This window comes from Rutidosis leptorrhynchoides, chromosome 5 (assembly GCF_046630445.1).
Source record: "Rutidosis leptorrhynchoides isolate AG116_Rl617_1_P2 chromosome 5, CSIRO_AGI_Rlap_v1, whole genome shotgun sequence".
Taxonomy (NCBI): Eukaryota; Viridiplantae; Streptophyta; class Magnoliopsida; order Asterales; family Asteraceae; genus Rutidosis; species Rutidosis leptorrhynchoides.
In genome coordinates, this window is record NC_092337.1 from 385414142 (window position 1) to 385558320 (window position 144179).

Here is a 144179-nt window from a genome sequence, read left to right on the forward strand (position 1 = left end):
ATGCGATCACATGGCCAGCCTGGCCATGCCCAATTGCTTTGTTTGCTAGCTTGTCGACGTTATATTTAATTATATAATATAATATATATAATTTTATATAATTATATATATATTATATTATATTCTTGTGCATAGTAGACTCATAATTTTTGGTCCGTTGCGTCGGGCGTTGATAGTTGGCTCAGGTCCCGGTTCCGAATTTTCGAACGTCCTTTCGTATAATTTAATATCTTGTACTTTGCATTTTGTAACTTGTACTCTTGTCATTTTTAGACGTTTCTTATCAATAAATTGAACCACTTGGATGGTATCTTGTACATTTGAGCTTTTTGGACGTTTGCGTCTTCAAATCTTCATTTTTGCCTTTTGTCTTCGCACTTATTTAATATAAATGAATATTACTTGAAATAGAACAATTGCAACTGAAAACTTTACATATTGGATGGATATTGATACTAAATATATGTTCATTTGGAGCACTATCAAATATCCCCACACTTGAACGTTGCTTGTCCTCAAGCAATACAGAACTTGAAATAATATAATACATCACACGAATCACTTCTTTATTCTTCACACTTTATACATTAGTGATTTTGATACGGCGGTATAAACAATGATAGTAACGATGTGGTTTACAGTCCTACATGACTATAAAAATTTAGATCCTTTAGGAAATTGGATCTTTATGAAAACATTTGATCTTTTGAAAATTCATTCTAGCTTTTATCCTAGATAAGTTTTCCGGAATAACCCTTCACCGGTGTTTGCAAATTGTTTTTGTGGGTTTTGTGGGTTTCACATTTGAAAATTTTAGCTTAAAACTTGCGGTTTTGTGTCACCCACTTGCTAACCTTGTATTAGGAAAGCAACACATCCAGTTTACTTGTCCCGTATATTACCTTTCAGTAAACTACCGTCCGATTGTAAAGGAAAGTGTTGAACAAGCAACTGTTAAGGCAATATCTAATGACATGCAGATGTTCATGGTCTAAAACGTGTCGGATACAATTACTATCCTTTGTAGGAGCAATAGTAAAGATCATCCTATAATTTTTCGGTCTGGCACAAGGTCCTGTCTTCGACCATGCTATGCAACCACCGTTCTTACGGTTGACACCCGAATTGGTTCAGGTGACCTAATGAATTCCAGGTGAATTCTTAGGATTTTACGTTCAATGGTAATGAACGCATTGAAAATGGGTTTTCAGAAAACAAATCGGTTTGTAATTTGATCAAAATATTTTCTCTTTCAAGCTCGAGTTTAGATATCATCGAATTCCATGAGTTTGTAATTCTCAATCTTTAAGGTAAATCTCAAGGATTGAGTAATATCAGTCTTAAAAGCTGATTTTTAATCTTTAAGGAGATTATCCTTTCTGGGGATCTGATTCATTAGTCTTATCAAGCTAATTTGCACGGCACCCTCCTTATTTTACGAGACAGATCCTCTCATGGTTAGGATAAGTCTGACCACTTGGCGACCCTGTTTGATGTTGAGGTCCGTGGGTTTTCTCCTGATTTTAGAGATGACTTTTCTAGATTTTTCGTCAACCTACAGCTGGTCTGGATGACAACTTCCTGACCTAAATCAAGAAGCACGTGTCTTTTTTGGAAGACTTTACTTCCTTTTAATGATGGAATTGATTCATCGTGTAGATCCATCTTTCATTACAGTAAATCGGGTAAACCAGTTAATTTAGTCCAAAATAAAAGCACCTGCAATAAACTTTACAGAAACATGTGATATATAGTTTTTTTAATTGAATAACTTGATACATTCTCCCCACACTTAGTTTCTTTCTTTGCCTTTTTATTCTCCTTTATTCCATTTTAAATGAATTCAAGTGTTTTAGGGTGTTTCTCAATTTATGTCCTTTCCGAGGTAACGATAATTTCGGTATTAACACCTAGTTTTTATCGTTCATAAATATGTATAAACATGATTTTGAATTCATTTATTTGAAAATTTTTAAAATTTTCACAATATTTAGAAAATAAGCCAAGTATAAACCCGAGAGAATTTATAACCCTCCCCACACTTGAGATCATGCAATGCCCTCATTTGCATGAAATCAGACTCTAATTATAAATTCATGAGGGTGATTAGTGTAGAAAATGATTAAAAATACCCAGTTTGTATTTTCAAAGCTCGTCGAATGATAGATGGTGCACCTCATCGTTCATCCCTTGTTGTTTTATCACACATGTTTTTTTCTTCAAAAACGGCTGCTTTTCTGAGCTGTTTGTTAATATTTGAAAATGCGTCTTTTACCCTTACTTATTATGCATGTTTATTAACGAGTTATGCACTAACCCGAACCCCGAATTTAACGTTAAGTGGGGTTAGACTTCCCCATACTTAGCTGACGAAATGTGAAGTCGGTAGAATAAGTTCCACGAATTAAAATAGTGAGCCAGTTATTTACATTTCGGGTGGTATAAAATATATCAATGGGTTTAGAGTTTAGACCCACCCGATCGTTACTACTTAATTCTTTTTTAAGTGTAGCTTTTAGTAAATAGATATGTCTCTTTTCTGGTTCTTGGTCAAATGGATCGATATACACAGACATACATATTTATATAGGGTGGACAATTCCTAACATTTCCTTTTGTTCATTCTCGGGATCAAAGTTTTCACCTCTACTACCCAATTGGGTGAAATTCAAGTTGTTAATATCTATTACAGCTTGTAGTTCATCTTTGGTAGATGACTCGTCTATTGAGAATATTGGGTTGGAAGGTTGTGGAATGGTGAATTTCGGGATCGAAGCAAATTCTTCTTCATTATGGTACTTATCGGTCCTACCATTTTGGTCTCGGGGGTAAAATTTTCAACGTTATCGTTTTCCTAAGAGTACCAATTTGTCACCCTTACTTCTTCTTCTTCATCCATTGATGGATCGTTGATTTCGTCGGTAGAGGTTAATGTGTCGATATGTTGTGAAATTGGTAAGACTGAATAAAAAGTATCATCGGGATAGTTGGTGATTTCGGAGCTCTCGAATTCATCAAAATTCGATGATATGAGATTTTCTTGCACACGACTCCTCAGATCAACAGGTGTGTAATCTGATAGAGTTTCAGCTTGCCGATTTACAAACTCTCTCATTTGTTCATTTTGAGCATCAAGTTCTTCGAGTTTGATTTTATTATAATCTAAAGAATTTTCAGACACATAATTTTCCTCGTCTTCTGGTTGTTGAGTTTGGATATATTCTTGGGAATAATCCCAATTTGAATTGTATTCTTCATAATCATTCCATTCAGGTTCCATGGGTGCATAATTTTCCATAGGAACGTAATAATAACATTCCCATGTTGAGTGATAATCTCCACAGATTTCACAACCAGTTATTGTTTCGTCATTCGTGATCCAAGATTGACCGAACGAATTGTCTTCAACACCCGTTTGAGAGTATTGATTAAATTGATTTCGGATGTCATAAAGAGTTTCCAAAATATTCTCGAGATTTTCCATAATGCGCTTATTACCAAATTTTAGCTACAATATGGTGCATTTACTAATTATCCTATTAGTTATAAAACTAAAAATTATATAAGTTATCAAATTAATAGACTTTTCTAATTTTGCCCATGTTTCGAATAGCCAATAGATGCAGCAGGGAGCCAGAACCCTTTAAATCGGAAGCTCACAACTCAGCCACTAACAAATTCAACTATTACTACAAACCAGAAAATTTTGGATGTCTATCAATTTAACCGCTTAAAATAATTTTTTTTTTCGTTTGAAATTTTAGAGAAGAAATAGAAAATCTATGTCCTAAAAACTAGCGTGTCGAGAAATAAGAAAGAAAAAGATTACGCGTCGAAAAACGTCGAAAAATAAAAATAAGAAAGTAGCGCGTCGTATCTTAAAAGGTACTAAAATTTATAAACAGTGTGGCAAAATTCTAAAGCACCTAAATCTTAGTCTAAAGAAAAGGCACTTAAGGGATTTTATGGCAAAGTCATAAAAATCTAGAAATTGAAATAACTATGGTAAAAACTATATCTTAAAACTAATTACGAGCGAAAAATACAAATTACAAATTAAAAGATTAAAATATACAATTTATAAAAAGATATAAAAATTGATAAAATTACTTATTTTATAAAAATATTATTTTATATTATTATTTTATAAAAGTATTAAGTTTATAATTTAATAAAACTAATTAAAACTTAAAAATACAAATTTAATTAAAACTTAACTAAATATTAATTAATTAAAACCTAATTATGGTTTAATAATAATAATAATAATTAATACTCCGTAATAAATGCTGGTTTAGGGTTTCAGGCGTCTCAGATCACCCCATGCGATCGCATGGGGTTTATGCTACCGGTTCATGCGATCGCATAGGCCTTATGTCCAGTTTTTTTTTTTTATTGTTTTTCAAAAAATATATATAAATATATTTATACAAAAATAAATTAAAAATATAGCGTTTCACCGAGTCCCCGGCAGCGGCGCCAAAAATACTTGATGTTCTACGAGGTGTATATAAAATAGCTTTATTTTTACAACGAAATACTATTAAATATGATACAATTTTTACACAAGATATTTATTTATTTATAGAATGGATATACTTAAACCTTGCTACAACACTTGTAGGCAGTGTACCTAATCGTACAATAGTGTAGTTTTTAGTAAGTCCGGTTCGTTCCACAGGGAAATCTTTAAACAAAGCTTAACCCTATATTAGTTTAAATTATAAAAATACAAATATATATATATATATATATATATATATATATATATATATATATATATATATATATATATATATATATATATATATAAGTAATATTATTATTATAAAAGGGGGTTTTTACCGTTTAATGACCAGTTTTTCGATTTTTAAAACTTTAGTCGCAGTTAAAACCTAATGTAAAAATATATAAAAATTAATACAACTTAATTTAAAACGTAGATTAAATAATGATAATGAAATTGCGATAAATGAAATTTCGATAAAATAAAATTTCGATAATTAAAAAGTACGATAATTAAAAGTGCAATTAAATACGATGACAATAAATAAAAGTGCGATAATTAGAAGTGCAATTAAATATGAAAATAAAGGAATTATGCTTATTTAAACTTCCGTAATCATGATGTTTGACGTGTTGATTTTAGTTTATTCCCATGGTTTAATTGTCCTTTGTTCTGGATTATTTAATATGTCCGTCTGGTTTTTGTCCATAACAGTCCATCAGTCATAAATATAAAGTGCGAGTGTCCTCGTCAAATTAGCCTTATACCCGAAGTCAAATATTCCAACTAATTGGGGACTTAAACTGTAACAAGGTTTTAATACTTTGTTTAATAATTACACCAGGATATCAACTGCTTGTAACCCAAGGTTTTAATACTTTGTTAACAATTACACCAAGTGTCCTTGTATATAATTTCACCCCTGTTTTAATAATTCTAGTGACTATTAATCCATTCCCGTGTCCGGTTAAATGAACGATTATTCGTATATATAAATATCCCGCCCATCGTGTCCGATCGAGTGTATATGGTTATTTATAGGGACGTCCAATTGTAAATCTTTATATTAAAATTAACAAACTATCATTTAGTTAAACAAATATAAAGCCCATTAATAGCCCATAGTCTAATTTTCACAAGTGTCGTTCTTTTGTCCAAACCCCAATTATGGTACAAAGCCCAATTACCCCATCTTTAATATTTAGCCCAACATCATGATTACTTCGATTTAAATAAGCATAATAATAACTTAGTTACAAGACATTAATTTAAAAAGGAGAACATAACTTACATTGAGTATTTATCGCGTAGCTTTACACAGACAGAACTTCGACTTTAAAACCCGTAAAATAACCTTTACATAACCCAAACTAATCTAATATAAAACAAAACTAATATTATATATATATATATATATATATATATATATATATATATATATATATATATATATATATATATATATATATATATATATATATATATATATATATATATATATATATATATATATATATATATATTACACAGGGAGTATTATTATTATTATTGTGTAAAGAGTCGATCAGAAAGGCTGGCTATTTAAAGATGTGGTCTGATCCTGAGGCTCATGCGATCGCATGGGTTCTCAGTGTTAATCTCATGCGATCGCATGGCCAGCCTGGCCATGCCCAATTGCTTTGTTTGCTAGCTTGTCGACGTTATATTTAATTATATATTATAATATATATAATTTTATATAATTATATATATATTATATTATATTCTTGTGCATAGTAGACTCATAATTTTTGGTCCGTTGTGTCGGGCATTGATAGTTGGCTCAGGTCCCGGTTCTGAATTTTCGAACGTCCTTTCGTATAATTTAATATCTTGTACTTTGCGTTTTGTAACTTGTACTCTTGTCATTTTTAGACGTTTCTTATCAATAAATTGAACCACTTGGATGGTATCTTGTACATTTGAGCTTTTTGGACGTTTGCGTCTTCAAATCTTCATTTTCGCCTTTTGTCTTCGCACTTATTTAATATAAATGAATATTACTTGAAATAGAACAATTGCAACTGAAAACTTTACATATTGGAAGGATATTGATACTAAATATATGTTCATTTGGAGCACTCTCAAATTTCAAGGATTCTCAACCTCCCACCTTTGAAGGTGAACGAGACCCTCTTAAGAGTGCCCGCTGGATCTTCGATATGGAGGGGGCTTTTCGTACTTGTGAATGCCCTCTCGATAAGAAGACAAGGTACTGGTGTAGTATGTTGCGGGGCGATGCTAAATTGTGGTGGGACGTGAAGATCCAACCTTATGGTGAAGAACAATGTATGGATTTCACTTGGGAAGAGTTCAAGGCGGAGTTTTTCGACGAGTACCGAACTTCGGCCGATCTTACTAGACTTAAGGATGAGTTGCGTGCCTTGAGGCAAGGGTCGATAGATTTGAACACTCTCAAATCCATTTTCTTGTCAAAGACCCAATTTTGCCCGGAGTATTTCGGGAATGATAATATGTTGAAGGAAGACTTCTATCGAACCATGAACGATAGTTATCAAGAAAAGATTAGTGTAAGCGTGTTAAAAAGTTTTGATGAGTTGTTCAATATGGGCAAAGGTTTTGAGGCGCTTGTGTTGAGAAAAAGTTGCTTTACGTTTGGCAAAAGGAAGTTTGAAGCTACTAGTCATTTGAACAAGAAAAGTAAGGGTGTGAGTGAGAGTGTTGGTAGTGTGAAGAAGGGTACGTCCGAGGGTTTTGGACCCAAATATTATAATTGTGGGCAACAAGGACACATGGCTCGCGATTGCACCAAGCCATCTTCTACAACCAAACTCATTCGTTATAATTGTGGTAAGGAAGGGGGCACCGAAGGTCGGAGTGTCCCGATTTGAACACCGATCATGTTAAGAAGTTAGAGAAGGCAGCAGGTACGGCTAGGGTGAAATGTCCCGTTCTTATTGATTAAAAACGTTCCATATTAATTGATTTCGTTGCGAGGTTTTGACCTCTATATGAGACGTTTTTCAAAGACTGCATTCATTTTTAAAACAAACCATAACCTTTATTTCATAAATAAAGGTTTAAAAAGCTTTACGTAGATTATCAAATAATGATAATCTAAAATATCCTGTTTACACACGACCATTACATAATGGTTTACAATACAAATATGTTACATCGAAATCAGTTTCTTGAATGCAGTTTTTACACAATATCATACAAACATGGACTCCAAATCTTGTCCTTATTTTAGTATGCAACAGCGGAAGCTCTTAATATTCACCTGAGAATAAACATGCTTTAAACGTCAACAAAAATGTTGGTGAGTTATAGGTTTAACCTATATATATCAAATCGTGACAATAGACCACAAGATTTCATATTTCAATACACATCCCATACATAGAGATAAAAATCATTCATATGGTGAACACCTGGTAACCGACAATAACAAGATGCATATATAAGAATATCCCCATCATTCCGGGACACCCTTCGGATATGATATAAATTTCGAAGTACTAAAGCATCCGGTACTTTGGATGGGGTTTGTTAGGCCCAATAGATCTATCTTTAGGATTCGCGTCAATTAGGGTGTCTGTTCCCTAATTCTTAGATTACCAGACTTAATAAAAAGGGGCATATTCGATTTCGATAATTCAACCATAGAATGTAGTTTCACGTACTTGTGTCTATTTTGTAAATCATTTATAAAACCTGCATGTATTCTCATCCCAAAAATATTAGATTTTAAAAGTGGGACTATAACTCACTTTCACAGATTTTTACTTCGTCGGGAAGTAAGACTTGGCCACTGTTGATTCACGAACCTATAACAATATATACATATATATTAAAGTATGTTCAAAATATATTTACAACACTTTTAATATATTTTGATGTTTTAAGTTTATTAAGTCAGCTGTCCTCGTTAGTAACCTATAACTAGTTGTCCACAGTTAGATGTACAGAAATAAATCGATAAATATTATCTTGAATCAATCCACGACCCAGTGTATACGTATCTCAGTATTGATCACAACTCAAACTATATATATTTTGGAATCAACCTCAACCCTGTATAGCTAACTCCAACATTCACATATAGAGTGTCTATGGTTGTTCCGAAATATATATAGATGTGTCGACATGATAGGTCGAAACATTGTATACGTGTCTATGGTATCTCAAGATTACATAATATACAATACAAGTTGATTAAGTTATGGTTGGAATAGATTTGTTACCAATTTTCACGTAGCTAAAATGAGAAAAATTATCCAATCTTGTTTTACCCATAACTTCTTCATTTTAAATCCGTTTTGAGTGAATCAAATTGCTATGGTTTCATATTGAACTCTATTTTATGAATCTAAACAGAAAAAGTATAGGTTTATAGTCGGAAAAATAAGTTACAAGTCGTTTTTGTAAAGGTAGTCATTTCAGTCGAAAGAACGACGTCTAGATGACCATTTTAGAAAACATACTTCCACTTTGAGTTTAACCATAATTTTTGGATATAGTTTCATGTTCATAATAAAAATCATTTTCTCAGAATAACAACTTTTAAATCAAAGTTTATCACAGTTTTTAATTAACTAACCCAAAACAGCCCGCGGTGTTACTACGACGGCGTAAATCCGGTTTTACGGTGTTTTTCGTGTTTCCAGGTTTTAAATCATTAAGTTAGCATATCATATAGATATAGAACATGTGTTTAGTTGATTTTAAAAGTCAAGTTAGAAGGATTAACTTTTGTTTGCGAACAAGTTTAGAATTAACTAAACTATGTTCTAGTGATTACAAGTTTAAACCTTCGAATAAGATAGCTTTATATGTATGAATCGAATGATGTTATGAATATCACTACTACCTTAATTTCCTTGGATAAACCTACTGGAAAAGAGAAAAATGGATCTAGCTTCAATGGATCCTTGGATGGCTCGAAGTTCTTGAAGCAGAATCTTGACACGAAAACAAGTTCAAGTAAGATCATCACTTGAAATAAGATTGTTATAGTTATAGAAATTGAACCAAAGTTTGAATATGATTATTACCTTGTATTAGAATGATAACCTACTGTAAGAAACAAAGATTTCTTGAGGTTGGATGATCACCTTACAAGATTGGAAGTGAGCTAGCAAACTTGAAAGTATTCTTGATTTTATGAAACTAGAACTTTTGGAATTTATGAAGAACACTTAGAACTTGAAGATAGAACTTGAGAGAGATCAATTAGATGAAGAAAATTGAAGAATGAAAGTGTTTGTAGGTGTTTTTGGTCGTTGGTGTATGGATTAGATATAAAGGATATGTAATTTTGTTTTCATGTAAATAAGTCATGAATGATTACTCATATTTTTGTAATTTTATGAGATATTTCATGCTAGTTGCCAAATGATGGTTCCTACATGTGTTAGGTGACTCACATGGGCTGCTAAGAGCTGATCATTGGAGTGTATATACCAATAGTACATACATCTAAAAGCTGTGTATTGTACGAGTACGAATACGGGTGCATACGAGTAGAATTGTTGATGAAACTGAACGAGGATGTAATTGTAAGCATTTTTGTTAAGTAGAAGTATTTTGATAAGTGTATTGAAGTCTTTAAAAAGTGTATAAATACATATTAAAACACTACATGTATATACATTTTAACTGAGTCGTTAAGTCATCGTTAGTCGTTACATGTAAGTGTTGTTTTGAAACCTTTAGGTTAACGATCTTGTTAAATGTTGTTAACCCAATGTTTATAATATCAAATGAGATTTTAAATTATTATATTATCATGATATTATCATGTATGAATATCTCTTAATATGATATATATACATTAAATGTCTTTACAACGATAATCGTTACATATATGTCTCGTTTAAAAATCATTAAGTTAGTAGTCTTGTTTTTACATATGTAGTTCATTGTTAATATACTTTATGATATGTTTTCTTATCATAGTATCATGTTAACTATATATATATATCCATATATATGTCATCATATAGTTTTTACAAGTTTTAACGTTTGTGAATCACCGATCAACTTGGGTGGTCAATTGTCTATATGAAACATATTTCAATTAATCAAGTCTTAACAAATTTGATTGCTTAACATGTTGGAAACATTTAATCATGTAAATATCAATCTTAATTAATATATATAAACATGGAAAAGTTCGGGTCACTACAGTACCTACCCGTTAAATAAATTTCGTCCCGAAATTTTAAGCTGTTGAAGGTGTTGACGAATCTTCTGGAAATAGATGCGGGTATTTCTTCTTCATCTGATCTTCACGCTCCCAGGTGAACTCGAGTCCTCTACGAGCATTCCATCGAACCTTAACAATTGGTATCTTGTTTTGCTTAAGTCTTTTAACCTCACGATCCATTATTTCGACGGGTTCTTCGATGAATTGAAGTTTTTCGTTGATTTGGATTTCATCTAACGGAATAGTGAGATCTTCTTTAGCAAAACATTTCTTTAAATTCGAGACGTGGAAAGTGTTATGTACAGCCGCGAGTTGTTGAGGTAACTCTAGTCGGTAAGCTACTGGTCCGACACGATCAATAATCTTGAATGGTCCAATATACCTTGGATTTAATTTCCCTCGTTTACCAAATCGAACAACGCCTTTCCAAGGTGCAACTTTAAGCATGACCATCTCTCCAATTTCAAATTCTATATCTTTTCTTTTAATGTCAGCGTAGCTCTTTTGTCGACTTTGGGCGGTTTTCAACCGTTGTTGAATTTGAATGATCTTCTCAGTAGTTTCTTGTATAATCTCCGGACTCGTAATCTGTCTATCCCCCACTTCACTCCAACAAATCGGAGACCTACACTTTCTACCATAAAGTGCTTCAAACGGCGCCATCTCAATGCTTGAATGGTAGCTGTTGTTGTAGGAAAATTCTGCTAACGGTAGATGTCGATCCCAACTGTTTCCGAAATCAATAACACATGCTCGTAGCATGTCTTCAAGCGTTTGTATCGTCCTTTCGCTCTGTCCATCAGTTTGTGGATGATAGGCAGTACTCATGTCTAGACGAGTTCCTAATGCTTGCTGTAATGTCTGCCAGAATCTTGAAATAAATCTGCCATCCCTATCAGAGATAATAGAGATTGGTATTCCATGTCTGGAGATGACTTCCTTCAAATACAGTCGTGCTAACTTCTCCATCTTGTCATCTTCTCTTATTGGTAGGAAGTGTGCTGATTTGGTGAGACGATCAACTATTACCCAAATAGTATCAAAACCACTTGCAGTCCTTGGCAATTTAGTGATGAAATCCATGGTAATGTTTTCCCATTTCCATTCCGGGATTTCGGGTTGTTGAAGTAGACCTGATGGTTTCTGATGCTCAGCTTTGACCTTAGAACACGTCAAACATTCTCCTACGTATTTAGCAACATCGGCTTTCATACCCGGCCACCAAAAATGTTTCTTGAGATCCTTGTACATCTTCCCCGTTCCAGGATGTATTGAGTATCTGGTTTTATGAGCTTCTCTAAGTACCATTTCTCTCATATCTCCAAATTTTGGTACCCAAATCCTTTCAGCCCTATACCGGGTTCCGTCTTCCCGAATATTAAGATGCTTCTCCGATCCTTTGGGTATTTCATCCTTTAAATTTCCCTCTTTTAAAACTCCTTGTTGCGCCTCCTTTATTTGAGTAGTAATGTTATTATGAATCATTATATTCATAGATTTTACTCGAATGGGTTCTCTGTCCTTCCTGCTCAAGGCATCGGCTACCACATTTGCCTTCCCCGGGTGGTAACGAATCTCAAAGTCGTAATCATTCAATAATTCAATCCACCTACGCTGCCTCATATTCAGTTGTTTCTGATTAAATATGTGTTGAAGACTTTTGTGGTCGGTATATATAATACTTTTGACCCCATATAAGTAGTGCCTCCAAGTCTTTAATGCAAAAACAACCGCGCCTAATTCCAAATCATGCGTCGTATAATTTTGTTCGTGAATCTTCAATTGTCTAGACGCATAAGCAATCACCTTCGTTCGTTGCATTAATACACAACCGAGACCTTGCTTTGATGCATCACAATAAATCACAAAATCATCATTCCCTTCAGGCAATGACAATATAGGTGCCGTAGTTAGCTTTTTCTTCAATAACTGAAACGCTTTCTCTTGTTCATCATTCCATTCAAATTTCTTCCCTTTATGCGTTAATGCAGTCAAGGGTTTTGCTATTCTGGAAAAGTCTTGGATGAACCTTCTGTAGTAACCAGCTAGTCCTAAAAACTGGCGTATGTGTTTCGGAGTTTTTGGGGTTTCCCACTTTTCAACAGTTTCTATCTTTGCCGGATCCACCTTAATACCTTCTTTGTTCACTATGTGACCGAGGAATTGAACTTCTTCCAACCAAAATGCACACTTTGAAAACTTAGCGTACAATTCTTCCTTCCTCAATACTTCTAACACCTTTCTCAAATGTTCACCGTGTTCTTGGTCATTCTTTGAGTAAATAAGTATGTCATCAATGAAAACAATGACAAACTTGTCAAGGTATGGTCCACACACTCTGTTCATAAGGTCCATGAACACATCTGGTGCATTAGTTAAACCAAACGGCATGACCATAAACTCGTAATGACCGTAACGTGTTCTGAAAGCAGTCTTTGGAATATCATCTTCTTTCACCCGCATTTGATGATACCCGGAACGTAAGTCAATCTTTGAATAAACAGACGAGCCTTGTAGTTGATCAAATAAGTCGCCGATTCTCGGTAGTGGGTAGCGGTTCTTGATGGTAAGTTTGTTCAACTCTCGGTAGTCGATACACAACCTGAATGTACCATCTTTCTTCTTGACAAACAAAACAGGAGCTCCCCACGGTGATGTGCTTGGTCGAATGAAACCACGCTCTAAAAGTTCTTGTAATTGGCTTTGCAGTTCTTTCATCTCGCTGGGTGCGAGTCTGTAAGGAGCACGAGCTATTGGTGCAGCTCCTGGTACAAGATCTATTTGAAATTCAACGGATCGATGTGGGGGTAATCCCGGTAATTCTTTCGGAAATACATCGGGAAATTCTTTTGCAATGGGAACATCATTGATGCTCTTTTCTTCAGTTTGTACTTTCTCGACGTGTGCTAGAACAGCATAGCAACCTTTTCTTATTAGTTTTTGTGCCTTCAAATTACTAATAAGATGTAGCTTCGTGTTGCCCTTTTCTCCGTACACCATTAAGGGTTTTCCTTTTTCTCGTATAATGCGAATTGCATTTTTGTAACAAACGATCTCCGCTTTCACTTCTTTCAACCAGTCCATACCGATTATCACATCAAAACTCCCTAACTCTACTGGTATCAAATCAATCTTAAATGTTTCGCTAACCAGTTTAATTTCTCGATTCCGACATATATTATCTGCTGAAATTAATTTACCATTTGCTAATTCGAGTAAAAATTTACTATCCAAAGGCGTCAATGGACAACTTAATTTAGCACAAAAATCTCTACTCATATAGCTTCTATCCGCACCCGAATCAAATAAAACGTAAGCAGATTTATTGTCAATAAGAAACGTACCCGTAACAAGCTCCGGGTCTTCCTGTGCCTCTACCGCATTAATATTGAAAACTCTTCCACGGCCTTGTCCATTCGTGTTCTCCTGGTTCGGGCAATTTCTAATAATGTGGCCTGGTTTTCCACATTTATAACAAACTACGTTGGCATAACTTGCTTTGACACTACTTGCTCCGCCATTACTCGTTCCGACACCATTTGTTCCTTTCGTTCTATTAACCCCTGGTCCGTAGACCTCACACTTCGCCGCGCTATGACCATTTCTTTTACACTTGTTGCAAAATTTGGTGCAGAACCCCGAGTGATTCTTTTCACACCTTTGGCATAGCTGCTTCTGATTGTTGTTGTTGTTGCGGTTATTATTGTTGTTGGGATGATTGTTGTAGTTGCTGTTGTTGTTGTTGTTGTTGTTGGGCCGTTTGTTGTAGTTGCGATTGATGTTGCGATTGTTGGGATAATTGTTGCGATTATTGTTGTAATTGCTGTTGTTGTTGTATTGGTGATTCTTATCACCGTTTTCCTCCCACTTTCTTTTGACTTGCTTCACATTGGCCTCTTCAGCAGTCTGTTCTTTAATTCTTTCTTCAATCTGGTTCACTAGTTTGTGAGCCATTCTACATGCCTGTTGTATGGAGGCGGGCTCGTGTGAACTTATATCTTCTTGGATTCTTTCCGGTAATCCTTTCACAAATGCGTCGATCTTCTCTTCCTCATCTTCGAATGCTCCCGGACACAATAGGCACAATTCTGTGAATCGTCTTTTGTACGTGGTAATATCAAATCCTTGGGTTCGTAACCCTCTAAGTTCTGTCTTGAGCTTATTGACCTCGGTTCTGGGACGGTACTTCTCGTTCATCAAGTGCTTGAATGCTGACCACGGTAGTGCGTACGCATCGTCTTGTCCCACTTGCTCTAGATAGGTATTCCACCATGTTAACGCAGAACCTGTGAAGGTATGCGTAGCGTACTTTACTTTGTCCTCTTCAGTACACTTACTTATGGCAAACACCGATTCGACCTTCTCGGTCCACCGTTTCAATCCGATCGGTCCTTCGGTTCCATCAAATTCCAAAGGTTTGCAGGCAGTGAATTCTTTGTAGGTGCATCCTACACGATTTCCTGTACTGCTAGATCCAAGGTTATTGTTGGTATGTAGCGCAGCCTGTACTGCGGCTATGTTTGAAGCTAGAAAAGTACGAAATTCCTCTTCATTCATATTCACGGTGTGTCGAGTAGTCGGTGCCATTTCCTTCAAAATAGTTAAATGGAACAAGTTAATCATACAGAATATTAAGAGTAGTTAATAGTATTTTGTAGCATAATATGAACTCATTTATAAAAGCTTTTTCTTCATATTAGCGTTTTATAAGTTTAAATTCGGGTAGTACCTACCCGTTAAGTTCATACTTAGTAGCTAATATACAATTCAACTACTACAATTCTATATGAAAAACTGATTATAATAATATTTCGCGTTCAAACTTTTATACAATATTTTACAAACTTACAATACCGCTTATTTTACATAAAGCATGAAATATAGCACACAATAACTTTGATACAAGATAGTTGTGAAGACAATTCTAGCTAGTACACAAGTCGTTCAGCAAAGGCAATAAAGACACGTAATTCATACGTCCAGAAACAAGTCATGCATTCTGGTTTTACTAGGACTACTTCCCATCCTTGGTCTTGTGCAACATAACCGTTATGGCCGTTGATAAGACAGCGTGTTGTAACGTCATCAAAGGGACGAGGGTTACGTAATGTCCAACAGTCCCGTAATAATCTAAAAACCTCATTTCTTACCCCAATTACTGACTCCGTCACTTGTGGAAACGTTTTGTTTAATAGTTGTAGCCCGATGTTCTTGTTCTCACTTTGGTGAGAAGCGAACATTACTAATCCGTAAGCATAACATGCTTCTTTATGTTGCATGTTAGCCGCTTTTTCTAAATCACGAAGTCCAATATTCGGATATATTGAGTCAAAATAATTTCTTAACCCGTTGCGTAAAATAGCATTTGGGTTCCCCGCAATATATGCGTCAAAGTAAACACATCGTAACTTATGGGTTTCCCAATGTGATATCCCCCATCTTTCAAACGAAAGTCTCTTATAAACCAAGACATTCTTGGAACGTTCTTCGAATGTCTTACAAACTGATCTCGCCTTAAATAGTTGTGCCGAAGAATTCTGGCCGACTCTAGACAAGATTTCATCAATCATGTCTCCGGGTAGGTCTCTTAAAATATTGGGTTGTCTATCCATTTTGTGTTTTTAAACTGTAAAATAGACAAGAGTTAGATTCATAAAAAAATACTTATTAATACAAGAAATTTTTACATATATCATAAAGCATAAGAACACTATATTACATATATTACACCACACGAATACAACTATCTTATTCCGACTCACTCGTTTCTTCTTCTTCGGTTTTGGTTCGTTTTGCCAAGTTTCTAGGGATATATGATGTTCCCCTAATACGAGCCGTCGTTGTCCACATTGGTTTAGAAAAACCTGGTGGTTTAGAGGTTCCCGGGTCATTGTTACAACTTAAGGACTTCGGGGGTTGACGATACATATAAAGTTCATCGGGGTTGGAATTAGATTTCTCTATTTTTATGCCCTTTCCCTTATTATTTTCTTTTGCCTTTTTAAATTCAGTTGGGGTAATTTCTATAACATCATCGGAATTCTCGTCGGAATCCGATTCATCGGAGAATTGGTAATCCTCCCAATATTTTGCTTCCTTGGCGGAAACACCATTGACCATAATTAACTTTGGTCGGTTGGTTGAGGATTTTCTTTTACTTAACCGTTTTATTATTTCCCCCACCGGTTCTATTTCTTCATCCGGTTCCGATTCTTCTTCCGGTTCCGATTCTTCTTCCGGTTCCGACTCTTCTTCCGGTTCCTCTTCGGGAACTTGTGAATCAGTCCACAAATCATTCCAATTTACATTTGACTCTTCATTATTATTAGGTGAGTCAATGGGACTTGTTCTAGAGGTAGACATCTATCACATAATATCAAACACGTTAAGAGATTAATATATCACATAATATTCATATGTTAAAAATATATAGTTTCCAACAAAAATGTTAAGCAATCATTTTTAAAGAAAACACGGTCGAAGTCCAGACTCACTAATGCATCCTAACAAACTCGATAAGACACAATAATGCAAATTTTCTGGTTCTCTAAGACCAACGCTCGGATACCAACTGAAATGTCCCGTTCTTATTGATTAAAAACGTTCCATATTAATTGATTTCGTTGCGAGGTTTTGACCTCTATATGAGACGTTTTTCAAAGACTGCATTCATTTTTAAAACAAACCATAACCTTTATTTCATAAATAAAGGTTTAAAAAGCTTTACGTAGATTATCAAATAATGATAATCTAAAATATCCTGTTTACACACGACCATTACATAATGGTTTACAATACAAATATGTTACATCGAAATCAGTTTCTTGAATGCAGTTTTTACACAATATCATACAAACATGGACTCCAAATCTTGTCCTTATTTTAGTATGCAACAGCGGAAGCTCTTAATATTCACCTGAGAATAAACATGCTTTAAACGTCAACAAAAATGTTGGTGAGTTATAGGTTTAACCTATATATATCAAATCGTGACAATAGACCACAAGATTTCATATTTCAATACACATCCCATACATAGAGATAAAAATCATTCATATGGTGAACACCTGGTAACCGACAATAACAAGATGCATATATAAGAATATCCCCATCATTCCGGGACACCCTTCGGATATGATATAAATTTCGAAGTACTAAAGCATCCGGTACTTTGGATGGGGTTTGTTAGGCCCAATAGATCTATCTTTAGGATTCGCGTCAATTAGGGTGTCTGTTCCCTAATTCTTAGATTACCAGACTTAATAAAAAGGGGCATATTCGATTTCGATAATTCAACCATAGAATGTAGTTTCACGTACTTGTGTCTATTTTGTAAATCATTTATAAAACCTGCATGTATTCTCATCCCAAAAATATTAGATTTTAAAAGTGGGACTATAACTCACTTTCACAGATTTTTACTTCGTCGGGAAGTAAGACTTGGCCACTGTTGATTCACGAACCTATAACAATATATACATATATATTAAAGTATGTTCAAAATATATTTACAACACTTTTAATATATTTTGATGTTTTAAGTTTATTAAGTCAGCTGTCCTCGTTAGTAACCTATAACTAGTTGTCCACAGTTAGATGTACAGAAATAAATCGATAAATATTATCTTGAATCAATCCACGACCCAGTGTATACGTATCTCAGTATTGATCACAACTCAAACTATATATATTTTGGAATCAACCTCAACCCTATATAGCTAACTCCAACATTCACATATAGAGTGTCTATGGTTGTTCCGAAATATATATAGATGTGTCGACATGATAGGTCGAAACATTGTATACGTGTCTATGGTATCTCAAGATTACATAATATACAATACAAGTTGATTAAGTTATGGTTGGAATAGATTTGTTACCAATTTTTACGTAGCTAAAATGAGAAAAATTATCCAATCTTGTTTTACCCATAACTTCTTCATTTTAAATCCGTATTGAGTGAATCAAATTGCTATGGTTTCATATTGAACTCTATTTTATGAATCTAAACAGAAAAAGTATAGGTTTATAGTCGGAAAAATAAGTTACAAGTCGTTTTTGTAAAGGTAGTCATTTCAGTCGAAAGAACGACGTCTAGATGACCATTTTAGAAAACATACTTCCACTTTGAGTTTAACCATAATTTTTGGATATAGTTTCATGTTCATAATAAAAATCATTTTCTCAGAATAACAACTTTTAAATCAAAGTTTATCACAGTTTTTAATTAACTAACCCAAAACAGCCCGCGGTGTTACTACGACGGCGTAAATCCGGTTTTACGATGTTTTTCGTGTTTCCAGGTTTTAAATCATTAAGTTAGCATATCATATAGATATAGAACATGTGTTTAGTTGATTTTAAAAGTCAAGTTAGAAGGATTAACTTTTGTTTGCGAACAAGTTTAGAATTAACTAAACTATGTTCTAGTGATTACAAGTTTAAACCTTCGAATAAGATAGCTTTATATGTATGAATCGAATGATGTTATGAACATCATTACTACCTTAATTTCCTTGGATAAACCTACTGGAAAAGAGAAAAATGGATCTAGCTTCAATGGATCCTTGGATGGCTCGAAGTTCTTGAAGCAGAATCTTGACACGAAAACAAGTTCAAGTAAGATCATCACTTGAAATAAGATTGTTATAGTTATAGAAATTGAACCAAAGTTTGAATATGATTATTACCTTGTATTAGAATGATAACCTACTGTAAGAAACAAAGATTTCTTGAGGTTGGATGATCACCTTACAAGATTGGAAGTGAGCTAGCAAACTTGAAAGTATTCTTGATTTTATGAAACTAGAACTTTTGGAATTTATGAAGAACACTTAGAACTTGAAGATAGAACTTGAGAGAGATCAATTAGATGAAGAAAATTGAAGAATGAAAGTGTTTGTAGGTGTTTTTGGTCGTTGGTGTATGGATTAGATATAAAGGATATGTAATTTTGTTTTCATGTAAATAAGTCATGAATGATTACTCATATTTTTGTAATTTTATGAGATATTTCATGCTAGTTGCCAAATGATGGTTCCCACATGTGTTAGGTGACTCACATGGGCTGCTAAGAGCTGATCATTGGAGTGTATATACCAATAGTACATACATCTAAAAGCTGTGTATTGTACGAGTACGAATACGGGTGCATACGAGTAGAATTGTTGATGAAACTGAACGAGGATGTAATTGTAAGCATTTTTGTTAAGTAGAAGTATTTTGATAAGTGTATTGAAGTCTTTCAAAAGTGTATAAATACATATTAAAACACTACATGTATATACATTTTAACTGAGTCGTTAAGTCATCGTTAGTCGTTACATGTAAGTGTTGTTTTGAAACCTTTAGGTTAACGATCTTGTTAAATGTTGTTAACCCAATGTTTATAATATCAAATGAGATTTTAAATTATTATATTATCATGATATTATCATGTATGAATATCTCTTAATATGATATATATACATTAAATGTCTTTACAACGATAATCGTTACATATATGTCTCGTTTAAAAATCATTAAGTTAGTAGTCTTGTTTTTACATATGTAGTTCATTGTTAATATACTTTATGATATGTTTTCTTATCATAGTATCATGTTAACTATATATATATATCCATATATATGTCATCATATAGTTTTTACAAGTTTTAACGTTTGTGAATCACCGATCAACTTGGGTGGTCAATTGTCTATATGAAACATATTTCAATTAATCAAGTCTTAACAAATTTGATTGCTTAACATGTTGGAAACATTTAATCATGTAAATATCAATCTCAATTAATATATATAAACATGGAAAAGTTCGGGTCACTACATAGGGGATGAAACTATTTGATGACAAATGATGAGGCCAAGCAATCCAACGAAGTTGTCTCAGGTACTTTCATGGTTAACTCTAATCCGGCAAGGATCCTATTTGATAGCGGTGCTAATTTGTCGTTTGTTTCTCCAAGATTCATGCCTAAACTAAATAAGCCGCTAGCTAAGTTGAGTCATCCGGTAGAAGTTGAAATAGCGGATGGTAAGACGGTGCTAGGGGTTGATGTGTGTAATGATTGTGATATTGCGTTTGGTTTCGAAACGTTTAAAATTGATCTTATCCCGATGACCTTGGGTGAATTTGATATTGTCGTTGGTATGGATTGGCTCGATTGTTGTAGAGCCGATATTGCATGCCATGAGAAATCTATTCGTGTGAAGACCCCAAGTGGGGGAGGGTTAATTATTCATGGCAAGAGACGGAGAAGACTTGTGCCATTATGCACTTATGCACGGGCACGTCGTTTTCTTGTTAGTGGTGGCATGGATTTTCTTGCTCATGTAGTTGATACTCGTGAAGAACCACCACCCATTTGTGAAATTCCGGTGGTTAGTGAATTTGAAGACGTTTTTCTGAATGAATTGTCGGGTGTTCCAGTAGAAAGACAAGTTGAATTTCGCATTGAGTTGGTTCCGGGGGCTACTCCCATTGCTAAAACTCCTTATCGTTTAGCGCCAACGGAAATGCAAAAGTTGTTAAATCAAACCCAAGAATTACTTGAAAAGGGTTTTATTCGACCGAGTGCTTCTCCATGGGGTGCTCTGGTTTTATTCGTGAATAAGAAGGATGGTAGTATGCGGATGTGCATCGATTATCGGGAGTTGAATAAAGTGACGATAAAGAATCGTTATCCATTGCCTCGAATTGACGATTTGTTTGACCAACTCCAAGGTGCAACGTATTTATCTAAGATTGACCTACGGTCTGGCTATCACCAAATGCGGGTCCGTGAGGAAGATATTGAGAAAACGGCTTTTCGAACGCGTTACGGGCATTATGAGTTTGTAGTTATGCCTTTCGGTCTTACGAATGCACCGGCGACATTCATGGATCTTATGAACCGAGTGTGCCAACCTATGTTGGACAAGTCGGTGATTGTGTTCATTGACGACATACTTGTCTATTCGAGAGTATGAAGGAACATGAACATCATTTGCGTGGTGTGTTGAAGACGTTGCAGAAGGAGAAGTTGTATGCAAAATTCTCCAAATGTGAATTTTGGCTAAGGGAAGTTCAATTCCTTGGTCATATTGTGAACAAGGATGGTATTCAAGTAGATCCGGGGAAGATTGATACGGTGAAGAGTTGGGGACGACCGACTACGCCTACGGAAATCCGAAGTTTTCTCGAATTGGCCGGTTATTACCGTCGGTTTATCCAAGACTTTTCTAAAATTGCTTCTCCTTTGACGAAGTTGACGAGAAAGAACGCTTGATTTAATTGAGATAACGAACTCGGGTCGTTACAGTACTCGTACAATACCCAGCTTCTAGATGTATTTACTATTAGTATATACACTTCAATGATCAGCTCTTAGCAGACTTAATGAGTCACCTAAACATATGGGAACCATCATTTGGTAACTAGCATGAATGATTACACAAAATTACAAACTAATGGAGCCTATATACCAACCCCATATTCACGTTTTCATGCACTTCCAATAACACTTTCATTTTCCAACTTTCATGCATCAAAATACTCTCTATCAAGTTCTCTCTTATTGCTCTAAGTGTTCTTCATTATTTTCTTCATAATCTAGCTCAATCTAGTTAACCTAGATCAACATACAAAATAACTACTCAAGAACACTTTCAAGTTTGCAAATCTACTTCCAAGCTTTCTAATCCATTCCAAGTAATCATCTAAGATCAAGAAACCTTTATTACTTACAGTAGGTTATCATTCTAATTCAAGGTAATATTCATATTCAAACTTTGATTCAATTTCTATAACTATAACAATCTTAATTCTAGTAAAAATCTTACTTGAACTTGTTTTCGTATCATGATTCTGCTTCAAGAACTTTTAAGCCATCCAAGATCCTTTGAAGCTAGATCACTTCTTGTCACTTTTAGTAGGTTTACCTACTAAATTTTAGGTAGTAATGATGTTCATAACATCATTCGATTCATATATATATATAACTATCTTATTCGAAGATTTAAACTTGTAATCACTAGAACATAGTTTAGTTAATTCTAAACTTGTTCGCAAACAAAGTTAATCCTTCTAACTTAAATTTTAAAATCAACTAAACACATGTTTTATATCTATATGATATGCTAACTTAATGATTTAAAACCTAAAAACACGAAGAACACCGTAAAACCGGACATACGCCGTTGTAGTAAAACCTGGGGCTGTTTTGGGTTGGATAATTAAAAACTATGATAAACTTTGATTTAAAAGTTGTTCTTCTGGAAAAATGATATTTCATATGAACATGAAACTATATCCAAAAATCATGGTTAAACTCAAAGTGGAAGTATATGTTTTTCAAAATGGTCATCTAGATGTCGTTCTTTCGACTGAAATGACTACCTCTTACAAAAACGACTTGTAAACTATAACTCAGGCTATAAACCATCACTTTTTTTTGTTTAGTTTCATAAATTCAAGTTCGATACGAAACCATAGCAACTGGATTCACTCAAAACGTATTTAAAACGAAGAAATGATGGGTAAAACAAAATTTGTAAAAATTACTAGTTTTAGCTACGTAAATTTTATAACAAATCTATACTAACCATAACTTAACTAACTTATATTGTATTATACATGTATTCTAACATATATTATGTAATCTTGATAGACCATAGACACGTATACAATGTTTTGACATATCATATCGACGTCATCTATATATATTATTTGGAATAACCATAGACACTCTATATGCGGTAATGCTCGAGTTAGTTATACAGGGTTGAGGTTGATTCCAAAATAATATATATACTTTGAGTTGTGATCGAGTCTGAGACTTGTATACACTGGGTCGTGGATTGATTCAAGAAATTATATTGATTTATTTATGTACTACTAACTGTGGACTGCTAATTTAACAACTTAAATCATCAACACGTAATAAAAATGTTATGAATATATTTCGATCATACTTTGATATATATGTATATATTTGTTATAGGTTCGTGAATCGACCAGTGGCCAAGTGTTATTTTTCGACGAAGTGAAAATCTGTGAAAGTGAGTTATAGTCCCACTTTTAAAATCTATTATTTTTGGGATGGGAATACATGCATTTTTATAAATGTTTTACAAAATAGACACAAGTAATCGAAATTACATTCTACCTTGAATTATCGAACCGAATATGCCCCTTTTTAGCTTCGTAGCCTAAGAATTGGTGTTTATTATAATTGCCACCAATTGACGCGAATCCTAAAGATAGATCTATTTGGCCCAACAAGCCTCATCCGAGTTACGGATGCTTTAATACTTCAATTTATCATATCCGATGAGAGTCCTGGAATGATGGGGATATTCTATATGCATCCTGTTAAGGTCGGTTACCAGGTGTTCATCATATGAATGATTTTTATGCAGATTGCTATATGCATGCATGGTATGAGAAATGGAAATATGAAATCTTGTGGTCTATTATTACGATTTGATAAATATATAGGTTAAACCTATAACTCACCAACATTTTTTGTTGACGTTTAAAGCATGTTTATTCTCAGGTGATTATTAAGAGCTTCCGCTGTTGCATGCTAACTAAAGACAGGAATGGGAGTCTGCATGCTTGTATAATATTGTTTAAAAACTGCATTCGAAGAACTTAAATTGTTGTGTAATATTATTGTAAACCATTATGTAATGGTCGTGAGTAAACGCTATATTTTAGATTATCATTATTTGATAATCTTCGTAATGTTTTTAAACCTTTATCGATAAAATAAAGGTTATGGTTGTTTTAAAAATCGAATGCAGTCTTTGAAAAACGTCTCATATAGAGGTTAAAACCTCGCAACGAAATCAATTAATATGAAACGTTTATAATCGATATGAACGGGACATTTCAATTTAATCGTATTATGGGTGTTGATTCACTACTTCTTTCAAAAAGTGAAGAAATATTTATTATTTAGAATGGAAATGGCTACCCGATTCATTGGATATCCATCCGTTTCACTCGCTTCGTGATGGATGTGTGTGTACCTGAATGGATATGGATACGGATATGGATGAACCTAAATGGATATGGATATGGATATAAATGAAAAGTTTCATCAATGAATTTATCTATTAACACCCGAAATACATATATATATATATATATATATATATATATATATATATATATATATATATATATATATATATATATATATATATATATATGCTTACATGATTACTATAACAAATGCATTTACCATTACATTTACATTTGCTTTCAACATTATAATGAAATAATTGTAACTATGATATATTAAAATAACACGTATATCTAATAAAATAAACATACAAATTACATATTTGATTTTTTTAAATCTATGTTTCATAATAAATTCAACAAATTGTGTAATATTTTTGACAATGATTACACATTTTTGTGGATATATTTTAATTATGTCGTTTTATATTTATTATTGCTACTCCACGTTTTCGGTTTCATGGCATATTACGAAATATTATAATATTTTTTTAATATCAAATGGATATCCATTAACACGCTTAATCCAATAGATATGGATATAGATGGATGAAGTGAAATTAAATGAATAAAGATATGGATATGAATGAACAAAAGCTAAATGAATATGGATATAACATCAAAGATCCATATTCGATCAATTGGCATCCCTACATATTAGGGATTATACAAGGTGAGGCTACCCAAATATTATGTTTTGTGTTTAGGTCATCCATATTTGATTCATTTGCATCCTTGAATTTGCTTGAAAACAATGGGACAAATCTCAGTCCTTGAATTTGCTTGAAAACATGTGATTGTGCAAGCCTATCACATGTGATCGTTTAATTTTGACCGTTAATCACATGTGATTCAAGAGCTAAGATTTATTCTTTGATTTTCAAGCAAATTTAAGGATGCAAATAAATATTCTTCAATAATTTATATAGTCCATCAAAGTATCTTTTTTGTTTGTGGGCCACTCATCATTGAAAAGAGTTTTATAAGCCACCTAAATTGGTATATTGTTCAGTTGAAATAGATAAAATAACACATTTACATGTGTACGTCTTTATTTAACATTATTTATATTAATTATTTTTTTTTTAAATACACGAGTATTTGCGTATTTTTATATTTTTTTCAATGAGTTGTTTTGGCGTAGTTAGTATATATAGAATGATATATAAATTTTGGGTAGCCTACAAAACTAATTTTAAAAATGGGTGGCTACAAACACAAATCGACAAACTTAAATGTCCTACAAAATTACTTTTAATTATGAGTAGCCTGAAAACACAAAACTCTAAACATGAGATGTCTCCCAAAATAAAATCCCTACATACTAAAATTGAAATTAGGTCTAAATCTAAATCTATATTTTAGATTTATCTAGCCAAACTCGTGTAATAAAGATTACAGAAATAGTTTTTTATTCTTTTTTTTTTTTTGTTTTTTTTTTTTTTGTAGTTGCAAATTTTAAGAGTCAAATTTTGTAAATATAATATTTGAACCCAGGAAAATTATTTAAAACATGGTCATTATGCTAATTATTTAGGTAAAAGTAACGTGTGTACGTAATAAACTAAAAATAATGGGAGGTGACAATCGTTGAAGGATATCTTTTGGGCCGGGAACCAGTAGTCGTTATTGGACTGAATTGATTGTTGGCCACAAGCATGCCTCATATTTCAACACCAAATTTTTTTTATTTTTTTTTTTTCGAAATAATCAAAAAGTTATATAACGAAAGGACTTTCTACAAAGCAGAAAACACAGAGAAAACAACAAGACCGGCTAGTCTCTCAATTAGAAAATAAAACAAACCTACACAAACTAAATCATACCGACCAAAGCAAACCGCTATCTAAAAGCGAGCCAAGTGAAAAACCAAACAAAACCAACCACTAAAACGAACCTAAACCAAACAAACACCCTCAATAACGAAACAAAATACCATCAACCAAACTAAGAACCGAAAAAAAAAATTCATCCCTGCCATGAAGTATCCACCCATGGCACCTTTCCCATATCATTTGGGGGGTAAATGGGAGTGGGGTTTTACTTGACAGTGCCCTTGGATCGGTTTCAAGGTTTCCTCCCGGGCAGCGATGGGGGCGGGGTTATTATCGCTGCATCGGCATAGTCGAAACGGGAGATGATCGCAACGGGTGGTTTAGTCCCCCTCGAGTGATCCCAATCGCTGTAAAAAAACAAAAACAAAAAAAGAACCGAAAAAAAAAGGTGAATGTGAGATCGAAAGCAGCTCCAACTCACCACCATCAATTGAAACAGAAACTTGATACTACGAAACAGAATTGCAATAATAACGTTATATGTTTCCTAACGAATTAGGCGTAGAATTTATAATAATAAGGATTGCAGTTGTACCTGAGTGGTAGTGGCATGCCTCTAACACACTTGAGATCAGGAGTTCGACTCCACTCCAGGGCAACAATTAATGCAATTCTATCACTGCCATGTAAGGATCCACCTATGGCACCTTTCCCACATTGTGTTGGGGGGTAAAGGGGAGGAGGTTTTACTTGGCCGTGCCCTTGGATCGGTTCAAGGTTTCCTCCCGGGCAGCGATAGGGGGCGGGTTAATATCACTGCATCGGCATAGTCGAAACGGGAGATGATCGCAACGGGTGGTTAAGTCCCCCTCAGGTGATCTCAAATTCGCTGTTATAAAAAAAAAAAAAAAAAAAAAAATCTATAATAATAATGCTCCAATCTAACCGGGCAAAAACCAAGTCATTTGGAGTGAGGTTGCAATTTAATCCAAATGCACGATGAACCAAATTACGACTTTTAACAAAACCAAACCGACGCCCCGAGTACAAACCTACAAACCCGACCCACACCTCAAAATTCATAAAAGAAAAGACATCAAAGTTCACTTCATATCATATATCATAAACAACGTGAAACGAGTCACTTATAACATTACACGAGCCGTATATAGTTGTTAATAATTATTTTCGAATGACATTTATTCAGATGTACAAGACCTTAAACGTGTTAAAGATAGTCCTACATGCTATTGTTAGAAAAATCCTAAATTATATTGCAAAGATGATTATTTTAAGTTGTGAAAAACAAATGCAACAAACCTCAGCACATTAAAACACATACATATATATATAAACACATGCATACATATATATATATATATATATATATATATATATATATATATATATATATATATATATATATATATATATATATATTAAAATATGAAAGCTAATGTAAAATACATACTTTCACCACTAAATAAACACACTTAAAGATTCATGAATGAAAATTTAACAAGATTAAACGACTAAAAGATTAGTTGTCCTGCTAATTCCACTTAAGCAGTCGATAAAACATAACGATCATAAATCTCATGTGATTTCATTTCATCACAACTTGCAGTTTCCGTATGCAACTTCGATCCACCAAAACAGAAGTACTGATTTACCGATTTCCTGTTACTACTACTCACAACCTCAACTTGTTCGTTATCATCAAACAAGTTGTTAGAATTCGACGTACCTGCAACGTCGATTCCCATTTGCGAAGTATATGAAGACGCCGATGATCTCGAAAATGAATTAGACCGTGATCTTCTGTTTACATGTTGCATAACTCCGTTAACTAATCCCGAAGCAAGTTTCTTTTTCGCAGTTGGACTAGGAAGATTACTTCTAGCTGCAAGTGTTCTTTTGTTGTTTTGAGGTTGTAAAGGTTTCGAGTACTGCAACCTCAGTGGGACCGGGCACTCTGCATTCGTGTTCGTTGTTGGCACCGGATTCGCGCTTGGGCTCGGGCTCGATCCTGTTTTTCTCATTTTGGGCCATCGAAGGAACCGTTTTATCATACTTTTATGTTTCTTCTTGTTTGGAGTCTTGGAATTTGTGTTTGTAGTTTGGGTCGGGCTATGGATCGTGTTATGGGTCGGGTTTGGACCTTCAGCGTTAATTGTCGAGATTCGTATCTCGTTTGTTGTGATGGGAATATTCTCCATACCCGAGTGCAAGAATATTTCTGAATCCGCCACGTTAAAAGTGGTCCCCGGGCTACCACCCGCACTGCGTTTTCTTAAATGAGAAGCGAGAATTTTTCGAGTGGAGTAATCTTGACTACTTAGAATCGCACCGGCTGAAACGAGTTGTCGTCTGAGTACTTCTGAAGATGGTGAAACAGGTCGTTGTTTTATAAGATCGAGCGGAGTCATACCGTGAACGTCACGTTTATTTATGTTAATGTAACGAACTGACATTAGTAATTTAACGAGATCACTATCGATGTTTCCATGGACGGCTAAATGAAGAGGTGTTCGTCCTTCGATATCTGTATCGTTTATGATGTTTTCGATGTTGAAGGTTTTCGAAGAGACTAATTGTTTCATTAGGACGATTTGGTAATCGAGTCGTCTAAATGTTGGAGTTTGGAAACCGTTTATGGCAGTGTGTAAAAACGTCTCGCCTGCGTTGTTTTTGGAGTTTATTGAAGAAGGTGATTCTTTGATCAAAACGTCAATTACGGATATATGGCCCATGTAAGCGGCTATATGCAGAGGTGTATTGCCTTGTTTGTCTAAGGAATTTATAATTTTGTACTTGGAGATGAGATATTTGACAACCTGCAATCAGCATGACACATATAAATAGATAACCAACAGGTGCCAAATGGGCGGGTTGGGTAACAGATCAAAACGGGTAACTATAAACATTATTTATCACTTCTATTTCAAATTTGTTACTAATCTAGTCAAGAGGCAGTGTGTAGTAAAAAATACACTTACGATGATTCGACCCATTTAACTAACATGTTCTATTTGACCTGTTATGCTGCTTGTGATTATACCGGTTTCTTTTTACCCACTTGACAGTTATATAAAGGCAAAACTGAATTGACCCCTATATAAGTAAACTGGTTGAAAGTTTCACCTTTACTCCTCTAAAACAATCCATCCATAAATTCTGATTCAAGTTGAGTTAAAGAGCTGCACCCAACCCACAAAAGATCTAAATGGGCAATTTAAAAGTTACAGTGAACGTATCAATACCCGAAAATTGAGACCCATAGCTTGAAAATGGGTCGATTGAGTTAGGTATTTAACCACTTGGGTCCATAAAAAAAATAAAAGAATGGATCCAATTTAGACCCATAAGAAGCCTAACAAATATATAAAAGGTCCAACGGGTCCTTAATTTGTCTTAACGGGTCTTTACGAGATTTTAAAAATATTATTATCCAGAGGTTTTACGAGTTTAAGGAACTTTGAGAAACGGGTCTCGACCACCCCCACCGACCTGTTTAGAACGACCCGTTTCACCCATCTAATAAACCTGACCCGTTCGACCCATGACCCTTTTCGACCAAACCCGCCCGGGTCTCGACCCAACCCGACCCATTTGCCATAACTAAATGTATACAAAGAAATTGATCGTTACCTCGACTTGTCCTCGTCCAGCTGCCGTGTGCAAAATCGTGGAGCCATGAATATCTTTATAACCCAAAACGTCATCATTCAAACAATCACCAAGAAGCTCCTTCAATATACCCAAATTACCACCTCGAGCCAACGCATGAACCGCTCGATTCTTCATTTCGTCCTTATAAGCAGACGGAATTCCACCACTATTTTCTTGAAACTCGCCACCCATAAACCTCGGACACATCGCAAAATCATAAATAAGCCAAAAAACATCGACATTTTTACTCCTTGCAGCTGCATACAATACATCAGTCACACCATATTCCCCTTCACCAAAAACCAAAAGCGGATCTTTATGCAACAATTCTTGAACAAACGAAAAATCACCAGCCGATGCAGCAGTGTACAAAAGCCACCCACCGTAACCGGACCCGATAAGCGAGTTTTTACCCCGTTTACTGTCACCTTCATGTAAAAGCTTTTGAGCAACTAAAGATCTATTCTTGGCAACATCGTCAAATTGTTCTTGATCGTCCCAAACAACTTCAAGCCGACGTATACGCCTAAGGGATGAAAGTTTGATTAAATGGTTGCTATCGAGGCGTAAAAGCTCACGGACTAAATCGTAGTGTCCGTTGGCTGCAGCCCAATCGATCGGGGACGCGTACCACCATTGATCACCGGTACTTTCCCACCGAAGAGGAAAATAAGTTGGAGGCATTGTTTAGAACTTGTAGTAACTAAAGCTTAACTGAAAAAGGCAACAATATATTAGTTAAATAGTAAAGAATTGTATTGAAATAGAGCATATATGAACCAATCATTTTGTTTTATGAGTGGGATTCAACTGCTTACACACAAGATATAAAATAATGAACACATTTAAGTTTAAGTATTGTTTATGAAAATAAAGGCTAAACATGTTATCTAAATATACAAGAGCAGTGATTCGTACACCACCAAAATTTATCCATACACCACTAAAACTAAAGTTGTACAGTATAACATTGTAATGCATGTTTAGTAGTGTACATATAAGATAATATTAGTGATGTACGGCTCATCACCCGATACTAAAAGGCTTGATTATATTGAACATGTATGATCAACTCCTATTTGATTATTTACCAATTGAGCAGATATATTCATGTGAAGTAGATAAACAGATTTAAACAAACCTTTTGAGATTGCTTAATTATCTGTTACAAAATTAGCAATAAAAACATATAAATAGCTGTCCCAAACACCCCCTTACATAAATAGTAAGAATTTGTCAAATACTTATCATATTCAAAAACATTTTTTACAAATTCAAGAAATTGACAACGCGTTTAACAATAGTTCTATAATAAAACTTACATCCAAACAGCCATTAAAGTGAAATTAGTACAGACCCTACAGATTAATAAATTACAATAAATTACATAAATAAAACAAGGACATAAGGTAAAAGAAAAGAACAAACAGCATGTGAGGCTAACCACCAAATATACCATAACAGGGAAATAAGCATGTCCAGTTAAAGAAACAATAATAATAATGACAATTAGTGAAAAGTTAACCCCAAATCATAATCATAATTACAAATCAAAGATATGAACAGAAGACTCACATGACAAAGAGTATGCAAAACAGAAACATAAAGAATCAAATAAACAAAAAGATTAATTTACAATCATGAATCTTGTAAAAGTAAAACAATGATCAAAGTTGGAAATGTTACTTTTTAATGGAAGTAAAATTAAAAGGTAAAAAAAAGGCATTAAACTTTGATAATAAGATGGAAACAGTTGTGTCTGCATGTATATATGGAAAGATTGAATGATATGAAACTTACCTTGATGGTGAAACTGATTTTAAGTTGCAGAAGAAGTGCTAAGGATTTTCAGTTTGGGAAGTTTAATTTTATTAGAATTAAAAACAGAGGGGTCTTTATATATTAAAAAAAAAAAAAAAAAAAGTTAGGAATGTTTCGATGAATTTGATAGAATATATTTTTGGGATGATGATGAAAAACGTGAGTTTCAATGGTTTGGAATTGGATCAAGAGACTTGGTATTTGTTCTCGCGCCCTGTCGTTATCTATCAACCGAGTGGATTTGATACTACTTTTTAAAATGCATCTTATAGAGTAAAAAAAAAAAAAAAAAATTAATTAAATTAGGGGATGATCCCTACGCAACAAAGATGAGGTCGGACCGGATTTGAGTCGGGTTAGGTAATTCAGAGCTGAATTCAATCATAAAAACCTGTCCTAAATCTGGATTCGGATTTGCTGGGTCCCCATTTAGTTACTAACTAGTAGCAGTTAACGGATTTTTCTACGGGTATTCTGGTTCTCATTTACTTACGAACTATCGGGTAAACGGATTTTCTCACGGGTATTCGAGTCTTTCTTGATTAAAGGACGGGTAATCTAGTATACGGGTCGAGTAATCGGGTTTACGGATGGGGTAATCGGGTTTACGAGCCGGGTATATGAACTCGGGTCTTTTTTCGGATATATGGGCCGCGTAATCGGGTTTGTGTCCATCCCTGGACTCGCGAAAAAATTAAAAATCATTCTCATACTCGGCTCTAGACCCATTTAGCTAGCCCGAACCAAATCCAAATATATCAGTTTTCGAATTTCCCTATCGGGTACTGGGTTTTTTTGCCGGTCAACCTATTTTTTTTGCAATACACAACCTAATCATTTATTTCGACCAATCTACCCTTATTTGTCTTGATTTATTTCACTCCTTTTTATTTACCTAGGATTAGAATCCTTCCAATCTCGCAATCTACTTTTTCTCCCAAATATTCAACTTTCAATGTATCATGTATGGTTTGTTTTTATCTTTTTTTATATTTACTTTTATAGTTTTCACTTATCGTTTTCTCATATGTCATTAAATTTACATTAATATATATGTCATTAAATTTTACATTAATATATAGTATAATTCTATCATGTTACGTGTTAGAATGCATGTGTTTTATTGATTGTGAGTTCCCAATTAATGCAATTTAAGTATGTGACGTATCTATAGTTTCTATTAAAATCCTACAATGATGATGTCATTATTAGACTAATTTCTTTGTTAAGAAAAAATCAAAAAGAAAAAGAAAAAAATCTAAGCCCTTAAAGTGATGTCATTAATATAATTAATGACAAATTAATTTAAATCTACTTATTTATTTACTTCATGTTTTTGAAGAAAAAATTCACTCTCATTAATTATTAATTATTATTATATTATTCAAATATGAGTATTTTTACGAGATTAATTACGTTATATATGTATGCGAAATACACGTCTCAATAAAAGTAACTATGTAGGCTTTTATAACAACGAGAAGTTTCATAGTCGGAATCCGTCGGGACATTAAACTAAATGACTTTAGCCTTTAAATTCACTTAACACCTAAAATATATAATTAAATTGTTTCATTTAAACAAATCTGTAGTTTCACGGTTCATTTCACTAGTATATAACAAAACGTTAAGAAATAAGCAATGAATTTAATTAAGCATGTACGGAGTAGCAATTTTAGGAGTGGCATGGTAATTGGTTACTTTATAGTTTTCACTTATCGTTTTATCATATATCAAGACAATTTACAATATGTTACGTTTCAGAATGCATGTGTTTTATTGATATGCGAGTTCCCATTCAATGCAATTTAAGTTTGTGAGGCACAAAATGTTGAGAAATAAGCAATGCATTTAATTGAGTTCATGTATGGAGTGAGCTTGTTGAAAATTAGCAAGGAGTCGGTTTTATTTTGCAAAGGAACATTTTTATTTTTATGAATATATTCTAGATTATAATCGTAACGTCTTATGACCTTATGATCTCGATTAACGAGTATTGATTTATCATCTTATATTTCTTCGTACCAATCATTACACACATTAGAATAACGACATAAAAAAGGAAAAAAAACACGATTCGTAGTGAGAATTTATGGGTGACAATAATTTTAATCTTAGCATATTATTATGAGGTTTAAAAAGATGAAATGGTAATATTATTTAGGATTTATAAAATCATAAGATTTACTTAAGTTCCTCCTCTAAAATGTAGTTGTAGAATATTCAAAATGTAGAAGTATATTATAATGTTAATTTTCTTGTAGAGAGTTGCCGAATACCTAAATCTCTTAAACTACACCTCTGATACCATTTAGGCTTTTAACAACTTACACACATTTTGCTCAAATTAATAATATTGGACAGTCTATATATACATAGGAGCTATGGAATAGATTACCAATTAAGTTTAATTTTTCTACACGTGTATGAGAATAGAAGATATGGAAATTTGTCAAAATCGCCCTATTGTTTGAAAGTGTTTAATAATATGTCCTTAAATTACGGTGATTGATTGTAAATAATGCCCATTGATCACGCGCCATGCATGAATCTCGGTGATAATACTATTGTACAAAATCACAAATTTTTACACATTTACAAGCGACAACATATTTTTTTATCTACAAGAGATGTATACATGCCTCAATCATATACGTACGCATATGATCTTGGTTACTTGAGACGTCACCGTCTTTGGTGGATACAAGTGAAATACAGATGGACCACGCCTACAAATTAAAACAGACCTAAAGACCATGTGATAACCTCCTTTATTCTAAGTACCACTCTTTTTCTACTAACTTAACATCAACATGCACATAAAATATCTTCAATTCCAATTCCAACAAGTTTTAAATAGTATGTCAAATTAAATATCATTAGATTTTCGTAAAAAAAAAATTACATTATTATTGTTTATGAGAGAATAAACTTATTTTTTTCTATAAATTTCCACTTATTGCATTATTTGACAGATAAAATTTTAAGAGCTTGCTAGAGTAATAAGCTACTTGAAGTATTTAAAAATAATTTTGGAACTTATGGAATTAGAAATTGCATTATAAATCTTATATCATGTAACATCCTCAGACTGGGCCTAGCAGGAAATGCCCATTTTACCCTGTGCGTGTTAATATTATATGTTATTTTAATAATTACGTGTTTATAATTATTTAATTAAATAGTTGAGACCAGTTCGTGACAAGGGTCACAGAACAGGTTTGTTTATTTAAATCAGACCTCGTTAGGGCTTCTTAATGAGGTACGTTGTATTTCAGATAACTGATAAATACCCGTGTGAGACAAGGAAGAGGTTTCCTCACTATGAAGAAACCCCTGCGTGCTTATAAACCTTGTTTATTCAATTAGTTTCCATTTTTGGAAACCCTAAAAACAAACACGCCCTAGTTCCATAACCCTTGATCCTTTGATTCTTGTTTTTGTGTTCAATTGAGTTGTGAAATAAGTTGTTAGTGATTTCAGTGAGTCAAACAAGGTAATTACATGTCGATTTCATAGCTTAATTTGTGTAAAAATGGAATTTTTGTTAGATTCTGTATCAAATGGGTTTTTGGCCATGTAAGACCCAAGTTCGAATGGTACATAATTGTGAAAATAATAAAAGCCGCCGGTATCAGTTTCAGCAGGGGGCCGCGGCGCGGCCAGCGTCAGATGGTGATTCTTTTGCTTTATTTAATTATAAAAAGATGGGCATTTTGGTATTTTTACTTGAGGCTAAATTTATGGCCATTAGGAGGCTGGTTTGGCTCATAATTTTACATTCACCAACCATATCTTCTCCACTTCAATTCTAGAGAGAGAGAAAGAGTCTTAGTGTGAGAAAGCTTAAATCAAGGAATAAGGAGCTTGTTTCGGGTCTAGGCTCGTGTATTAAAGTTGTTCATCTAGTCAATAGCTACATTTTGATTGTGGTGGTAAGTCTTAACCTTGATTTCCTTATTTTAATTTATTTAAGGGTTAGGGTTTTGGGTTAGCGATGAACGTAAAACCCATTGTTGGTAATTTTGGGGGTTTTTAGGTAAGATTGAGTCATGAGGACTCAATAATGACTAACCTAGGGTTTCAAAATGATAATTGGTGTTTATGAGTCTTAAATGGTTAGTTAATCACTAGCACACTTTGATATTTAGTAAGTGGGTGTTATTTGGGTATGTTGATGACCTAAATGGGTGTGTTAACCTTGAAATGGGTCAAATGAGTCTTTGATGACCTAAGTTGTTTAATGAGTGTGAAAATGCGATAACCTTGTGTTAAAAAGTGTATTAAGACCATATTTGGCTAGTGTTAGGGTTTTGGCGAAGTTGACCTAATATTATGTTTAAGAGTGCAAATGGGTCAAAATTGCACTATGGGTCAAAATGACACTAGGATGGTGAGTGAGTTGGTTGACCCACTTGATTGTGTGATTGATTATGTGTATAATGTAATAGGTACGTTACATTGAAAGTTGCAAGCTCGATTATCATTCACAAAAGGCTTTAAGGTGAGTGGAATAATTATATATGTATGTATATGATTTATTTGCTTGTGGGAGATGGGTTTAAGTTCGATGTTGACGATACCATGTCGTAGAGTATATTGTTTGTTTTTGATGAGGGTTAAAGTTTGATGTTGACGATACCTCATGTATGGATTTAAAATTCGATGTTGACGAAGCCATACCACTACTGTAGTGACATTTGATGAGGGTTTAAGTTCGATGTTGATTATACCTCATATGTGGGTTTAAGTTCGATGTTGACGATACCACATTAATTCTTTCGATGAGGGTTTAAGTTCGATGTTGACGATACCTCATATGTGGGTTTAAGTTCGATGTTGACGATACCACATTTATTGGGACGGACGGGAATTAAGTTCGGTGTTGACGATACCATTCGTTGGGCTAGCCTTGAAATCTTGAATATTAATGGATGTTGAGAACATCAATGTTTACATGTTGTAGTGTAGCATATTGTATTACTCGTGTTATATGCTATGTAAGTAACTAAAGGGGAGATGAATAGTTACTTAGTGGTTTCTTAAAACTTTTTCGAAATCTTTAACAATAAAAACATAAGTTTTAAGTGTGGAAGCATTTGTGTTTGTTAATGCAAGTATGTAAAGAATGTAAGTGCATAAACACATGGATTTATAGTGGTTCGGGTGGATGTTAACTAATCCACCTTAATCCACTCCCCAATTCTACGAATTGAGTGTTTTCTTCACTATGATACCCCAAACCTGGTGGAGTGTCCGGATACAACACTAGCTCCTCGATAAGCCGCTACTTGTGAACCCTTACATCCCTTTGAAGAATTCACAAACATCAAATGCTCTTACCACAAGATCCTAATGCTCTAGCCTAGTGAAATCACAACTACCTTCTAGATCCCTTTAAGAAGATCGCTCACAAGTAAACTTATAGCTAAGCTTACAATCACTCATAGTTCTTCAATAGGTCACACCAACTTAATTCCCAATGGAATTGATCAACTTCCTAGATCCCTTTAAGGAAGTTGAATCATTAAGCAAGATGGTGTTTCCTATCATAAGAACTATCTAACTTCCTTGAGCCCCTAAGGAAGTGTCTTACAAAGTAAACTTAAAGATACAAATAATAAGTACAAAGTTTACATTTCAATTCTACTTAGTATAAGTAGAATCTCTCTTTCTCTCTTATAATCTCTCCATTGATATGTGCTTGAGGCTTGGGAGATCAGTTGATATGACTTTGAAAGAATGTTGGAAAGAGGTGGTCTTCTAGTTTGGCAAAGTGGTGTATTTATATTCCAAGAAAATATTGACAGACAAAACTGCGGTCGGACCATGGTCGACCTTGCAGGCAGCCGTACAACTTCTGTCAGCATTTCAACATATCCGTTGGAGCTCCTTTTTCTTTGAATATTTGGCTTCTTTACCTAATATAGAGCCTTCAAAATATGCTTAATACACCTAGAGGTTAACTTCATTACCCTTTTGATCTTGGACATATGCATGGAGGTTGACATGTGCTAGCTAAAGAGGAAAGTCCAATGCCCTTGACCATTGTCATTAATTTCCTAAAAAGGTAAATGCTGAAATCTTGTCCCTTGACAACCCACAAAGCTCCAAACACAATAACCCATGAATCTTACACTTTGTCAATACTTGGATGGAAGTATCATACTTCATTGGTTGCTTGCAACAAGTTAATTTTGACTAGTTTGATTATAATGAAGAATCCTTTAACTAGTTGCTTTAATCATCCTTTGACAAACCACAAGCCTCCAAAACTTCACTAACCCATTTTAATAGATTGTCATCTTCTTAATGGAAGTGTCTTGCTCTTTAGAACATACTTGCATCTTGATTGAACTAGTTTGATTAGAACATACTTGCATCTTGATTGAACTAGTTTGATTCTAGTTGGAGCTTAAATGAACCTTGTTACAACCTTGACTAGCTTGAATTTAATTAAAACTTACATACATACAAATGGTACTTAAAAATAATGGGAGAGCACCTCTTTAATTGGGACTTTGATGACCATTATTAGTATGTATTTAAATGACATTTTGTAACACTTGAAAACTAAAACACTTTTGTGTTTAATCTTATTTGAGCTTAAAATGTCATTAAGATGTCGTTATGTGTGATTAGTAAAAATTAACATCTTTTGGTTCAAAACTCTTTTGAAATCAAAGAAGGCAACTATTATAAGTATGTTTAAAAAGGTTTTGTAAATTATAGATGCCTCAAAGTGGTCTATTTTAAAGTATATAAATTTGGTTACACAGAAAATTGCGGTCGATCCACGGTCGGCGTGAGGTTGACCGTAGATCAACAGTTTTGTAAAATGGTGCAGGCGTTGGAACAGGACATCTACGGTTAGATCCGCGGTCGACCATGGTGCAGCCGCATAGCAGTTTTACCAAGTTAATTATTTATATATTGGTCTTTTGCTAGAGATAGTGTAGGCTTATGAACTGATATCGTCTTACATATGATTAAGCACTTATCTCTTTTATGTCATCATCAAAACAAAGTGATTAACTTTTAAATATTATAATTGAATTCTTAACCAACATTCTCCCACTTTTTGATGATGACAAACATATGAGTAAGTGTTTAGTTATGTAAGCCGACATAAGTGTTAACATCACTTACCATACACTTTCTCCCCCTTTTGTCGAAGCAAAAAGGTTAGCTCCCCCTGGAACTAAGCGCGCCTTAGAGTTATGCTCCCCCTTGAATCATACATAGTAGAAGATCTTATGGCTCCCCCTTGAAACATACACAGTTATAAGATCAAGTAAGGAGTGATATGAACTCAACGAGCTAAATAAACCTTCAATCAAGGGTTAGTGCACACACATAATAGTATATAGCAAGCATAAGAATCATTGTGCATCATGCATAACTAAGATAGTGGAGCGAGCACTTTGACCAATATATGTGATCGTTAGAGAGCATGTAAGATCAAAGATGCGTATGAACCACCACATATCAGAGTTAATGAATAGTATAGCATGAATGTGTGATATAACATGTAATGAGCAGAAGCCTTAGTATATCATGCAACATTATCATTAAGTACCAACATTACTCCACTAGTTCTACCAATTTCAGGCATGTATAAAAGCAAGTAGGTTTAAGCAAGCATGTAGAACCATATAGCATAGCATGGTATACATTTTGCACATAGCACAATGTGAAAACATAAGTGAGAGTAGCATGCAAAAGCTAATATACATTAGATCAATTGTCAAGCAAACAATCATGCATAACAATCATATTTATAAGCTTAGATGCTAGAGCATGAAAGTAAGTTCAAACAAGCATGTTAAAACACAAGCATAACATAGCATGGCAAATAAGTAAGAGCATCACACGTAATCATATCATGCAACACTATAGATACTATCATAGTAGTTTCAACAATCATGTAAAGAGACAAGCATGGCATACATATGGCACGTATCATTAGCATAGCATGTTAAGCATATTGCACATAATATAAGCATAGCATGTTGAATACATATTGTAAGAATACAAGTAAGAGTGGCATGTTGAAGCTAATATACGTAATCATGCATAACGATCTAATTTACATATAAGTTTAAAACATGCATGAGGCACCTCTATTCAACATAATGAGCATACTGGTCGAAGCATGTCAAGTGATAGTGCTTAATAACACAGATATGATAAGTCTAAACGTTATCATTGAAAAATCATACACTAAGTTTCAGGTTATTCAACTAAGAGCATATCTCTTTATATACTTAGTGATGAACATATGTATAACCTAAACATATAGAGCATGTTAATATTTCACTTATCATGTAATGATCAAAGCTAAATTGGTGTTCAAATAATCACTTATTAGGTTGACTAGTCTAATTTTAGCACGAGAATGCACACATAAATGAGTTTCGAAAGAGGTGGTACCTTAATCGAGGAAAGTTTGTTTCATCCATAAGTCATGAGCACATGATCTTCCAATCGCTACATACTCGACTTTACTAGTAGAGAGAGCTACGGGTGTTTGTTCCATTGAGGGCCAAGAGGTTATGCATAAACCAACTAATGCACATACACCACTCTTCTAAACAGTAGCGATCCACCATCATCCGAATCTCCAAGGCACATGATATTCATGATGCATAGAACCCTTTATATTTCTCTAAAGATCCTTTTAACGGCTCAAAAGTGTGACATATCTGGACTTTCCTTTACATGGGTGATGAGCATAACAATGCGTTGAAGTCTCGCATGTATTGTTAAAAATATATGCATGCATAGGATTCAAGAATAATATTCATCATAGTAAACACATGTCACATTAAAACATGCAGTCATGCATAGTAAGCTCAATTAAAATTCATACTACAAGTGAGTAGCAATCATGCATAACAAGTAAGTAATCATGATAGTCAAATATACGCATGTTCCATAGTATGAATATTGATGAAAAAATACATAAACTAAATAACTAGATCAAGTAGGTATTTGACTTGTAAACTACGATCAACATGATTTATGTTAAGTCACTACTTATTTAGTCATTTATTCAAATATAGCTCAAGATTACACCTAAATGATATAACGTAACAAGCAATCACATAACTCATGGTAAGCTAGCTAATATCAAAGTATTATTTAGCACTCAACAAATATGATTTATGAGAATTATCATCATGTAGAGATATGTTAACTTGACTACGTATAATGTTGATTAGCTAAAATTTTTGATGTATCATAGTTAACAATTTGGAGTGTTATATTGGATCGTGAGTATAAAAACATCCATGCATAATTTTTCAACATGTTAATAATTTATAAGCATGTAAGCACATAAGCATGATGAAAAATATATGGCATGTTAGATGTAGTAAATATTAAGCACAATGCCCTCACAAATAAGATTTAATTAGCAAGTTAATGAGCCGAAAGTGTGTAGTATAACAACTAACAAGGTGATTTTAACCAACATTGGTTCAAAATAGATAACTCAAGTTGTCAAGCATGAAGATCATATGTGCATGCGAGTATGACAAGTAGATTTGCACATATACGAACACATAAGCATACAAATATGGCATGTAGATGTTGCACACGTACTTATACAAGCAATGAACACATATATGGCACATATAAGAGATAAAGATTATGCAGTTTACACCTAGTGTATAATGAGCGGAAGCCTAGAGTGTAAAGCATACCATAAAGCATTCAAGTTTCTGTATCAAGTATATTTCAAACTTATCATCCATGAGTTCAAAGAACTTGTCACAAGGAAAATGGTTAATTAGATCAATAACCAAGTCATTAACATTTTATTCTCATGCTTTTTAGCAAATAATGTATTGCTAACTTTTACCATTTCACACACATGATCAAGCAAGTATGCCCTAAGTCTATCAAGATTTTCAAGATACAAAGATATAACCTTTTCATGTATGTTTGATTAATCCTTAAAGCTACTCGGACGTCTATTTAGAACTAGTTAGGTTTTGATTTTTAAAGAGTATCCTAGAGACGTACCTACCTTTGGAGTCACACCTACATCTTTGAGTGAAAATCTAGCATTAATTTCCATAGGTGTGTCTAATACCTTAGCACTTATCATACCAAAACTTTAAGTGTATTCATTAGGTTGATTTATAAGAGTGCTATCTTAGAGTTACTTTGATTCATGAGTTGAGTAAGGCTTTTAGAACACTCATCATTCTTTCATTAATCTTATTACGTGTAAGTTTAAGACTCAAGACAAATAGTTTAAATAAACATTTGTGTGGGGTAAGATTATCTAAATCTTTGACGTATAAAAGGTTGGAGAAACTTTTCTTTTAACTCATTTGTTCTAGGAGTTCATTTGACACAAACCTAATCCTAGTTTAGAATTTAAGAGCACGAATCATTCTTAAAGTTTTCTAACCTTATCCATCCTAATATGTCTAAGTGTGTTTTAAATACTTCAACAAGAGCTAACAATTTTTATCAATGACTAATACTCTAGTAATTTATACACGAATAATATCTTTTAAGTGTTAACCTAGTATGAGTTCTATCATCACGAATATATCTCCTTAAGCATAGATGATGGAAATCATATATAACCCCTTTAGTAAGACTACAAAGTTGAACTTTGGAAATCTATACTATACCTAGAAAACGGAGAACTTAGAGTACACACTTAAAATCTAATTTGACTCCTATTGAGGTCTCCTAAGGTTTGTTTAACATGATTCTCTTTGCTTATCATTGTTTACCAAATATTTACTTTGTTGAAGCAAACTAATGAGAATGATATTTTTAACACTTTAGCTCACTTAGTGATCATCATATATTACTTTTAGGTAGATCTCTAATAATTAGTTTCATGGTTGTGTGACCTACTCTTATATGGCATCAAATAAAAAAAAAATGTATTGATGCAACGCACATATTAACATGTTCTTATCTTTTCACTAATTTCACTTGAAAGCATATAACACATTCTACCTAATTGTATGCATAACATGTTTCTACTTTCAAATAAGTTGTGACCTAACTAGCATGTTAAGATATATGCACATAGCAAGCTAGAACTCAAGCAACACATTTACTTGCAAGAAATGTTACCTCTACCGATAATGGTACTTCAAATATGTCCATCACGTCATCATGTTCTTTGTGCTCGAGGTGACATATTTATCATGGATATGTGTTTTGAGTACTTGTGATTACATCATCTTCCACCACACTTGTTAACAAACCTACAACTTGTTAGAAACACAAAACGTGGTACCCAATGTTTGTTGGGTCCGGGGTTGTTAGCATTAAATACTCTTGCACTAATCCATTTTAGTACCTTTCTCAAACACTAGAGTTTATCCTTTTAGACATGTTTATATTATAAGATTTGATAAACCAAGTTCATGTCTTGAGTGAGAATAATTTATCGTGTACACTTATAGTTGTTTGAGAATCACTATCACTTATATAAACAAGTGTCATTTGATGACAATAAATAGGTTTACATTTAGCAAATGTTTAGATCTTTCTGATATGGCCAAAATGGACGGTTTTATTTGTGCGGTGTCGTTAGGTCGCAACACGTCAGAATTAGCTACCAAAAGAGAGTAATGATTTTATCATTTATATTTAGCTGGGGTTCCTAGCTATAAATCACCTACTTGTCTTCCTTTTAACGAGTAAGTGGTAAATATAACTCAGGTTCGTATTTTTATATGTTTGCTCAGTAACGTGGGACAAAAGTGCCTATACAGTTAACCCTAGTGACAAGAGGTGATAGGTTAAGATTAACCAAATAAAACAGTAATTTAACTTATAAAGATAAAGATAGGTAGGTATGGAGAATAGAATTATGAAGGGGAATTATCACAAGAGTTTGATTTTCTAGGATAAACACTAAACCTCAATCAACTAGGCTATGAACCTAACTGATTTGTCACTAAGAGTTTAGGCCTTGAAGATTCTGGCTAAGATGGATGTCCCTACTCCCAACGTTAACCTAAAAGGTTTAAACGACCTTATGGATAGAATCCTAGGTACATGAACAAAGTGGTATACCCAATAAAGAAAAGTCTCAGCTTTTCTTAATCCTAGTTGGTCTAACTAAAGAAATATTCTACCACTTAGTCACTATGCTATGCCTTGACATTAACAGATGTGCAATCTTAGATATTCTAAGGTACTGCTAATTGGGTTAGAGGTCTCTCCTTTGCGATCACTTATTCAACCCCGGATCATCTTACAACATCTCAAGAACATTGCTTTTGACGCGAATCATGCTTTTGAGCAAGCTAGTGTTCACTGAACTCTCTGTTGCTAACTCTAATCAGAACCTAAATGGGCAGCTCTTCTATAACGAATAGATGGTTATTCGTACGTAGGTACTATATCCCTATTGTGACGTTAAGCACACATAACTACTTACCTTGTATCCTAGGGTTGATCAGGTCCTAATACTAGGTTATAGCCACGTGAATAAGCGGAAAGGGTGATCCGTAAATTAAACTTCTAAATTGTCAGGGTTTCAACATAACAGTATGATAAGTCTCAGATAAAGTATTCAACATATAATAAACATTTGTAATAGATAGATAATCATGCAAGATGAAAGCAACTTAAGATAATAAGATAACTTCATTAAATTAAGGAAAGCATTCACCGTTTATAGATGAGATATGGACCATTACAAGTGCTGACATCCTCTACACTGCTCCTATTACAATCTTCGGTGTTCGCCCCCGGGTACTTAATTTCCCGCTCGGAGGTGAGAAGGCGTTGAAAGCTCTAGTGAGAGAAAGTGTATTGTAGTGAGAGAGTGAAGAGAGGTGTGTGAAAATTGGATGACAAAAAGCCTTTAAATAGACATAAAATTTTCCTGCAAACGTTTGGCAGGCCGTTTGGCAGGCCGTTTTTGGAGGCCGTTTGCTAAGGCAAGCCGTTTATCGAGCTCGTTTGCTCTGACCGTTTGGCAGGCCATTTGCCATACTGGCAGGCCATTTGGCAAGCCGTATGGCAGGCCGTTTGCTGGCCTGGTCAGCCTGATATCACTGGATCGTAACTTGATTTCTTGTCTTTCACTGTTTTTGCTCTAGAATCTTCATTTTAGCTCCGTTTCTCTTAATTCTTTTTGCATCGTCTTTGTAATTACTTTATCTACAAATTTAACCAAAAAAGCGATTATTTTGCGACAAAGTTTTGAACTTTATGCTTTTGGGTCTCAATATCGAGGGTAAAAACATGACTTTTTAGCCGATATCAAATATCCCACAATTAGACTTTGCTTGTCCTCAAGCAAACTTCCGAACTTTAAACAGCGATGACTTTTATCCGTAGTGATCAAGTTGTCTTTGTTCCGCAAGACGGAAGAGCGAAAACTTAGTTTTTATTCTTTTTTGCTATTCTTAAACCTTTTTCCGCAAGCATGAGAGGAGGTTACATAACTGAGGCTATCTCACTCGGGTCACTCATTCCACTAAAGTGTTTAGGGTGTCCTATAGTTCTAAGAAATGAAGTCACTCTTAGCCAGTCATGCTTACACTCTTCGTCATAGGCTTGATCAAGACTCAAATCTCCATCACGTATTTGAGAGAATTTTCAGTTATCGACTAAGCTTGGATTGTGAAGAGATGAGGATTTGGAGGTTTCTAGGGTGCGAAGGGTTTTGATAGATAGGAGTTTCTTTTGAAAGATCAATTTTAGCGATCCTTTCAGCTTTTTGTCAGGAATTTTATGGTAAGCATCCTTCTTTTTGACTGCCAGGAGTTTCTTTTCTCGAATCTTTTTTGGTTCTTCTCCCTTTCTCAGAACCTTTATTCATCAACAATTTTTTTTACACAAGCATCTTTTGCTTTTCTCTTCAAGGTCTCCTTTTGGCGGTCTTCTTTGATAATTGGCTCGGATGCTCGCATTTTTTTCTAATGCGGTTTTGTAGAGGGTTTTCCCAAAAAGAATGATTTTGTCGGGATTTATTTCTTTTATTTATGAAGCGGATAGAATAGATAAGTAGAGGTGAATGGACTTTGTGGAATGAAGATGGAAACGAAGATGTGTAGTGGGGGTTGTTTTTGTCTTCACAAATAGCTGAGGTTCTAACTTAATCATCCTCGTCAAAAAGTGTGATTCCGAAATGTAGATCAAGAGCAAGTTCTGATTCCGAGATGTTAACATCGGTGCTCTCAATGGAAGTATAGTGAAGCACTAAAAATGAGTGCTTATAAAGCCTTATTTGGGGGTGCCTCACAACAATTTTAGCAGGTCGAATTGCGCATTTTGTTATGTAATGCTCTTTTGAAAAATTTGTTTGATTTTCTCAAAAAGTTTTCAACCATGTTTTACCCTTTTTGTCTATTTTGTAGCAAAAACTTTTTGATCTTTATAGAATTTTATAATCCTTAGTGTTTTATAATTCGAAAAGTTTTAAATTTTTGTGAAAAATTTTGTTTTTCAACACTTGAGGATTCTACAAGAATCGTTATGTGCAACATTTGCTATCCCACACTTTAAAATAACATTGTCCTCAATGTTAAGGATACGATGTATCCCACACTTTAGGTTTTGAAAGAGGCGTTATGCTATTAAAAGTTTATGTTGGTGGGGTTGTCAATCCTACACTTAGTTTTTAAAGTGGTATAGTAGTTTGCGTATATTCTATTTGAAAAAGTGGTGAAGACGTAGTACTCCCCTATGGCTTCAATACGTGTAGTCGGATGGCCCGCTATTTATGGATTCTTCAATTCTTGTGTCGGCGTCATCCTCATTCAAAGCGTCCTTGCTCCAAGTTGTGCTTCCATCTCGTACGGTCTCGATCGTCGTTTGTTTTGTGACGTTTTATTCATGCAATTGTTATTCTAAACACCATACATACTAAAAACATAAAATAGTTATGCCCGAAATCGGACGTACAAGCATAAAGTAAGATAGAGTATCATAAGTAATAATCCGAATATTCCAAAAAATACAGTCTTGGCTGAGGTGGTGGGTACGGAGGGGAATAGATTACGCTGGTGCGCGGCCTCGTCGGGTTTCTTAATGCGGACTGACCCTCGTCGGTCATCTCCTCGTCTATGGCGAATTGTTGTGCCAATTCTGTCGTGTTCACATCTGAGGATATCCTAAACTGTATCTCGTCCGAACGTGCAATCAACCCTGTAAGCGATGAGGTGCTTGTGTAAATCATATGCCCTGTATGCCAACCCATGCGTTCCTGTAAATCCCTACCCCACTGTGGGTTAACATCCATACCATCTATACCCTGTGCAATCCCCTCGGTCATATACCGGTGCGCCGCCTGATCCCATACCGACTCCTGAGCTTCGGTGGATGTATCTCTGTTAGTGTTCAAATGGGAGGTGTCGAACAGGTTGTCGACAAAACCCGCAGCCCCTGTGCTCTGTGGAGGTAGAGGTAGAGGTGGAGACGTGATGACCGTATACTGCGTGTAGTGATGCCGAGGTGGAGATGGAGGTCCCGAAAACTGGTGGCTCGGACCTTCGCCTCTACGGTCCCTGTGGGATACTAATACCGGGTACTCATGAGGATATGGCGGGATGTTGAGTTATCTGCCTGCATGATGTGTAAAATGATCTAAATTCTGAAAGATCGCATTCTGGGCAAACCAACTCTCGTGTCCTGGTAGATCCCCCATGTGGTAGTGGTATGGCGGAAACCATGGCCTATCACCTTCCCTAACTGATGAGTGTCGACGGGTGTCAGTGGGACGTCCCTCTGTGGTGGGATCATCCTCATCCCTTGGTTCCTGAGAACCTCGCCGCCTCCTACCATCTCTCGTCCTAGAATCAGGTCTGAAACCTTGCACTCTCACCCCCGGCACTGTCCGGTCTTCAGAATTAGGTATATCTGGATTAGCTTGAATGATCAACTGTTCACCCTCAATACGAATGTATTCCCAAGTGTTCAGTATCTTATACCCTATTTCTTCTGACTCAGCCCCGATCTTATATTTAAACCGCTCTACATTCCCTAAAACACGCATTCGACGAAGGAGTTTAGTAACAACTCCCCCCAAAACTAGCACAACTGTCCTTGCTAAATTCTTTTCATTAGTAAAAGCCTGGGCCAGGAGATGTGCTACCTGCATATTCTGGTTGTGTATCATGGCATGCATTAGGCGCATATCGTTAATGGTAACAGCGCCGCCATGTTGGGCTTTTGGGTGAAGGGTTTTAGTAATGAGGTGGTGAAGGATTCGGTGTACGGGATTGGTGAATTTTGATGCCTTTTTACTTGATCTCCACGGCTCATTATCGGTGGTGTACTCGCGCCAGAAAGCTTGGTAATCTATGTTATTCAAGGTGGTGTATCCTCTCTTGAATATGGAACTGGTGAGCTGTGATGGTTTGTACAACTCCAAATACCTTCCAAACCGTGCAAGAGATAGGTGATATGTGTGATTCTGGTGGCGAAAATGGATGCACTCTTGATCACCATAATCCTCTTGATCAACATCTGAATCAAAACTCCAAGTAGCCATAAATTCCGCGTACGGCTCATTATATGTTTTCTCATTCATCTCAAACAAGTGTTTCCAGGCTCTGTGTGTTCTTCTGTATGCTCTAAAGTTCAAGATTGCCGTAAGCTCGTCGGCCCATCCACACTATTCCATGATCGTCCAGTTAATATACTTGTTACCCCCTTTTGGCCGATTAATCCAGGTTCTCATAAATGGCTCATTATTTACTGGATCATCTTGCCCGAGAAGATAATGGGGCAACTCATATTCTGCTGGTAAGCGATTAGCCATCTGCAAGAGTCAAGTAACATAGGTTATGTTCCAAAAGATTAAGACTTAGAATTTAAAAATGCATATATTTTTCAAAAAAAAAAAAAAATAAGAAATGAGGGCTTTAAAAATGGCATTTTCCAAATTCCTGTTATAGTCAAATATAGCCAAAATTACCACAAATAATATCTAAATGAACTATAAACTTATTCTTAAGCAAAATTCAAAGTGTACCCGTGATTACAATAAATAATGCTAAAAATAATAATTATAGCAAGTTAGTCGTAATAAGCAATTTTGATCCAAATGTGATGATTTTTAAGCATACAATGGTTCTAATGACCATTTTTGATTACCTTAAATATTTTTAATCACCAAACTTGAGCTATAACATCCTTAAGTCAAAGATTAAAGCCGTTTTACCGAAAAATATTCATTTTGTTCAAAACGTACAAAATAAGAGAATTCAAAGATTAAGCTACATTTTCATGAACTAATCAATGATATTATCATTTGAACTAGTTTTAAGGCAATCCTAAGTTTTAAAAACGTTTTAACTATAGGAAAAACCTTAATCCTAATTACGTGTAGTTTGACCAAAATGTCAAATTTAAGCAAACAAGCATACATTGTTCCAAAATCAGTTTCTAAGCACTCTTAATGAATCACTAAACCTAACTAAGCTAGCAAAACATCAATTTTCCAAAAATTTCACCAATTTCTACCCTAAAACTTCAACTAACGAATCGAGAGCTAAAAACTATCCAAAATGCTTCAATCGAACCTAAAAACTAACACATAGCGATCACATTATCTAACTAAGCATAAAGGAATCCAAAATTTGGTCTAAAACAAAGTTTTTCTCAAAAGTCAAAAATTTGACTTTTGAAGAGAATTCGAATTTTAACCAAGAAGGAGTACCTTTTACACCAAATTGATGATGGAAACGCATTTAGGAGGCACGAGAGAATAAGATTTGAGCTTTGAATCATTTAAAATGATGAAGATTTATGATGGTGTGGTGTTGGGGTGCCGTCGGCCACGAAGAACACAGAAGGGAGAAGAGAAAAAGAGAAAAAGAAGAAAGAAAGGAGAGGAGGAGAAGAAAAGAGGAGAAAAATTGGGCCCGTGTGGCTCACGGGCTTATTTCCCCGACCCGACTTGCAAATTTTTAACTTTTTTAAAATGTTAATGAGGTTAATAAAAGATAAATAAAATATCACTTCGGATTTTAATCCGATTATTTTTACATAATTAACTAAAATAAGAAAAGACAAATGGACGGAGTAAAATATTCTATTTTATTAAAAACACAAATTACACAGGTTCCACAATTAAATTCCAGAAATGAAGTGGGAAGAAAGACAAGTTTAAAGCTTCTTTGACCATCCAGAGTAAATCAGCGGAGTGTACTGAAAATATTTTGAAATCACTTAACATCTTGCACTCGCGCTTCTCTAAACCTCCGATATCGTCCATAAGTTTAACCAAAGCCCTTTTAACTTTTTTAGTGTTTGAAATTCCATCCCTTGGTCCAGTATCTCGATAATTAAGTTTAAAAAGAAGTTTTGACACTGTGTCTTGAAATAAAAGATCTTCCGTGCAGTCAGGATCACCGATAGTAAATTTAAAATTTGTAGATATTTCCCGAATGATCTTCCTTTGCGGAGTTGTAAATGGAAATTTTGACATAGTGAGGATTTGTACGAGTTCTGAATATATTTCCTTTCTTTTTGAGAAGAAATTCTGATGTATTCTTTCCTCGGTAGAATCCGGAAAAGCTTCAATTAATCTTTTGATGAGAAATGAGGCTGGATCAAAGTAAAAGAAATCTTGGTTTCCATATTTTGAAATAGGGTTAGGTTTCTTGCTTTCAATCCAAAATTCTAATTCAGAGATCATTGCCGCGACATAACGGTTTATATGAACTGGAGAAATTTCCTTATTGGTGAAGTGAGGGAGAAAACTGATGAATGACTCTAAATCGAACTTGAAATCAATTTCTGCATCCTGATACTTGACGAAAAGGTCATCCCCACATTCTTTTAACAGTTTGTGAAGAGAACGAATCTGAGAACGCAGCTGTAACGACCCAGATTTTTCCGACTACTTGATTATACTATTTACATGATTTAATTATTCCGACTTGATAAGAAATGAATTTTAATAAGTCTTGAACCTCCAGAAAGAGTTTTACACAAGCTTTTGGTCACCCTTTTATTCCGACGATTCACGAACGTCATAACTTGATTTAATTGTTTAATTGTTTAATTATTGTGTATATATATGGATTTATATATATTTAACTTGAAAATATGATAATTAAATATCTCATTAATTATATTAACAAAGTATTATATATATATTTTCATACTACTAATTTAAAGAGTTTTTGAACAATATATATGTTACTATTTAAACGACGTAATTAACTTATGTTAAAATGTATTTACATATAATGTATTACGAGTATAAATACATCCTTACAAGTATTAAATATACTTTATAATATACCAATACATATAAAGGATAGCTATACTCTTATTTTCGTTCAATTTCCTCAAGAATTCTACTCGCATTCATACGGCATTTTTACCCGTATTATACACAGCTTCTAGAAGTATTTACTATTGGTATATATCAATAGAAATCTGCAATTATTTGTGTAATATGTCACCCGTGACCTAATAAATTTAATATGTCATCCATGACATATTACATTTTAACTTATCTCAGATATTTTCACTAAAAACCAAATTTTCAAGCCTATAAATAGGCACCATTTCTAACTCATTTTTACACATTCATTTTCCAAAATTTTACTTCCAATTCTCACACACACTTGCAAGAACTCTCTCAAGTTTTGTTCTACTACTTCTTTCCAGCAACTTTACATTCTAAACTTGAGGTAAAAACTCTACTTCAACTCTTGTTCAATTCATATGTCTATAGCTATCTATATAAGAGTTTATAAACTAGAACATAGTTTAGTTAATTCTAAACTTGTTCGCAAACAAAGTTAATCCTTCTAACTTAACTTTTAAAAATAACTTAACACATGTTTTATATCTATATGATATACTAACTTAATGAGTTAAAACTTAGAAACACGAAGAACCCCGTAAAACCGGACATACGCCGTCGTAGTAAAATCGGGGGCTGTTTTGGGTTGGATAATTAAAATCTATCATAATCTTTGATTTAAAATTTGTTCTTCTGGGAAAATTATATTTCATATGAACATGATACTATATCTAAAAATCATGGTTATACTCAAAATTGAAGTATGTTTTTCAAAATGGTCATCAAGATGTCGTTCTTTAGACGGAAATGACTACCTCTTTCAAATATGGATTATAACTTATAACTCTGACTATAAACCAACCACTTTTTCAGTTTAGTTTCACAAATTACAGTTTTTTATAAAACCATAGCAATTTGATTCGCTCAAAACGGATCTATAACGAAGAAATTATGGGCAAAACAATATTGGTTAGAAATGGATAATTTGATTACGAGATTAATTCTTTAAAATCTATACTAACCATATCCTAGCTAACTTTTCTTGTATTATACATGTATTCTAACATGTCATGGTTACACAATACGTCGGATAAATCAAAAGACACCACATACACAATACGTGTAACTACAATAGCGGTATTGTGGGTCATGATTGAGTCTTATACAACACGTGTATACTATGTACTACTAATTGTGGACTACTAACTGTGGACTACTAATTGTGGACTACTAACGTTGGACTGCTAACTTGACAACTTAAACTTAAACAATCACACGTGATTGAAAATATAAACTTAAACAATCACACGTGATTGAAAATATAAACTTAAACAATCACATGTGATTGAAGATATGATATGAATAATAGTTGTATTACATTTTGATATACATATATATTTGTTACAGGTTCGTGAATCCAAGGACGACGGCCATATTTTCAATAAGTTGAAAATTTATTATTAATATACTTTTACTACCATGAGTATATAGTCCCATTTTTAAACTATAAAAATATTTTGGGATGAGAATACATACAGTTTATGTTTTGCGCCATGGACACAAGTACTTAAAATATATTCTATGTTGAGTTGTACCACTTTGCATATCTTCCCTAATAGCTTGGTAACTAATATTTACATGTTGTAAGAACATGTAAGCGCGAATCCTATTGATAGATCTATCGGGTTTGACAACCTCAACTGGGCTAGTCGCTCTAGTATCATAAACGGTTGCATAGTACTTCGTTTTTACTACACTTGGTACAGTATAGGGAGATTTCATAATAAAGGGAATATGCCACATTAATGGTTAAGTATGGTTACCGAAGCGCTCAACAACTTATAGACTATCTTTATTGAAATATTTATAACTATGAAATCTTGTGGTCTATATTTATATCGATGCTAAACCTATATATCTCACCAACCTTTGTGTTGACTATTTATGTAACAACCCAACCCTCATTATACCAAAAACACGACACACAAAAAAAAAATTCCTGGACAGACCATCTGGACGGCGTCCAAGGATTTGGGAAGACGTCCCAATGAACTGCCAGGGACTGATCTGTCCCGTTTTACACATGTGCAAAAAAAATGACTCCCGACACTTTTCAGCAAAACCAATTATCACATCACATCAATATATGTAAAACTAAGAGATTCCCACAATAAAAACCAAGTTTATATCATCAGGCCCACAACGACCCGTTTTACAATTTCGTTCAAAAATATAAGTTTCGACCACAAAAGTTTAAATACCAAACAACACTTAGAGCATGGTGTTTGGGGATTAAACTACCCAAATCTTGGCCGAACTTTCCCCAAAAGCTAGAACCCCCGAGAGCCACTAGTCCAAGCGAATACCTTTGCCCTTATCCAAGCCGGATCCTAAAAAAGTAAACAACGAGAGGGTAAGCTTACGCTTAGTGAATGCAATGATTATATACATACATATATAACCTACTTACATGCAATCACATACACAATTACCTCATACATGCTAGCAATTTAAAAGACATACCAACGCAAGGCATAACGCTAAATTTCCAAGACCACAAGCTAGCACAACGATAACATATATAACTCGAATAATGTGAAAACACCACACAACAAACACATAGCCATGGTTAACCAATAGTACAAGGAATGGTACTTCGAATTTCTCATTGGTGTTCCCAACAACCGTTAGCATACAACGAATTATAACACTAACCCCGGAGTGGTATCGATCGCCCGAACTTTAAACCCACCCGTCACGTGTAATGTGGTATCGAATGCCCGAACTTTAAACCCACGCTACACGCCCACACACATACATGACATGGCATCGAACGGCCGAACTTAAATCCATATCATATATTGACCCGATGTGGTATCGACCGCCCGAACTTAAACCCACATCGAATCTCGTACAAGTAAATACATTATATACACACATATATAATCATTCCACTCACCTTGTCGTCTAGGCGAGATTTCCAATAACAACTTGAATCCTTCAAAGTGAGTCACCTAACACAATTAACTCTCAATTAATACACATAGTAAGTCGGACTTTCCACCAACTAGCCTAACTAGTGCATTTATGACCCAAATGGGTATTTATGACCCATTTGCCCTAAAATCGCCAATTTAAGGTCCAACTCCTCAACCAATCACTAAAGACTAATAATTAAGGTTCTAAGACTCTCATCATATATAACTAGGGTGTTTTCATACCCATTTTAACCCGCTAGGTCAAACTCTCCCATTTGACCCAATTCAAGTCAACCATGAACCCTAATAACACTATCAACTAACAACACAAGTGAGCTAGTGTTTTATTAAACCTTTAAGACTCCTTAACACCAATTATGACTTTAAAACCCTAGGTTAGTAAGTCTTGAGTCTTTCATGAACCATCTTTACCCAAAATCCCCAAAATCATCACATATGGGTTTTATGTTCAACCCTAACCCAAACCCTAACCATTTAACACTAATTAAGTAAGAAAATGGAGATTAGGACTTACCACCACTATCACCGTGTAGCTAGCGACTGGATGAACAACTTTACAACGCGAGCTAAGACCCGAAAATAACTTCTTCCTCCTTTGCTTGAGCTCTCTCACTCTAGGAATCACTCTATCTCTCTATAATGAAGTGAAGAAGATGAGGTTGGTGTAAGTGGAGTAATGACTCCCCCAAAACTGACCTAAAGGCCTTCAATTAGTTCCAAGAGTGAAAATACCAAAATGTCCTTTAAAATATCTAAAAACCCAAACTGGCCCGTCAGTGCTTCTGGACGGCGTCCCAAAATCCGGACGGTGTCCAGCCCTTAAAACTTGGACGGCGTCCCAGGCCTTTGGACGGCGTCCCACATGCTGAACAAAAACGGATGTTACAACTCTCCCCCACTTGAACCGGATTGCGTCCTCGCAATCCACGCCGCATGACATGCAGGAAGATAAACCAATACAAACCTTTTGGGTTCCCACGTAAACTCGGAACCTTTACTACGATGCCATTGGACTTTAAAAGTCCTCACCTCTTTGTTACGCAACATTTTCACCTTTTCATCAAGTATAGCAATCGGCTCTTTGACATACTCCAACTTGTTGTTTAACTCGATCTCATCTAGTGGCATCTATGAAGAATCATCCGCAAGACACTTACGGAGATGGGAAACATGAAATGTATTATGGATCCACACAAGCTCTTGGGGTAATTCCAACCGATAAGCAACTTCACCAACACGAGCCAAAATCTTAAATGGCCCAATAAACCGAGGAGCTAACTTTCCCCTTTTTTGAAACCGAATAATACCCTTCCATGGCGAAACCTTAAGCATCACCATATCGCCTTCTTCAAATTCGATCGGTCGCCTATGTTTATCGACGTAAGACTTTTGTCTATCTTGCGCCGCCTTTAAACGAGCCCAAATCATATCGATTTTGCTATTTGTCTCCAATACCAAGTCGGTGCTCCCGACTTCCCTTTGACCCACATCACCCCAACAAATCGGGGTTCAACACCTCCTACCGTATAACATCTCATATGGTGGCATTCCAATACTAGAGTGAAAACTATTATTGTACGAGAATTCCACCAATGGCAAATGTTCGTCCCAACTACCACCAAAATCAATAATACACGCACGTAACATATCCTCCAATGTTTGATTCGTACGTTCGGTTTGACCATCCGTTTGAGGATGGTACGCCGTACTCATATTCACCCTCGTACCCATATCCTCATGAAACTTCTTCCAAAAACGAGAAGTAAAACGAGTGTCCCGATCCGAAACAATAGACACGGGAACGCCGTGTCTCGATATTACCTCTTTAAATGAACATCTTCACGAGTGCCTCTGACGAAATTGCTTCTTTAATAGGAAGAAACAACGCACTCTTCGTCAATCTATCGACAATCACCCAAATAGTGTCAAATTGGGTTGTTGCCATTTTCGGCAACTTAGTAATAAAATCTATGGTAATATGCTCCCACTTCCACATCGGAATTTCTAGCGGTTGTAACTTACCATACGGCTTTTGGTGTTCGACTTTAACTTACAAACACGTGATGCATTGCTTAACATACTTAACAACGTCGCGTTTCATGCCCGGCCACCAATAATCTTTCTTCAAATCATGGTACATCTTTGTCGCACCCGTATGTATGGAATACTTAGACTTGTGCGCCTCATCAAGAAGCACATTTCGGAAATCACCCATCCTAGGCACCCACACTCTTTCTTGGAAAGACAATAAACCACACGAACCCATCGTAATGAATTCCGATTGCCCCACAATTCGTTCCGCATGCTTGTTGTGAACGTAAGCCTCTATTTGAATCACACCAAGTCTTTCAAGAAAATCGTTAGTAATAATCATACGTAACAATCCCAATCGTAACGCCGGGTGGTGACTCTTTCAGCTTAACGCATCCGCGACCACATTCGCCTTGCCCGGATGATAAAGTATCTCACAATCATAATCCTTCACCACATCCATCCATCTACGTTGACGATAATTCAAATCCCGTTGATCAAAAAGTTGTTTCAAACTCTTGTGATCCGAATAAATCGTACACTTGACACCATACAAGTAATGACGCCAAATTTTCAAAGCATGGACCACCGCCGCTAATTCGAGATCATGAGTCGGGTATCTCTTTTCATGTTCCTTTAATTGGCGAGAGGCGTAAGCGATGACTTTACCTCGTTGCATTAGAACACACCCGAGCCCATTCAAAGAAGCATCACAATAGACCGTCATATCATCTACACCTTCCGACAATACTAAGACCGGAGCTTTGCACAATTTCTCTTTTAACAATTGAAAAGCGATTTCTTGCTCGTTCTCCCAATTGAATCTCATATTCTTCCTTGTCAACTTAGTTAATGGCGAAGCAATCTTGGAAAAGTCTTGGATAAACCAACGATAGTAACCGGCCAATCCGAGAAAACTTCGGATTTCCGTAGGCGTAATCGGTCGTCCCCAATCCTTCACCGTCTCTATCTTCCCCGGATCCACTTGAATACCATCCTTGTTCACAATATGGCCAAGGAATTGAACCTCCCTTAGCCAAAATTCACATTTTGAGAATTTAGCATACAACTTCTCTTTTCTCAACGTCTTCAATACTTCGCGCAAGTCTTGTTCATGTTCCGTCATGCTCTTAGAATAGACAAGAATATCGTCAATGAACACAATTACCGACTTGTCCAACATAGGTTGGCACACTCGGTTCATAAGATCCATGAATGTCGCCGGTGCATTCGTAAAACCAAAAGGCATAACCACAAATTCAAAATGCCCATAACGAGTACGAAAGGCCGTTTTCTCGATATCTTCCTCATGGACCCGCATTTGGTGATAGCCGGACCGTAGGTCAATTTTAGAGAAGTACGTAGCGCCTTGAAGTTGGTCGAATAAATCGTCAATCCTAGGCAACAGATAACGATTTTTGATAGTCACTTTATTTAACTCCCGATAGTCGATACACATCTGCATACTTCCATCCTTCTTTTTCACGAATAAAACCGGAGCACCCCATGGCGAAGCACTCGGTCGAATAAAACCCTTCTCAAGTAACTCTTGAATTTGATTCAACAATTCTTGCATTTCCATCAGTGCTAAACGATAAGGAGTTTTAGCAATGGGAGTAGCTCCCGGAACCAACTCAATGCGAAATTCAACTTGTCTTTCCCCCGGAACACCCGGTAACTCATCCGGAAAAACATCATCAAACTCACTTACCACCGGAATTTCACGAATGGGTGGTGGCTCATCACGAGTATCAATAACATGGGCAAGAAAATCCATGCCACCACTAACAAGGAAACGACGTGCCCGTGCAAAAGTGCATACCGGTACAAGTCTTCTACGTTTATCCCCATGAATGATTAACTCTCCCCCACTTGGGGTCTTCACACGAATAGCTTTTTCATGGCACGCAATATCGGCTCTATTATGATCGAGTCAATCCATACCAACCTCGATATCAAAATCACCCAACGTCATCGGAATGAGATCAATATTAAAGTTCTCGGAACCAAACACAATGTTACAATTTTTACACACATTAACCACTAGCACCGTCTTGCCATCTGCTATTTTGACTTCTACCGGACGACTTAACTTAGCTAATTGTTTATTAAGTTTAGGCACAAATTTTGGAGACACAAACGATAAATTTGCTCCGCTATCAAATAGGATCCTTGCCGGATTAGAGTTAACCATGAAAGTATTTGAAACGACTTCATTGGATTGCTTGGCTTCGTCATTGGTCATCAAATAATTACGTCCCCTAGCCGACCCTGCTGCCTTCTCCATTCTCTTAACTTGATCATTTCGGAGTTCGGGGCACTCCGACTTTCGGTACCCTTCTTTTTGACAATTAAAACATGTGATCACATTAGTACGCGGTTTTGGGCATTCACGAGAGTAGTGACCTTTTTGTCCATAATTGAAACAAGTGACCATGTGACCACTAGAAGCACCCTTCTTCACGCTACCGACACTTTCGGTTGCTCCCTTACTCTTCTTATTCGAAAAACTAGAAGCTTCAAACTTTCTTTTACTTGGCGCATAACTAACCAGACTCGGAGCTTGCGCTTCAAACCCCTTCACCACTGTCAAAAGCTTAGCAAAGGTCTCAACATGACCAATACTAATTTTACCCTTCAAATCATCTCTAAGGGTCGCATGAAAGTCTTCCATTAACAATTGATCATTCCCCACATACTCGGGGCAAAAACGCGCCTTAGCGAGAAAGTTGGTTTTAAGAGTGTTTAGGTCCAAAGACCCTTGACGCATTGATGTCGTGCGAGGTGTACATGAAATACTATATATTTTTGATACGAAAAGCATTACAAATTACACAAGTTTTAATTATTTATTTACAGATGGGATATACCTAAACCTTGCTACAACACTATAGGCAGTGTACCTAATCGTAGAGTAGTATAGTTTTTAGTAAGTCTGGTTCGTTCCACAGGGAGCTGGCTTATTTCACACTATATTTTAATTAACTATATTTGTACAAAGTATATATAATTATATATAATAATATATAAAAGGGGGTTTACCGTTTAATGACCGGTTTGTCGGTTTTATATCTTAAGTCACAATTAAAACCTAATGCAAAAATATAAATGACGATAACTAAAGTGCGTAAAATAAAAGTACGATGAAAAATACAATAAAACAATTATGCTTATTTAAACTTCCGTAACCATGATGTTTGACGTTTTGATTTTAATTTATTACCCTGGGTTAATTGTCCTTTGTCCTGGATGTATTTGAAACCTATTTGGTTTTTGTCCATAATAGTTCATCGGTCATAATTATAAGCTGCTCGGCAAATTTAACCTTATACCTGAAGTCAAATATTCCAACTAACTGGGGATCCGAACTGTAACAAGGTCTTAATACTTTGTTTAATGAATACACCAGGTTATCGACTGTGTGTAATCCAAGGTTTTAATACTTTGTTAACAATTACACCAATTACCCTTGAATATAATCCACCCCTGTTTTAATGAGTCCATTGACTATTAATCCATCCTCGTGTCCGGTAAAATGAACAATAATTCGTACTTATAAATATCCCGCCCATCGTGTCCGATTAAGCGTATGTGGTTATATATAGATACGTCAAATCATAACCTTTATATTAAATTAACGAGGTATCGTTAATTAAATATAAAGCCCATTAATAGCCCATAGTCTAATTTCCACAAGTGTCGTTCTTTTGTCCAAACCCCAATTATGGTACAAAGCCCAATAACCCCATCTTTAATATTTAGCCCAATATCATGATTACTTCGGCTCAAATAAGCATAATAATAACTTAAGTACGAGACATTAATTTAAAAAGGAGAACATAGCTTACATTGATTATTTATCGCGTAGTGTTACACGGACAGAACTTCGACTTTAAAACCCGTAAAATAACCTTTACATTACCCAAACTAAACTAATATAAAACTAAACTATATTATATATATATATATATATATATATATATATATATATATATATATATATATATATATATATATTAAACAGAGAGTGAGATTGAATTTTTGTGTAGTAAACTCGGCAGAATTCGTGGCCTTTTATAGGCAGATTTGATTTCTGTTTTCTCCGTGATCGTGGAGGTTTTACACTAGGCAGCTCCGCGGTTGCGGAGGTTCTGATTCCAGCTCATTTCTTTAGACAAAACGTGGGCTGTTGAATTTTTTAATATATATATATATAATATATATATAATTTATATAATTATATATATATTATATTATATTCTTGTGGATAGTAGACTCATAATTTTTGGTCCGTTGCGTTGGGCGTTGATAGTTGGCTCAGGTCCCAGTTCCGGATTTTCGAACATCCTTTCGTATAATTTAATATCTTGTACTTTGCGTTTCGCAACTTGTACTTTTGTCATTTTTAGACGTTTCTCCTCAATAAATTGAACCACTTGGATTGTATCTTGTACATTTGAGCTTTTTGGACATTTGCGTCTTCAAATTGTCGTTTTCGCCTTTTGTCTTCGCACTTATTTATTTAATCGAATATTACTTGAAAATAGAACAATTGCAACTGAAAACTTTACATATTGGAAGGATATTTCTACTAAATATATGTTCATTTGGAGCACTATCAAATATCCCCACACTTGAACGTTGCTTGTCCTCAAGCAATACAGAACTTGAAATTAAATTACACGAATCACTTCTTTATTCTTCACACTTTATACATCAGTGATTTTGATACGGCGGTATAAACAATGATAGTAACATTGTGGTTTACAGTCCCACATGACTATAAAAATTTAGATCCTTTAAGGAAATTGGATCTTTATGAAAACATTTGATCTTTTGAAAATTCAATCTAGCTTTTACCCTAGATAAGTTTTCCGGAATAACCCTTCACCGGTGTTTGCAAAATATTTTTGTGGGTTTTGTGGGTTTCAGATTTGAAAATTTTAGCTCAAAACTTATGATTTTGTGTCACCCACTTGCTAACCTTGTATTAGGAAAGCAACACGTCCAGTATACTTGTCTCGTATATTACCTTTCGGTAAACTACTGTCCGGTTGTAAAGGAAAGCGTTGAACAAGCAACTGTTAAGGCAATGTCCCCTGACATGCTTTTAATTATGGTCTATAACGTATCGGATGCAATTACTATCCTTTGTAGGAGCAATAGTAAAGCTCACCCTTATAATTTTCCGGTCTGGCACAAGGTCCTGTCTTTGACCATGCTATGCAACTACCGTTCTTACGGTTGACACCCGATTTGGTTCAGGTGACCTAATGAATTCCAGGTGAATTCCTAGGATTTTACGTTCAATGGTAATGAACGCATTGAAAATGGGTTTTCAGAAAACAAATCGGTTTGTAATTTTGATCAAAATATTTTCTCGTTCAAGCTCGAGTTTAGATATCATTGAATTCCATGAGTTTGTAATTCTCAATCTTTAAAGTCAATCTCAAGGATTGAGTAATATCAGGCTTAAATGCTGATTTTTAATCTTTAAGGAGATTATCCTTTCTGGAGGTCTGATTCATTAGTCTTATCAAGCTAATTTGCATGGCGCCCTCCCCATTTTACGAGACAGATCCTCTCATGGTTAGGATAAGTCTGACCACTTGGCGACCCTGTTTGATACTGAGGTCCGTGGATTTCCTGCTGTTTTTAGAGATGACTTTTCTAGATTTTTCGTCAACCTACAGCTGGTCTGGACGACAACTTCTTGACCTAAATCAAGAAGCGCGTGTCTTTTTCTGAAGACTTTACTTCATTTTAATGATGGAATTGATTCATCATGTAGATCCATCTTTTCTTCTATTTATATTACAATTTACCGGGTAAAATAATTAATTTAGTCTAAAATAGAAGTACCTGCAATAACTTTACAGAAACATGTGATAGATAGTTTTTAATTGAATAACTTGGTACATTCTCCCCACACTTGGCTTTTTTCATGCGTCTTTTTATATCCTAATAAATAAATTCAAGCGTTTTAGTTGTTTCTCAATTTATGTCCTTTACGAGGTGTGACGACCCGGAAATTTTTGACTAAATTTAAACTTTATCTTTATATTATTCTGACACGATAAGCAATGTTTGATAAGTTAAATCTCAAGGATTTTAAACTATGTTTATACATTCATTTAAACCTCGACCAAATTCCAATGATTCACGAACCATTAAATGAACATATATGAATATGTATGTATATGTGTATATGTTATAAATTGAAAATGTCAACAAAGTATTTAAGCGTATAATGCTTTATATGAACGTATTTGTTTCAATATGATTATCGACGAAATTAAAAAATATATATATTAAATGATTGAATTATCAGAAACTTTGAATTATGATTACAAGTCTCTGTTGAGAGGTCCACTATGATTTGAGAAAATCTATTCCTCTTAACGATATTCGGAATAATTTGTAAAGCTATTTATAAATAAAAATAAAAAGTGTCATTTACGAAAGTTAGACAAAAGCTAGTGGAGAATTGGTTTCCATAATATTCTATTAATCTATTTTCAAACGTACAAAAATATTTTCAGTTTAAAAAGAACTTTATTATTAAAACGTATATAACTTTTATAAATATCTAAAATCACTTTTGACAACTCATTACTTAACCAGTATAATAAATATAACGATATTTATATTTTATTTCATTAAATATATATAACGATTTAAATTAATATTATATATATTTATACGCGTATTATACGTACATAGTTTTATACTTTTACTATACTTTAACTTTACCTTTACTTTACTTTTACTTTACTTTAACTTTAATAATTTACTTTAATAATTCATACTTTAATAATTCACTTTAATAATTCATACTTTAATAATTCACTTTAATAATTCATACTTTAATAATTCACTTTAATAATTCATACTTTAATAATTCACTTTAATAATTCATACTTTAATAATTCACTTTAATAATTTATACTTTAATAATTCACTTTAATAATTCAAAAATCTATTATAAATAGAATTCAATAGGTTTCATTATTTCATAGAAACTTGTAAATATATTTCTCTAAACTCTCTCAATCGAATTACATATATATATTTACTTAGTATTATTTCAAGATATTATTAGTATACATAAAATATTACGACGGAGTGATGTCCGAGTGATTTCAAAATAGTTTTTTTTGAATGAGTCGAAGCTAAGGAAATTATGGGTTATAGCTATGGAGGTGTTGGGTATGGTTCATGGGTATGCTCGTAAGGTCAATCTAGTGTTTATCATCTCCGTTGCATCTACGTACTTTTCTGCAATATTGAATCTCAATATTGATACGTGAGCACTCATAACTTAACTTTTATATATCAATAGTGTATCCCTGACTAGTGCTCGAGTATATAGGATTATGCATGCTTGTACATTCGATATTGTCCTTAGATAGGTTTGTTGAATCCTGAATTAGATACATATGCTACTGAGATAGGGTATATGATATGCATGTCATTGGAAAGCTAGCGAAAAATTAAGAACTTTCTATTTAGATATCGAATGGTTTTGATGAACGGATTAGAAGTTATAGTCAACTGAATTTTAGTATTATTGTTAAAATGATTATTATTACTATTGTCGTTATTATTTTACTAGAAATATCATTGTTATTATAAAATATCATTATTACTATTATGTTAGTATTATCATTTTATCATAATAACATTTTTAGTAAATATAAATATTGTTATTTTTTTATAGAATAATAGTAATTATTATTACAAAATAATACAACTTTTACTTATTATTATTATAATCAATATTATTTTATCAAATAAATAGGGGATGCAAAGATATTTTTCACCACGCGTAATATCATTACATTAATAATACTTACCACTATAGTTTTACAATATTAAGTGAACTTTATAAATTTTACTACTTAAGATATATAAAAGTATATTTTATCATATATAAACGTTAATATAAATTTTTATTAATAAATGACTTTTATTATTATAAAATCTAATAAATATATTTAAATATATAAAACGACTATAGTTAAGTTATATAATAAACACGTATAAATTTTAGAAGTCATTTTGGGTCAAGTTGACTTTTGTTGACTTTTGTATATTAGTCTCGAGCATTAGGATTGTTGTACACTATGACTTGACCAAAAATTGTTAGACAAATATTGACCAACATATAAATATATATAATTAATGTAGGTTCGTGAATCCGAGGACAACCTTGCACTTGTTAAATGACGTTATATGTATTTTTACTACGAAATACAGTATGGTGAGTTTCATTACTCCCTTTTTATATATATTTTTGGGCTGAGAATACATGCGCTGTTTTATAAATATTTTACGAAATAGGCACAAGTACTAAAACTAATTCTATGTGGGTTTAAACCAGAAATATACCCTTAGCTTGGTAACATTAAACTACTTGTCTATGTACGGTAGGCGCGAATCCTAAAGATAGATCTATTGGGCCTGACAAACCCCATCCTGACTATGGGATGCTTTAGTACTTCGAGGTTATTTTAAACACACCTGATCTGGTGTACTTCAGAGGGTAAAACATGAATGTTAAGGCTTGTTACCGGTTGCCTACAGCTTATAGAATACTTTTATACACTTGCGAGTGTACATATATTTATAAACGGAAATCTTGTGGTCTATTAATATATTTTGAAATGATTGTTATGATAAACCTATGAACTCACCAACCTTTTGGTTGACACTTTAAAGCATGTTTATTCTCAGGTATTAAAGAAATCTTCCGCTGTGCATTAGCTCATTTTAAGGATATTACTTGGAGTCATTCATGGCATATTTTGAAAGACGTTGCATTCGAGTCATTGAGTTCATCAAGATTATTATTATGTCAATTATAGTTGGATGTATTATGAAATGGTGTGCATGCCGTCAACTTTCGTTGTAAAGAAAGTTTGTCTTTTAAAAACGAATGCAATGTTTGTAAAATGTATCATATAGATGTCAAATACCTCGCGATGTAATCAACTATTGTGAATCGTTTGTAATGTATATGAACGGGTCCTTTCAGTTGGTATCAGAGCGATAGTCTTAGAGAACCAGGTCTTGCATTAATGTGTCTAACTGATAGTTGTTAAGATGCATTAGTGAGTCTGGACTTCGACCGTGTCTGCATGTCAAAAAGTTTGCTTATCAATTCTAGTCGAAAATCATCTACTTATCATCCTTAGGAAATTACCTGCTTATCATCTTAAGTCTAGATGCGTTTTCCTACATTTATTGCATAATAGTGTATAGACGGATTCTTATCTTAGCACATCTATTACTGTGAACTTTGACTGTCATCTTTTCAAAGATTCTCCGTAATTTACGGAATTTTGGTATTATATATACATATGCAAATTATGTAATTGAAGAATACCAAATCTAAATTCTACAATCTATTTCATACCAAAAATTCTTTCCCTGATCCTACGAGATGGATCCCTCAACCAGTTCGAATTCCTCAGATTCCGACAGCTATTCCGATATGGATATCTACCTAAGCTCCGAAAGTAGCATCACCAGAATGGATCAACCAATTTCTCATCATCTATTTTGGATGAATTGGGGATGGGTCCATAGTCAACTCAACCATTGAAGACAAGAAGAAGGTGATCCCTTCCATTCACCACATTGCCCTCTTGGCAATGAATCTGAAGCACTTACCGGCGAACCTGTTCGAGTCACCATTTTCTCACTCATTGCTAGAGTATCTCGTCATGATTATATACTATTCCATATTGCAAATCTTATTCATCCGCTCTTTCCAACCGCCAATCATCCCGGGGTACTAGCAGAAATTAACGAACTTCGCGCCCGAATAGTGGCTTTGGAACACATGGTGCACGGATTACAAACACCATCAGCAGCACCAGCAGCATAAACAATACCGCCAGTAACATCCACATCGCAAGCCTCAATACCACAAGCTTCAGCAGCATCACCAGTAGTTACCGGCAGTATCATCAGCATCAACAATATCGTCAGCACCACCATCACCGTCAGTACTGTCAGCATCATCAGCACTAGCAGCACCTATAACATCACAAGTTCCGTCAGTTCAAGAATCGCCGTGGACGTCATCATTGATCAACTACGAGTATTTTGTATCAACGAGTTATGAAGTATTAACTCATTCTTCTGAAGAAATTATATATATATTTTATATATATGAATGCTGAAACTATAAAAATCTTTCGTACTAAGCTATTGAATATGAATTGAAAAAGGGTAGATACTACTCAGTTAAATTCATATTACTAATATGCTATAATGTACATCCTTCGTTAACAACCTAACCATCGTAACTACAATCTTTGATTCAATTAAATGAATTCGGTTTCATAATAAACCAAGTGTATCATTCAATAACATGTTTGATTTTACACTTTCATCTTCAATGTACTCGAAACTTACTGGAAAACAACATTCGTATCTTGTGAAGTTAGCAAGAGTTCTATGAGCATCAGCATAATTCACTAAGGAAATATCTATAAGAATAAATATTGAAGTATTGATTACATTAGCGAAATATTCCGCGAAGATTATGTAATCTCTAATGTTTTAGAGATTATTCTTTACTAATCCAAGCCGAAAATCAAATGAGCTTAATATGATATTAACTCATTAAATCTGTATTACATCTGAAGAAAATATACATACATATATTTTCATAAAGACTGTAATGAAAAATTCTTGTTCAAAATATTATTTGTGACATTTTTTTAACGGGTAGGTAATACCCGAGAGATATATAAATGCACAATTAATATATTACATTCTTCGATTCTAATTCAGTAAATCATCAACTATACTCCCTATTTTCACAACAGTATACCTTCTTTTATAAGAAATCAAAACAACCATACTCATTCAAATTCAATCACCTATTCTGATTTTTGAAATCTCAGAATGCAACTCGAGATATAAGCAAAACCATCACTCTTAGATGCTTACATTTTTTTTCAAAGCTATACTTTGACTTTAAAACTGTGATAGAACATCACTTTTAATTGTAACACTCAAATGGATAAGAGAATCAATCGAGATTTATGACGAATTTATCCTTTGGATATTGACAATGACAAGCTACATTTAAAACGCTTCGAAATTTTGGAAGACACTTCAAATAAGGAACAATCGAGATGATGATCCAATCACACATTACCCGAAGTCTTGTACCTGAAAAACTCTCGAACCCAAAGTCATAGTTTAACACGTATCCGCGTTGAATTCTTTAGCATTTATTAGCAAAAACAACCTTACGATTCTTTTCAAAGTAGCCAGTTTTGTCACAGCTCCAACAAGTCAACTTCGACTTTTCAGTAAAACTAATTTTATTATAACTTCGATAGATACGCTGCCCTTTCACTGTCGTTACTGTGGAACCTTTCATATCTCACCACATTAGCAGTAAACTTATCAACAACTTCATTAACCTTCGACTTAAACCTCTCCGAAAAGTCACTATACTTATTCATTGAAACTCCATCTCTTACTCATCCGCATCTTGCAACAAGAATTGCCATACCAATTACTGAAAATCAGCAATCAGTATTTTGAAATCTCGCAGCGTTTCTACTTCAATAGTTATATATACATATAACGTCTATCTCTTAAACTTACACACTTCGAATGTGAAGTTTCTAAAAAACATCTCAAACTGTGAATTAGTTCTCGAAATGCTAATGAAGCAGCAGAAACTGTAAACGACTTTAACAGTCAAAAGTTTGATGACAAAAAATAATGTGTTGGTAAAGCCCAAAAAAAGAGAAGAGTTGGTACTGAACAATGGATTGAGCAGACCGTGAAGGAGACCAAGGACAAATACAAGGAACAAAGTCTGTATTTAAAGAATCTTGATGATTCTGTTTCTGACGAAGTCATTAACGAATACCTTGCTCCTGACTCTAAACCTTTGCGGACCTTATACTTCATCATCATCTTATCTTAAATATTATAAGATATCTCCGTATCTCTCATTATACATATTCTCCATATTTCTGGAGATATTTTCACAACTATTCTTATCTGAGATCATTTATCTCTCCATAATATCTGCAACATAAAAGAAACTATGTTGGTTTCTAAATTATGAAAAAAAAATTCAAATATGAATGTTTTGAAGTAGTATTGGGAACTGAAGCATGAGTTAGTATAATATAATGACACTTGATCAATGTGATTATATTACAGTAATTCATGCTGAGTTTCTAATGGAACGTGATGATTAACAGAACATACCGTCATCATGTGCCATTTACACGACTCTTACATTCTACCAAATCTCCAAACATATTAAGAACATATCTTCTTGATAGTTCTATCTTTCTGGATATTCTGGTAATTTGCCAAATCAAGATCGTACCATTACGATTTCCTTCTTAGAACATTAACTATGTTCATTCTGAAATTCATATCTGCGAATACTGGACCATTACAAACGTTGCTTAATCGCAAGAAGAAGAAACGAAAGGACAAAACTCCAAAATAGAAATTGGAGTATAAATCGCAGCAAATAGAATGGAGCATTAACTGTGGATGTCAATGATTATAAAAGACAAAAGCAGGGGCTTTTAAATATAAGGGAAGATATAATACCCAACAACCACCCAAAAATTATAAACCATATATATCGATGCATATAGCAATATAAAGACACGGAAGAACTAAAAACACTATAAAACTGAGAGTATAGTAGAAGTAAATAGATTCTTCTAGAGGCAGATAAAAAAGAAGAACGACAGATATGAAAGTGAGGAGTATATCGAGAATCAGTACTGGATGAAGCATATTGACAAATACTTTAAAATATGAGTTGAGGGAGAAAGAATAGAAGGTGTGAGTTGTAAGGAAACGAAGGATGTGGATTTATAGTGAAATACCCGACAGAGAAATCAAGATGGATTATCGTATTAATTCGAAGAGAATCATAATCTCCTTAATCACTGAAGCATCAAATCCAACATAGATTACAAAGATTTTCTTTAAATTCGGAGATCAATTGTGATGATGTCAAAAGATATGACGAATCACTATAATCTTATTTCCTTCATTTACGATAACTTCCCTCATACACTTCGAGTAATCGAATTATTTTATCCATACTTCTTAGACATGATAAAACTTCATAATCGTCATAATAACATTCTCATTGTTAGCCATAATGACCTCTATCAAATTTCGGGGACGAAATTTCTTTAACGGGTAGGTACTGTGACGACCCGGAAATTTTTGACTAAATTTAAACTTTATCTTTATATTATTCTGACACGATAAGCAATGTTTGATAAGTTAAATCTCAAGGATTTTAAACTATGTTTATACATTCATTTAAACCTCGATCAAATTCCAATGATTCACGAACCATTAAATGAACATATATGAATATGTATGTATATGTGTATATGTTATAAATTGAAAATGTCAACAAAGTATTTAAGCGTATAATGCTTTATATGAACGTATTTGTTTCAATATATATTAAATGATTGAATTATCAGAAACTTTGAATTATGATTACAAGTCTCTGTTGAGAGGTCCACTATGATTTGAGAAAATCTATTCCTCTTAACGATATTCGGAATAATTTGTAAAACTATTTATAAATAAAAATAAAAAGTGTCATTTACGAAAGTTAGACAAAAGCTAGTGGAGAATTGGTTTCCATAATATTCTATTAATCTATTTTCAAACGTACAAAACGTTTTCATTTAAAAAGAACTTTATTATTAAAACGTATATAACTTTTATAAATATCTAGAATCACTTTTGACAACTCATTACTTAACCAGTATAATAAATATAACGATATTTATATTTTATTTCATTAAATATATATAACGATTTAAATTAATATTATATATATTTATACGCGTATTATACGTACATAGTTTTATACTTTTACTATACTTTAACTTTACCTTTACTTTACTTTTACTTTAATAATTCACTTTAATAATTCATACTTTAATAATTCACTTTAATAATTCATACTTTAATAATTCACTTTAATAATTCATACTTTAATAATTCACTTTAATAATTCATACTTTAATAATTCACTTTAATAATTCATACTTTAATAATTCACTTTAATAATTTATACTTTAATAATTCACTTTAATAATTCAAAAATCTATTATAAATAGAATTCAATAGGTTTCATTATTTCATAGAAACTTGTAAATATATTTCTCTAAACTCTCTCAATCGAATTACATATATATATTTACTTAGTATTATTTCAAGATATTATTAGTATACATAAAATATTACGACGGAGTGATGTCCGAGTGATTTCAAAATAGTTTTTTTTTGAATGAGTCGAAGCTAAGGAAATTATGGGTTATAGCTATGGAGGTGATGGGTATGGTTCATGGGTATGCTCGTAAGGTCAATCTAGTGTTTATCATCTCCGTTGCGTCTATGTACTTTTCTGCAATATTGAATCTCAATATTAATACGTGAGCATTCATAACTTAACTTTTATATATCAATAGTGTATCCCTGACTAGTGCTCGAGTATATAGGATTATGCATGCTTGTACATTCGATATTGTCCTTAGATAGGTTTGTTGAATCCTGAATTAGATACATATGCTACTGAGATATGGTATATGATATGCATGTCATTGGAAAGCTAGCGAAAAATTAAGAACTTTTTATTTAGATATCGAATGGTTTTGATGAACGGATTAGAAGTTATAGTCAACTGAATTTTAGTATTATTGTTAAAATGATTATTATTACTATCGTCGTTATTATTTTACTAGAAATATCATTGTTATTATAAAATATCATTATTACTATTATGTTAGTATTATCATTTTATCATAATAACATTTTTAGTAAATATAAATATTGTTATTTTTTTATAGAATAATAATAATTATTATTACAAAATAATACAACTTTTACTTATTATTATTATGATCAATATTATTTAATCAAATAAATAGGGGATGCAAAGATATTTTTCACCACGCGTAATATCATTACATTAATAATACTTACCACTATAGTTTTACGATATTAAGTGAACTTTATAAATTTTACTACTTAAGATATATAAAAGTATATTTTATCATATATAAACGTTAATATAAATTTTTATTAATAAATGACTTTTATTATTATAAAATCTAATAAATATATTTAAATATATAAAACGACTATAGTTAAGTTATATAATAAACACGTATAAATTTTAGAAGTCATTTTGGGTCAAGTTGACTTTTGTTGACTTTTGTATATTAGTCTCGAGCATTAGGATTGTTGTACACTATGACTTGACCAAAAATTGTTAGACAAATATTGACCAACATATAAATATATATAATTAATATAGGTTCGTGAATCCGAGGCCAACCTTGCACTTGTTAAATGACGTTATATGTATTTTTACTACGAAATACAGTATGGTGAGTTTCATTACTCCCTTTTTATATATATTTTTGGGCTGAGAATACATGCGCTGTTTTATAAATATTTTACGAAATAGGCACAAGTACTAAAACTAATTCTATGTGGGTTTAAACCAGAAATATACCCTTAGCTTGGTAACATTAAACTACTTGTCTATGTACGGTAGGCGCGAATCCTAAAGATAGATTTATTGGGCCTGACAAACCCCATCCTGACTATGGGATGCTTTAGTACTTCGAGGTTATTTTAAACACACCTGATCTGGTGTACTTCAGAGGGTAAAACATGAACGTTAAGGCTTGTTACTGGGTGCCTACAGCTTATAGAATACTTTTATACACTTGCGAGTGTACATATATTTATAAACGGAAATCTTGTGGTCTATTAATATATTGAAATGATTGTTATGATAAACCTATGAACTCACCAACCTTTTGGTTGACACTTTAAAGCATGTTTATTCTCAGGTATTAAAGAAATCTTCCGCTGTGCATTAGCTCATTTTAAGGATATTACTTGGAGTCATTCATGGCATATTTTGAAAGACTTTGCATTCGAGTCATTGAGTTCATCAAGATTATTATTATGTCAATTATAGTTGGATGTATTATTAAATGGTGTGCATGCCGTCAACTTTCGTTGTAAAGAAAGTTTGTCTTTTAAAAATGAATGCAATGTTTGTAAAATGTATCATATAGATGTCAAATACCTCGCGATGTAATCAACTATTGTGAATCGTTTGTAATGTATATGAACGGGTCCTTTCACGAGGTAACAATAATTTCGGCATAACACCTAGTTTTATCATTCATAAATATGTATAAACATGATTTTGAATTCATTTAGTTGAAAAATTTTAAAATTTTCACAATATTTAGAAAAAAAGCCAAGTATAAACCCGAGAGAATTTATAACCCTTCCCCACACTTGAGATCATGCAATGCCCTCATTTGCATGAAATCAGACTCTAATTATAAATTCATGAGGGTGATTAGTGTAGAAAAGTGATTGAAAATACCCAGTTTGTAATTACAAAGCTCGTCGAATAATAGATGGCGCGCCTCATCGTTCATTCCTTCTTGTTTTATCACACATGTTTTTCTTCAAAAAAGGTTGCTTTTCTGAACTGTTATCTAATATTTGAAAATACGTCTTTTACCCTAACTCATCATGCATTTTTATTAACGAGTTATGCACTAACCCGAACCCCTAATTTTACGTTAAGTGGGGTTAGACTTCCCCACACTTAGCTGATGACATGTGAAGTCGGTAGAATAAGTTCCACGAATTAAAATAGTGAGCCAGTTATTTACATCTCGAGTGGTGTATAATATATCAATGGGTTTAAAGTTTAGACCCACCCGATCGTCACTACTTAATTCTTTTTTAAGTGTAGCTTTTAGTAAATGGATATGTCTCTTTTCTGGTTCTTGGTCAAATGGATCGATATACACTGACATGCATATTTCTATAGGGTGGACAATTCCTAACATTTCCTTTCGTTCATTCTCGGGATCAAAGTTTTCACCTCTATTACCCAATTGGGTGAAATTTGAGGTGTCAATATCTATTACAGCTTGTAGTTCATCTTTAGTAGATGACTTGTCTATTGAGAATATTGAGTTGGAAGGTTGTGGAATGGTAAATTTCGGGATCGAAGCAAATTCTTCTTCATTAATGGTACTTATCGGTCCCACCATTTTGGTCTCGGGGGTAGAATTTTCAATGTTATCATTTTCCCAAGAGTACCAATTTATCACCCTTACTTCTTCTTCATCCCTTGATGGATCGATGATTTCGTCGGTAGAGGCTAATGTGTCGATATGTTGTGAAATTGGTAAAGCTGAATAAAAAGTATCATCGGGATAATTGGTGATTTCGGAGCTCTCGAATTCATCAAAATTCAATGATATGATATTTTCTTGCACAATACTCCTCAGATCAACAGGTGTGTAATCTGATAGAGTTTCAGCTTGCCGATTTACAAACTCTCTCATTTGTTCATTTTGAGCATCGAGTTCTTCGAGTTTGATTTTCATATTGTCTAAAAGATTTTCAGACACATAATTTTCTTCGTCTTCTGGTTGTTGAGTTTGGAAATATTCTTGGGAATAATCCCAATTTGAATTGTATTCTTCATAATCGTTCCATTCAGGTTCTGTGGGTGCGTAATTTTCCATAGGAATGTAATAAAAACATTCCCATGTTGAGTGATAATCTCCACAGATTTCACAACCAGTTATTGTTTCGTCATTTGTGATCCAAGATTGACCGAACGAATTGTCATCAACACCCGTTTGAGAGTATTGATTAAATTGATTTCGGATGTCATAAAGAGTTTCCAAAATATTCTCAAGATTTTCCATAATGCGCTTTTTTTTACCAAATTTTAGCTACAATATGGTGCATTTACTTAATTATCCTATTAGTTATAAAAATAAAAATTATATAAGTTATCAAATTAACAGACTTTTCTGCTTTTGCTCACATTTTGAATAGCCAATAGATGCAGCAGGGAGCCAGAACCCTTTAAATCGGAAGCTCACAACTGAGCCACTAACAAATCCAACTATTACTACGAAGCAGAAAATTTGGATGTCTATCAATTTAACCGCTTAAAATAATTTTTTTGTTTTGAAATTTAAAGAAATATTAGATAAGAAATAGAGAAAATTCTAAGTCCTAAAAACTAGAATGGCGAGAAATAAGAGAGAAAAAGAGCGCGTCGAAAAACGTCGAAAAATAAAAATAAGAAAGAAAAACGTCGAAACTTAAAAGTCTAAAAATTATATCTAAAAAGTTGCGCCTAAAGGTCTAAAGGTAATTGCAATTTTATTAAAAAAAAACGACAATTACTTAAAGGCACTAAAATCTATTTAAAACTAAAGCGAAAAACGGCGTCGCAAAATTCCAAAGCGCCTAATTCTTAATCTAAAGAAAAAGCACTTAAGGGATTTTATGGCAAAGCCTAAGAATCTATAAATATAAAATAACTACGGCAAAAACTATGACTTAAAACTAAATACGAACGAAAAATACAAATATTACGCTAAAACAATTAAAAAGAGTACAAAATATAAAAATAAACTAAAAGTTATAAAAAGTACAATTTTTTATAAAATATTATTTTTATATTATTTATTTAATAAAACTATTAATTTTATAATTTATGAAAACTAATTAAACTTAAAATACAAATTAATTAAAAACTAAACTAAATAATTAAATAAACAAAACCTAATTAGGGTTTAAATTAAATAATATTAATAATAATTACCGTAATTAATGCTGAACTAGGGTTTTCTGTGGCCTGTCAGAAGACCTCCGCGAGTGCGGTTAGTCCCAGTTCAAAAGCTCCGCGAGTCGCGGAGGGTTCAGTTTCAGCTGAGAAAGGTTCGATTTTTTTTTTTTACTTTTATATTATTTTTCTAAAAATTATATATAAATATATTTATAAAAATATAAATTAAAAATATAGCGTTTCGCCGAGTTCCCCGGCAGCGGCGCCAAAAACTTGATGTCGTGCGAGGTGTACGTGAAATACTATATATTTTTGATACGAAAAGCGTTACAAATTACACAAGTTTTAATTATTTATTTACAGATGGGATATACCTAAACCTTGTTACAACACTATAGGCAGTGTACCTAATCGTAGAGTAGTATAGTTTTTAGTAAGTCCGGTTCGTTCCACAGGGAGCTGGCTTATTTCACACTATATTTTAATTAACTATATTTGTACAAAATATATATAATTATATATAATAATATATAAAAGGGGGTTTACCGTTTAATGACCGGTTTGTCAGTTTTATATCTTAAGTCACAATTAAAACCTAATGCAAAAATATAAATGACGATAACTAAAGTGCGTAAAATAAAAGTACGATGAAAAATACAATAATGTTATAATTCAGTAAGCTTATAACTACCTTTAATGGTTATAAGAACAAGGAGAGAAAAAGAGAGAAGAAAGAGAGAAGAAATATTGATATTGATATTTCAAGAGAAATGGTACACCTTAAATGGTTACCATACATGTCTATTTATAGTATAAAATATTACTATGCAAGAAATATAATAATAATAAAATTAACATCCAATCTAGATATTTTATAACACAATCTAGATATTTTATAACACTCCCCCTTGGATGACAATTTTATTAGAGAATAACTAGTACTGCCTCGTTAAAAACCTTGCTAAAGAAAACCCATTGGGATAAAACTTTAGCTAAGGGAAAAAGAGTGCAGTATAGAGTTGACTCCCCCTCAAGTAGGCAACGCCTGAGTTGTTACATCTTCTGAACATGCCTCATGCCAATATTATGAACGTGTGTTCTGAAAATAGAAGTTGGCGGTGCTTTGGTATAAAGATCAGCAGAGTTGTTGATTGAACGTATCTCATTTTAATCTGGTTGTCTTTTACGAGATCTTGAGTATATGAGAAGAATCTGAGGTTTTCATCTGAAACTGTATCATCTAAATCTTTTATGTACAAGTTTAGCCCATGTGATTTGTCTACAGTCTCCTTCATGGTTTGCTCAAACCCTTGTTTCAATTCCTATTCCCTTGTAGTCTTTTCTGAGCCTTACCAATATACCATTCTTTTCCATCAAACTTATGACCATTAAGACCGTCTATGGCTTTGGCGCCTCGTCAGTATTTATATTTTGTTCAGTCACTTTTGATACTCTTCTTTCATTTGTATTATGCAAGCTGCATTATCTTCATATATAGTTGTTGGTGAAGATAGTTGTTAGTCTTTTATAGCGTTCTAGTCCACAAGAATCAATAATGATTTGTGTCATTGATCTCAACCAAACACATTTTTGAGTAGTTTCATATAATGCAATCACTTCGTCATGATTTGATGATGTTGCAACAAGTGTTTGTTTTAAGAACGCCATGATTTTGTGGTACCTCCATTTAGGAATACATATCGAGTTTGAGATTTATCTTTATGAGGATTTGATGAATGACCTGTATATACAAAATCAACCAAATCTTGTTTTGAAACGTTAGAATAAAATAATTTTAAATCAGCAGTTTCTCAAGGGTATCAAAATATGTGTTTGATCCCGCTCCATTGTCATTTGAGCTGAATCTTGCCAACAAATTAACTGCAAGAGAAATGTCAGGTCTTGTACAATCTATAAGATACATAAGAACCTCAATTGCACTAAAATATGGAACTTCCGATCTGTTAAGATTTTCATGATCTTCGCAGGGATGAAATAGATCAGTGTCAATATTGAGTGATCTAACAACAATGAGTTTGTCTTTAAAAAAAATGTTTTAAAATCTTTTCGGTATAAGTTGTTTGATGTACAAGTAAACCATTAGGCATATGCTCAATTTGCAATCCAAGGTAATACTTGGTTTTTTCAAGATCTTTCATTTCAAAATAATTCTTTAGAAGTTGAATGATTTCATAGATCTCTTTATTTGTTCATATGATGTTAAGAACATTGACATAAACAACTACGATCTCATATCCGAACATTGTTTTTATAAAACATACGTGCAAAATAAGTTTATATTTATACCCTTTTTTTTTATCAAGTAGTCATCTAATCGGTTATACCACATACGTCCCGTTTGTATAAACCCATTTAGAAATCTTTGTGATTTAATGGAATATATTCCCTTGGGTTTTACATTAGATGCTTATGATACCTTAACTCTTTAGGTATATTCATATATATCATTATTAAGTGATCCATACAGATAAGTAGTAACAACATTCATGAGATGCATTTAAATAACTACCAGGTTGATTAAGTATCTAATAAGTAATTGTATCCATTACAGGAGGATAAGTTTTCCTCCTAATTGATTTATGGTCTTTGTGGGAAATATTGAGTTACAAGTCTAGTTTTCCTTGTAACTTCATTTGCACATTTCTTTTCGGATAAAAATTCATTTGTATCCCATACGTTTCACATCTTTAAAAGTGATAACGATTGATCTGAAAACTTTTCTTTTATCGAGCGATTCTAATTCAGCTCGTATTGTTCCTTTCCATTGAGCTCAATCATGTCCATTTTGTATATTCAATGACAGATTTTAGTTCCAGATCATCATCTTTATTCATGATGTCATTGTAACATTATATGAAAATATCTCATAGAAATTTTAATTTCATTTCGGTTCCATAATATTGCATAATTTATCGCAATTTTAGTATTTACATTTATCAATATCCTCTGCAGAAGGAATATTGATTTGTGGTTCTTCTTGAACACTTTCTTTTACCTCATTATCAGCTGATTTTCTTTTTCGAGGATTTTTTATCTTCGGAACCAATTGATCTTCCACGTTTGATGCGTGGCAAAGACTCAACAGTGACATTATTGCCAGCTTTTGGAATTTCAGTTCGAGCTGAAGCATTTATCGCTGGTATATATGATTTAGTCACCTTTTTTTTATATCTGTAAATGCATAAAGTAATTAATTTGCAAGTTATTGCATATGCATTATTTTTTGAACTTTCGTTTCACATTCTTTTGTGCGAGTTCAATATACCTTAATTGATGTTCACATCATGAAGCATCATTTTATTATTTTTTTTTACTTCACCCCCCTAATCTAGGGAACAATGTTTTATTAAAATGACAATCAGCAAAACGTGCTGTAAAAACATCACCCATCATGGGTTCAGTATATCTTATGATTGAAGATGTTTTATATTCAAAATATATTACCATCTTTCTTTGAAAAAACATTTTATTGTGTTGTGGTGATACAATTGGAACATACACTGCACAACCAATGTTCTACGGTGGAAAATATTTGGCTCTTGGCCAAAATCAAGTAGTAAGTGAAAATATTTATGACTTCCACATGGTATAATGCGAATTAATATCGCAGCATGTAAATTTACATGTCCACATATAAATATTGATAGTTTTGTACTCATTATCAATTATCTAGTTATTAGCTGCAAGCGTTTATCTATTGATTTAGCTAAACCAATTTTGTGTATGCATATGAGTAACTGGATGTTCAACAACAATCCCTGTAGATATATAATGATCATTAAATGCTTGAGATGTTAACTCACCAGCATTATCAAGTCTCATCCTTTTAATGGTGTAATCAGAATAATGTGTTCTCAATTTAATAATTTGTGCAAGAAACTTTGCAAATGCCATATTACGGCTTGATAACATACAAATATGAGACCATCCGCTAGATGCGTCTATTAGAACCATGAAATATCAAAATGGTTCACATGATGGATGAATTGGTTCATATATCTTACCTTGAATTCTTTCAAGAAATATTTGTGATTCTTTTTCACAATATACTTTTCATTAATCACCATATGTGTTTTCCATTAATCACCATATGTGTGTTTTTTTTTTTTATAAATCACCATATGTGTTTTTTCATCATATATCCTTTTCACCATATACGCTTTTAATCATATGTGCTGTGTTTTTCACCATATGCGCTTTTAATCATATGCGCTGTGTTTTTCACCATATGCGCTTTTAATCATATGCGCTTTTCATCATATGCGATGTGCTTTTTATCATATTCGCTTTTTATCATATGCGCTGCGCTTTTCATCATATGCGCTTTTCATCATATGCGTTTTTCATCATATGCGCTTTTATAATATGCGCTTTTTATGTGAATAGTAAATTAATTAATTTTGTTTTACTATTCATATGAATTAATTTCGATTTACTATTTTGTTAATTGAGTAATATATATACATCATATACTTGTGACTCCGAAGGCTCAAATGAATTTGACCATATAGTTATATGTTGTACCTTGCACATTAATTTTCAGTAGAAGCTTTAGATGCATATTTTTTTTTCTTGATGAACTATTTGTTTCATATCTAGCTTAGGCGATTATTGTGAACATTTGGTCCCTATAAGAGCATTTATCTTTTAGACTTTTAGTTGATTCGTACTTGTCACAATTAGGGATAGCACCCGCGGGTCGTGGATGCGGATCCATTGGATCCATCACCCGTACCCGTGGATTTTTTTTTTAAAATCAAATAACTGGAAATTTGGATTTTTTTTTTAAGAGACATCCAATTGAACCCTTGTTCGTTGAAACAATTTGACTATTTTTTTTAACTCCCCATTTATTTAACTTCGTCTCTTGACCTTGCCACATCACCAAAAAGTACATCACTTGCCTTTGATGTCACCGTCACGGTTAGAAACAGTCTAATATAATGCTTATGGCTCTTTGTATACACATAAATAATTTATGTCCATTTTCATTTCCTTACTTATTTTTTCTATTTTTGAAAGACAATTACACCGAGCAATCTTTCTCATTCTTTGAAACAATCTTTGTCTCATTTCTAAGATTTGAACATTATCTTCAAGGTTAGAAGGTTTGGCTCTGTACCGCCAAATCAGAGTCCCTTTTATTAGACAAGTTAGTGTCCCTTTTATTATTAGACAATTAGGCATTAGAAAATAGTTTTACATTACTATGCTTTGTTTGTGTACCCTTTTTATTTGGTTTGTTTATAAGTATATATGTAGTGTTTCTTTTCTTTATACTTCTCTTTCATCTTAATTAACACATATAATCTCTCATCATAAAATAAATAGTGTGAATTCTTTTAAGAAAATGGATTATGTAAATCAAATTTGTTTAGATATTGAACCAAATACCTATTGGAGTATGATACTAATTCAAAGCGAGCGGAAGCATTTTTTTAAAACTTTATAAAATCATACTCTTTCACGGATCATTGTACAAAACTTTAGTAAACAAAACAAATTAACGAAATTGAACGAGAGAAGATTAGAATACAACCTTTGTAGCCTTTTGAAAATCGAATTTGAAAACTCAAAGAAGAGTTCCTCTAAACGGTAGACACCCAAAGTTCCAACCTTGCTTCGATCTATACCTTCTACTTAACGGATCTTTTCTTCTTCCTTATTTCCACCAAAATCGAACCCAATTATAGATTTCAAGTATTTTGGTTACTTGAAAATGAGAAAGAAAAATAGCATTTTGTGTATGTGTGTTTTGTATCTCTTTTTTTAACTTTTAAGATTTACTTTTAATAAAAATACAAACTACTTTTTTTATTTTAACTTTTAAGATTTACTTTTAATAAAAATACAAACTACTTTTTGTATTTTAACCTTTAAGATTTACTTTTAATAAAAGTACAAACTACTTTTTCTTATTTTAACTTTTAAGATTTACTTTTAATAAAAATACAAACTACTTTTTGTATTTTAACTTTTAAGATTTACTTTTAATAAAAGTACAAACTACTTTTTCTTATTTTAACTTTTAAGATTTACTTTTAATAAAAATACAAACTACCTTTTTTTTTTTTTTTTTACTTTTAAGATTATAAATTTAAGAATAAACATTAGTATGCATGAAATAAATAATGATTAATTGCATAAGTAATCATAAATGTTAGATAACATATAAAGACCCCATCGTATTCGTATTGATCGGAATTAATCTCGACCCATGGTACCGTGTTGTCAAATGACGTGTTGCGTACATAAAGTACCGTGTTGTCAAATGACATGTTGCGTACAATCATGGGGTCTTATTAACATAAATATAAATGTTAGTGAAGTTAATAAGAGTTAGATTACAGAAAATATAATTCAGGCGGTATAACCGACCATATAAAACTTAAATAACATAAATATAAATGTTAGTGAAGTTAATAAGAGTTAGATTACAGAAAATATAATTCAGGTGGTATAACCGACCATATATAACTTAAATAACATAAATATAAATGTTAGTGAAGTTAGTAAAAGTTAGATTACAGAAATATAATTCAGGTGGTATAACCGACCATATATAACTTAAATAACATAAATATAAATGTTAGTAGTCCAAAATTTGATATATTCGAGTCTGAAAATTATTAATAATTTCATACCTTGATTAGTGATTCGTGATCGTTTGAGATATCTTTTAATTACACTAAGCTTTTCGTGCTGATAACGTGTTATAATTCAGTAAGCTTATAACTACCTTTAATGGTTATAAGAACAAGGAGAGAAAAAGAGAGAAGAAAGAGAGAAGAAATATTGATATTGATATTTCAAGAGAAATGGTACACCTTAAATGGTTACCATACATGTCTATTTATAGTATAAAATATTACTATGCAAGAAATATAATAATAATAAAATTAACATCCAATCTAGATATTTTATAACACAATCTAGATATTTTATAACAAATAAAACAATTATGCTTATTTAAACTTCCGTAACCATGATGTTTGACGTTTTGATTTTAATTTATTACCCTGGGTTAATTGTCCTTTGTCTTGGATGTATTTGAAACCTATTTGGTTTTTGTCCATAATAGTTCATCGGTCATAATTATAAACTACTCGGCAAATTTAACCTTATACCTGAAGTCAAATATTCCAACTAACTGGGGATCCGAACTGTAACAAGGTCTTAATACTTTGTTTAATGAATACACCAGGTTATCGACTGTGTGTAATCCAAGGTTTTAATACTTTGTTAACAATTACACCAATTACCCTTGAATGTAATCCACCCCTGTTTTAATGAGTCCATTGACTATTAATCAATCCCCGTGTCCGGTCAAATGAACAATAATTCGTACTTATAAATATCCCGCCCATCGTGTCCGATTAAGCGTATATGGTTATATATAGATACGTCAAATCATAACCTTTATTTTAAATTAACGAGGTATCGTTAATTAAATATAAAGCCCATTAATAGCCCATAGTCTAATTTCCACAAGTGTCGTTCTTTTGTCCAAACCTCAATTATGGTACAAAGCCCAATAACCCCATCTTTAATATTTAGCCCAACATCATGATTACTTCGGCTCAAATAAGCATAATAATAACTTAAGTACGAGACATTAATTTAAAAAGGAGAACATAGCTTACATTGATTATTTATCGCGTAGTGTTACACGGACAGAACTTCGACTTTAAAACCCTTAAAATAACCTTTACATTACCCAAACTAAACTAATATAAAACTAAACTATATTATATATATATATATATATATATATATATTAAACAGAGAGTGAGATTGAATTTTTGTGTAGTAAACTCGGCAGAATTCGTGGCCTTTTATAGGCAGATTTGATTTTTGTTTGCTCCGCGATCGTGGAGGTTTTACACTAGGCAGCTCTGCGGTTACGGAGGTTCTGATTCCAGCTCATTTCTTTAGACAAAACGTAGGCTGCTGAATTTTTTAATATATATATATATATATAATTTATATAATTATATATATATTATATTATATTCTTGTGCATAGTAGACTTATAATTTTTGGTCCGTTGCGTCGGGCGTTGATAGTTGGCTCAGGTCCCGGTTCCGGATTTTCGAACGTCCTTTCGTATAATTTAATATCTTGTACTTTGCGTTCCGCAACTTGTACTTTTGTCATTTTTAGACGTTTCTCATCAATAAATTGAACCACTTGGATTGTATCTTGTACATTTGAGCTTTTTGGACATTTGCATCTTCAAATCGTCGTTTTCGCCTTTTGTCTTCGCACTTATTTATTTAAACGAATATTACTTGAAAATAGAACAATTGCAACTGAAAACTTTACATATTGGAAGGGTATTGCTACTAAATATATGTTCATTTGGAGCACTATCACGCATGTTCCTTAACTCGTTGAGCAATTTGGAAAGATCCGCTTGCGTACGATATTCAAGGAAAAACTCCTTCTTGAAATCCGCCCAAGATAACCCTACAAAAGCCGCATCACCCACCATATCAATCTTGCCATCGAGCCAATCTTTAGCATGGCCCCTTAACAAACTAGTAGCAAGCCTTGTTTTCTTTTCGGGAGGGCACTCGGTCGTGCGAAAACAACCTTCAACATCGGAAATCCAAGCCGCACTCTTCATGGGGTCGGGATCCCCGTGAAAGTGAGGAGGCTTAGTCGCCAAGAAGTTCTTATAGCTAAACTCCAACTCGCCCACATTTTGAGGTCTAGGAAACCTCCTTTCAACTTCTTCTTTAACGCCATTAGTCATCCGTTCTTGAATCATATCGACAATTTGTTCCGAAACCGACTCTTCGAATATTTTTTTAACCCTTTGTGAGAAAACCGAAACATAGTTTTCTAAAGCGGTCTCAATCTTGGTAGTCATCTCATCTTCCTCCACATGAGAGGGACCACCATTGCCATTCGTATTCGTTCCGTTTCTCGTCTTCATTCTAAAGATTAAAAATGGATTAGACATCACCAACAATTTAATACACATATATACCTATGCATATGACCGCACACACACCACATCTAGCTCGATACTTGTCGCACATCCTTGCTTGACTTGACTTGCAACCGTAATAGTGGTCGCGACTCACTATTAAGCTCACATGCCGTGCCATGCTCAAACGTATCACAACCATCTTGTTCGATGTTCAAAATAATAACTCACGATTAGTAACATCATAATATAGCATAGTTATTCCACCTATGCATCAAAGAACTAATCAAACCCCGCACCGACCCGTAGTCCTACAAGTCTCGCATATAATTCCACAACACAAAAGTTTAAGTCTAGGCGCCTATCTCAAGTCACCTAAATCCCTTAGACCATGCTCTGATACCACTTGTAACAACCCAACCCTCATTATACCAAAAACACGACACAAAAAAAAAAAAATTCCTGGACAGACCATCTGGACGGCGTCCAGCCTTTTATACTGGGACGGCGTCCAAGGATTTGGGACGGTGTCCTAATGTACTGCCAGGGACTGATCTGTCCCATTTTACACGTGTGCAAACCAATTACCACATCACATCAATATATGTAAAACTAAGAGATTCCCACAATAAAAACCAAGTTTACATCACCGGGCCCACAACGACCTGTTTTACAATTTCGTTCAAAAATATAAGTTTCGACTACAAAAGTTTAAATACCAAATGACACTTAGAGCATGGTGTTTGGGGATTAAACTACCCAAATCTTGGCCAAACTTTCCCCAAAAGCTAGAACCCCCGAGAGCCACTAGTCCAAGCGTATACCTTTGCCCTTATCCAAGCCGGATCCTAAAAAGGTAAACAACGAGAGGGTAAGCTTACGCTTAGTGAATGCAATGATTATACACATACATATATAACCTACTTACATGCAATCACATACACAATTACCTCATACATGCTAGCAATTTAAAAGACATACCAACGCAAGGCATAACGCTAAATCTCCAAGACCACAAGCTAGCACAACGATAACATATATAACTCGAATAATGTGAAAACACCACACAACAAACACATAGCCATGGTTAACCAATATTACAAGGAATGGTACTTCGAATTTCCCATTGGTGTTCCCAACAACCGTTAGCGTACAATGAATTATAACACTAACCCCGGAGTGGTATCGATCGCCCGAACTTTAAACCCACCCGTCACGTGTAATGTGGTATCGAACGCCCGAACTTTAAACCCACGCTACACGCCCACACACATACATGACATGGCATCGAATGCCCGAACTTAAATCCATATCATATATTGACCCGATGTGGTATCGACCGCCTAAACTTAAACCCACATCGAATCTCGTACAAGTAAATACATTATATACACACATATATAATCATTCCACTCACCTTGTCGTCTAGGCGAGATTTCCAATAACAACTTGAATCCTTCAAAGCGAGTCACCTAACACAATTAACTCTCAATTAATACACATAGTAAGTCGGACTTTCCACCAACTAGCCTAACTAGTGCATTTATGACCCAAATGGGTATTTATGACCCATTTGCCCTAAAATCGCCAATTTAAGGTCCAACTCCTCAACCAATCACTAAAGACTAATAATTAAGGTTCTAAGACTCTCATCATACATAACTAGGGTGTTTTCATACCCATTTTAACCCGCTAGGTCAAACTCATCCATTTGACCCATTTCAAGTCAACCATGAACCCTAATAACACTATCAACTAACAACATAATCAACTAACAACACAAGTGAGCTAGTGATTTATTAAACCTTTAAGACTCCTTAGCACCAATTATGACTTTGAAACCCTAGGTTAGTAAGTCTTGAGTCTTTCATGAACCATCTTTACCCAAAATCCCCAAAATCATCACATATGGGTTTTATATTCAACCCTAACCCAAATCCTAACCATTTAACACTAATTAAGTAAGAAAATGGAGATTAGGACTTACCACCACTATCACCGTGTAGCTAGCGACTGGATGAACAACTTTACAATGCGAGCTAAGACCCGAAAATAACTTCTTCCTCCTTTGCTTGAGCTCTCTCACTCTAGGAATCACTCTCTCTCTCTATAATGAAGTGAAGAAGATGAGGTTAGTGTAAGTGGAGTAATGACTCCCCCAAAACTAACCTAAAGGCCTTCAATTCGTTCCAAGAGTGAAAATACCAAAATGTCCTTTAAAATATCTAAAAATCCAAACTGGCCCGTCAGTGCTTCTGGACGGTGTCCCAAAATCTGGACGGCGTCCAGCCCTTAAAACTTGGACGGCGTCCCAGGCCTTTGGACAGCGTCTCACATGCTGAACAAAAACGAATGTTACAGTTTAAGCATGTTTATTCTCAGGTCCTTAAGAAAGTCTTCCGCTGTTGCATTATCTGAGCAAGCTGTGCATGGAGTCTCATGTTTTTTTAAATGAAGTCTCGCATTCAATAAATTCTTTGTCATGTATTATATTCGACTGTTATGTCACGTGTGTAGTTTTTGAAAACCGATGTATTATGGAGATTATTTCTTAAATAATCGCCCACTTGTTTAAAACATGCATTATGTATAATAATGGTGTGCTTTTATGAAACGAATGCAATATTTTCTAAAACGTATCATATAGAGGTTAAATACCTCGCTATGGGACCAATGAATAACGTACTGCGTTTATAGTAATATGGATGGGTCGTTTCAGTTGGTATCAGAGCAGGGGTCTTAGCGAACCAGGTCTTGCATTAGTGTGTCTAACTGATAGATGTTAGGATGCATTAGTGAGTCTGGACTTCGATAGTGTCTGTGATAATGCTAAAAATGAACATATATTTCATAGCATTATTCCTCAAGAAAGACAAGCTTTTAGTTGCAACTGTTCTATTTACAAGTGATATTCGTTTAAATAATAAAAGGTGAAGACAAAAGACAGATTCGACGAATTGAAGACACAAACGACCAAAAAGCTCAAAAGTACAAAATACAATCAATGAGGTTCCAATTATTGATAAGAAACGTCTCAAAATTACAAGAGTACAAGATTCAAAACGCAAAGTACAAGATATTAAATTGTACGCAAGGACGTTCGAAAATCCGGAACCGGGACCAGAGTCAACTTTCAACGCTCGACGCAACGGACTAAAAATTACAAGTCAACTATGCACATAAATATAATATAATATATAATTAATTCTTAAAATTAATATATATATTATATTATATTATAAAATCGTCGGCAGAAGAAAACAACCAAATGTGAGCCTCCCCAGCTGGCCATGCGATCGCATGGCCTAGAAGGCATAAATCCATGCGATCGCATGAGCCCCGGTTCCAGCCCACATGCCTATAAAAATCGAGCTTTGGTGCACCACAAAAACATCTTTTTCTTCTTCACTCAACATAGTATATGTATATATAATTTTAATTTTAATTTTAATTTTAATTTTAAATCCTAATAAAAAGGGTGTGTTAGCGAATGTTGTAAGGGTGTAAGTCGAAATTCTGTCCATGTAACGCTACGCTATTTTTAATCATTGTAAGTTATGTTCAACCTTTTTACATTAATGTCTCGTAGCTAAGTTATTATTATGCTTATTTAATCCGAAGTAATCATGATGTTGGGCTAAAAAAATTAAAATTGGGTAATTGGGCTTTGTACCATAATTGGGGTTTAGACAAAAGAACGACACTTGTGGAAATTAGACTATGGGCTATTAATGGGCTTTATATTTGTTTAACTAAATGATAGTTTGTTAATGTTAATATAAAGATTTACAATTGGAGGTCCCTATAAATAACCATATACACTCAATCGGACACGATGGGCGGGATATTTATATGTACGAATAATCGTTCATTTAACCGGACACGGGAATGGATTAATAGCCACTAGAATTATTAAAATAGGGGTGAAATTATGTACAAGGACACTTGGCATAATTGTTAACAAAGTATTAAAACCTTGGGTTACACTCAGTCGACATCCTGGTGTAATTATTAAACAAAGTAATAAAACCTTGTTACAGTTTAAGTCCCCAATTAGTTGGAATATTTGACTTCGGGTATAAGGGTAATTTGACGAGGACACTCGCACTTTATATTTATGACTGATGGACTGTTATGGACAAAAACCAGACGGACATATTAAATAATCCAGGACAAAGGACAATTAACCCATGGGCATAAAACTAAAATCAACACGTCAAACATCATGATTACGGAAGTTTAAATAAGCATAATTCTTTTATTTCATATTTAATTTCCTTTATTTTATATTTAATTGCACTTCTAATTATAGCACTTTTATTTATTGTTATTGTATTTAATTGCACTTTTAATTATCGTACTTTTTAATTATCGCAAGTTTATTTTATCGCACTTTTATTATTCGTAATTTCATTATCGTTATTTACTTTACGCTTTAAATTAAGTCTTTTATTTAATATTTTACATTTGGTTTTAACTGCGACTAAAGTTTTAAAATTGACAAACCGGTCATTAAACGGTAAAAACCCCCCTTTATAATAATAATATTACTTATATATATATTTGTATTTTTATAAATTTAAACTAATATAGCGTTAAGCTTTGTGAAAAAGATTCCCTGTGGAACGAACCAGACTTACTAAAAACTACACTACTGTACGATTAGGTACACTGCCTATAAGTGTTGTAGCAAGGTTTAAGTATATCCATTCAATAAATAAATAAATATCTTGTGTAAAATTGTATCGTATTTAATAGTATTTCCTTGTAAAATATAAAGCTATTTTATATACACCTCGCATAACATCAGTCTGCATGTCAAAAGTTTCGCTTATCATTTCTTATCAGAAATTACCTGCTTATCATCTTAAGTCTAGACGCGTCTTACTACATTTATTGCATAGATAGTGTATAGACAAATTTCATATCTTAAGCATATCTCTTATAGTAAACTCTGTCTAACATCTTCCATAAAATCCTTCGTAACTTATGGGTTTCTGGTATTATAAATACATATGTAAATTATGTATTGAGGAATACTAAACTAGTCCTATAATTTATTTCATTTCAAAAATCTTTTCCCTACTCTGTACGAGATGGATCTTTCAACTGGTTCAAGTTCATCGGATTCCGACAGCTATTCCGATCTGGATATTCACCTCAGCTTCGAAAGCAGTGTAACTAGAATGGATCAACCAATTATCCATCATCTATTCTGGATGAATTGGGGATGGTGTAGTGACCCGAAAATTTCCGATCAAATTTAAGCTTTAAACTTTATATGTTTCCAACACGATAAGCAGAGTCTGTAATATTGAAATATCAAAAACTTTGAATTGTGTTCATGTATACATTTGACCTTCGACTATTCCTGACGATTCACGAACAATTGTTTGTAAATAACTAAATGAATATAAATGTGTGTGTATATGTATATATATATGTATGTATACATAAGTAATATTATATATATTGTAATATATAAAATTGATAAATAGTAAATATCCAAGATATGTTATTATATAATATATAATTGGTAAAGATGATTAAAGTTGTAATATTTTGATATTAAATATAATTACGCGTTGAAAATATAAATCTTTAAAGTAGTATTATTATTACTTTCATTAACAATAATATTAATATTAGTATCATTACTATTATTATATAAAGTGTATATATATATGTAAATATTATTATTACAAATATTAATTTAATTAATATTATTTTTATAATATTCAATAATAATATATTCATTACTTTTAATTATCTTTCTTTAGTACAAATTTTGATAAGATTATTATTAATACAATTATTATTATTATAAAATTCTAATATTATTATTATTCTTATTAAAATTAATAATATTAATGAATTTTATTAATAAATTTATAATATTAATTAATATTACAAAATTTAATATAATAATTATATAAATTCAGATTTATATAAATATAAATACATATTATATAGATATATATGAACATAAATCCGATTAATTCTATAATTAAATAAAGAAAAATTACGCAATTCGTTTACAATCATTTTCAATCTGTGGAAGATTCGTTCTCTGATCTCAATTCGTACCAATCAGTATTGAATCCATATGAGTGAAGCCAAATTCAGTTAGCCATCGAATCAACCTTTTATTTTTTTTCTATTTCTTCTGTCCTTGCTAAAATATCATGTCGACACCAACTTGATTACAAAACAAACGAGTGCTACATGTTAATCACACAATTATTTAACTTCCTAATCTCCATATCTTTGTGGTAAAAACTTCAATACCTTCATCACCATTAACTCAAACTGAAACCCGGTCACCATCTTCATTCCAAAACCGCTGCCAGGTTAGTGTTCCGTTGCTTTTGAACCACGTCAAACCACCTTCATCACATTAATCACAATGATCCGCTATCCTACATAAAAATCATCACACGATTTACTTGAGCTGCAAACCATTGCAATTCACCATCATCTTGAAACTTTCGAACCACCTTTGTTGATTTCCTCACCACTTTATTAAACACAACCACCATGGACAATCACCATGATCTTCTTATTTTGAAACCCATCCTTTACATCATCATCAAACGTTATAGTTCTTGCCATTGTTGCTCACATCACAACTCGCGTATTTTCTTTTTCTTTACTTGTATTACATACTCCACATAATGTATCACCCTTCATCATGATTATTATCTGTTTAATTGCCATAACCTATTGACAACCACCTTTGGTCTCCTTCAAATCGCCACCTTAGCAGAAACCACCACCGTAAACTATTGCAGCTGAAACCTTGAGTTTCTGTATTTCTTTCACTCGACAACTCAGTTAGTTGTTTATACCTACTACGTACTTATTATTTTTTTTATTACGTGCAAAAACAATCCCAAAACCACCCTATATACTCGATATTATCATATTTTTTTTTGACAACTATAAATCAAAGACCCTACCTTTTGTCTCCCACTAAATTAGTGAAACTTGACTAATTGATTAAATAGAGTTAGTTGGTGTTGAGCTGTAAAGATAATAAGATAACGACGGCACCTGAATTCTTCATATTAATTCCCATACATAAGTAGATTGGGCCTGAGTATAATTTTGGGCTCGTAATATATTTCTTGGGTCAAAGTGTATGATGGGTCAATATCTAGGCACTTATCTATTGGGCCGATATATTTCCTTTTCCTTTGTGAGCCGTAAAAACTACACAACTGCTATTTTCTTTTTCTTATATACGCGTTTGATATTGATGAGTATGAGGGAAGTAACGTATATAAAGTGATGAAAGTGATTACAATTATCCGATGATGATATTGGGTTTATGGTTATGCGTATGATAATAGAAGTGATTAGATTATAAGTTATGATCATGATGAACATCACAAACAATAATGATGATAATGAAGCGATATGCGACTGTAATAAATAAATGATGTTGAATGATCATGATAATGGTGATGCTTATGATGATGATGATGAGAAGAAGAAGAGACAATACCGAAATATTAGAAAGGAATGAAAACAGATAGATATATTAGATACATAGATGTAGGTTGGATATATTCACAGAAGCAGAAATAGCGGAGTGGTTTGAAGTGTTGATTGGAATAAGGAAAGTCTTGAGTTCGAATCCCTTACTGCTATGGTTATTTTTCTTTTTCATCGAATAGGGGCTAAGTGTTGGGCCGTATGAATGTTGATGGGCTTAGTGTGATTGGACTAATCGGATTTGTAACATAAAAAGAGTTATAAATAACTAAATTGTGTCTAAATCAGAAAAACAAGATAGATCAGAGGGTTAAGGGTGTTTGTGTTGAACAAGAGGTCGCGGGTTCGAGTTCGGGCAAGGGCACTTTTTATTTGGAACTTATTCTTGAGGTAGTTTTCTATTATTATTATTATTATTATTATTATTATTATTATTATTATTATTATTATTATTATTATTATTATTATTATTATTATTATTATTATTATTATTATTATTATCATTATTAGAATTAGTATAGTATCATCATTACTAAAAATATCATTATTTTTACTATTAGTATTATTAAGAATTATCATTATTTTATTATCAACTTTAATATTAGTAACATTATTATTATTATTATCATTATTATTAAAATTAACATTTTTAAAAGTATTATCTTTATTATAACTATTATTATTATTATTATTATTATTATTATTATTATTATTATTATTATTATTATTATTATTATTATTATTATTATACTATAACAAATATATATTTTGTATACCAAAAATATACTAATTACATATACTATAATTATATTAATACTACATTTAATTATATATTAAACATAATTAATTAAGTCATTAATAAAAACCATGATTAAAATAACAATTAAATCACTAATGATATATATAAACTCGTTTGATTATAATTATGTGTATTAATATATATATAAATAATATAGGTTCGTGAATCCAAGGCCAACCTTACAGTTGTTCAATATAATCATATGTATTTTTACTACAAAATACATTAGGTGAGTTTCATTTGCTCCCTTTTTACTCTTTACATTTTTGGGACTGAGAATACATGCGCTATTTTTACAACTGCTTTATTAAATGTTTTTGAAATGTATTTTGGACTGCGAATACATGAAATGCTTTTATAAATGTTTGACGAGATAGACACAAGCAAAACATTCCTCGAATGAATTATTATGCAGACAGAAGTTCTGCAGATTATTATTGAATTATGTGGACATGATAATTGCCACCATTGAATTATGTGGACATGATAATTGCCACCATTGAATTATGTGGACATGATAATTGCCACCAGTTGATGTGAATGTTATATATCGAGAGAATGATTTTATACACAGGTTATGTGTATGTTATTTTTGTGCACAAGATATGTGTACGGTTACTATGATTTATGAAAATGGTTTTGTACATGAGAAAGATGTACTGTATTTAAAAGATATAGCATGTACATTACAGGTGGGTATAGGATTCGGGCCCATTTGTACCATGCAGCTTTTAAATCTTGTGGTCTATCAAAATGATGAATTTTTATTGTTTATGATAAACTTATGAACTCACCAACCTTTTGGTTGACACTTTAAAGCATGTTTATTCTCAGGTATGAAAGAAATCTTCCGCTGTGCATTTGCTCATATTACATGGAGTCGTTTATGGTATATAGAGGTCAGAACCTCGCAATGGGACCAACTGTTGAAGACTTTGTCCAGATGGATTAGGACGGGACATTTCAGTTGGTATCATAGCGGTGGTCTTAGCGAGCCAGGTCTTGCATTAGTGTGTCTAACTAGTAGTTGTTAGGATGCATTAGTGAGTCTGGACTTCGACCGTGTCTGCATGTCAAAAGTTTTGCTTATCATTTAGTGTTGAAAATTATTTGCTTATCATCCTTAAAGTCTAGACACGTCTTACTGCCTCTATTGCATAGACAGTGTATAGATAAATTCATATCTTAGCGAATCTGTTACAGTAGACTTTGCCTGACAGCTTCTGTAGATTCCTCCGTAACTTATGGGATTTTAGTATTATATATGCATATGTAAATTATGTATTACAGGGTACTAATCTACAGCCTATAATCTATTTCTTATCGAATATCCTTCATCTGAGCGTACGAGATGAATCCCTCAACCAGTTCGAAATCCTCGGATTCCGACAGCTATTCCGATATGGAGTTTCACCTAAGCTCCGAAAGCAGTGTCACCAGAATGAATCAACCAATCATCCATCTCCAATTCATCGGATGGGTTCGTAGCCTCCTAAATCATTGGAAACAAGAAGAAGGCAATCCTTTCCACCAACCAAATTCACCTCTTGGCGAAGAATCTGAAGCACTCACTGGCGAACCAATCCGAAACACCATTTTCACTCTCATTAACCGAATACCTCGCCACGATTAGATTCTATCAAAATTTTAAACCTTATTCATTCGTTTGTTACGACCGACAATCATCCCGGAATAATACAAGAAGTCAACGAACTTCGCGCTCGAGTAATCAATGTGGAGAATATGGTGCAAAACTTACCAGCTTCAGTAACATCAACAGTACCACCATCACCAACAGAAACATCTACATCCCACACCTCAACATCACAATTTGACCCACGAACATCAACATCATACGCACCATAGATACCAAGGAGTATCAACCGCAATTAACGATGAAGTATTGGACCATAACTTCATCAATATTCTGCGAAGAATATGTGGATCCTAATAGTTTTAGGGATTACTTATTCTAGCTCAAATCGAAAATCAAATGAGTCTAATATTATATTGACTCATTAAATCCATGATTACGTCTAAAGAAAATATACATCTAGGTATATATTCATAAAGATTGTAATTAAAAATTCTTTCGTACAAACTGTTAATGGTGAAAATATTTTAACGGGTAAGTAATACCTGAGGAATATTCAGATTTCACATTAATAAGTTACAATGTACATTCTTCGAAGCTGATTCAACAGTCGTTTACTATCCTACTTACATCCACCGATATACAAATTCGTTCACCACAGAATAACCATATTCATCCAATTTCATATTTGGATTTTGATTTATCAGAATCCAACAAGTGGCATAATGAAGAAAACATTTGAGAAAATAAAATTTGTTAGAAACAAACAAATTAACTATGAGGAATTTTGTTAAGAATCCCCGCTAACTGTTCCTAGCTAACTGTTCCTAGCTAACTGATTACATTTTATTTATCGCAGTTTATTTATCGCAATTTAATTATCGCAATTTTAATTATCGTCATTTAATTTCTGTTATTTACTTTACGCATTTAATTTATCGTCATTTAATTTCTGTTATTTATTTTACCCATTTAATTTATTGTTATTTAATTTCTGTTATTTATTTTACGCACTTTAAATATCGGGACACGTATACAAGGTTTTGACATATCATATCGACGCATCTATATATATTATTTGGAATAACCATAGACACTCTATATGTAGTAATGATCGAGTTCTCTATACAGGGTTGAGGTTAATTCTATAATAATGTATATAGTTTGAGTTGTGATCGAGTCTGAGATGAATACGGGTCACGATATGTATTAATTAATTCGAATATAATATATTAAACTATATATGAATTACTGGACTGTAACTGTGGACTATCGACTCTGGACTAATAATATTGAACAATTAAAATGAATTAAAATATTGATTATAACATATGAAACTAAATATTTCTTCAAGTTTGCCACTTGATTTCAACTTAAATCTCATTTGTATCTTGAATATCATTTGTATCTTGACGATTACAATCTGCGTTCAAACCTTTCATGATTCTTGAAAACACCTCAATCGAAATGATGAACCAACCACACTTTAGCTACGGAAGAAAAGATTGATGCATATAGTTATGCACCTGAAAACACTCGGAACCTGAGTAAACGTTTAACACGTATTTGTGCTAGATCCTTTGGCGTTGTTATTTCCGAAAATCATTTTACAATACCTTTCCAGTGTGGTCAATTTTGTCACAGCTTCAGCAAATCAAATTCAACTTTTCATTCGAATAAACTCTATTATAACTTTGTTATATAAGTTCTCCTTTCGTCGTCGTTACCGAAGAACCCTTTATATCCTACCACATTAGCAGTAAACTTGCCAACAACTTCATTACTCATTAGCTTAAGTCTCTCCGATGAACCATTATGTCTGTTCATTAAAACCCTATCATGTACTCATCAGTATTTGCGACGGTGATTGCCCTATCAAATACCGGGAATCATCAATCAGCATCTTTAATCTCGCAGCGTTTCTACATCAACAGTTAAATGTATACATATAACATTTATCTCTTAGAACTATGATCTTCCATTCTAAAATTCTGAAAAGCACCCAATCTACAAATCAATACCACAAATTATGAAAAAGCTGAATACAACAGCAAAAAAAAAAAAAAAAAAAAAAACTGTACACGACCTTAACCGTTGAAAGTTTGATGATAAAGAATGGAGTATAGGAAACACCCAATAGAAAATTTAGTACCGAAAAGCGGATCATGCGAAACTATGAAGAAAGCCGTGGACAAATCACAATGAATAAGTTTGACTTCAAAGAATCCAAATGACTCAACGTCTGCTGAAGTCTTTAGCGAATATCTTACTCCTTACTCTAAACCCTTGTGGATAATAGTCTCCATCATTCTCTGAACTTAGATACTCAAAGATATTATCGTATCTTTCGTTATAAATATCCTCGATATTTCTGAAGATATTTTCATAACTAATCATATCTGAAATCATTTATCTCTTCGCGCTATCAGTGTTACATTATATAGAAACTGTTAGTTTCTATATTCTGTAAAATTTCGAGCTTAAAATATGAATGTTATTGAAGTAATGTTGGGAACTGATGCATGAGTTAGTATAATATAATGACACTTGATCAACGTGATTATATTACAGTAAGTCATGCTGAGTTTCTAATGAAACGTGATGATTCACAGTTCATAACGTCATCATGTGCCATGTTACATAACTCTTTTATTCTACTTAACTTCTGAACATATCAAGAAAGTATATTCTTGATAGTTCTATTCTCAGTGATTCTGGTAATTTGACAAATCAAATCGTGCGATCACGTTCTTTCTTGCTTAGAACATGGAGTTCATTCGAAACTCCATACCTACGAATTCTGGACCATTACTTGTAGTACTTAGAGTCGAGAAGAGAATAAAAAGGCAAAGAGCTCTGAGTAATAAAAGAAAATATAAAGCTCGACAACAACACATAAATTACAAACCGTGCATATCAATACGTATTACCACGTAAAGGTACGGGAGAAGTAAAATTTCTATAACCCTAAAGTAATAGTAAAAATAAATAAAATCCTCTGGTGGTAAATGAAAAAGAAGAATGACAGATGTGAAAGTTAGGAGTATACCAAGAATCAGTACTGGATGGAGCATATTGAAGAATGCTTCAAAGTCTGAGTTGAGGGAGAAAGAATAGAAGGTGTGAGCTGTGGAAATAAGGAAACGAAGGGGGTGGATTTATAGTAAAATATCCGACAGAGCAATCAAAACAGATGATCGCATTTAAAGCGGATCCTAATTTCCTTGATTACCGAAGAATCAAATTTTATTACGAAAATTTTCTTAAATTCTCTTGAACTTGGAAATCGATCCTATCTACGTCAAAAGATATGACGAATCTATACCTACTCATTTCACTCTTCTGCAATAGCTTCACTTATACTCTTCTTATAATCAAATTGTTTTATCTATATTACTCAATGATGATAAAACTCTATTATCACCTCATATTCATCATGAAAACATTTTTTATAGTTAGCCATGACACCTCGATCAAATTTCGGGACAAAATTTCTTTAACGGGTAGGTACTGTAGTGACCCGAAAATTTTCGATCAAATTTAAGCTTTAAACTTTATATGTTTCCAACACGATAAGCAGAGTCTGTAATATTGAAATATCAAAAACTTTGAATTGTGTTCATGTATACATTTGACCTTCGACTATTCCTGACGATTCACGAACAATTGTTTGTAAATAACTAAATGAATATAAATGTGTGTGTATATGTATATATATATGTATGTATACATAAGTAATATTATATATATTGTAATATATAAAATTGATAAATAGTAAATATCCAAGATATGTTATTATATAATATATAATTGGTAAAGATGATTAAAGTTGTAATATTTCGATATTAAATATAATTACGCGTTGAAAATATAAATCATTAAAGTAGTATTATTATTACTTTCATTAACAATAATATTAATATTAGTATCATTACTATTATTATATAAAGTGTATATATATATATGTAAATATTATTATTACAAATATTAATTTAATTAATATTATTTTTATAATATTCAATAATAATATATTCATTACTTTTAATTATCTTTCTTTAGTACAAATTTTGATAAGATTACTATTAATACAATTATTATTATTATAAAATTCTAATATTATTATTATTCTTATTAAAATTAATAATATTAATGAATTTTATTAATAAATTTATAATATTAATTAATATTACAAAATTTAATATAATAATTATATAAATTCAGATTTATATAAATATAAATACATATTATATAGATATATATGAACATAAATCCGATTAATTCTATAATTAAATAAAGAAAAATTACGCAATTCGTTTACAATCATTTTCAATATGTGGAAGATTCGTTCTCTGATCTCAATTCGTACCAATCAGTATTGAATCCATATGAGTGAAGCCAAATTCAGTTAGCCATCGAATCAACCTTTTATTTTTTTTCTATTTCTTCTGTCCTTGCTAAAATATCCTGTCGACACCAACTTGATTACAAAACAAACGAGTGCTACATGTTAATCACACAATTATTTAACTTCCTAATCTCCATATCTTTGTGGTAAGAACTTCAATACCTTCATCACCATTAACTCAAACTGAAACCCGGTCACCATCTTCATTCCCAAACCGCTGCCAGGTTAGTGTTCCGTTGCTTTTGAACCACGTCAAACCACCTTCATCAAATTAATCACAATGATCCGCTATCCTACATAAAAATCATCACACGATTTACTTGAGCTGTAAACAATTGCAATTCACCATCATCTTGAAACTTTCGAACCACCTTTGTTGATTTCCTCACCACTTTATTAAACACAACCACCATGGACAATCACCACGATCTTCTTATTTTGAAACCCATCCTTTACATCATCATCAAACGTTATAGTTCTTGCCATTGTTGCTCACATCACAACTCGCGTATTTTCTTTTTCTTTACTTGTATTACATACTCCACATAATGTATCACCCTTCATCATGATTATTATCTGTTTAATTGCCATAACCTATTGACAACCACCTTTGGTCTCCTTCAAATCGCCACCTTAGCAGAAACCACCACCGTAAACTATTGCAGCTGAAACCTTGAGTTTCTGTATTTCTTTCACTCGACAACTCAGTTAGTTGTTTATACCTACTGCGTACTTATTATTTTTTTTATTACGTGCAAAAACAATCCCAAAACCACCCTATATACTCGATATTATCATATTTTTTTTTGACAACTATAAATCAAAGACCCTACCTTTTGTCTCCCACTAAATTAGTGAAACTTGACTAATTGATTAAATAGAGTTAGTTGGTGTTGAGCTGTAAAGATAATAAGATAACGACGGCACCTGAATTCTTCATATTAATTCCCATACATAAGTAGATTGGGCCTGAGTATAATTTTGGGCTCGTAATATATTTCTTGGGTCAAAGTGTATGATGGGTCAATATCTAGGCACTTATCTATTGGGCCGATATATTTCCTTTTCCTTTGTGAGCTGTAAAAACTACACAACTGCTATTTTCTTTTTCTTATATACGCGTTTGATATTGACGAGTATGAGGGAAGTAACGTATATAAAGTGATGAAAGTGATTACGATTATCCGATGATGATATTGGGTTTATGGTTATGCGTATGATAATAGAAGTGATTAGATTATAAGTTATGATCATGATGAACATCACAAACAATAATGATGATAATGAAGCGATATGCGACTGTAATAAATAAATGATGTTGAATGATCATGATAATGGTGATGCTTATGATGATGAGAAGAAGAAGAGACAATACCGAAATATTAGAAAGGAATGAAAACAGATAGATATATTAGATACATAGATGTAGGTTAGATATATTCACAGAAGCAGAAATAGCGGAGTGGTTTGAAGTGTTGATTGGGATAAGGAAAGTCTTGAGTTCGAATCCCTTACTGCTATGGTTATTTTTCTTTTTCATCGAATAGGGGCTAAGTGTTGGGCCGTATGAATGTTGATGGGCTTAGTGTGATTGGACTAATCGGATTTGTAACATAAAAAGAGTTATAAATAACTGAATTGTGTCTAAATCAGAAAAACAAGATAGATCAGAGGGTTAAGGGTGTTTGTGTTGAACAAGAGGTCGCGGGTTCGAGTCCGGGCAAGGGCACTTTTTATTTGGAACTTATTCTTGAGGTAGTTTTCTATTATTATTATTATTATTATTATTATTATTATTATTATTATTATTATTATTATTATTATTATTATTATTATTATTATTATTATTATTATTATTATTATTATTATTATCATTATTAGAATTAGTATAGTATCATCATTACTAAAAATATCATTATTTTTACTATTAGTATTATTAAGAATTATCATTATTTTATTATCAACTTTAATATTAGTAACATTATTATTATTATCATTATTATTAAAATTAACATTTTTAAAAGTATTATCTTTATTATAACTACTACTACTATTATTATTATTATTATTATTATTATTATTATTATTATTATTATTATTATTATTATTATTATTATTATTATTATTATTATTATACTATAACAAATATATATTTTGTATACCAAAAATATACTAATTACATATACTATAATTATATTAATACTACATTTAATTATATATTAAACATAATTAATTAAGTCATTAATAAAAACCATGATTAAAATAACAATTAAATCACTAATGATATATATAAATTTGTTTGATTATAATTATGTGTATTAATATATATATAAATAATATAGGTTCGTGAATCCAAGGCCAACCTTACAGTTGTTCAATATAATCATATGTATTTTTACTACAAAATACATTAGGTGAGTTTCATTTGCTCCCTTTTTACTCTTTACATTTTTGGGACTGAGAATACATGCGCTGTTTTTACAACTGCTTTATTAAATGTTTTTGAAATGTATTTTGGACTACGAATACATGAAATGCTTTTATAAATGTTTGACGAGATAGACACAAGCAAAACATTCCTCGAATGAATTATTATGCAGACAGAAGTTTTGCAGATTATTATTGAATTATGTGGATATGATAATTGCCACCATTGAATTATGTGGACATGATAATTGCCACCATTGAATTATGTGAACATGATAATTGCCACCAGTTGATGTGAATGTTATATATTGAGAGAATGATTTTATACACAGGTTATGTGTATGTTATTTTTGTGCACAAGATATGTGTACGGTTACTATGATTTATGAAAATGGTTTCGTACATGAGAAAGATGTACTGTATTTAAAAGATATAGCATGTACATTACAGGTGGGTATAGGATTCGGGCCCATTTGTACCATGCAGCTTTTAAATCTTGTGGTCTATCAAAATGATGAATTTTTATTGTTTATGATAAACTTATGAACTCACCAACCTTTTGGTTGACACTTTAAAGCATGTTTTTTCTCAGGTATGAAAGAAATCTTCCGCTGTGCATTTGCTCATATTACATGGAGTCGTTTATGGCATATAGAGGTCAGAACCTCGCAATGGGACCAACTGTTAAAGACTTTGTCCAGATGGATTAGGACGGGGCATTTCAGATGGGTTCGTAGATGACTCAGTCAATGGAGACGAGAAGAAGGCGATCCTTTCCACCCACCAAATTTCCCTCTCGATGAAGAACCTGAAGCATTTACCGGCGAACCAGTCCGAAACACCATTTTCTCTCTCATTTCCAGAGTATCTCGTCACGATTATATACTATCTCAAATTCTAGATCTTATTCATCCACTTGTCCGAACCGACAATCATCCCGGTGTAATAGAAGAAGTCAACGCGCTTCGCACTCGGGTAGTGACTTTGGAAAATATGGTGCAAAGGTTACAAGCACCAGCAGCATCACCGGCATCAACAGTACCACCATCAGCAACATCAACAGTACCATTACCACCATCAATAACAACATCCACATCCCACACCTCAACGTCACAATCTATACCTCGAGCATCAACGTCATACGCACCGTAGATACCAAGGAGTACCAACAACAATAACCGATGAAGTATTGATTCATAACTTCATTGGAGAAACATTCTGTGGCGATTATGCAATCTCTAAAGTCTTAGAGATTATCTATTCCAGCCTTAACCATAAATCAGATGAGTGAACCGAAATGATAGAAGGAAGAGTAGAAACCCTAACCAGAATGGTGCGTAGTTTACAAGCTAGACTTGTTATACAAGCACCACCGGTAGTACCGCCAGCATCACCATCAGTATCACCAACACCGGAAAAACCTGTAGCACTACAAGCTCCGCCAATTCCAAAATCATCAACATCATCACAAATCAACAACGCGTATATTGTATCAACGAGTTATGAAGTATTAACTCATTCCCCCTGAAGAAATTATATGTATATTTTATATATATATGAATTTTGAGATCAAAATAAATCTTTTCGTACTAAGCTATTATGTATGAATTGAAAAAGGGTAGATACTACTCGGTTAAATTCATATTAATATGCTATGATGTACATCCGTCGTTAACAACTTAACCATCATTAACTATGTAACATCCCGCGTTTTTCCGTTAAATTTATTTTTAACACCGTCTTTTTTTCTAAAATGACATCTCTCGTCACCTATACTCGTACACTTCGTTAACTAATGTTCTTGATAATCCCGTTACTCGATTACAACATCTCTCGTTAACTTGCGTTTTAAAAATATTCGTTTGGTTAATTCCCGCACCCGACTACAAACTTGAGGGACTAATTTTGGCACTTGGCCAAAACTTTGTAACTAGTCACCACCACCACCACTTATCCCATTCATTCACCAACTCTTTCTTTCCTACTTCCATTTTTATTCTCTCAAACCTTCAAACACAAATTCATCATCTAATTTGGAACTAGAAAGCTCACAACAAATCCGACTACATATTCTTGATCCTCTCATCATTCTCTACGATTTGATACTAACTACACCGATTTTGGGTAACATTTCTAAAACTCTAGATTTCTTTAAATTCGTGTTTTTGACTTGAAATTGTGTTAGTTAGTGTCTATGGCTCGTGTCTAGCATGAATATATGTTTTGTTTGCTCGATTTGTTGATTTGAGTAACTAGTTTGAACTTTTGAAGTGGGTTAGCTTAATCTTTGATTTTGGATGATTAAAAGTTGTTTAATTGTTAAAGTTCATGTTTTAATTGTGTTACTAGTATCACTAACTTCGTTTTGATGCGTAGGTTGATTAAGAAAACTTCAAACACATGATTATTGATTTTTGTGAATTTTGGTTAGGGTTTGATAGACTTTGAAAACGAACTTTTGATGCGTTGAATGCTCGTTAATGTTATTAATAAGTGTTTAGTTGTATTACATGTTTGATTACCTTCAAAACGGCATATCATATGTATAAATTGGATTCCCGGAACTTGAAATGCATTTGATGAACCTAAACTTTGATTTTGAACGCTTAACGACCATTCAATGAGGTTTTTGTTGTCTTAAATGATGATTTTGATTAATGATATGTGGTTAGTTGTATTCCTTATCGAAATAGCTTTCCGATGATATAAAATACATGTTCTAATTGTTTGCGGATCATAAAATGTGATTGTTTGTGTTTTGGTTCGTCCATTTGAGGAATTCAGCAAACAGACCCTGGATGCCAATTGGGACGCCGTCCTGACTTTTGGGACGCCGTCCCACTCTTCATATTGGGACGCCGTCCTGATTTTGGGACGCCGTCCCACTCTTCATATTGGGACACCGTCCTGATTTTGGGACACCGTCCTGATACACTAAAATGGGTTGTTTTGCTTGGTCATTTGACGTAAAATGTTTGATATGCTACGGACCTCCGATTAACATGAAACTTGGCCAACATGCTCATATATGATTATATAACTTAGAAAAATTATCGGATACCCGACCCGACCCCGTTGACTTTGACTTTGACCAAGTTTGACTTTTAGTCAAACTTAACTAAACACTTATGCAATCGTTCTAGTCTTTCTTTTATACTTGATTCTTGCATGAAACTTGACAACGTGATTCACATGCTATACTTTTCGAGTCGTAACGAGCCATAGGACTAATTGAACACATTTCACCCGACCTTGTGTCGTAACCGGTTAATTGATACAACTTATTTGTTTAGGTCAAGGCTAAACAACTATCATGCACACGTTTACTTTGTGAAGTACTTTTATACTCGTGCACTCAAGGTGAGATCATAGTCCCACCTTTTCAACAACTTTTTATACTTTTAAATTGTGGGCTGAGAAACATATACTTTGTTACATTTTGTGCTACTTACTTTTATACTTTGAACACAAGTACAAGGAAAACAAACATTCCACAGCGAGTTAGAACAAAAATCCTCAATTCGATTATCATTAGTTACACTTGCAGGGTGTAAGCGAGAACTTATATTGTGTGGCCATACGGGTTTGACAAACCCTCATTACGGACGGTTCGCTACCGTCTACGGATGAAATATATTTTCGAGAAACAGTGTATGTTCTAACACTATTGTGATGGGGTTCTATGGAAGGAAACGTTAAGTCTTGATAATTGGGTGCTCGCGAACTATCTTTTGGAATGCAAACTTTTTGGATGAACGATTTATGGAATACTAAATCTCGTGGTTCAAAAACAACTTTTACAACTACAACTATGATTTCACCAACGTTTTTGCGTTGACAGTTTTCTATATGTTTCTCAGGTTCATAATTGGCTACTTGATACATGCTTCCGCACTCTTTGATTACTTGATTGGAGTCAACCATGCATGCATACACTAGGGATAGCACTTTTGGATTCAAACTTTTGTCTACATACTTACGCTATTTATAGCAACCGTGATTTTAAATTAATTGTGTCGCAAGTTATTTCATTTATACTTTATAACTTTTGTAAACTTAGACTTGTTGTCGAAGGTTTTTGTAAACTAACTTTGCAAGTCTTGTACCTTTCAAATGAATGCGACATAATTTTGGTCAAACGAGTCTCATATAGGGACTACGACCACGCAACGGGACCTAAGTTAACGGCGCCGTCAATAACGGTTTTGGTCGGGTCGCTACAAACTACAATCTCTGTTTCAATTCAATGAATTCCATTTCATAATAAACCAAGTGTATTATTCAATTACATGTTTGATTTTACACTTTCATATTCGATGTACTCGAAAAATTTCTGGAAAACATCATTCGTGCTTTACGAAATTCACAAGAACTCCATAAACATCAACATCATTCACCGAAGAAATGTCAATAAGAATAAATAATGAAGTATTGACTACATTAGTGAAATACTCCGCGAAGATTATGTAATCTCTAATGTTTTAGAGATTATTCATTCCTAGTTCCAGCCGAAAATCAAATGAGTTTAATATTATATTAACTCATTAAATCTATGTTACATCTGCAGAAATATATATATATATATATATATATATATATATATATATATATATATATATATATATATATATATATATATATATATATATATATTCATAAAGGCTGTAATAAAAATTCTCTTGTACAAAATATTACTTGTGAAACTTTAACGGGTAGGTAATACCCGAGAATTATACAAATTCACAATTAATATGTTATACTGTACATTCTTCAATTCTGATTCAATAATCATTAACCATACTCACTACTTTCACAACAATATACATTCTTTCATAGAAACCAGAATAACCATTCTCATTCAAATTCAATTACATATTATGGTTTTGACAGATCAGAATCCAAGTCAAGATTAAACAGATGACATCACTCTTAGATTCCTACATCCTTCAAAATCATACTTTAAATTCAAGCTATACTAGAACATCACTTTCATTCACAAAACTCATAAAGATATTCGTATCATTCAAGATTCACGATGAATTCATTATACGGATATTGACAATGACAACCTGCGTCTAAACCCTTCAAAATTCTTGAAAACCCCTCAATTAAGAAATAATCGAGAGGATGATCCAACCACACGTTATCTACAGAAAGAAAGATTTATGCATATAGTTATGCACATAGAAAACTTTTGGAAGCTAACACGTATCCGTGCTAAATCCTTTGGCATTGTTATTACCGAAAATAACTTTGCAATCCATTTTCAAAGTAGCCAATTTTGTCACACCTCCAACAAATCAACTTCGACTTCTCATTCGAATAAGTCTTATTATAACTTTGATATATACGTTTGCCCTTTCATCATCGTTACCGGGGAACCTTTTATATTTTGCCACAGTAGCAGCAAACTTACCAGCAACTTCATTAATCTTTGATTTAAATCTCTCCGAAAAATCACTATATTTATCGAAACCCTATCATGTGCTTTTCCACATTTTGTAACAATAGTTGTCCTACCAACTACCGAGAATCATCAAACATTATTTCAAATCTCGCAGCGTATCTACATCAACAGTTATATGCATACATACAACATTTACCTCCTAGAATTTCGATCTTCAATTCTGAAATCCTGAAAAGCACTCAGTCTAAAAATCAATCCACTGAACTTTGAAAAAGCTGAATGAAGCAGCAGAAACTGTAGCCAACCGTAACGGTCAAAAGATCGATGATAAAGAATAGTATGTTGAAAAAGCTCAAAAGAAAAGTTTGGAACTGGAAAACAGATTGAGCAAACCATGAAGGAGGCTGTGGACAAATCACAAAGACTAAACCTGCCTTCAAAGAATCCAAATGATTCAGTATCTACTGAAGTCATTAACGAATACCTTGCTCCTGACTCTACACTTTTACGGACAAATCTTCATCATCATCCATTGATATTAGAAATTCTAAGATATCATCGTATCTTTCATTATAAATATCCTCGATATTTCTGAAGATATTTTCATAACTATTCTTATCTGAAATCATTTATCTCTTCGCAATATTAGTGTTACATCAGAAAGGAAACTATTTTAGTTTCTAAATTCTGAAAATTTCAAATTTAAAATTTGAATGTTTTTTAAGTAACGTTGGGAACTGAAGCATGAGTTAGTATAATATAATGATACTTGATCAACGTGATTATATTACAGTAAGTCACGCTGAGTTTCTAATGAAACGTGATGATTCACAGACCATAACGTCATCATGTGCCATGTTACACGACTCTTACATTCTACCTAATCTCCAAACATATCGAGAACATATCTTCCTGATAGTTCTATCTTTTCTCTTAAATTCTGGTAATTTAACCAATCAAGGTGCTATTACAATCTCTCTCTTAGAACATTAGTCATGTTCATTCAAAACTTCATACCTACGAATTCTGGACCATTACTCGCTTGACTTGAAGTCGGGAAGAGGAGACAAAAGCATGGAACTCTTAAATATAAAAGAAAATATAAAGCCCGACAACAATACATAAATTAAAAATCATGCATATCAATACGTATTGCAACGTAAAGGCACGAGAGAATTCAAAACACTATAACCCCAAGGTAATAGTAAAAGTAAATAAATTCCTCCGGTGGTAGATGAAAAAGAAGAATGACAGATATGAAAGTTAGGAGTATATCAAGAATCAGAATTGGATGGAGCATATTGACGAATGTTTTGGAAGTATGAATTAAGGAAGAAAGTATAGAAGATGAGAGATGTGGAAATAAGGAAACGAAGGGGTGTTAATTTACAACGAAATATCAGACATAGCAATCAAGGCAGATTATGCACCTAATCGAAGAAAATTCTAATTTCCTTAATTACCGAAGAATTAAATCTTATTAAGATTACAAAGATTTTCTTTAATTCGGAAATCAACTGTGACGACGTCAAAAGTTAAGACGAATCTTTACTTTCCTCATTTCACTATTTTGCGATAGCTTCACTCATACACTTCACATAATTGAATTGTTTTATCCATATTACTCACCGATGATAAAACTCTAATTTTCAACTCGTATTCGTCATGAAAACATACTTATTGTCAGCCATGACAATCTCGATCAAATTTCGGGACGAAATTTCTTTAACGGGTAGGTACTGTAATGACCCGGATTTTTCCAACTACTTGATTATACTATTTACATGATTTAATTATTTCGACTTGATAAGAAATGAATTTTAAGTCTTGAACCTCCAAAAAGAGTTTTACACAAGCTTTTGGTCACCCTTTTATTCCGACGATTCACGAACGTCATAACTTGATTTAATTGTTTAATTGTTTAATTATTGTGTATATATATGGATTTATATATCTTTAAATTGAAAATATGATAATTAAATATCTCATTAAGTATATTAACAAAGTATTATATATATATATTTTCATACTACTAATTTAAAGAGTTTTTGAACAATATATATGTTACTATTTAAACGACGTAATTAACTTATGTTAAAATGTATTTACATATAATGTATTACGAGTATAAATACATCCTTACAAGTATTAAATATACTTTATAATATACCAATACATATAAAGGATAGCTATACTCGTATTTTTGTTCAATTTTCTCAAGAATTCTACTCGCATTCATACGGCATTTTACCCGTATTATACACAGCTTCTAGAAGTATTTACTATTGGTATATACCAATAGAAATCTGCAATTATTTGTGTAATATGTCATCCGTGACCTAAAAATTTGAATATGTCGTCTATGACATATTACATTTTAACTTATCTTAGATATTTTCACTAAAAACCAAATTTTCAAGCCTATAAATAAGCACCATTTCTAACTCACTTTTACACATTCATTTTCCAAAATTTTACTTCCAATTTTCACACACACTTGCAAGAACTCTCTCAAGTTTTGTTCTACTACTTCTTTTCAGCAACTTTACATTCTAAACTTGAGGTAAAAACTCTACTTCAACTCTTGTTCAATTCATATGTCTATAGCTATCTATATAAGAGTTTATAAACTAGAACATAGTTTAGTTAATTCTAAACTTGTTCGCAAATAAAGTTAATTCTTCTAACTTGACTTTTAAAAACAACTTAACACATGTTTTATATCTATATAATATACTAATTTAATGAGTTAAAACTTGGAAATACGAAGAACACCGTAAAACCGGACATACGCCGTCGTAGTAAAACTGGGGGCTGTTTTGGGTTGGATAATTAAAAACTATCATAATCTTTGATTTAAAAGTTGTTCTTCTGGGAAAATTATATTTCATATGAACATGATACTATATCCAAAAATCATGGTTAAACTCAAAATTGAAGTATGTTTTTCAAAATGGTCATCAAGATGTCGTTCTTTCGACGGAAATGACCACCTCTTTCAAATATGGATTATAACTTGTGACTCTGACTATAAACCACCACTTTTTCAGTTTAGTTTCACAAATTACAGTTTGTTATAAAACCATAGCAATATGATTCACTCAAAACGGATCTATAACGAAGAAATTATGGGCAAAACAATATTGGTTAGAAATGGATAATTTGATTACAAGATTAATTCATTAAAATCTATACTAACCATATCCTAGCTAACTTTTCTTGTATCATACATGTATTCTAACATGTCATGGTTACAAAATACGTCGGATAAATCAAAAGACACCACATGCACAATACGTGTAACTACAATAGCGGTATTGTGGGTCATGATTGAGTCTTATACAACACGTGTATACTATGTACTACTAATTGTGGACTACTAACTGTGGACTACTAATTGTGAACTACTAACGTTGGACTACTAACTCGACAACTTAAACTTAAACAATCACACGTGATTGAAAATATAAACTTAAACAATCACACGTGATTGAAAATATAAACCTAAACAATCACACGTGATTGAAAATATAAACTTAAACAATCACATGTGACTGAAGATATGATATGAATAATAGTTTTATTACATTTTGATATACATATATATTTGTTACAGGTTCGTGAATCCAAGGACGACGACCATATTTTTAATAAGTTGAAAACTTATTATTAATATACTTTTACTACCGTGAGTATATAGTCCCATTTTTAAACTCTAAAAATATTTTGAGATGAGAATACATGCAGTTTATGTTTTACGCCATGGACACAAGTACTTAAAATATATTCTATGTTGAGTTGTACCACTTTGCATATCTTCCTTAATAGCTTGGTAACTAATATTTACTTGTTGTAAGAACATGTAAGCGCGAATCCTATTGATAGATCTATCGGGTTTGACAACCCCAACCGGGCTAGTCGCTCTAGTATCGTAAATGGTTGCATAGTACTTCATTTTTACTACACTTGGTACAGTATAGGGAGATTTCATAATAAAGAGAATATGCCACATTAATGGTTAAGTATGGTTACCGAAGCGCTCAACAACTTATAGAATATCTTTATTGAAATATTTATAACTATGAAATCTTGTGGTCTATATTTATATCGATGCTAAACCTATATATCTCACCAACCTTTGTGTTGACTGTTTAAGCATGTTTATTCTCAGGTCCTTAAGAAAGTCTTCCGCTATTGCATTATCTGAGCAAGCTGTGCATGGAGTCTCATGTTTTTTTAAATGAAGTGTTGCATTCAATAAAACCTTTTTCATGTATTATATTCGACTGTTATGTCACGTGTGTAGTATTTGAAAACCGATGTATTATGGGGACTATTTCTTAAATAATCGTCCAATTGTTTAAAACATGCATTATGTATAATAATGGTGTGCTTTTTATGAAACGAATGCAATATTTTCTAAAACGTATCATATAGAGGTCAAATACCTCGCTATGGGACCAATGAATAACGTAGTGCGTTTATAGTAATATGGACCGGTCGTTTCAGCAGCTCTTTTAACAGATTGATTTGAAATGTTAAAAATGGGAAGTCTGAGGAATAGAGTGCCTAATGAATGCTCTATAGACGTCTAACCTTCTACTAGGATTTAACAGATTTCCAATATTCGGAGCTTTTATTTTTTCAGGGTGTCGTATCTCTTTGGGATTAAATTCGAACAAGTCTGGATAATTGAAAATAGTTAGGTATTCTTCCCGTATTTCATTTTCCATAATCAGGCTTTCGTTAAGACTGAGCCTCCCTTTTGGATCGTGAAAGGGGTTGAATCCTGGTTCATTTGAGTAAAACTTATCCAAAAGCAATGAAATCTCTAAGTCAGATGAAATTATCCGGCTTCTTGGACTACAAGGATCAAGAACTACGTCTTGATGAGATTCATCAGGGTTTAGATTTGTTTTAGGTTTATAAAGAAAAACTTCACCGATTTCCGAAGTTGTGGGAGAGCAACTGCCTTTCGCACTTTCTTCGTAGTCGGTTAAGTTTGAATTGGAATCTACAGAAATTAATACCATAATTAATATTTTGTTTTTATAATTTTGAAAAGGGTTTACTGTAATGGCGACTTTAAATCCTATACCGACAAACTCCCTTCTTGTTAAGCATATGTGCTTCTTATCAATTTATCTTTGAAACAAGTGGCGTTAGGTCGCAACACGTCAGAATTAGCTACCAAAAGAGAGTAATGGTTTTATCATTTATATTTAGCTGGGTTTCCTAGCTATAACTCACCTACTTGTCTTCCTTTTAACTAGTAAGTGGTAAATATAACTTAGGTTCGTATTTTTTATGTTTACTCAGTAACGTGGGACAAAAGTGCCTATACAGTTAACCCTAGTGACAAGAGGTGATAGGTTAAGATTAACTAAATAAGACAGTAATTTAACTTATAAAGATAAAGATAGGTAGGTATGGAGAATATAATTATGAAAGGAAATTATCACAAGAGTTTGATTTCCGAGGATAAACACTAAGCCTCAATCAACTAGGCTATGAACCTAACTGATTTGTCACTAAGAGTTTAGGCCTTGAAGATTCTGGCTAAAATGGATATCCCTACTCCCAACGTTAACCTAAAAGGTTTAAATGACCTTATGGATAGAATCTTAGGTACATGAACAAAGTGGTATACCCAATAAAGGAAAGTCTCAGCTTTTCTTAATCCTAGTTGGTCTAACTAAAGCAATATTCTACCACTTAGTCACTATGCTATGCCTTAACATTAACAGATGTGCAATCGTAGATATTCTAAGGTACTGCTAATTGGGTTAGAGGTCTCTCCTTTGCGATCACTTATTCAACCCCGGTCATCTTACAACATCTCAAGAACATTGCTTTTGACGCGAATCATGCTTTTGAGCAAGCTAGTGTTCACTGAACTCTCTGTTGCTAACTCTAATCACAACCTAAATGGGTAGCTCTTCTATGATGAATAGATGGTTATTCGTACGTAGGTACAATATCCCTATTGTCACGTTAAGCACACATAACTACTTACCTTGTATCCTATGGTTGATCAGGTCCTAATACAAGGTTATAGCCACGTGAATAATCGAAAAGGGTTATCCTTAAATTAAACTTCTAAACCGTCAGGGTTTCAGCATAACAGTATGATAAGTCTCAGATAAGGTATTCAACATATAATAAACATTTGTAATAGATAGATAATCATGCAAGATGAAAGTAACTTAAGATAATAAGATAACTTCATTAAATTAAGGAAAGCGTTCACCGTTTACAGACGAGATATGGACCATTACAAGTGCTGACATCCTCTAGACCGTTCCTATTACAATCATCGGCGTTCGCCTCCGGGTACTTAATTTCCCGCTCGGAGGTGAGAAGGCCTTGAAAGCTCTAGTGAGAGAAAGTGTATTGTAGTGAGATAGTGAAGAGAGGTGTGTGAAAATTGGATGACAAAAAGCCTTTAAATAGACACAAAATTTGCCTGCAAACGGCTGACAGGCCGTTTGGCAGGTCGTTTTTGGAGGCCGTTTGCTAAGGCAAGCCGTTTATCAAGCCCGTTTGCTCTGACTGTTTGGCAGGCCATTTGCCATACTGGCAGGCCGTTTGACAAGCCGTATGGCAGGCCGTTTACTGGCCTGGTCAGCTGATAATGCTAAAAATGAACATATATTTCATAGCATTATCCCTCAAGAAATACAAGTTTTTAGTTGCAATTGTTCTATTTACAAGTGATATTCGTTTAAATATTAAAAGGTGAAGACAAAAGACAGATTCAACGATTTGAAGACCTAAACGACCAAAATGCTAAAGAGTACAAAGTACAATCCAAGTGGTTCAATTTATTGATGAGAAACGTCTAGAAATTACAAGAGTGCGAGCCGCGAAACGCAAAGTACAAGATATTAAAGAGTACGAAAGGACGTTCGAAAATCCGAAACCGGGACATGAACCAACTATCAACGCGCGACGCAACGGGCCTAAAATTATGAGTCAACTATGCACAAGAATATAATATAATATATATATATAATTATATAAAATTATATATATTATATTATATATTATTAAATAAAACGTCGACAAATAAGAAAACAAAAGAATGTGAGCTATCCCAGGCGGCCATGCGATCGCATGGCCAGGTAGTGTTAAATCCATGCGGTCGCATGGAACACTGTAGCTGCCCAAGTCCTATAAATTGGAACGTTTTCTGCCGAGTTTGAGCACCCCTTTTCTACTTCATACTCTCAATATATATTTATATTTTAATTTTAATTTTAATTTTAATTTTAATTTTAAGTTAACAATAATAAGGTTATAGTGGCGAATATTTTAAGTTTGTAAGTCGAAATTCTGTCCGTGTAACGCTACGCGATTAATACTCATTGTAAGTTATGTTCAACCTTTTTAAATTAATGTCTCGTAGCTAAATTATTATTATGCTTATTTAAGTCGAAGTAATCGTGATGTTGGGCTAAATATTAAAGATTGGGTAATTGGGCTTTGTACCATAATTGGGGTTTGGACAAAAGACCGACACTTGTAGAAATTGGACTATGGACTATTAATGGGCTTTATATTTGTTTAACTAAATGATAGTTCGTTAATTTAATATAGAGATTTACAATTTGACGTATCTATAAATAACCATATACACTCAATCGGACACAATGGGCGGGATATTTATAAATATTAATAATCGTTCATTTAACCGGACACGGGGATGGATTAATAGTCAGTGGACTCATTAAAATAGGGGTGGATTACATACAAGGACACTTGGTGTAATTGTTAATAAAGTATTAAAACCTTGGATTTCACGCAGTCGATATCCTAGAGTAATTATTAAACAAAGTATTAAGACCTTGTTACAGTTTAAGTCCCCAATTAGTTGGAATATTTGACTTCGGATATAAGGATAATTTGACGAGGACACTCGCACTTTACATTTATGACTGATGGACTGTTATGGACAAAAACCAGATGGACATATCGAATAATCCTGGACAAAGGACAATTAACCCATGGTAATAAACTAAAATCAACACGTCGAACATCATGATTACGAAGTTTAAATAAGCATAATTCCTTTATTTTATATCTTATCGCACTTTTAATTATCGTACTTTTTAATTATCGCAATTTTATTTATCGTCATTTTATTTATCGCACTTTAAATTATCGCATTTTTATTATCGTTATTTACTTTACGCTTTAAATTAAGTCATTTGTATATTTAATATTTTACATTAGGTTTTAATTGCGACTTAAGACATAAAATCGACAAACCGGTCATTAAACGGTAAAACCCCCTTTTTATAATAATAATAATAATACTACTTGTATATATATATATATATATATATATATATATATATATATATATATATATATATATATATATATATATATATATATATATATTTATATTTATATTTATACAAATATAGTTTTTAAAAAAAATATAGCGTTAAACTTGGCTAGCTCCCTGCGGAACGAACCAGACTTACTAAAAACTACACTACTCTACGATTAGGTACACTGCCTATAAGTGTTGTAGCAAGGTTTAGGTATATCCACTCTATAAATAAATAAATAACTTGTGTAAAATTATATCGTATTTAATAGTATTTCGCAATAAAAATATAACTATTTCGTATACACCTCGCATAACATCAAGTATTTTTTGGCGCCGCTGCCGGGGAACATCTTAAATGCCGAAGTGAAACGCTATAAAAAAAATCTTATTAAGTTTAAATTTATTTTTGTAAAAATACGTTTTACATTTTAAAAAAAATTCAAAAATAAATAAATAAATATATATACATATATATATATATATATATATATATATATATATATATATATATATATATATATATATATATATATATATATATATATATATATATATATATATATATATATTTTATAGTTGTTCAAAATATATAAAATTATAAAGTATTTCAATTTTTATTTTTAAAATATAAGTTTTTATTTATTTACATACTTTATATAATATAAATCAAAAAAAAAAATAAATAAACTATAAACGGGCCGAGAACTGTAGCAGTCTAAGATCTGAGCTGGATCCAGAAGCCATGCGATCGCATGGCCCAGACACGTAGAACTCATGTGATCGCATGATCCTGTCAGACACGCCTGATACTTCTGCCGACAGGATTAGGGTTACGTAATTATTATTATTATTATTATTATTATTATTAAACCTAATTAGGGTTTATATTTAATATTAATTAGTTTTAGTTTATTTATTTTTGTATTTTTAAGTTTCAATTAATTTTAATTAGTTTTAAAAATTAATACTTTTATAAAATAATAATATAAAAATAATATTTTTATAAAATTTGTATTTTTATCATTTTAGTTATAATTTGTATTTTTATCGTTTAATTCGTAATTTGTATATTTATCGTTCGTACTTAGTTTTAAATTTAGTATTTTCCGTAGTTACTTTATTTCTAGATTTTTAGGCTTTGCCGTAAATTCTCTTAAGTGCTTTTTTTTTAGATTAAGATTTATGCGCTCTAGAATTCTACGACGTAGCTTATCACTTTTCTATTTAATAAACTTTAGTGCCTTTTTAAGTAATTGCCGTTTTGGATATATAATTCCTTTAAGTTTTAATACCTTTAGACGTAAGTTTTAATTCTTAGTTTTTAGGCTTTTAAGTTTCGACGCTTTACTTTCTTTTTATTATTTTTCGACGCTTATTTTTCGACCTTTTATTTTTCGACGTTTTTCGACGCACTCTTTTTCTTTCTTATTTCTCGACGCTCTAGTTTTTAGGACATAGATTTTTTCTTCAAAATTTTGACGAAAAATTATTTTAAGTGGTTAAATTAATAGACATCCAAAATTTTCTGGTTCGTAGTAATAGTTGGATTTGTTAGTGGCTAGTTGTGGGCTTCTGATTTAAAGGGTCCTGGCTACCTGCTGCATCTATTGGCTATTCGAAACGTGGGCAAAATCAGAAAAATCTATTAATTAGATAACTTATATAATTTTTATCTTTTATAACTAATAGGATATTCAGTGAATGCACCGAGCAAAACGTTCACCACCTTTCATACGTTCACCACCTGTAACTCGATCAAGACATCTAGCCAATATTATCGCCGTTGATTTTTCTTTAGAATGGTCATCTAGTCAACCAAGTACTCCGATTCAAATTTCCGATAATCCATTTTTTGAACCCGACCTCACAATTGAGAATCCGGAGGATATTCAAGGACAATTCAGAGATCCTGAATCACTAATCATTCCTCCTGAACCACAAATCACTCATCCAGAGATTGTCAAGGAAGAAACCATTAAGTCAGAATCCTCTAGTGATTCAGATTCAACAATTTCAATCATGGAAAATCTGGAACCTCTATGTGATGACCCAGGAATTTCTGACCAAATTTAAACTTAATCTTTATATGATTTCGATACGATAAGCAAACTCTGTAATGTTGAGTCTCGAAAGTTTTGAAATCTATATTCATTTATGCAATTACCCTTTTACTGTGCCCGACGATTCACGAACAATTGTTTGTAAATAAATATGTATATGTATATATATATATATAAATGTAAGTACATATAATAATTGTAAATAATAAAATATAAATAATTAGGTTGATATTAAACTAATAATTATATACATAAATATATGGTAAGAAATTAAAATGCATAAATGATAGGTATTCAATATATGTATTATATAATAGTGCATAAATAAAAATGGTGAAATTATTAGTTAAAATATAGTTGATACATTATAATAGCACTTTCATTGTTATCATTAAAACAAATATCAATATTATTAGTATCACTTTCATTATTATTATTAAGGTTAATACTAATATTAATATATGTATTATATATAAATATAAAAGTTGAAACATGTAACTTGTTATATTATAATTTATAGTATCATTAGATATTATTATTATTAAAATATATAAAATTTAATATTTATATAATATATATTATATAGTTACATTACATAAACTATAAATTTAACACTAGTATAGTAATTATAGTTGTTATAATAATATGAAATTTATTATGTATCATATTATCATTGTTAGTGATATTATTATTATTATCATTTAATAGTATTGATATTATTTAAGTTAGTATTAATAATAATATTATTAATATCATTTTTATTAATTATTATTAAACTTATTGAAGTTATCATTATTGTTATTATTAATATCAAATTATAATTCTTACTATTATTATATCTTTTAACATTATAAATGTTAATATTAGCATTATTAGTTATTTTATCATTAATTAATGTTAATATTTATATTATTATCAGTATTATTTTTATAACTAATATTATATAACATTAATTTTACTAATATATTTATGTATCAATATTAATTATATAAATTATAAAAACTAGGAAATCTTACGAATTCAGTTACAGATATATATAAACCTGTAGATGATTATGTGATTGTCCTTTATCTGATTACAAAGTTAAATCTAATACAGTGTTGGGACAAAACCCGTTAGCCATCTCCATCCCCTTTATTATTATTTTTGTTTTCATCTTCCTAACAGGAATCAGGATGTCGACTACTTTCAATTAATATACCAACTCGATTAGTTTGTGTTAGTAAGGATTTCATTCATTTTTACATCCTTAAATTTAATTATAAAATTCCTGTCATCAATAAAAAGCTGTAATATTAATCGATTTTTTTTATATATCTCTGTTCGTGAACTGTAAAACCAAATGTATCGAATTTTAGTTCAATTGTAAAATCCTTTATTGCAGTCTTATTTGAAATCCTTCCTTTAATCTATCTGCAAAAACTTAGTCTTCAAATCTTTCAAACATGTATGAATTTTGAAAGTCAAATTTTATTTTCAAAAGTCAAACAAGATGTTCTTGATTAAATTCGAGTTCGTTGTTACGTTTTGAGTTCAATTGATAATGGAGAAAGTTTTTAGGAAGGAATTGAAATATAATTTGTTTTATAATCTCTGACTAATTCTTAGCCTTTTCGAAAAATCAAAATTTTTTTTTTTATAAAACATAGCAGCGACGGCATTCTGCATATATATTTTTTTTTTATATTTTTTTTTCGATTTCAAATACTTCATTTAATCATAAGTTGATTACGTCTGATTAGTTTGCAAGTCCTAACACAAGTTATACGAGTTATGGGTTGAGTAAATCAATACAGTTGATGCATTTGAAGAAGATGAAGAGGGAGTATATATCAGAATAGTTCAGGGATAAATATATTTGGTTTCAATAATAAAACAGAAAACGGGCTTCAGCCCAATGGTTTAGAGAGTTGTGGGGTGTGGGAGAGGTCGGGGGTTCGAGACTCGGTTGAGGCATTTCTTTTTATTCCGAATTTTGGAGGTAGTTTCATATTTTTTTTTGTTTATTCTTACCAATATTGTTATTATTAATATTATTATTATTTGTATTGTTAATATGATTATTATTCTTATTATTATTACACTTATCATTGTGTATGAGAGTCATTATTATTATTAAGTATTATGTATTACTATAAAAACTTTTATTTTCATTATCATTATTAATAAACTTTTCATTTAATTAAAATTATGGTTATTGTCATAAGGGATATTATTAAAACTAACATTAACAGTATGATCTATATCATTATCATTAAAATAGTTACGATTATGAAAATACAAGTATTAATGACGTTCTTAATGTTATAAATATAAAAATATATATTTTTATATACAAAAATATATTACATAATTTAACTATATTAAAATCTATATATATATATATATATATATATATATATATATATATATATATATTAAATGGAAATATATAAATACATAATACAACTTATAAAGTATTAACATAACAGATATATTCTAAATAATAAATAGATTTATTCGATTACGAGTATATATTTTAATAAATATACAAATGATATAGGTTCGTGAATCCGAGGCCAACCCTGCATTGTTCAGTTGTTCAAGATAGTTACATGTATTTTTACTACAAAATACATTATGTGAGTTTCATTTGCTCCCTTTTTAAATGCTTTTGCAATATATAGGGAACAGACACCCTAATTGACGCGAACTCTAAAGATAGATCTATCAGGCCCAACAAGCCCCATCCAAAGTACCGGATGCTTTAGTACTTCGAAATTTATATCATGTCCGAAGGAGGATCCCGGAATGATGGGGATATTCTTATATGTATATTGTGAATGTCGGTTACCAGGTGTTCAATCCATATGAATGATATTTTTGTCTCTATGCATGGGACGTATGTTTATGAAAAATGGAAATATGAAATCTTGTGGTCTATTAAAATTATAAAATGATTGTTTATGTTAAACTAATGAACTCACCAACCTTTTGGTTGACACTTGAAAGAATGTTTATTCTCAGGTACGAAAGAAATCTTCCACTGTGCATTTGCTCATTTTAGAGATATTACTTGGAGTCATTCATGACATATTTCAAAAGACGTTGCATTCAAGTCGTTGAGTTAATCAAGATTATTATTAAGTCAATTATAGATAGATATATTATGAAATAGTATGCATGCCGTCAACTTTCGATGTGATGAAAGAATGTCTTTTCAAAAATGAATGCAATGTTTGTAAAATGTATCATATAGAGGTCAAGTACCTCGCAATGTAATCAACTGTTGTGAATCATTTATAATCGATATGGACTTCGTCCGGATGGATTAGGACGGGTCTTTACACTCTAAGTATGGAAGACCGAATGAGAGCTAAACGCACTGGCCAAGGTCACGCAATTACTCAACCAGACATTAATGCGCCAGATTATGAAATCAAAGGACAAATCCTCACATGGTAACTAATCAATGCAAATTTAGTGGTGCGTCGAAAGAAGATCCAAACGAACATCTTCGTACCTTTAATAGGATCTGTACTCTATTCAAAATAAGAGAAGTAGAGGATGAACAGATCTATCTCATGTTATTTCCCTGGACTTTAAAGGGAGAAGCCAAAGATTGGTTAGAATCGTTACCTGAAGGGGCGATTGATACATGGGATGTTTTAGTTGAAAATTTTCTTAAACAATTCTTTCCAGCATCTAAAGCCGTGAGACTTCAAGGAGAAATTGTTACGTTCACACAAAAGCCAAATGAAACTTTATATGAGGCGTGGACAAGATTTGGAAAGTTGTTGAGAGGATATCCGCAACATGGTTTAGACACTTATCAAATAGTACAAATATTCTATCAAGGATGCGATATTACTACACGAAAAGACATCGACATAGCAGCTGGTGGTGCCATTATGAAGAAAATCGAACTGAAGCTTACAAAATTATTGATAACACTGCTTCCCACTCACATGAGTGACATCAAGAAAAAGACATCGTTAAATCATCTAAAGCGGCTAGAGCCGATTCTAGCCATGACTTTGATTCCATTTCCACAAAGATAGATGCTTTCGAGAGACGAATGGAAAAGATGACTAAAGATATTCACGCAATATGAATTAGTTGTGAGCAGTGTGGAGGACCACATTTGATAAAAGATTGTTTTAGTATTGAACAAACAATGGAACAAAGAGAGAATATTTCATACATGAACCAAAGGCCTGGAAATAATTATCAGAATAATTATCAACCGCCAAGACCAAACTACAATCAGAATTATAACCGAAATGTTCCATACAACAACCAACAAGGTCCTAGCAATTAACAAGTATCTAATAATACTTACAACCAGTAAAGACCTATTTTTCCAATTAAACCACCACAAACCGATGATAAAAAGCCAAATTTAGAAGACATGATGTCAAAGCTAGTTGAATCTCAAACTCAATTTTTCACATCTCAGAAACAAACCAATGAACAAAATGCTCAAGCATTTAGAAATCAACAAACTTCTATTCAAAATCTGGAACAAGAAGTAAGCAACCTAGCAAGGTCGATAGGTGAAAGAAAATCGGGAAGTCTACCTAGCGATACAAATGCTAACCCCCGGGATGAAACAGCTAAAGCCATTACCACGAGAAGTGGTATTACACTTAAACCACCTGAAATACCTGTAATTTTAGATGACTCTATTCCTACTACACAAGAACCACAATCTGAGCAAGATAAGGAAACAGAACCGGTAGTTGAAAAGGTTAATGAAGATAACACAATTAAGGCAAAGCCTTATGTTAACCCATACCAACCACCACTTCCTTACCCGAGTAAAATGAGAAAAGAAAGACTTGAAGCCGAGCAATCCAAATTCTTGGATATGTTTAAACAAATAAATGTAAATCTTTCTTTCATTGATGTGATTTCGGGAATGCCTAGATATGCTAAATTTCTGAAAGATCTAATCACAAATAGAAAGAAAATGGAAGAACTATCGGCTGTTACTATGAATGCTAATTGTTCTGCAGTGTTGTTGAATAAGATACCAAAAAAATTATCAGATCCAGGAAGTTTCACAATTTCATGTTTTCTGGGTAGTCTTAGTTCAATAGAAGCATTGGCAGACTTAGGTGCTGGTATAAATTTAATGCCGTATTCACTATACGCTAAACTAGACCTTGGAGAATTGAAACCAACACAAATAAGTATACAACTAGCCGACCGATCAGTAAAATATCCTAGAGGGATAATGGAAAACATGCTAGTTAAAGTTGGTACTTTAGTATTTCCAGTAGATTTTGTTATTCTGGACATGGAAGAAGATTCTCGAGTTCCTCTTATATTAGGAAGACCATTCTTAAACACGGCTAAAGCAATAATAGACGTGTTTGGTAAGAAACTGACCCTAAGTATAGAGGACGAGAGTGTTACCTTTTCTGTTAATAGAGCCATGCAACAACCGCAATCTGCAGATGATACATGTTATTATATTCAAACTATAGATTCACATGCAGAATTGTTAGAAGAATTTCCAGAATTACAAGGAACAGGAGAATGTTCTTTAGGAGAAGGAACTGAACCAATTGATGAAGTTGAAATGTTAGCCACACTCATAGCTAATGATTACGAACCAACCACAGAAGAATTTCAAATGCTAAAAGAAGAAGACAGATATCGATACAAATCATCGATAGAAGAACCACCGACATTAGAATTAAAGCCACTTCCAACCCATTTGAAATACGCTTATTTACATGGTGAATCTGAATTACCTGTAATAATATCGTCTTCTCTTACTGAAAATGAAAAATCTCAACTCATTTCTGTGCTAAAAGCTCATAAACCAGCTATTGCATGGAAGATTCATGACATTAAAGGCATAAGTCCTTCGTATTGCACACATAAAATCCTTATGGAAGAAGGTCATAAAACATATGTGCAACGCCAACGAAGACTAAATCCTAATATGCAAGATGTTGTTAAGAAAGAAATTATTAAACTGCTAGATGCAGGTTTAATTTATCCAGTCTCTGATAGTCCATGGGTAAGCCCAGTTCAATGCGTACCTAAGAAGGGTGGCATGATTGTCATCACAAATGAAAAAAATGAACGTATTCCTACTAAGATTGTAATAGGATGGCGTGTTTGTATTGATTATAGAAAATTAAATGACGCCACCAGAAAAGATCAGTTTCCCTTACCTTTTATTGATCAAATGTTGGAAAGGTTAGCCGGGAAGAGTTACTATTGTTTTCTTGACGGTTTTTTCGGATATTTTCAAATTCCAATAGCACCCGAGGACCAAGAGAAAACCACCTTCACGTGCCCTTATGGTACTTTTGCTTACAAACGCATGCCATTTGGACTTTGCAACGCCCCTGCATCCTATCAAAGGTGTATGATGGCGATTTTTCACGACATGATAGAAGAATGCATGGAAGTTTTCATGGATGACTTTTCAGTCTTCGGTGATACTTTTGAAACATGTCTAGTTAATCTTGAACGAATGCTTATTAGATGCGAACAATTAAATCTAGTACTTAATTGGGAGAAATGTCATTTCATGGTTAAAGTAGGCATCGTTCTTGGTCATAAAATTTCAAAGGAAGGAATTGAAGTGGATAGAGCTAAAGTAGATGTAATTGCTAAACTTTCACATCCCACCAATGTTAGAGGAGTTAGGAGTTTTCTAGGGCATGCCAGTTTTTACCGACGTTTCATAAAAGATTTTTCTAAAATTGCCACTCCTGTGAATAAACTCCTAGAAAAGGATGCTCCATTCATCTTTTCGGATGAATGCATCAAATCTTTTAATATTCTTAAAGAAAAACTCACTAATGCGCCGATCATGATAACTCCAAATTGGAATCTACCATTTGAACTCATGTGCAATGCAAGTGATTTTGCAATGGGAGCCGTTTTAGGACAAAGGATTGAAAAATGATTTCAACCTATCTATTACGCTAGTAAGACATTACAAGGAGCACAAAAGAATTACACAACTACCGAAAAAGAACTCCTTGATATTGTCTTTGCTTTTGACAAATTTCGTTCATATCTCGTTCTAGCTAAAACGGTGGTCTATACCGACCATTCTGCTCTTAGATACCTATTTTCAAAACAAGATGCTAAACCACGATTAATCCGTTGGATCTTACCCTTACAAGAGTTCGATATTGAAATCCGAGACAAAATGGGAGCAGAAAATCTCGCCGCTGATCATCTTTCTCGTCTTGAAAATCCTGAATTAGAAGTTCTAAATGAATCGGCCATACAAGATAACTTTCCTGATGAATATCTTTTGAAGATCGATTATAATGAAATTCCATGGTTTGCATACTATGCAAACTACTTAGTATGTGGATTCCTTGAAAAGGGGTTGTCGTACCAAAAACGAAAGAAATTCTGTAGTGATATAAAACACTATTTCTGGGAAGATCCACATTTGTTTAAAAGTTGTCCCGATGGAATAATACGCCGATGTGTATTCAGAGATGAAGCTAGTCAAATCTTAAACCATTGTCACGCAGGACCAACAGGAGGGCATTATGGGCCTCAACTCACAGCAAGAAAAGTTTACGACGCTGGATTTTATTAGACTACAATTTTCAAAGACGCACACCTTCTTTGTAAATCCGGTGATGCTTGTCAAAGGGCCGGAAAAATAAGTCAACGTGATGAAATGCCACAAAATGTCATTCAAGTATGTGAAGTATTTGACGTTTGGGGTATTGACTTTATGGGTCCATTTTCAAAATCTCATAACAATCTCTACATTCTCGTTGCTATTGATTATGTATCTAAATGGGCGGAAGCACAAGCTCTCTCAACTAACGATGCACGAGTTGTAGTCAACTTCTTAAAACGTCTTTTTGCAAGGTTTGGAACACCGAAAGCTTTAATAAGTGATCGGGGTACTCATTTTTGTAATAATCAACTTGAGAAAATTCTCAAAAGATATGGAGTAACTCATAAAATCTCAACCGCTTATCATCCACAAAAAGTGGACAAGTTGAAAATACCAACCGAGCTTTAAAACGTATTCTAGAGAAAACCGTAGGATCAAATCCGTAGAAATGGTCCATGAAATTGGAGGATGCACTCTGGGCTTTTAGAACAGCCTACAAAACTCCAATTGGAACCACACCTTTTAGACTCGTTTACAGAAAAGCATGTCATCTTCCAGTAGAAATTGAGCACAAAGCATTTTAGGCTTTAAAGACATGTAATCTGGATTTACATGAAGCCGGACGTCTACGGTTAGGTCAACTAAACAAATTAGAAGAATTGAGACATGAAGCATATGAAAATTCGTTAATCTATAAAGAAAGAACAAAGAAATGGCATGATAAAAGAATCAGAAGTTCAAAAGAATTTAAGGAAGGAGACAGAGTTCTTCTTTTCAATTCACGATTCAAGCTATTTCCTGGAAAATTGAAATCAAGATGGTCTGGACCATTCATAGTGAAAAGAGTTTTCTCATACGGAACAGTAGAGTTAATAAATTCAAATAGGATTAAATTTATGGTTAATAGTCTCAGAGTTAAACATTACATAGATAATCCAATGGAAGTTGAAGATGAAGTTAATCACAATTTCGACACCACAGCTAATTAAGTGTGGGAAGGTTCGAATCTTTTAAGGGTAATATGTATTTCTGTTAGAGTTAGATATTATGTTTTCGTGTAGTTTCCGAGAATGGAATCCGCATGGTCTTTCCCTAGCAGACCCTAAAGAACTAGTCTTCTCCCTCCATTCTGAATTTTTATTTTTTTTTAGGTTTTACGAGATGAAGAATTCCTTTGATCTGAACTATGGTCTACTACTACACGCTATGATTACTAAACGTAATAATAACATCCTCCCGAGTGAATTGATATCATTTATAAGAGGAAAAATGGACGAAGTAAGGAAAGAACTCAGGAAAGATCATCATAAAACACATTTTGGTAAAGGAAAATCAAAATCCGCAACAAAAAGAAGAGCACGACACCTTGAAAGATGTGATAAATGCGGAAAATGGTCACATGAAGGGTAAAACAGCGCATTTTCAAAGACTGGCATTAAGTTCAGCAAAAGCTATTAATTTTGACGACAAAACGAAAAACAAGTGTGATGTAACAACAGACGAAATGAACAAATGATGTGCACCATTTATCATTCAATACAAATAACAATATGTTTGGAAACTTTGGTAAAATTTAATCATTTTTCTACGCTAATCACCCTCAATAATTTAAATTGCTACTGATTTCTTGCAAATGAGGGCATTGTAAGATCTTAAGTGTGGGAAGGGGTTAAATTCTTTCAGGTTTTAAAATTTTAATTTAAACACTTGGTTACCATTAAAAATACTAGTAAAGCAGTAGTTGTATTAGAATCTAGTGCTCTCTGATAATAAAGAACAGCCCTAGTCTTATATACTGACTACCCAATTCTAGTAAAATTTTTAAAAATTTTCAAATAAATGAATTCAAAATCATGTTTATACATATTTATAAACGATAAAACTAGGTGTTAACACCAAAATTATTGTTACCTCGGAAAGGACATAAATTGAGAAACAACCCAAAATGCTTGAATTCATTTAAAATAGAATAGAGAAGAATAAAAAGGCAAAGAAAGGAAAATAAAAGCCAAGTGTGGGAAAAATTTACCAAGTTATTTAGAACATATATCACATATTTTTGTACAAATAATTGAAGATACTTTTGTTTTGGACGATATTAATCAGTTTTACCTAGTTTATTGTAATATAAATCGAATTTATAAGGAAGTAAAGTCTCCCGAGAAAAAAGACACGCGCTTCTTGATTTAGGTCAGGAAGTTGTCGTCCAGACCAGTTGTAGAGTCTACGAAAAACCTTGAAAAGTTTTCTCGAAAATCAGCTGGAAATCCACGGACCTCTGCATCAAACAGGGTCGCCAAGTGGTCAGACTTATCCTAACCATGAGAGGATCTGTCTCGTACAATGGGGGTACCGTGCATATAACAACCCTCATATTTCCATATCTGAATTGACTAATTTGACTATAGGGTTGTTATCCATACGTAATATATAATTAAATTTGACATTGATCAAATATTTATTTTTAGTCGACACTTTTTGTTAACTAAAGTTTACACTAATTATATAAAATAACTTTAGTTAATATTAATATTAATACGTATTATATTTAAAACTATATGAAACATAATTATTAATTAAATGATAAGTTATTTTAATCATTATATATATATTTTTAGCTTATAAAAAAAAGAGATTTTTTTTTATAAATTAAATAATGAGCCCATGAATTTTGACTAAATATTTTCAAAAACAAAAACTTATTAAAAACATTTTTAACATGTTTTTATTTTTTGTCAAAATTGGCACCTTTATTTTATTTATATTTTTTCTTTTCACCAACTATTTTTTTTCTATAAATACCCACTTCCATTTCATAAAAACTTGTATCAAATCTTTGGAAAAACTCTCTCACAAACTTGGGAAAGTACTTGAGGTATTTTCTATATTTTTTATCGAATTGCTTTTATTTTTTTATATATTCTTTAAAAATTCGAATTTAATATATATAAATTATTTTTACATGTTATAATTAGTATTATAAGTATTATGATGTATAAAAATAATTTTGATAATTTATGAAATATTATTTATAATTAAATATGAATTATGTAGTATTTAAACATAAAAACAATATAAAATTCGTAATAAAATATTAAACAGTAATAAAAATAATTATAAATTTTTTTTGAGATTATTATACTTTTATAAATAAGCAAAAATTATAAAAACTAAATAAATGGGATGATTAGTATTTAAAAATAATTTACTTTTGCATTATTCTAAACCGAGAGAAATAATAAAGAAAATACAAAATAAATACAAACGTGTATTAAATATTTTTATAAAATTTTTATATGATTAGTAGCATCACTAGATACTTTAAAAAATATAAAAATTAATTTTAAATTATTTTTTCCTATTTATTTAATTATAGGACGATTACAATGGTTAAATAATTAGAAAACATTAAATAAATAATATTTTGATATAAAATTTGATTTAATAATTTTTATAACATTTTTAAATAATATAGAACCTGTAAAAAATATAAAATTATTTATTTAGGTTGATTTAATATTTATTACCTAATTAAATTTGATTAATATAAATCGAGTATATATATAAAGAAAAGTGGGAAATAAATACAAAAACTTGATAAAATTATTTTTATAAAATATCCTACTGAATTGTATAATTAACTAAGTTTATAAAAATTATAAATATAATATTTAATGAATTAATATTTGAATTAACATATATTAGTATGATTTTCGATTAACATAAGTATATTACATATACTAAATTAATATTATTATTATAACTTACGGTTAATAACTAAGTATACTATATAATAAAGTATAATACTTATAATGTAAGTTAATAACAATACATTATTAATAAACACTTATTTTATAACTATACTAATTTAATAATAATAATTTATAGTATATAATATAAGATAATCAAATTGTTAATACATTAATAAATATAATATAACATATATAATAACATATAAACCTAAAGTGAAGGTTAATCAAAGATAATGTACAATTCATGTGAACTTCATCGCTACTCACGGTCGTAAGTGAATGATGTCTAGGTTGTCATTTATGGGTAAGCTTGTGGATCTCGAATGCCATGACTTAGATTTTGGTCAAGAGTCGTGGGCCCCCGGTTACATCTGGTCATTCCTGACTTATTTGATAGCAACGAAGTTTGAGTAAAGTTATATAACGTCTTGCTAAAGATTAACCCGAACTTTCTAAAATTGGAAAATTACTATAAGTGGAAACTTTTCATAAATAGTAACCTTCCGAAAATGGAAATTCTTTAGTGAACCATTACTATCAATATAGTACTATATACTATTGTCTGTTAGACAATGTCTGATCATACGTTCTATCTCTAGGTTGAGATCTCGGTCACGTCCTTCCGTTCAATTCTTTCGTGGAATACTCTTTTGTGCTACTAAGGTGATTTTCATAGCCCCACTTTTACTGTTTACTTAACTATTTATAACTTTTGGGGTGAGACACATGCTTGCTTTATAACTGTTTTACACTTAGACACAAGTACTAAATTGTTAACTATGATGTCATGCTTTGATTCATGCTAAATCCCTACCGTAATATCGTCAATTGCTACGTTTAAATGCAAACTTAATTATTGTGAGTAGGCCTATTGAGAGTAACGTCTCTAACCATTCAACCGTTGGTCTTTGGTTACATAATAATGATTCCACGACACTGACAGTACAAGGTGTCATGGGGTAAACTTGTTTAGTAGCGATATTACAAAATGCAGCAACACTTTTAGATTGATATTTCTATATCAATCAACTTTAAACTAAATCTTGTGATCTAAAACTTTGGATATTATTTATAAACCTGTGAATTTCACTCAACCTTTTTGGTTGACACTTTAAGCATGTTTTGTCTCAGGTGATGATTGAGCTAGTTGTTTGCAACTTTGTGATGATAGATTTGATGCCTGCATGGAGTCCACATCGCATATTATATTTTAGTTCATAAACATTTATTTTACGTTTTAATAATAATGTAAACATGTATTACTGCTTCCGCTATTTTATTAACAAAGGTTTTATTTAAAAAGTCTCATATAGAGTCGTTATCGTTTATACAACTGTGTTATGATATGATTGGTCACAATTACCCCTGGTCCATTTTGGGGGGTGTGACAGATTGGTATCGGAGCAGGCTGTTGTAGAGAACCAGGATTGCATTTTAAGTGTGTAGTGACCCGAACTTTTCCATGTTTATATATATTAAATGAAATTTTTATTTACATGATTAAGTGTTTCCAACATGTAAAGCAATCAAACTTGTTAAGACTTGATTAATTGAAATAGGTTTCATATAGACAATTGACCACCCAAGTTGACCGGTGATTCACGAACGTTAAAACTTGTAAAAACTATATGATGACATATATATGGATATATATATAGTTAACATGATATTATGATAAGTAAACATATCATTAAGTATATTAACAATGAACTACATATGTAAAAGCAAGACTACTAACTTAATGATTTTGAAACGAGACATATATGTAACGATTATCGTTGCAACGACATTTAATATATATATATATATCATATTTAGAGATATTCATACATCATATTATCATGATAATATAATAATTTAAAATCTCATTTTATATTATAAACATTGGGTTAACAACATTTAACAAGATCGTTAACCTAAAGGTTTCAAAACAACACTTACATGTAACGACTAACGATGACTTAACGACTTAGTTAAAATGTATATACATGTAGTGTTTTAATATGTATTCATATACTTTTAAAAGACTTAAAGACACTTATCAAAATACTTCTACTTAACAAAAATGCTTACAATTACATCCTCGTTCAGTTTCATCAACAATTCTACTCGCATGCACCCGTATTCGTACTCGTACAATACACAGCTTTTAGATGTATGTACTATTGGTATATACACTCCAATGATCAGCTCTTAGCAGCCCATGTGAGTCACCTAATATATGTGGGAACCATCATTTGTCAACTAGCATGAAATATCTCATAAAATTACAAAAATATGAGTAATCATTCATGACTTATTTACATGAAAACAAAATTACATATCCTTTATATCTAATCCATACACCAACGACCAAAAACACCTACAAACACTTTTATTCTTCAATTTTCTTCATCTAGTTGATCTCTCTCAAGTTCTATCTTCAAGTTCTAAGTGTTCTTTATAAATTCTACAAGTTCTAGTTTCATAAAATCAAGAATACTTCCAAGTTTGCTAGCTTACTTCCAATCTTGTAGAGTGATCATCCAACCTTAAGAAATCTTTCTTATTTACAGTAAGATATCTTTCTAATATAAGGTAATACTCATATTCAAAATTTGATTCAATTTCTATAACTATAACAATCTTATTTCGAGTGGAAATCTTACTTGAACTTGTTTTTCGTGTCATGATTCTGCTTCAAGAACTCTCAAGCCATCCAAGGATCCTTTAAAGCTAGATCCATTTTTCTCATTTCCAGTAGCTTTATCCAGAAAACTTGAGGTAGTAATGATGTTCATAACATCATTCGATTCATACATATAAAGCTATCTTATTCGAAGGTTTAAACTTGTAATCACTAGAACATAGTTTAGTTAATTCTAAACTTGTTCGCAAACAAAAGTTAATTCTTCTAAATTGATATTTAAAATCAACTAAACACATGTTCTATATCTATATGATATGCTAACTCAATGATTTAAAACCTGGAAACACGAAGAACACTGTAAAACCGGACATACGCCGTCGTAGTAACACCGCGGGCTGTTTTGGGTTAGTTAATTAAAAACTATGATAAACTTTGATTTAAAAGTTGTTCTTCTGGAAAAATGATTTTTCTTATGAACATGAAACTATATCCAAAAATCATAGTTAAACTCAAAGTGGAAGTATGTTTTCTAAAATGGTCATCTAGACGTCGTTCTTTCGACTGAAATGACTACCTTTACAAAAATGACTTGTAACTTATATTTTCAACTATAAACCTATACTTTTTCTGTTTAGATTCATAAAATAGAGTTCAATATGAAACCATAGCAATTTGATTCACTCAAAACGGATTTAAAATGAAGAAGTTATGGGTAAAACAAGATTGGATAATTTTTCTTGTTGTAGCAACGTGAAAATTGGTAACAAATCTATATTAATCATATCCTAGCTAACTTATATTGTATTATACATGTATTCTAATATATTATGTAATCTTGGGATACCATAGACACGTATGCAAATGTTTTGATATATCATATCGACCCATGTGTATATATTATTTGGAACAACCATAGACACTCTATATGCAGTAATGAGGGAGTTAGCTATACTGGGTTGAGGTTGATTCCAAAAATATATATACTTTGAGTTGTGATCTAGCCTAAGACGTGTATACACTGGGTCGTGGATTGATTCAAGATAATATATATCAATTTTTTTCTGTACATCTAACGTTGGACAACTAGTTGTAGGTTACTAACGAGGACAGCTGACTTAATAAACTTAAAACATCAAAATGTATTAAAAGTGTTGTAAATATATTTTGAATATACTTTGATATATATGTACATATTTGTTATAGGTTCGTGAATCGACCAGTGGCCAAGTCTTACTTCCCGACGAAGTAAAAATCTGTGAAAGTGAGTTATAGTCCCACTTTTAAAATCTAATATTTTTGGGATGAGAATACATGCAGGTTTTATAAATGATTTACAAAATAGACACAAGTACGTGAAACTACATTCTATGGTTGAATTATCGAAATCGAATATGCCCCTTTTTATTAAGTCTGGTAATCTAAGAATTAGGGAACAGACACCCTAATTGACGCGAATCCTAAAGATAGATCTATTGGGCCTAACAAACCCCATCCAAAGTACCGGATGCTTTAGTACTTCAAAATTTATATCATATCCGAAGGGTGTCCCGGAATGATGGGGATATTCTTATATATGCATCTTGTTAATGTCGGTTACCAGGTGTTCACCATATGAATGAATTTTATCTCTATGTATGGAATGTATATTGAAATATAAAATCTTGTGGTCTATTATTATGATTTGATAATATATAGGTTAAACCTATAACTCACCAACATTTTTGTTGACGTTTTAAGCATGTTTATTCTCAGGTGATTATTAAGAGCTTCCGTTGTTGCATACTAAAATAAGGACAAGATTTGAAGTCCATGCTTGTATGATATTATATAAAAACTGCATTCAAGAAACTTATTTTTGATGTAATATATTCTTATTGTAAACCATTATGTAATGGTCGTGTGTAAACGGTATATTTTAGATTATCATTATTTGATAATCTACGTAATGCTTTTTAAACCTTTATAGATAAAATAAAGGTTATGGTTGTTTTAAAAATGAATGCAGTCTTTGAAAAACGTCTCATATAGAGGTCAAAACCTCGCGACGAAATCAATTAATATGGAACGTTTATAATCAATATGAACGGGAAATATCAGTTGGTATCCTAGCGTTAGTCTTAGAGAACTAGAATTTTGCATTAGTGTGTCTTATCGAGTTTGTTAGGATGCATTAGTGAGTCTGGACTTCGACCGTGTTTACTTGAAAAATGATTGCTTAACAAATTTTGTTGGAAACTATATATTTTTAACATGTGAATATTATGTGATATATTAATCTCTTAACGTGTTTGATATTATGTGATAGATGTCTACCTCTAGAACAAGTCCCATTGACTCACCTAATAATAATGAAGAGTCAAATGTAAATTGGAATAATTCGTAGACTGATTCACAAGTTCCCGAAGAGGAACCGGAAGAAGAGTCAGAACCGGAAGAAGAATCGGAACCGGAAGAAGAAATAGAACCAGTGGGGGAAATAATAAAATGGTTAAGTAGAAGAAAATCCTCAACCAACCAACCAAAGTTAATTATGGTCAATGGTGTTTCCGCCAAGGAAGCAAAGTATTGGGAGGATTACCAATTCTCCGATGAATCGGATCCCAACAAGGATTCCGATGATGTTATAGAAATTACCCGAACACAATTTAATAAGGCAAAAGAGAACAATAAGGGAAAGGGCATGAAAATAGAGAAATTTGATTCCAAACCCGGTGAACTTTATATGTATCGTCAACACCCGTATTTCTTAAGTTGTGACAATAACCCGGGAACCTCTAAACCACCAGGTTTTTCTAAACCAATGTGGAAAACGACGACTCGTATTAGGGGAATATCATATATCCCTAGAAACTTGGCAAAACGAACCAAAACTGAAGAAGAAGAAACGAGCGAGTCGGAATAAGATAGTTGTATTCGTGTGGTGTAATATATGTAATATAGTGTGCTTATGCTTTATGATATATGTAAAAATTGCTTGTATTAATAAGTATTTTTTATGAATCTAACTCTTGTCTATTTTACAGTATAAAAACACAAAATGGATAGACAACCCAATATTTTAAGAGACCTACCCGGAGACATGATTGATGAAATCTTGTCTAGAGTCGGTCAGAATTCCTCGGCACAACTATTTAAGGCGAGATCAGTTTGTAAGACATTCGAAGAACGTTCCAAGAATGCCTTGGTATATAAAAGGCTTTCGTTCGAAAGATGGGGGATATCACACTGGGAAATCCATAAGTTACGATGTGTTTACTTTGACGCATATATTGCGGGGAACCCAAATGCTATTTTACGCAACGGGTTAATAAATTATTTTGACTCAATATATCCGAATATAGGACTTCGTGATTTAGAAAAAGCGGCTAACATGCAACATAAAGAAGCATGTTATGCTTACGGGTTAGTAATGTTCGCTTCTCACCAAAGTGAGAACTTGAACATCGGGCTACAACTATTAAACAAAATGTTCCCACAAGTGACAGACTCAGTAGTTGGGGTGAGAAACAAGGTTTTTAGATTTTTACGGGACTGTTGGACATTACGTAACCCTCGTCCCTTTGACGACGTTACAACACACTGTCTTATCAACGGCCATAACGGTTATGTTCCACAAGACCAAGGATGGGAAGTAGTCCTAGTAAAACCAGAATGCATGACTTGTTTCTGGACGTATGAATTACGTGTCTTTATTGCCTTTGCTGAATAACTTGTGTACTAGCTAGAATTATCTTCACAACTATCTTGTATCAAAGTTATTGTGTGCTATATTTCATGTTATATGTAAAATAAGCGATATTGTAAGTTTGTAAAATATTGTGAAAAAGTTTGAAGGCGAAGTATTATTATAATCAGTTTTTCATATAGAATTGTAGTAGTTGAATTGTATATTAGCTACTAAGTATGAACTTAACGGGTAGGTACTACCCGAATTTAAACTTATAAAACGCTAATATGAAGAAAAAGCTTTTATAAATGAGTTCATATTATGCTACGAGATACTATTGACTACTCTTAATATTCTGTATGATTAACTTGTTTCATTTGACTATTTGAAGGAAATGGCACCGACTACTCGACAAACCATGAATATGAGCGAAGAGGAATTTCGTACCTTTCTTGCTGCAAACATAGCCGCAGTACAGGCTGCGCTACATACCAACAATAACTCCGAATCTAGCAATGCAGCTAACGGCGCAAGAAATCGTGTAGGATGCACCTACAAAGAATTCACTGCCTGCAAACCTTTGGAATTTGATGGAACCGAAGGACCGATCGGATTGAAACGGTGGACCGAGAAGGTCGAATCGGTGTTTGCCATAAGTAAGTGAACTGAAGAGGACAAAGAGAAGTACGCTACGCATACCTTCACAGGTACTGCGTTAACATGGTGGAATACCTATCTAGAGCAAGTGGGACAAGATGATGCTTACGCACTACCGTGGTCAGCATTCAAGCACTTGATGAACGAGAAGCATCGTCCCAGAACCGAGGTCAATAAGCTCAAGACAGAACTTAGAGGGTTACGAACCCAAGGATTTAATATTACCAACTACGAAAGACGATTCACAGAATTGTGCCTATTGTGTCCGAGACCGTTCGAAGATGAGGAAGAGAAGATCGACGCGTTTGTGAAAGGATTACCGGAAAGAATCCAAGAAGATATAAGTTCACACGAGCCCGCCTCCATACAACAGGCATGTAGAATGGCTCACAAACTAGTGAACTAGATTGAGGAAAGAATTAAAGAACAGGCGACTGAAGAGGCCAATGTGAAGCAAGTCAAAAGAAAGTGGGAGGAAAACGGTGATAAGAATCACCAATACAACAACAACAGCAATTACAACAATAATCGCAACAACTATCCCAACAATCGTAACATCAATCGCAACTACAACAAACGGCCCAACAACAACAACAACAACAACAACAGCAACTACAACAATCATCCTAACAACAATAACAACCGCAACAACAACAACAACAATCAGAAGCAGCTATGCCAAAGGTGTGAAAAGTATCACTCGGGGTTCTGCACCAAATTTTGCAACAAGTGTAAAAGAAATGGTCATAGCGCGGTGAAGTGTGAGGTCTACGGACCAGGGGTTAACAGAACGAAAGGAACAAATGGTGTCGGAATGAGTAATGGCGGAGCAAGTAGTGTCGGAGCAAGTTATGCCAATGTAGTTTGTTATAAATGTGGAAAACCGGGCCACATTATTAGAAATTGCCCGAACCAGGAGAACACGAATGGACAAGGCCGCGGAAGAGTTTTCAATATTAATGCGGCAGAGGCACAGGAAGACCCGGAGCTTGTTACGGGTACGTTTCTTATTGACGATAAATCTGCTTATGTTTTATTTGTTTCGGGTGCGGATAGAAGCTATATGAGTAGAGAATTTTGTGCTAAATTAAGTTACCCATTGGCGCCTTTGGATAGTAAATTTTTACTCGAATTAGCAAATGATAAATTAATTTCAGCAGATAATATATGTCGGAATCGAGAAATTAAACTGGTTAGCGAAACATTTAAGATTGACTTGATACCAGTAGAGTTAGGGAGTTTTGATGTGATAATCGGTATGGACTGGTTGAGAGAAGTGAAAGCAGAGATCGTTTGTTACAAAAATGCAATTCGCATTATACGAGAAAAAGGATAACCCTTAATGGTGTACGGAGAAAAGAGCAACACGAAGTTAAATCTTATTAGTAACCTGAAGGCAAAAAAAACTAATAAGAAAAGGTTGCTATGCTGTACTAGCACACGTCGAGAAAGTCAATTCCGAAGAAAAGAACATCAATGATATTCCCGTCGCAAAAGAATTTCTCGATGTATTTCCGAAAGAATTACCGGGACTACCTCCACACCGATCCGTTGAATTTTAAATAGACCTTGTACCGGGAGCTGCACCAATAGCTCGTGCTCCATACAGACTCGCACCTAGCGAAATGAAGGAACTTCAGAGCCAATTACAAGAACTTTTAAAGCATGGTTTCATTCGACCAAGCACATCACCGTGGGGAGCTCCTGTTTTGTTTGTCAAGAAGAAAGATGGTACATTCAGGTTGTGTATCGACTACCGAGAGTTGAACAAACTTACCATCAAGAACAGCTACCCACTACCGAGAATCGACGACTTATTTGATCAACTACAAGGTTCGTCTGTTTATTCGAAGATCGATTTACGTTCTGGATATCATCAAATGCGGGTGAAGGAGGATGATATTCCAAAGACTGCTTTTAGGACGCGTTACGGTCATTACGAGTTTATGGTTATGCTGTTTGGATTGACTAACGCACCAGCTGTGTTCATGGACCTCATGAACCGAGTGTGTGGGCCATATCTTGACAAGTTTGTCATTGTTTTCATCGATGACATACTTATTTACTCGAAGAATGATCAAGAGCATGAAGAACATTTGAGAAAAGTGCTAGAGTTGCTGAGAAAAGAAAAACTGTATGCTAAATTTTCAAAGTGTGTATTTTGGTTGGAAGAAGTTCAATTCCTCTGTGACATAGTGAACAAAGAAGGTATTCAGGTGGATCCAGCAAAGATCGAAACCGTTAAAAAGTGGGAAACCCCGAAAACTCCGAAACACATACGCCAGTTTTTAGGACTAGCGGGTTACTACAGAAGGTTCATCCAAGACTTTTCCAGAATAGCAAATGAAGGTATTTCGTATGCCCGAGAGACATATTAAATTAATGTGACTGACGTGTTATGATCCAAGTCGGGTCATACCCAATAACAAACTTACCGACACCTTATTTGTATTTGATTTTAACGATTGGTTCATTGATCAAATACGCGACACTTGAACTTTAAGAAAAATGGTTTTCTTAAATACTACTTGATGTGTATTTATATAAATTATGGAATAATTTATATAATATGGATTTAATTATTTATAGGTTAAATAATTAGTTAATTTATATTACACTTTATATAAATTGGTTTTATATATATAATGTTTATATAAATTAAAGAATGTAAGTATTATGAAATAGTTTTATAAAAGATTAATCTTTTATAAAACTTATTTTAATTACATCTTGTGAGTGGCATTGGAGTCCATGTATGCATGCCATTTGACTACCCATTTGAATGGCTACTTGCATTTTCAAGAGGAATAAGTATCTAGGTACTCTTGGAGACTACAAACACATGCAATACACATCAAAACTAGCAAGAAAAATTCTGCATACTCCCTCATTTTGGAGAGCTGCTGCCGTGACCTTTCCTAAGGGTGGGAGAGTTCATTTTTCCTTTTTGCAAGTCTATCTCAAGTGTAAATTAAATCCTAACCAAAGTACAAGGTGTTGGTTACAAGTTTGGGGTATAATCTCTTGAGGTTTCATCCATTTGAAGCTCCATTCAACATCATCATCTTCATCACTTACTACCTAGCTTGGAGAAGGTATAATCTCTTTACTTGCTTGTAGTTTGTAAGTATATATCACAACTTGATCCTAATTGGGATTTAACTTTAATTGGTTAAAGATTAACATGTTCCAAAATGGTAATTACATGCTTCCGCTTTTAATTGATTCTTAAATGGTTTTAAGTATCATGAAAATTGTTAAATCCCAGCAATGGTATCTAGAGCCGAAGTTGATGAAATATGCTTCGAGATGATATGTTAAACCCACTATATTTTGCATTTTATGAACATGCATGATAGTAGAATGCAAAAATTTTAGGGTTTGGGTGGGTTTGGTATTTAGGCCGAATTTAAGGAGACCCAAAATGGTTTTTTGGATTCTTCCATTTGGTCTAATTTTGGTTGTATGTAATGTTCACAATCCTAGCCTTGACCTTGTGTTGCATGCATGTGTGTTTGGTTGATTTATGATTCATTTGGTATGTATTATCATTCATTCAAAAGGCATGTAATAATTATTCAATTGGTTTGTAATTATATTCATTTGGCTATGTAATTTATTTTATATTTGGTATGTAAAATAGATTAGGTTGTATTTCATTTTCTAGACAAAATGTATTAGGATATATTTTGTAAAATGATGAAGATGATGAAGACTTGAAGAACACATGAAGAAGCATTTGGATGCAAGATTAAGTGGGAGGTTAAAACCTCCTACTTTGTGTTATAACCCCTTAACCGGTGGCATTTGTTTTCGGCTAAACAAATGTCTACCTAAATGGCTTGATTGTGAACATATGATTTTGCATGCGTGGTTGTTTTGTATGATTATGTGGATTGTATGTTTGTATGCTACAAGTTAATCACACAAGTTAACAACAAACTAAAATGGCAATTTAAATTGGTTAAAATTGACATTATTAACGACATGCAAAACGTCAATTTAAATGGTTAAATTAAAAACGGCTAAAAGGACATTAATAATCGGTTATTAAGAACATGATAAGGATCATACATATGAAATGGTTTATAACTAGTAATTGGCTTACTAAAAGGACATGAAAATAGGTTTTTCATAAAACACTACACACCAAATGCATGTTGGTGTATAGCATTTTGTTTTCTAAAACTAGAATGTAGAAAACATAAAATCCCTTTAACTAATACAAGGTAAACAAGTTAAACGCCATCCTTTTGTGGAAACACTTAGACATATTAGGAATCTCTTGATGGGATAAAGGTCACCTAACCGTCATGAGTGAACTAATATGAATAAGGTACACTTTGCATACATGTGGGATAAAGGTCACCTAACCACTTGTATGTTAAGTCTACATGTCTACACAAGTAGGACGACTTGATTTGGGAATCATGAACTTAGGGTCACCGAAGCATGAGGAACAAATAGGCGTTTGATGGGATTAATATGCCATGCAAAAGGATTGCATGATCCCATAAAATTAGAAGTTGCAAAAGGATTGCAATTGTCATTATGACTACCTAGCTAAATCAAATGACGGGATAAAGGTCACCTAACCGGAATTTGACTTACCGTTGGATTCTAATATTTAAATAAAACAAATTAAAAGGGTATTGTTTATTAAATCTAAAATCGATACTTAAACGAACCTTGTTTATTTTGTAGATGGCCGCCAATAACAACAACAACATTCCAAACGCACCTCTTAACCTAAACCACCTATCATTAAGGTCTCTCTTAGAGAAAGACAAACTCAACCATACAAACTTTATGGATTGGTTCCGTAATCTTCGGATTGTCCTCAAACAAGAGGATAAAATGTATGTGCTTGAGGACCCCATTCCCGATCAACCGGATGAGAATGATGTGGATGCAATGGCCTCTTACGATAAGTATTGCCACGACTCCCTCCAAGTCTCATGCTTAATGCTTGGGACTATGATACCCGAACTCCAAAAGGATTTCGAGCATCATAGTGCATACGACATGATAACGCAATTGAAGGAGATGTTCCTTCAACAAGCGCGTGTCGAGCGATTCGAAACGGTTCGGGCGCTACATGCTTGTCGTATGGACGATACCCAATCGGTTTCATCTTATGTACTTAAGATGAAAAGCCTTATCGATCGTGCTAACCGTCTTAACCTAAACATATCTAATGAGTTAGCCACCGATCTTATCCTTAATTCCCTATCAAAAAGGTTTGATCAATTTGTAATTAATTACAATATGAATGGGATGGATAAGAGCATAGGTGAGCTTCACGGTATGCTTAGAACGGCGGAAACTAGCATGGGTAAAAGGGCTTTACCCGTGTTAGCAATCGATCAAGGTGGGTCCAAAGGTAAGACCTCTAAGCCAAAGGTGGCTAAGAGAAAAGGACCCGCCTATCAAGGCAAAGGGAAGGGGAAGATGGTTACCCCAACCATCAACAAAGCCAAGAAGCAAAAGGTCACCGAGAAGGCAAACCCCAAGGAAGACCCATGTTTCGGTTGCGGTGAGATGGGTCATTGGAAACGAAACTGTCCGGTCTACCTTAAGGAGTTGAAGGACAAGAGGGATGCAGGGCAAACCTCAGGTAATATATATATGGTATATATAGAGCTAAGTATTACTTCTTCTAATACATGGGTATTAGACACTGGATGTGGAACTCATATTTGCAATTCTTTGCAGGGGTTCAAAAGAAGTGATCATAAGGCGGGAACATCAAGTCTCTATATGGGCAATGGTGCAAAGGTGCATGTTAAAGCTCAAGGAGATTTTATATTGAAGCTTCCAAGCGGATTGGAACTTATTTTAGAAAATGTTTTGTATGCTCCGGATTTGTGTAGAAACATTATTTCTATTTCTCGCTTAAAACAATGTGGTTACGTTGTTAATTTTATTGATGATGATATTCATGTTTCTAAAGATAATGTATTCTATTTCAAGGCTTCGCCTTCAAATGGAATTTATGAATTGGTTCATGATGACACATCATCTAGTAGCTCAATGTACCATACAAGCACCAAGAAACTCAAAAGGGATTTGAGTGATTCCTACTTATGGCATTGTCGCCTTGGTCACATAAACAAGAACCGAATACATACACTTCAAAAGAATGGACTTTTGAAATCAAATGAAATGGATTCGTTTGAAGTATGTGAATCTTGTTTACAAGGCAAGATGACTAAAGCACCTTTCAAAGGGACCTATGAAAGGGCTAAAGATTTATTGGGATTAATACATTCGGATGTATGTGGACCCTTTAAACCCATGACTAGGAAAGGTGAAAGATACTTTGTTACTTTCATTGATGACTTTAGTCGTTTCGGATATGTCTACTTATTAAGACACAAGGACGAAACGTTTGAAGCATTCAAAGAATATCAAAACGAAGTACAAAATCAACTCAATAAGACAATTAAGGTACTACGTACCGATAGAGGAGGTGAATACCTAAGCGATGCCTTCCAAGATCATCTTAGGAGTTGTGGGATTATCTCACAACTTACTCCACCCGGAACACCCCAACTTAATGGAGTTTCCGAAAGGAGGAACCGAACCCTAATGGATATGGTTCGATCTATGATGGCAAGAAGCTCGTTACCTCTATCATTTTGGGGTTATTGTCTAAGCTCCGCGGCTCGTATTTTAAATATGGCCCCAACCAAGAAGGTGGAACGAACTCCTCATGAGATGTGGTTTGGAAAACCTCCTTCTCTTTCATACTTGAAAGTATGGGGATGTGAAGCTTATCCTAAGCGTTATGTAGCAAATAAGCTACTTGCTCGATCCACAAAGTGTATCTTCATAGGATATCCCAAAGATGACATGGGATATTACTTCTATGATCCATCCGAGCAAACCGTATTTGTTGCTCGGAAAGCGGAATTCCTTGAAACCAAGTTCCTTATGGAAGGTGATGGTGAAAGGAAGATAGATCTTGTAGAGGTACAAGATCAAGCCGATGATACACAATTGGTTAGCACTAGTACTCAACATGAGGATGTTGAAAATGATCAAGTGGATGATCAAGGTACACAAGACGTTCGAAGATCTAGTAGGATTAGTAATCCTCCCGAGAGATATGGGTTTCTCGTGGAAGGTTGCTATACGGTTGATTTGGATGAACCGACAAACTACAAAGATGCTTTATCAAGAATTGATAAAGATAAATGGCAGGAAGCCATGAACGCCGAGATGCAATCCATGTATGAAAACCAAGTTTGGGAACTTGTTGTGCAACCTCCTAGCTCCAAGCTAGTTGATTGCAAATGGCTTTTCAAGAAGAAAACCGACATACATGGAAACTTGGATACATACAAAGCTAGACTTGTAGCAAAAGGTTTCACTCAAACTCAAGGGGTTGATTATGATGAAACTTTCTCGCCAGTGGCAATGCTAAAGTCTATTAGGATATTATTTGCCATTGCTGCTCACTACGACTATGAAATATGGCAAATGGATGTCAAAACCGCTTTCCTAAATGGATATCTTATGGAAGATGTCTATATGGTCCAGCCTGAAGGTTTTGTTGATCCAAAATATCCTAAAAAGGTATGCAAGTTAAAGAAGTCAATCTACGGATTGAAACAAGCATCTAGAATGTGGAATCATCGTTTTAATGAGGAAGCCGAGAAATTTGGCTTCATTAAAAATGGTGATGAAGCTTGTGTATATAAGAAAGCTAGTGGGAGCACTATCATGTTCCTTGTACTATATGTGGATGATATATTATTATTTGGGAATGATATTACCACAATGCAAGGAGTCAAAACTTGGCTAAAGAGTTGCTTCTCCATTAAGGATCTTGGAGATGCACAATACATATTGGGGATAGGGATCTATAGGAATAGATCCAAGGGATTGATAGGTTTAAGTCAAAGTACATACATTGATAAAATCTTGAAAAGGTTCAAGATGGAAAACTCTAAGAAAGGTTTGGTACCTATTCAAAGAGGAACCGTTCTCAGTTCATCTCAGTGTCCTACCACGAAAGATGAACAAGATAGAATGAAGAAAGTCCCATACGCATCTGCAATTGGGTCTATCATGTATGCGATGATATGTACTAGACCGGATGTGTCATGCGCTCTAAGCTTGACAAGTAGATACCAGAATAACCCAGGAAACAGTCATTGGATTGCTGTTAAAAGTATATTGAAATACCTTAGGAGAACTAAGGATATGTTTCTAATATATGGGTCTGGTGAGGAGGAACTCGCCGTAAAAGGTTACGTGGACGCGAGTTTCCAAACTGATCGAGATGACTCTCGATCACAATCCGGTTATGTCTTCATGTTAAATGGTGGTGCGGTCTCTTGGAAGAGTTCGAAACAGGAGGTTGTTGCGTTATCCACTACAGAGTCGGAGTACATTGCCGCCTCACTGGCAGCTCAGGAAGCTGCATGGATGAAGAAATTCATCGACGACTTAGGAGTGGTCCCTTCCATTCAGGACCCTCTTGAGATCTTTTGTGACAACGAGGGTGCGATTGCTCAAATCAAGGAACCTCGTGCCCATCAAAAGACTCGTCACATTGAGCGGAGATTCAACTACATAAGGGATGAAGTTGAAAAAGGAAAGATATGTATTCGCAAAGTTCACACAGATCATAATGTTGCGGATCCACTCACGAAGCTTTTACATGGGCCAAAACATGAGGGACATGTTTGTGCATTAGGGCTTCGATATTCTAGTGATTGGATATGATCTATTTTATGTATTGTACCGGAACAAAATTATTCAAACTCATTAATATAACTATGGTGTTAATTTATTTGAGTTATGTTCCTATTTAGCATATTTCATCCATGAATAAACTATTATTCTAAATTCCGTAGTCGATCACATTTGTGGGAACAAGTGTGAGGTCTAGACTATTATGAACCTGGATTGGTTAACATTCAAATGGTGAATGTGGGGCAAGGTTGCAACCAAGGTTCATAGATATTTGTGGGACACAAATATTGGAAGACCCGCTCTCAAGATTTACTATATGGAGCCTTTGTGGTTGATCACATGTAATCTTGAGTAAAGGAGAATATCATTGTATCCTCTGACCTGAGATACATATAGGGTTCAGATGTTCACCAAATATTGTGCCTTGATTCTTTCCTTCGCTATTCTGAAACATGGTAGTACATAAGGAAGAACTCAGGTATATTACAAAGTGTATATCTAGGACGTATGTAGTCAAGATGGAATTTGTCCCTCTTATTCGTTGAGAGTCAGATGTCTAAGGCCTGAAAAGTTAAATCTATAAGAGAGTGATCACTCTGTATCTCTTGGATTTAACATGACATCTAGGACGAAAGGAAATAATGAAAGATTCACCTAATCATATTCGAGATGGGAACTCGAAAGGGATGATGTTATTGAATGGCACAAAGTCATAACATATTAG

The 144179-nt window shown here is 33.1% G+C and overlaps 1 protein-coding gene across 1 annotated transcript; it reads right to left on the reverse strand.

Moving 5' to 3' along the window:
* Positions 1-27949: 27949 nt before the first annotated feature.
* LOC139847176 (uncharacterized) lies at positions 27950-32092 on the reverse strand. Its single transcript, XM_071836795.1, has 3 exons — positions 31971-32092; positions 30150-30884; positions 27950-29335 (listed from the first exon to the last, which is right to left on the reverse strand). Exons 2-3 carry the CDS (start codon positions 30852-30854, stop codon positions 28061-28063), a joined length of 1980 nt encoding a protein of 659 aa, XP_071692896.1. The 5' UTR covers positions 30855-30884; positions 31971-32092; the 3' UTR covers positions 27950-28060.
* Positions 32093-144179: the final 112087 nt, after the last annotated feature.

Coding starts and splice junctions, on each gene's coding strand:
- LOC139847176 (XM_071836795.1), bottom strand. CDS start 30,854: ATGCCTCCAACTTATTTTCCTCTTCGGTGGGAAAGTACCGGTGATCAA. Junction 29,336..30,149: donor CTGGACGAGGACAAGTCGAG/GTAACGATCAAT, acceptor TGCTGATTGCAG/GTTGTCAAATATCTCATCTC.